The sequence below is a fragment of the Anopheles bellator genome, chromosome 1, assembly GCF_943735745.2.
Source record: "Anopheles bellator chromosome 1, idAnoBellAS_SP24_06.2, whole genome shotgun sequence".
Taxonomy (NCBI): Eukaryota; Metazoa; Arthropoda; class Insecta; order Diptera; family Culicidae; genus Anopheles; species Anopheles bellator.
Genome location: NC_071285.1, coordinates 52,081,277 through 52,203,172, shown reverse-complemented (window position 1 = coordinate 52,203,172; position 121,896 = coordinate 52,081,277). Strand labels below are relative to the sequence as shown.

The 121,896-nt window shown below is 50.4% G+C and overlaps 8 protein-coding genes across 9 annotated transcripts in view; 4 read left to right on the top strand and 4 right to left on the bottom strand.

Annotated features, from left to right (window-relative positions):
- Positions 1 to 469: 469 nt before the first annotated feature.
- Positions 470 to 35,810, top strand: LOC131215820 (uncharacterized). The gene is made up of 9 exons (XM_058210216.1): positions 470 to 833; positions 1,491 to 1,628; positions 1,914 to 2,012; positions 16,300 to 16,410; positions 20,984 to 21,241; positions 24,254 to 24,337; positions 30,554 to 31,086; positions 31,155 to 31,490; positions 31,569 to 35,810. Exons 1-9 carry the CDS (start codon positions 470 to 472, stop codon positions 35,808 to 35,810), a joined length of 6,165 nt encoding a protein of 2,054 aa, XP_058066199.1.
- Positions 35,811 to 37,812: 2,002 nt separating this feature from the next.
- On the bottom strand, positions 37,813 to 38,980 carry LOC131216275 (SAP30-binding protein). The gene is made up of 2 exons (XM_058210725.1): positions 38,799 to 38,980; positions 37,813 to 38,740 (listed from the first exon to the last, which is right to left on the bottom strand). Exons 1-2 carry the CDS (start codon positions 38,916 to 38,918, stop codon positions 37,883 to 37,885), a joined length of 978 nt encoding a protein of 325 aa, XP_058066708.1. The 5' UTR covers positions 38,919 to 38,980; the 3' UTR covers positions 37,813 to 37,882.
- Positions 38,981 to 39,190: 210 nt separating this feature from the next.
- On the bottom strand, positions 39,191 to 40,473 carry LOC131216295 (translation initiation factor eIF-2B subunit beta). The gene is made up of 3 exons (XM_058210748.1): positions 40,375 to 40,473; positions 39,392 to 40,309; positions 39,191 to 39,325 (listed from the first exon to the last, which is right to left on the bottom strand). The coding sequence occupies exons 1-3, from the start codon at positions 40,449 to 40,451 to the stop codon at positions 39,253 to 39,255; spliced, it is 1,068 nt and encodes a 355-aa protein (XP_058066731.1). The 5' UTR covers positions 40,452 to 40,473; the 3' UTR covers positions 39,191 to 39,252.
- A 360-nt stretch (positions 40,474 to 40,833) lies between these two features.
- Positions 40,834 to 42,498, top strand: LOC131213264 (ras-related protein Rab-43). Its single transcript, XM_058207278.1, has 4 exons — positions 40,834 to 41,175; positions 41,300 to 41,384; positions 41,472 to 41,728; positions 41,803 to 42,498. Exons 1-4 carry the CDS (start codon positions 40,957 to 40,959, stop codon positions 41,908 to 41,910), a joined length of 669 nt encoding a protein of 222 aa, XP_058063261.1. The 5' UTR covers positions 40,834 to 40,956; the 3' UTR covers positions 41,911 to 42,498.
- A 43-nt stretch (positions 42,499 to 42,541) lies between these two features.
- Positions 42,542 to 46,668, bottom strand: LOC131205355 (tripartite motif-containing protein 2-like). The gene is made up of 12 exons (XM_058197427.1): positions 46,535 to 46,668; positions 46,333 to 46,472; positions 46,106 to 46,275; positions 45,826 to 45,915; positions 45,451 to 45,570; positions 44,357 to 44,444; positions 43,883 to 44,085; positions 43,683 to 43,810; positions 43,465 to 43,611; positions 43,214 to 43,402; positions 43,075 to 43,147; positions 42,542 to 43,018 (listed from the first exon to the last, which is right to left on the bottom strand). The coding sequence occupies exons 1-12, from the start codon at positions 46,666 to 46,668 to the stop codon at positions 42,542 to 42,544; spliced, it is 1,959 nt and encodes a 652-aa protein (XP_058053410.1).
- Positions 46,669 to 52,353: 5,685 nt separating this feature from the next.
- Positions 52,354 to 54,064, top strand: LOC131216710 (uncharacterized). The gene is made up of 4 exons (XM_058211265.1): positions 52,354 to 52,903; positions 52,980 to 53,247; positions 53,322 to 53,468; positions 53,535 to 54,064. Exons 1-4 carry the CDS (start codon positions 52,354 to 52,356, stop codon positions 53,896 to 53,898), a joined length of 1,329 nt encoding a protein of 442 aa, XP_058067248.1. The 3' UTR covers positions 53,899 to 54,064.
- Positions 54,065 to 54,883: 819 nt separating this feature from the next.
- LOC131209520 (ceramide transfer protein) lies at positions 54,884 to 64,953 on the top strand. Of its 2 annotated transcripts, none has more exons than XM_058202610.1 (8): positions 54,884 to 55,349; positions 55,689 to 55,987; positions 56,061 to 56,291; positions 56,367 to 56,427; positions 62,531 to 62,647; positions 62,712 to 63,269; positions 63,591 to 63,726; positions 63,807 to 64,953. In XM_058202610.1, the coding sequence occupies exons 1-8, from the start codon at positions 55,116 to 55,118 to the stop codon at positions 63,932 to 63,934; spliced, it is 1,764 nt and encodes a 587-aa protein (XP_058058593.1). In that variant the 5' UTR covers positions 54,884 to 55,115; the 3' UTR covers positions 63,935 to 64,953. The 2 variants fall into 2 exon arrangements, with proteins under 2 accessions (XP_058058593.1, XP_058058600.1); XM_058202617.1 differs by having other exon boundaries at positions 62,531 to 62,674; positions 62,754 to 63,269.
- Positions 64,954 to 67,579: 2,626 nt separating this feature from the next.
- Positions 67,580 to 121,896, bottom strand: part of LOC131215819 (cell adhesion molecule Dscam2) — a 59,824-nt gene continuing 5,507 nt past the window's right edge. The window contains exons 2-19 of the mRNA XM_058210215.1: positions 112,408 to 112,529; positions 108,649 to 108,770; positions 106,441 to 106,499; positions 82,869 to 82,945; positions 77,885 to 78,074; positions 75,527 to 76,144; positions 74,798 to 74,925; positions 74,477 to 74,613; positions 73,312 to 74,198; positions 72,164 to 73,243; positions 71,954 to 72,106; positions 70,594 to 71,889; positions 70,365 to 70,535; positions 70,091 to 70,242; positions 68,819 to 68,897; positions 68,582 to 68,746; positions 67,882 to 68,059; positions 67,580 to 67,805 (exon numbers count right to left, since the gene is read on the bottom strand). Of these exons, the coding sequence (XP_058066198.1) occupies positions 67,580 to 67,805; positions 67,882 to 68,059; positions 68,582 to 68,746; positions 68,819 to 68,897; positions 70,091 to 70,242; positions 70,365 to 70,535; positions 70,594 to 71,889; positions 71,954 to 72,106; positions 72,164 to 73,243; positions 73,312 to 74,198; positions 74,477 to 74,613; positions 74,798 to 74,925; positions 75,527 to 76,144; positions 77,885 to 78,074; positions 82,869 to 82,945; positions 106,441 to 106,499; positions 108,649 to 108,770; positions 112,408 to 112,529 (5,840 nt within the window). The remainder of the gene's footprint in view (positions 67,806 to 67,881; positions 68,060 to 68,581; positions 68,747 to 68,818; positions 68,898 to 70,090; positions 70,243 to 70,364; positions 70,536 to 70,593; positions 71,890 to 71,953; positions 72,107 to 72,163; positions 73,244 to 73,311; positions 74,199 to 74,476; positions 74,614 to 74,797; positions 74,926 to 75,526; positions 76,145 to 77,884; positions 78,075 to 82,868; positions 82,946 to 106,440; positions 106,500 to 108,648; positions 108,771 to 112,407; positions 112,530 to 121,896) is intronic.

Here is a 121,896-nt window from a genome sequence, read left to right as displayed (position 1 = left end):
AACTTGGCCCCGCGGCTGACCTCGGTCGCGAGGCCACGTTTCGGATGCCTCGCTCGGTTGCCTCCCAAATTAGCTTCCCAAACAGCATTTAGCCGTGCCTCCGCCAGGCCCCAAAACCGTTGCGTGAAATGAAGTAGTTGCGATGGAAGAAGCGCAACACAAAGCGCTAATTTCTGCTCCTTTTGAATTGGTTGGCTCCTGTGTCCCTCCCCTTATTAAAGTGCGGCTTCGCGTGGCTTCTTCTTCCATCTCCAGGTCCACAGTCCACAGCACCGCAGATCCTTCGCCTCGTCCGATGCCCGTGCGACGACTGATGGGAAATTCGAGTGGATTCGAGTAGATGAATGAACGCGCACCGCATCGACCCGGGCGCCGGCGAAAGGACGCCATCGCCGTCGACGGAGCCATCAACCGTCGGCCATGCTCGGGCTCGGGGTTGCCGATTACGGTTGCTGACGACCGGCAGGCGATGCCACGGGCGTCGCAGATTATACCCCGCCGGCGGAGGGTCGCTAGGGCGCGTCGGTCCGCCCGGTTGGTGGCCCGAGGTCTGGGACGTGATAATTACGATGCCTCCCCGTCACGAACGGACCGGGCGGCACCGTGTGCGGTCAACAGCCGGGACTGCTGGTGGCTGCTGTTCGTGGCGCTGCTGGCCGTGGCCAGCTGGAGCTGTCGGATCGGGACGGAGGCGACAGCTACACCTGTCCGGAGCCCGCTGGACGAGTACAGCCGGCGGCACCCGATGTTCAAGCGGATGGGCGCGCTGTCCGACTCGGCCAGGATCTCCAACCTGACGCGTCTGCACCGGGGCGATCTGTTCTACACATTCGGTAAGTGACTCATTTCTGCGCCACTCGCATTCCGTTTGGGCCGTTTTGATTTCGCTAATCGCCACATGCGATCGATGATCGGCACGCAACGCTGCCCGGCCCGGAGCACATCCGTTCTAGTTAGCACGCCGAGGTCACCGTTGGGCATATTGCGTGTCCCGGGCGATCGAGGGGGAAAAATGCGGGCCGTGAAATTGATTTTATCCAGCTAGAACAGCGACTCCGCGAACCGGCAAACATGCGACGCCACCATTACGCAATCGGCTTAAAGTGGAATGTGTAGATTGATTTCGAATCCATTTCTGTGCCGTCGGGGGTCAATTAATTTATGCTGCTTGGCAAAGGCGGCACTAAATACGAACCCTGCAGCATTGCTTCACAAAGCCGTTCACTCTTTGAATATAAAGTTTGCGGATGAGAATTTAATTCCACAAAAATAAAACTATTTAAAATGGGTGAGCTGGAAGTTTTCAAAATAATTAAAAACGGACCAAGGATCAAACGAAGCCCACACGAAATGCCATAATCACCACCATAAAACTTCATCGGGAGGCACTAATTTTCACAACACCCTTCCACACCACGCCGAACCGGAGATGAGTTTAATTGTAAAACGCGTCTGAAATGATGTCTATTTCCGCCCGGCCTTACTTTCAGAATCGGAAAAATGTGATACGGATACGTGCGTGGGGCTGTCGAGCGGCACGGCGGAACTGGCGATCGGTGGTGACCGGACGGCGGGCAGTCCCATCGACGGTGGGCCCGGAACGAACCGCGAGCACATCAAAGAAATCGGTAAGTCGCGCCGTGGAAATTCGAATCGGAGACGGACCGCAAAACTAGATCACCCCGCGGAGCTGGAGCCGGAGCCTGGGGAAAATGACAGTTTCATTAGTACCTGTGGCGTGTCCAAACGTGTGCCGTGCGGCAGCCCACATTCCGTTAGGTGTTGCCCCGGTTGGGGTTTGGAAATTGTTTTACTCGATCCGAAGCACCCGGACGGGGCTATCATTAGATGGCATTTGGCTTTGGTTTGTTTGCGGAGCACATTTTCATTTGTTTATCCTCTCCCGTTCGCAGATATGTCATCGGATGCGGGCATCGAGTGCAGGTGCCAGTGTTTGCCCCACCTGAGCACGTACCGGGAAGATTTGGGCATCTGTGTGGACGATATTAGAGGTAGGTAGCCAATTAGCCGAGCATTCCGCCGCGTAATGATGGTAATCATGCTCGCTGTCCAACCAAAGCCCAGCATAATTGTTGCTTCGCCGGCCGGCGCTGTGCGATTTGAATTCCAGCCCGACACGGCACGGCACCACGGTTCATGTCAAATCAGTTTCAACCCCAGTGAGTTTTCGAGTCCCAGCGTTGGGGCCACGTTGGGAAAGCATCATCACCGCGCGGAGGGTGATTATGATCGCGCGGCTGCAACGATTTTTCAATTGAAAGTTTACCGAGCGCAACGCGCCAGAACGGTTCGGGAAAATCAATTACAAACCCCACCGAGAGAAGAGGGTTCAGCGATGCACCGCCACGTGCCCATTCCCGTCGGTCACTGCATTCCGTTGCTGAGAGTGGAGAAAAACCGGGCCTTCCACGTCCGCACCGGGGGCTCCAGTCTCGGCTGTCCAGTCTGTGCGCATCCGTTTGCCTGCGCACTCGGCGTTCATTACGGCACGCGATCGGGAACTACTGCGGCGGTTTCACATAAGGCACCACATGTTGCTACCGTAGCCAATTGGATGCGAAAATGCGGCCTCGCAGAACCTCGCTTGTCGGGCGCTGGCAAATCGATGTTAAATCAGGCGCCTGATACGCCCGGTAATTTACTTCCAATTGGTTTCGAGCCCGATAGGGCACCTGTGGCTGCCGTGCAATTTACGCTGCGCCAAGGAAGCGTGCGCCGAAACCGTGCACAGCACGTGTACTTTATAATTGTATCGATCAGGAAATGATTTATTTTCATTTGTCCAATGAAGAATTAATCGATTTTGCTCCAGATTCTGTTGGCAGGTTTATAAGTTTAAATTACAGGGTTTTGTGCGATGACGAAAACACATAATTTTCAGGAGAACGTCAGTAAATTCGTATGATTCGCTCGGGCGATTTGATTAGCTACACATTTTGCTCAACACTCAGGAAAATTTGTGATTCCTTTTCCAATAGTTTGTTTGTTTCATCGGAACCCATTCGTCGACTCCGAATTGATGCGATAATGTGACGGCGCAGGTCTGGTCTCGTGGCTTTTAGACGATGTAAGATTGCTGCTTGGAACACATTCAATGGCTCTGCCCATTTTCGTTCTGTTTCGGTTGGGTCTGCATCTAACAATTTCTACAAATCCTTGTCTTCAAACCTTTTCACTGCACCACGATGGTAGTTATTCTTCAGATGGAAATCCACGCATTGCCGTAAATTTCCGAAACTGCTTCGAAATTAAATTAAATTACTTCGAAGCAAAAGTGCATTATTCGGATTGGAATTCCACATTTTGAAAAGGCTGAACAACCAATTTATTTCCTTTTTGAAGAATTAATTCAACACATTTTTAATGCTTATATTTAATGCCAAATAAAATTATCGTTGGTACGACTGTTGCTCTCGGATTTGCACCAGAGCTCAATTCCATATGAGACGAACAGACAGACATAACCTTTTTGGGTATGCAAAAATGAGAACTTAAACCAAATGAAAGCTCCCTAGGCAATATGCTCAGCTGCCTTCAATTTATGCGGAAGCCATCACACGGGACCGTTGCGATGGCCACCGTCCAACGCACGTTAACTCACCAAATGTGCCGTTTAACTAGCGCATTTACCACAACACAATGCCGATGCCAATGGGTTGTAAAAGAAGTTGCTCTCTTCCCGGCGCTGGAGACGCTCGACGCGGATCGTTAACCGTGCCGTGGATTAACGCCACAAACCGACGCTCCGCGGGCAGCTGCGCCAAAAAGCAAAAGACACGGCCACGGATCGTGCGCTCAGCGCCGATTTCGGAAGGCCCAGAAGCCCCGCGGCGTGTTGGGTCGAAGTGACGAAACGAATCGCTCACCGTACCGTACCGGGAAATGAAATGGTTGGCCAAAATGGCATTAATTACCCCATAACATCCCCGCGGGGAGGTTTTATCGGGCGGTGGACCGGTTTACGGAAAAAGCGCGCTACCTCTCGGAACGAAACTCTGAGCCGAGCGGAGTAAGTGGATTATCTTCACGCGCGCAGAACACAGAACCCCAGCTGTTCCAGTGCGGCCACCGATGGCCACGGTGCACAGAAGCGTAAGTAAACTGTGACGGATTAATGCCACAGCTTAATTCACTCAACTCCGGCACCGGTTTTTGGGCTCGAGGGGTTTCAGCCCCTCGATAAGACAACGTTCTTACACTTTCTTCGCTTCCTTCGGGCCGCGAGGTTTACGGGGCCAAATTTAAACAACCTCTCGCTAGCGTAATTAATGACTACGTGTGCGCGGTAGTCCTTCTGCGCGGTGGGTTGAGTTTGCGTTTTGTTGAAGCCTCAAAGGCTCATCACAATTTGGCCGGCAATCTGCGAGTTCAGCAGAAGATGCTTTTGGGCCACGGGTCGTCGGGTCTGATTGAACGTAAACGTGAACAATAAGAACACTGATTGCGTTAATTATGTTATCAGTTTTATTACACTCGCCGCTTTCGCGGCCAAATCTGCGCCCGCTCTGCGTTCGCCCTGACCTCGTGTTCGCAATTCGCAATCGATAATCCAGCTATAAATTAATGGTTTTCAGTTGTACCGCCGATCCGGAGATCCGTTAGATTCGAGCCCCACTCAGCCCGGTGATGCAACTCTCCGTTCGACTCCACTCAAGCCCAGCTCGCTATCGCTGCTCGGACTAATGAGTCATAGGTTTTATGGTGCTCGAGTGTGCGAAACACACAGCCGGCGAATGGAACTCTAATGTAAGCAGGCCGAAGTGAAGGCTCATAAAGTCCGAAACACTTCTCGGTATCCTCGGGCCCATGGGTGAGCACATTTCCACATTCCACGCCACATGCAAGACGGTGCGGCGATCTTGGTGCGATCCGGTCCGACGTGAAGCTTTATAAATTTCCTCTTGTCACTTGGCTGGAAAATTTATTAATTGAGATAATATACAAGGCATTATACGCACCGGCGCATCCCATGACCTAGCTGAGCGAGCCGATCCACCGCGCCGGCAGCCTGGATGGATGCACACCAGGATCGAGTGGGTACTTGCGGGCACTGCCCATTCACCTCGGGCATGTCTTGACCATCGTCTTGCGGGATATGAATTATGATATGCCCCACACGCTCCGGCTCGGGGATTAGAGGCCGGCCTCCCTACAGGACGCTATCGACGACCCTGCGCTGAGGTGCTGTCGAGATAGTTGAGTGCCTTTTCTGCGCTGCGTGTTCTCCGTCCGGTAACATTTCTTATTATCATAGATTTATTCGCACCCTAGCCTCAGGCAGGGTGCCTTTCTAACGCGCAAAATTCTACGCCCGTGCGCAGATAGCGAGCACTTTGCATTAGAACCTGATAGGTGGACGCTGATACCGCCGTGGAATCGCCCGGCAGCCCTGTGATGGCTTTATTTTAACACAAGATTTATTGTCTTCTAACACCTCCGAGCAGTGCGTCGGCCTACCGATCGGTGAGGTGCGATTGGCAAGCGACCGAAGGCGAGATAGAGTGTCCCCGGGTTAGACGCTGGGTAATTTGGGACCATAAATTAGAGCCAATTGCTTTCCACCGATAAGTTGCGCCAGGTCTACGTCGATTCAAACGGGAGGCGGCCCCAGGTGGCCCCGAGTGGGCCGTCCTCCGTTTAGTGGCCGTTTTGTAGTTCTGTGTTGTCATCGCAGAGCGCCCGGTGATATAAACACGGGTCTTTAATCGTAATGGGACGCTTTACGGCTCGCGAGGATGACTTCATGACTTCGTGCCATTCGCGACCTGACCACGATCGCGATCAGAGGCGCACTCGATTTCTTGCACAATCATTCGGCCGAGTTTCAACCGAGACGGCGTTACTCAAACATCACACCGATCGATCAGACTACCGGGCTACACGGATAATTGAGCGCCGGTGCTGCGATGGCCACCAGACAGATCACGGTTCCATTGGGCAACAGAAGCAACCTGCCCCATTACGCTACGCGGGTCCACCTTTGGACATTTCACTGCCACTTTCCACTGTGCTGACGTCATCGGGTTGTTCTTCTCCTCGGGCCTTGGAACTGGACGTTACGCTCACGCACCCCCCAAAGATTCACTGGAGCGATGCGTTCTGGACGGTGCTGCCTCTCTTTCGCTCTAATGAATTCAATTTATTAAGCCTTTCGCCGCCGGTGTTGATGGACGTTTGAAAGAGCCTCGCGAGAGGTGCTGGACCCCCACCCGCGATCGGTGTTGATCTAGAACGCTGACGTTTGCTTTGCGCTAAGTGGGCATTACGGTGCGCACCGGCTGTAAAACATATAAATTAGACGCAAGAAGACGGACCCTAGACGTGGGGCCGATCGATCGTGGACCGGAACGCGCCCCTGAGACGGACCGCGATCGACCGCATCGATCGCGTGTCCATAATTGCCCGGGAAGTGGGAAATGCGCTGAACCCACCGTGGCCGGGACGTCTGTCTGGCTGTTGAATGAATCGCAGCTGCAATCGGTCAGTTACGGCTTCAAGTTCACCGTCGGCTCAGCCAGACCACCATTACACTGCGCTGAACGTCAATCAGAGGCCCCGAGACCGGCCCCCGGTGATCTACGTGATTAAGCCGTGTGGTGGCGGAAAGCGGCTCACTTTAAACAGGCTGCTGCCCGTTGATATCAATCAATTTGCGAAAGCGCCCAAGCCGAAGACGGTCGAGTCGGAAGCTGAACCTGTCAAGGGGGACCGCGCATTGGGTCTGCCCTGTCAATGGGCACGACTTCCACCGACCGAACCCATCGATCAGGACCGTTTGCAATGTAGTGCACCTCGGTATGGTAATTAGTTGCTGGCCGCCGTGCCGGATGCGGCTAATCACATGTTTGCCCGACTGAGGCACGCGCTCACTCGGTGGTGTTATGCACCCGTCATTAGCACCACATCTCATCCCGAGTGGGGTCGGAATAAATTTCCCTGCCAGATTTCGCCACGTTGATGTATAAATAATCGATTCGAACTGAAGCCGTTTAAATGGTTTCGGTTAATGTTTTCGGTTGGCAAACAGGGAAATAGGACCGTTTCATCGTCCCAAGCATTCGGCCCCGAGGACACGCCTCGGGGAAGATTGAGACGTTTTGGTCAACACCTTCGTCGACTGTGATTAAACAATGGTTGGAAAGTTTGGGTTCGGGTTCTCACTAATGTGTGAATCACACACGCCGTAAAGCCATCGTCGGATCGTTAAGCGGCAGTTAGCGGACAGTGCTGGCCGGTTCGTCGGATCAACTCTCTCGTCGTCGTTGGCCGTAGGGACAAATTGTGGCCCTGCCGGGGCGTCCAATAAAAGCGTGTTTGTTAATCGCCGCAATCGCCGGGAGTTTCGGCTGCCATAATTTCGGCAGCTTGTAACAGCTTCAAAGACGCTCCCGAGCCCCACCATTAATCCGCATTCGGTTAACGAAACGAGCCGGACAATGGGCGAGTTTATGTTATGGGTGGAAATTTGGAGAAAATGAACTGGACCGGTAGGTTTATTGTTATTCTAATGAAATTGTGACTATTTATCTTACGTAAATGTCACCATCAGCCGCTTGGAATGTTGAAGATTGGGGGCTAAGCCGAAGCTGAAGCCCGCTCCGTCGATCGGGAAAGAAGTATGTCAAAGGTGTGCTGTTACTTTTCACACGGCACCCTAAGCGGTGCCGTAATTACATCCTGCAATTGTTTGCTCTCATGTTTCTTCCGAGCCGCCCGCCCCGGGAAACCGATACTGTTGGGGCTTTCGATGTAATCGATCGCAACATTGCGGTCACCATTGATTTTCTGCACCCTTCCGCAAACGGAGAGTGGAAACGGTTAAGCAAATAGACGGTAAACGCTCGGAACCTCGCGGCACACTTCGCACAACAATTTATGGGCGTTATGATCAACCCAAGCGAGTCAATGTTTTCCTTTCTTCAATCGCAAGTCTAACAATCGGCACGCCGATCGGTTGCCGATCAGCAGACGATCAACTGTTGCAAACATAAGCAGGTTGCCCCTGTTGGGGGTTTGTGGTCTTAATGTTTGGCTCGTGTCCGCGCCGTTGCGAAGAGTGTCCCTTTTCGCTTCCTGGTTGTTGAGAAGTAGAACGTACATTTGTTGGCGCGACCGCGCCACTACACGCCATTAGTGGTCGGCGTATGCAGATTAGCGATGTTCGTTTCTTCATTAAAGGGCCACATTAAGTTCAGGGTAGCCAACCGTTCTGTCGGGGATAAAATTAGGTCGCCCCGAAAGTGATTCAGCCTCATCGGGGTTTGGGTACTTGGAATTTCTCCAAAAGTCAACAAAGAAATGTTCATGTTACTAAACACATTGGACCTTTATCCTTTTTTCCAACAAATTATTTGATAGTTTTCAGACCCTTATTACAATAAAGCGATTCTGTTTAATGTAGTAATATTGAATATATTAAAATAAATAAAATCACCTCGGCAAACTTCGAAAACAATTGCTCATGAACCTTAAGGAGACAGACTCTAAGGCCAACCCAATGGCCGATCCTGGTCGAGCCGCGTAACAAAACACCAACGACGGCCGACGGCAATCGCGTCGCGATCGATCCACATTATGCTGCCGCCGCACCACGGTCAAGGATAAATATTTGCGTTTCGAAGGCTAATGTGCTAAAAGTGTAGCACCGAGGGCGCATTGATGTAGGCGGCGGTGGCCACTCCGAACCCACCTAGCTTCCCGCCAACATTGCAAATGGCAGCAACAGCGTTGCATGGCCCCCTGGTTGGCCATGTTGTTGAACCCCACGCAATGTCTCTGCTTTGACTTTGAAATTCGATCCACTTCCCTGTGGCTGTGGCTGCTGCATAACTACACGACATTTGCCGCATCGGTTGCGATGGCGTACGCGGCTGGCATGCCAATGTGCCATTATTTTCGGCCACTCGGCCACCTAGACAAACACTATTTATATCACTCGATCACGAGATAGCCACGCGGTCCCGAAAGGGGATCGATTTGCGTTGTTAATGCGCTCGTAAATGGCCTCGATCAGGGTGCTCCCGCTGCAGAAGTTGACCGGCTGACCGCCCGGTTACCGTAACGTTCCAGTTTTTTTGAAGGGCGAATCCATACGAGCGAAGCGGTGCACCTGGGGCATTAAAATGTAGCAAAAACGGGCATTGCCAATCGAGTGTCCAACTCCAGGATCCTGGAGCAGCGAACAAAACGGTTCCCCGTCGAACGCGGAGATGGCGGCTGGCGTTGTTTATTGGAAAATGATGCGTGTAAAGTGGCTATTTTATTAGACGGCCCTTTTCTCTACTGGCCCCCGTCGGCGGATAGGCCACAGGGAGCCTCCTCCGGATAGTCGAACGATCGCCAGCCATGGGGAAGGGGAGGGTTCTTCAGGGGAGCAAGATCATCCCGCACGATCGCGATGTGTTAATCCAGTTTATGGCGATCAGCATAAAGAGGGGCAACAAATGCGATCGCATCGTCCTGGGGTCCCTGTGACGTGGTTACCTCATCTGGTACGTGGTCCGCTTTCTTCCGCTGCGGAGACGATGCGCACGGAGCGTTGTTGCTCGTAGCGTATGCAGATAATTGCCCATAATCCAGTGCACCAGTGCCCCGTAACTGCAGCTCCGGACTGCAGTGGTCCTGCTGGACCAGCCAGGCGGCCTGTTTACACTGCGCTCCTCACACAATAATCCGCGCCGATGCGCGTTATCTTGGCGATGCGCGAACACAATCGCGTGGTACGTGTTCTGGGGCGAACAAGAAATTGATTTTTACAGCTCAGCGCACACACAGGCACACGGGGAGGTTTGTTGGACACCCTCCCGCTGGTTGAGTGCATTCCTGCAGCGACCAGACATCTCCCGATGCAAATGGGGCGGCCCCATGGCGCTGAGCTCTCTCCGGAAGACGAGGTCCGAGGTCCTTCTCGCGTCTCGCGCATAACTGTGCCGATGATAAATGGAACTTTTCCTGGCGGATGTCGTGTCTGATTGACGGGGCCTGGGCGGTGTCGGGGAAATGGATGCTTGCCGTGGCCCCGTGAAGCCGTGCGTAGCATTTGCATGTCGCCTGCATGTCGCCCGCTTCCTGCACACCGTTGGCTGGTGGCGTGGAAATTGTGATCCTCTTGGCTAATTAGTCCTGCGTCGAGTGGGCCGAGTTTAAATTATGACCCACGGTCACCCGATGACGTTCGGAGTGGGGCGGAGACTTCTCTAGGAACCTTATATGGAGTATGTTGGCCCAAAAGTCTCAAGAAAGGGAGACGATGGGGCAGTTTTTTTAATGAAAGAAGTACAAATGCAGTAACTCTAGATTTTACTTTTTAGTTGAATCATTGGTGGCAGTTGAAAGTCGATTGTTAGAACCTCTTCAGGGTGATCTTGAAGATGTATGCCCAACCGCCCAGACTTATCATGTTTGAAAATGTAGCAGATCAATGAGAACGTTGAGTACTTCCAAAAACTCTTCCTAAAAAGTTAAAAGTTCTTACTAAAGTCATGATAATGACATTTTAAATTGAATCCAATAATTTCCTAAACAGGTAATTTAATGTGTGGCCTACAGAAGTTGCCATTCATTTTCGCTCAAAATACAACATTTTTCTAATTACAATTTAAAGCTTATAAAATTTTTACCAAAGCCCGAGAAGAAAAGAAAACTCGTGGAGAAACAGAAAAAAAAGAAACTTTTCCTTCCCAAGATAGGAAGATAATTGACGCAATGCTTACCCGAAGCGGTGAGTACCTCAAGTTAGTCGTCGCTTTTTAGCCGTCAGTGAACAGCACACTTCACAGCAGGTGAAAGAACTTGACCCCCAGAACACACCGCGTATGAGCACCGTTGCGTCCCGTTATGCTCATTAAAGGCTCAAATTGCTTAGCAAATAGTTTTATTAGACGCTAAGTTGGGATCGATAAATCATGCTTCTCCGTCCCATGCCGGGCGTCGTCCGAAGAAGAACCTGTCGATCGCACAGAACCTGATCGACCACGGCAGGTGCTTTCTCGCCCGGCAATCAATCGGGCCCGGCCCGGCCCCGTGTGTCGGCTCGCTAATGATGTGAGACAATATGCTCCAATTACACTGCCACTTCTCAGCCAGGCGTCAAGCGCGTCTTCCTGCCGATCTCGTCCGGCCCGGACCCGGTTGATGGACCGACCCCATACGAGAGGGCCCCAGAGGGAAGCCTAAATTATGCCTTGTTAGCTGCAGACGCTTGGTTTGGGTCGATCAGGCGGCGGCGACGCCGATATGTTCGTGGCACTCCAAAACCGGCAATCACCTGGACCGCAAGCGCATCAGGTTCCCAACGGCCGCGGCTGGCTTCAAAAACGTGTAAACCGGTGTTCATTAGAAGCCGTCGGGAGTTCAGCAGGCCCTCGGGCGGGCCCTCTCGGGTTGCGGGTAAGTGGTTCCGGGCGAGATTCCGGGGCCCGCGGTTGATACTTTAATGTTTCACACGTTTATTAAATCGATCAGTGCCGATTGTGTGTGACTCAGACCCAGCCAGAACCGCACCCCGTAAAAGGTGAAGTTGCCGGAGGATTCTTGGGGCGATCATTGCGAGTGATCCCGGAGTGATCTTGGAGCACTGCTTCAGGAGCCACTCGAAACGGTGTCTGTGCCTGTGTGATCGGGAACAAAGGAAGTTTCGGCCCCCTTTTTTCGTTCGTGGCCCGACGCCTATGCTGGCGCCGCAACATACCGGGTCCGGTCGCCGTACACTAAACGCCACGCTAACGATTGCCAGATGCTCTGGCATCGATTTGCGTGGTTTTTTTTCCGGTGCCTCTCTCATGTCGAAAGATGCCATTGCTTCGAGAGGCTTTCGGTCAGCAAATCCGGGGCCCGAAAAAGCCGACTCATCCACCAGAGAGAGAGAGAGAGAGAGAGAAAGAGGGAGCTGTTCGGAGCCGGGGCCGGGTCATGAGAAAACATTCATTACCCGAACCACCGTTTAGAGTGTGAATTTATAATGGTTGTTGCGAATGGCCATATGTTTCGCGCCGGTCCAGGGCGTCGCAGTCACCAACGGCCAACAGATGATTAACCAGTTATGGGACGGAGAGTGCGGACGGAAACCACGATTTCAAACGCCCAGCGGATGATTATTACCCCCCCGGGACGGTTGTGAATGTTTTTGGTCGGGCCGGCCGGCCCCAAATTGCCCCCAACTAAGATGGACGAATTGAAAATGAAATCGAATGAACTACATTTCCCGACAATTACGACTGGGCTGGGGAGGGCCACAATTGTGGTGCGCCGGTAAGGTACCTGCACCGTGCTCTGGTTTGACTGGATTTGACAAACAAACATAGAGTATTGTCGTGATAAAATTGGGTCAGCAGCAATCGACGAGCGTCACCCAAAAAGGCATGCCGTGCTCGGACTATTATTTGAGGGTAATTTAATTTCACTGGAACTGGAATGCGGTTGCACCGAAAATCGACATCGCCAACCGATTGATGCTCGTCGGAGCCACCAAAACAGAAGCAGCGAAGGCGGTTTGGCGGGGAGAGATATTTTGTTTCGGGGCCAGCCGGACTAGCCCAGTTTCGAATCGGTTTCTCGCAAGACTCACTAGCTCAGGCTGTCTGGATGTGTGTGTTTTTGTATATGTATTGGCCGGCGAGCTACGGCGCGAACCCTACACGGTTTAATTATGCAGAGAAGCGTAAATTCGGCGCATGTTTCCCCATTTCGCTCTGCGGCGGGCCCGCATGTTAAGCCCCTGCCGAGTGCAGCATCTTCCTTGTGTGCCGACGTTCGCCAACTCATAAGGCTCGCCCGGAATGCTCACCGGATCGCCCGCCGGACCTAGCGGTTCTTTGGCAATGTTCATTAAAGCGAGCGCAAAACCTTGTTGCCGGCGAGCGGCAAGTAAATGAGATTTGGGCCCCACCGAGCCACTACTGGTCTACGCTTTCTTTTGCCTAGATTCGTTGATTAATCCAGGCACCGCCAATTTTTCCACCAAAAAACCCACCGCGAACCGCGTTGAGTAGTGCGTTGTTTAGAAGATTGGCGCCATTGGACCGCCATTGTTTATGAAGTACGAAATGTAAGGCCCCCATCCAGCCAAGCGGGTCCAGCCTTTTGCGAAGTTGAAGGTTATGGTCGAGCCGTTATTGGGGTGGTTTTAATGAAAGTGCTTGCCGGCGACTGTCAACGGATGGGATTGTGTTTTGGCCGTGGCAAGGAAAAGGCGACAAAATTAGGCCGTCGATTAGCTCCGCAAAGGAGGGTTACCAGCGCCGACGGTCCGGCAAATGGGGTGGAAAGTTTATGGTTTGTTTTGGAAATTAATAGCAAACGGTGCAAATGATAGAAATTGAGCGAGCAGAAGCTCCGAATTGGTGTGATTATTGCAGGCGATGGCGAAAGTAAAACCTCGAACGTTACTTTTCTGCGCTGGGGTGGCGCAAATTCAGATCATTGACACATCACATTGATCATTCACACTTTAAGATGGTATGAATTAAATTAAGAAAAAGTTGTTCATGATTTGGGTCAGTGTGAATGAAACGAGAGATTGTTGAAACCAACGAAGCAAGCATCAAAAACAACCATTCAAAACAATCATCGTTTGGAATGTAATATGTGATGTACCTTTGAATATTTTAAGGGTACAAAACTGTCAAATGAAATTCTTTCGTTGTTTCTAAATTGTCAGAAGAATCGTAATTGAGGGTCTACGAATGTGTTTATGTTTGCAAATTTGATGATGTTTCCCGTGGTTTGTTCTCTCTGGATGCCTTCACAAACATGTTTAGCTCTGTTTTGCGCTCAATCTATTTTAAGTAGTATCAAATAATTTTGGTATAACCAACTGAAAAGTGTACCTTAGGTGGTATCTTTTGCATAAAATTAGATTAAGCAACTAATTGAATCCCTTTTCGGAGAAGATCAAAATCAAACGAAGCTGAAAGAGAAAACTGTTGAAGTAAATCCAATATTGCAATGTAATAATGAGTCTATGATCAAATGAGGTATTTTTTTTTGAAAATCATTTGGAAAACTAATAGTTAGCCGAATAACAATTCTGGCTAATGGTAAAATTTCCAATGAAATCAGTATGGCTTTAGCATCTAAAAGCCAAATGCAACAGCCAAATGCAACAGCCAAATGATCATAATAATATTTCTATTCACAAATAAAGTCTAGTCATAAATTATAGAAAGTCATATTGCCATTCCTAATTCCTGTCTGTGGCCAATTGCTCCAAAATACCCCCCGGGGTGGTGCTCCAAAATCCGTCTCCGGTAGGCGTTTCCCTTTCTTTACTTTCATTTTCCGCTACCAAACATAAGCTCAAACAATATCCAAAACAAACCCACCGTTTTGGCAGCCAATCGTATGTTGCGCCGGCTTTTCGCATAACATCCGTTGACAATCGGATGCGAGGTCCCCGCCTTGAGTGATGGTTGGGGCCACTTTCACAACGGTCTTTCCGAAACCCAGCCAGCCCTGGGGGTTGGGTTCGATCGGAGGTCAAAGGCCGATGATTTGCGAAAATGAAGCCGCCATCGATCGCCAGACCCGCCAGACGTCGGTGATCCCCAGAGGGGAGGGAATGGTGGTGCCGAAGTGGGTATGCAAACAATAATCTCACCCGAACCGTACCGTGTGGCGGCTGAGAACTTCTCGCTTTCCGGTCGCTTCACGCTCCTCACGGGGGGGGTTCGTCGTCTTCGCCGGCGCCAAATGCACCGTGAAGCGCATCGAAATCCCCGACCGGATGGTGTGGCCCCGCGGCGAAATAGCTCGGGTTAAAATCGGTCCACGGGGATCGGGAAGATTCCCGGACGGAACGGAATACCGCTGAACCGTTGCTGGTCGGGGCATCCGAGATGCGCAGCGCAACACGATCTGCTTCGCGTTAGGCGGCCCACCGTGGCGTGATCGTGGGTTGATCCTCACAAAGCATAACTCCCGCCAGCCCCGCCACGCGACGTCGGCCGAACGCAAGCGGCTAGTTTACATTGAACATTTTATTCTGCTCATCATTTCTGTTGATTTAACTTCCACTTTTCAAACCCCACCCGGCCCGGCGGCTGGCGCTCCCTTCCTGTTGGCCCTTTTGCAACAAATTTGTGTGGGAAAATCGGTTCCCACCGAATGGGGTGGCCAAGCGGCTAGGGCCCCCCGGGGAGGGGTGCTGGAATCCAGTAACGTACCATTCTGATGCTAACGGACCCGGTAGCTCGATTGTCATGCACTTCAATCGTTTCTCTCTTCCTCTCTCTCTCTCTCTCTCTCTCTCTCTCTGTCTCTTCTTGATGAGTTTGAAGAGCTCATCTGCGACTCACCCACAGCCCGGAGCCATTGGGGGGGAGAGAGAGAGGATGAAAGGGATGGGAAAAAATGGAAATACGTATCTGCATCTCATTTCTTTTCATCAGTCAAACGAGCTCTCAACGGCTGCTTCCGGGATTTGGGGCCGCGGCCACGGCAACGGTTTCGGGTGGCTTTTAGATGGGATTTTGGGCGACCTCCGGAAAGGGAAAGTCAACGAATGGGTTTGACAAACATGTCAGCTAATAACCCAATATCCTCTTCGTCTGTGGGCCGCAAACGGTCGCAAATACTACATGGATTCAGAAGCACTGCTCCTAGTGCCGTTGGTGCCGCTATCAACTCGAACTTCACAGCAACAGTAGGCCCTGTCGAACAATTCGCTGATAAACGTCAATGCCTAGTTGAGTAAAAGGACGACTCGAGACCAAACACACAAAAGGAAATATTTAGAAATAGGTCTTATCGTATGATATAAATTGGCAACATTATAGAAGAGTTCAAAATTATGTTGAAGGCTCCTTCAAAAATACATCGCTTGATATTCCAACATTTAACCGTTTCTCGGTGACTTTAAAGTATTGAGTAACCCAAAAGCAGCTGTCGTCCAGCTCGCATCTTGCTCAAGTGCGCTCTCCATTCGCCTGTTGTTTGTTGTGTCGACTTTGTTTGTTCTCGGGCGGTCCGAGGCGATTTTCCGCGGCGATCTGGGTGACTTCAACATTTTCAATCGTCGACCCACAAACCGGCCCCTGCTTCCGTAAACGGTGCTAATGGGCGCGCTGAGCTGAAAAAAAAACCTGTGCCACACTTTTATTTTCCAACCACTTTTCCCATCTGTTTGTTTGCTTGGCTTGGCTTTTGAGGTCGGCCCACCACCGTCGGCAGTTTTCCACCGTTGTTGTTTTCCTCCGTTTGACTAAATAATTCAATTTGACCCGTCTCACCCGTTTTTTCTTTCTTTTTCTTCCTTTTCTTGCTCTTCTTCTTGCTCGGCAGAGTGCACTCTAGCGCCGTTCATCAGCGGTTCCAGCGCGGAGAAGATACCGTTCGTCTTTTTGCCCCACCGTGGCCAAATCGTTCATCCGAGCCGCGAGATTGGATTTCCCGGTAAGTTTTCGTCCCTACGTTCTGGTAGCTCACCGTCCACGGCCAAGAAAACGATCTACACTTCGCGGCTCTTGACTTTAATTTAGCAAACAATTACTTAGCCAGGCTGGCCCTCCGGGTGTGTCCGGGGCCTTCGGATGAGCAAGCTCCGTTCGGAGCCAGAAAAACTCGGGTCTCGGGCCACCTGACCCGGAGAAGGATCCTCCTGGGCAGCACCTGTTTCTTGCCACCATTATTTAACAACTCTCGGTCGAGTGGTTTCTTTTTTTTGCTCCGATCGCTTTCCGATCCGTACGAATTTTTCCTCGACTCTAACGCTCCACATTAAGCGCAAGCCGTGTAATATAGCCTTGGTGCAGGGTTCGTGCCCTTTTCGCTCAACGGCGCGACGGATGCAATTTGCGCTTCTGACCACTGTGTGCCCGTGTGTGGCCAGTTGTTTGCCTTTCGGTAGCCCCGGAGTGCTGCCACCGGTGGCAAGCACTTGGAACACGTTCCGAGCCACTCGAGAACATTGTGCGATCCGCGTGGACCCGTGCGCATGTTCTGTACCGTTTCGGATGCGGCATTTAGCTTGATGCACTGCTGAGCGCAAGTGGCCCCGAAATATGAGCTGGAGCCGACCAGGCCTACCCGGGGATTGCTCCCGACCACGACCCCATCTAGGCAGGTCAGTAGCCTAGGCGGCGGGCCGTGTTGCGCGATAAATGCACAGGACGGTCCACTGTTAACGGCAGCCGGTCGCGAAATGGGTTGTTAGGTGGGACGTGTGGCAACAGTCAGCAGCCGAGAGAGAGAGAGTTGGCGACATGGCGACAGAACAATCCAAAATTGACCGTCATTATGCGTCATTAACTGTGTGCACGGCCATTTTTTTCTTCTTTTGTTCTGTTAGTGGCTGTTGACCGCCAGAAGCATCATTTAGGCGAAGGCCACCAGAACGTTTAGCTCGCGCCGTGGAGTGCATAGAATGTGGACAATTTCGAATGTGTCGACATGCGTTGGATTGCATCGTACATGAAACATTAGCCTTCTTTCTCTCATAATAAAATGAGACACTGCAACAAACTTTACGAAGTCATTATATGGACTGAAAACTACATCAATAATTAATCGATGGAACCAGAATTTTGGAACACAATTTTATTGATTGCAAACAATTTTGTTTACGATGTGTCGGATCATCGGTTTCTCTAATTATCGTGAATCTTAGAGAAACCCACATCCGCCTGGCGCTAGGACTTGTTGCACCAACAACTGGTCAGCGTGAAACAAATTTACAGGATTATGCAAATGGCACTTGGCGTCCGTGCAGCCAGCCAGCCGTGTCAGACCTTTTTTATTAACCGTTTTAGAGGTTTTCTGCACCTGGCAGGCTTCGCCAGTTTTAGCCATCACTTTGCGGGCCCCGTAATGCTCAACGCACTCGCACCTGGAAGGATCCATTGGTCAAAAATTTATTCATTCCTCATAAACGAACGCTGTGGCCCGGGTTGGCGCTCATAAAACGAAAACATCAATAAAGGTCGTAAATAGTTTGAATGGTCTTCGACTGTTCTGTTTTCTGTTTGCGGCCTACCATAAATTAGCCGCGGCCGGGGATCTTTTGGCAACCAGCGGTAACGGCAAACACGTGGCGAGCGATCGGATCGAATTAGCTCGATCGGTTTTTTCGGGCGTTCCCGGCTCCGAAACAGTTGTTTTCTTTGCTACGGACGGCGACGATATTTCGCCGCGTAACGAAATGTAAATTAGATCCCTTTCTTTAGCCGGAGTAGATTGGTTTTTCAGGGAAGCGGAGTGGAAAGCCTGCGAGGCGGGGCCAACGTTATTGTGAAGCAAATTAGCTCACGTAAAACACGTCACCCGGTCCGCGCTGGAGAGTGGTGGCTTGGCAAACACGTCAAACATTCGCTGGGTTTTTGCATGATTAATGTCGAAAGAAGTCCGCGAAGCATTAGCAGCCACTGGCCACATGGCTGATGGTTGGCAGCTGAAAATGTGACCGAAATTGATTTTCCAACCCTGGTGCCCTGGGCGTCTGGGTTAGAAGCTTTGGAGTGATCTGGAATTTTATTGTTCTTTGGGATTTTACTGTCCCCCTAGGAAAGATGGCTCACGATTGTATCGTCCGGCTCGTTGATCTACATCACAATGGAGCTAGAAAATCGAATCAAATCTCGGCAGGCCGATCAACTGGCTTCTTCGTGGGCTTTCATATGTAAAACGGAGCCTAACCGGAGCCCGCAGCCGGTAGGTAGGTGATCCTGATGGGACCAATTCTCCTGGGTCGATTTCTTAATCAGGTTTGATCGGGAGATCCCGGGCGAAAGTGCGCACCTGCCCGGAGAACATAAAGCCCACAACGCCTCTCAAATGCAAATCAGCCCGTTCGAGGGCTCTTTGGAGCCATCCTCTTCGAGCTCACGAAACAAAGCGGCCCCGGACGACATGCGTCCCGGGGCCGAGACCGACCGAAACGGGAACGACCGATCGGCGACTAATAAAATAATAACAACGTAGCCCCGTTGAAGGGTCATAATAGCAATAATCATGCTGATGCTTGTAATCATCGCACAGCGCGTGTTCCCGTCGGCTCGAGGACGCTGACGTGGCCCGTTGTTGTTTGTTTGTTTGATTGGCGCATCAATGGGCCGCGGTCCTCACCGGACGGCCTCACTGGCCTTTTCCGGCTGGACGCCCAGAAGAGGGGTTTCCACTGGAAAGGGATACGACTCTCGAGCAGCTTCGCGCCACGCAATCGATCCGGCCCGACAATGGCTACACCCTGAAGTGGATGACACTCGACGGGCCGCGCGGAATCAAGACTTCAACTCCCGGTGCCGTACCGGTGCGTGCGCTGATGAGCGCTTTCTTGGAAGAGCAAATGTATGACGCAGGAATTGACGCACATTTCTTGGACCCCTTCATGAAGCCGAATTCTTTTGGGGTGCGTAGCGTAGCCTTCGCACACTAACGGTATTTGGAAAGGTGCGACAAAATTCCAAAATTGAACCCACGATTGAGGGACAGGATCAGCAAGGCTCCCGGGCTCGAACAGGTTTAAGGATTTACCGGGTCGGTCAACTCCCCAACTAAAATCCCACTCTCAGCCGTTAACGGAAACACTAAAATTGTTTCCAAATCATTTCTCGGAATTTAAAAACCTGTTCGGCCTGTGGGCCCGGGCGTAATGAAATCTGTTCGAAATGACCGGCCCTCATTGGCTCTGTCATCGGCGTGGTCGTGGCGTAAATTGGTCACATAAAACGGATAACAAACGCAGTGCGCTAGCGCACTGCGTTTTGCGCGTGAAAGTGAACGCAGCGCTCCCGAAGAAAGGAGCGCACATTCTCGACAAGGAAGCTCGCCGTTCGCAGAATCAACATTCCTTTCGGGCCGGAACCAGCGCAATGTTGCGCTCACTAAACGCGGCCGTTGGGAGCGTTCTGGGCACCTGAGGGACCGGGTTCGCACGTTTTGTGTTGTATGGCATTACTTTGAAAGTGCTTTCGCCATTTTTATTGCGCTGCCGAATAATGTCCGCGCGGGAAGACGTGCCATAAACTTACACTCGGAACGGCGGTGACGCTAACGAGTTGATGTGTTCGGATTTTTTTTTTTCAATTATTGGGCCATTGGGAAGTTTTCACTTTATCATGCGTATTCGTCCTGTGCAGAGCCGGCGCAGTCTGTTGGATTTATGCTAAAGAGATTGATACGAACGAGCGGAATGGTTGCAAACATTCACCGAATGGCGGCGCGGGTTCCAGTCACCTCAAGACAGTGTTTACTTTGTGGCCTTTCGGGGGCTAATCAACCTTTAACATCTGTCCTTTCGGGCACTTCGGTATCAACGACGGCCAGGGGCTAGGTCAACATGCGCACACCAAATGTTGCCTTTCTTCCTAAAAGTACTTGGGAACGCTGATTTATGATAATGATTCTTTCATTAGTGTGGCCACTACGATAAGGCTGGATACCTTGAGATACTTTAAAGACACCTTGAGAGAGAGAGAGAGTGAATGTCGGAGAGAAGATGTCACCCGTATAAAATTATCTCCAAAATGAGTCTTTCGTTTGAAAGTTCCAAACATGGTCGTTATTAAGTGAAAGTTGGTGACTTTAAGCATAATAAAGTGAATTATTTTTAGAGCTTCCGTCGACGCTATATCGACTAACAGGAACTGATGTGAAAGGAGTTGAAGTTGGTGATAATACAGCTATGACCGTTTTAACAGATAAAATAAATTAATTAAGTAGATAAATCGTTTGCGAAGCTTGATTTACCCAAATTAAAGGTATGTTACAATTCACGATAACTGAACATTAACTGGTTCGGCTCCACAGGGACTACTTCAAACTTCTGAACGTGAGAGAAACTATTAAACAAACAACATATTATTATTAATGTTTTAAAAATTGCGGCACTTTCCAAGGAACGCTAACCACCGGAGCCGAGTTTCGGCCTAGGAACGAACCCTAGTTCTAGCGCAACTCAATGTACTACAGCGAATCGTAACAGTCTGAACATGGCCATTAAATCCCCTGTCTTTTCTCTCTCTCTTTGCAGGCGTCAAAATGCCGATGTGTGCGGTGTCGGCCGCCCAATACCTCACGACGAAGGGGTGGGCCGAGCTGCGCAACCCGCTCGACACGGACGTCCCGTTCCGGTTGTTCCGCGACGAGGGCCGCATCTACCTGCAGTGGCTCGGGGAACCGGAACTGCGCCAGCGGATGCAAGGCCGGTTGGTGCTGGTGCACCTGATGTGCCGCGACATGACCCCGCGCCTGCCCCTGCCGAAGGATAGCCGGGCCGCCGTGCCGCACGGTACGTGTTGTCGAGCAGCTAATGGTTTCCCGTGTTCTCCGTGCCCCGTCCGCCGTGTCTTTGTTTTATTAATTTCTTTAATTTCCACCGGCCGCGGAGAGGGCGCGCGCGCGAGCCTAGGGCACGCTCCGCTGAGTCCGCCCGCTGAGTCCGCCTCAAGAAGTCAGTGACTCCTTCGGGCCGCGGCCACGCCATGTTACAATATCGCACGCCCGGTGCACCGAGGGCAGCCATTCCTGGAGGAATAATTAGAACCGCTTGTGATTTTCCACTTCCCCACGGGCTGTGTACCCCTTGTTGTTGGCCGTGTTTTGCTACGCCCCGCGAAGGGCCGTCCGCAACCCCTGCGAACCCCTCGGAAGGTATCGTGTCAAATTTTTATCTTCACAACACCAGCCTTCCCGGCGGACTCGGCCGAGCGTGGCGCGGAAAGAAGCGCGATAAATTTATGATGAATCACTCCTTTCTGGAGTCCGCACCATCCCCCCCTGCAGGTCGCAGGTTTACGTTCTTCGGCGGTGCCTTAGCTCTCTCCCGTGCGCCCAAAGTGCTCGCTTATTTGGGAGCTCATAAATTCATTAGTTTGTTGGCTTTAGAGCGACCGGCGGCTTTGACAAGCCCTCCACACTCTCCTTTGACCCCCGTGGAGGTCCGCGGAAGAGGTGCTGAAGAGTTTATAGTGTTCCTATTTATTTATGAGGCTTTCCGCCGTGTTCTTCTTCGCGCCATTCCGCCCACCACGTGCCATACCCGTGCCGGCTCTCTCTCTCTCTCTGTACGGTGCGGTGACCCCCATCTGGTGGCGATCTGGAACGAATTGGGCCCAAAAGTTTCAGCGGCCAGTGTGCGTCAGTGATCGCCAGCAGATGATTAGCCGTCGCGATGGGCCGTTGGATCGCGGTCACCGATAGTCCGATTCTGGGGAGATTCTGGGCCGGAGGGCCGGGGCACATTAGGGCCGTAAATAGACCATTACGGCACTCTCCGGGAGGTCACACTAGCGACGACCTCGGCTTCTGCAAAAAGGAAACCATCACCCTGCGGAGTGCGTCATCATCTACCGGACGAGAGATTACATCGCAACCGGCTTGTGGGCAACATGAGTTATGGACCTCACTGCCTCAATAGCAACGGGTGATCGCCCGTTTTTTGTTGACGGGCTTCCTTACAGTGCGCCGGAAATGGTCAACCAATTACTGATCAATAGCTCAACAGCACGCAGTCCATCTTCGTCTTGTTAGCCGATAAAGAACTAGATCGTGGCAGGTGATAGCTTCGGAACAGTTCTCCGTTTTGTGGCTTTTTTATGCAATACAATTGAACTGGCAGCTGTCTGGCGATGCTTGAAGCTAGTTTAGTTGTAAATTATCCTAAAATGTAGTTGAGAAAATTGTAGCTCTATGAAGAATTGGAACAAGGCAACACAACCAGTCAAACGTTAAAGATGTACCTGTCCGGAGTGACCCCAATCTAGCTGTGGACGGTGTCGATTCAATCGGGCCGGTGCTACGGACCTAAGCCTCCAACCGTCTACGCCGAAGATCGATGAGTTGTTTGGGTTTTATCACTTTACATCCCACGTCCCATAAAGTGCCCGCAGTACCGGGTGACCCGCTTTAATGGTTCCGTCTCCATCGCTGGAAAAGCCACCCTCCCCCATCCAGGCCTGTTTCCACCCGCGGGCGCACTCGCAATTGCACTGCGACAAATAGAGTGCGATAAAAACGAATGGCAGCGAATGATATTTTGTAATCAGCGAGTAAGTTATTTACGATGCCCGCGAACGCGATATCGCACACTCACGGGCCGTATCTTCCTGGTGGCCCTCCGTCCCGGACGCCACCTTCGGGAGACGAGATCCCGGTCTATGTTTTATAGCGCCTAGGTGCCGGCTCCGGAGGACCCAGCATAAACGGTGTATGTAAATGAAGCATCATATGTTCGTTTGATGATGCTGCTCTTTTTGTCCGCGATCGTAGGCGACTCCTTGGGGCGATCCTGGCGATCCGATCTGTGTTTTGTGAGTGTTGCTGGGTTTTTTCTTCGGTTTCGCTGCACAACTCATTGCCCAACCCCGTTCCTATTGGTCCGTGGTCGCGAGTATTTTATGGCTCCTGCAATGGCATCGACCATCGTTGGCCATTCGACTCTATCTTTAACCGCCCCTGGGGGCTCAATATCGCCTGGGCTTGCCACACACATGCACACACATGCACGCCGGCACACGGTCGCATTAACAATAAAACAAAATTACTCCCCTAGTTAGGAGGATATTAATTCTGCTCCATTTATTATCGCATCGTGTACGTCTTCGTGATTTTGCCGCCGCTCGTCAGGTTCGCGTCGGATGTGCTAGGGCCGAGGATTCCTAGGACGCCCAGCATGGCTGGCCGAGCGTGGTGGCGAATTATGATTTATTATTTGCACTGCTCACCACCGATCAGCGAGCGAGTGCACGAATCGTGATCGTGCCGGTTGCAGTTTCATTTGTCCGGGTCAGTTCCCGTTCCCGCGGCTGAGCAGCGCAGTTGTTGCTCCCGATTTCTGCACCCCGTTCCGTGCAACAGTTCCCCATTGGTACGGTGGTTTTCAATTTGCACTGTATCCACCCTCTGCGCATTAGTGCGATTTATGGCGGACGACGGACGACGGCCGCTGGAAATGATTATTTATGCGTTCTATCGTCGGCCAAAAATCTGCTTCTGGTACCACGCAGCCAAGGATGATCGTTTTATTACACCTTTCTCTCGGACAGCAGCAACAGCAGCACCGGTTGATAGAATGTTCTGTCGACTGTGGCAAAGGCCACAGACACAGTGGTTGAACTTGATCATATCGACCGACGCACTCTGTAGCCTCAATTAATAAAACACCGACGGCGTTGGGCAGTTGTAGCAATAAATTCACTTTACGCCCCAACTCGATCCCTTCTCGGCCCGGGATCAGATTTCGCCTGAGGTGTGCTTTCTGTTGCGCTGACGCTCATCGTTTACCTTTCTTTTTCCTCCACAGATGACATGCAGATGCCGAATCAAAACATCTTTACACCGTGCATCGCTTTCCGCGTCGTCGGGACACCCATAAAATACGTCAACAGTAAGTGTTTGTTTATTTTTATGTTGCTTTATTTTGCATCTTCAGCTCTGTTGGGTTTCCTACTCTCTTTGTTTTCGGTTTTTCTGACCAGCTGATGATGATTTACGGTGGCGAATGTTTTGCTTCACTCCTCTTAATTGCACCACACTCCGTTGCATAATTGCCACACTGTTACGCTCGGAGTCACAGTTTTTTTTTTTTCGGTGCCCTCAACTAGAAGATCGTCAAGCCTGAACACGGTTTATAAGGTGAACTGTTTATGCCAATCGAAATGATCGCGACTCTCACATTTCAAGACTTGTACGCCATCCTATTTGTTGTATTTTTTAAACAGTAAAACAGTTATTAATCAAATTGAAACTAAAATTGGTTAGAATTACGATTATTAAACATTTGAAAGCAGAAAGTAAATATTCACGTGTCTCGGATTAGATTTATCAAACGAGACCCCAACTATTGCATTGTCGGTCATTATGTTGTTAAAATGACCATATTATGTTGCCCAAAATGGCGAGTGACATTTGTACCTTGAATAGGATTCTCACATTAATGGAATATCTCTGCGCACCCTTGAGCTCCTTGGAGATTCGAATCAGCAACATTCAGCTGCTTGTTGCTATAACAAATCAGTAGTCAGGAGTCAAGATGTTGACAATAAATAGCCCCCGTGGTCAAGTACTGTCCAGGTACTTGTCGCTCACCCATTCGGTAGCCAGCCAGCCAGGTGACTTGCAACCCCGTCAGGCCAAGCAAATTGAAAGCGAAAGCTCGAGTCATCCGCTGCCCCGAGCCGCGACTCAAGAGCAGACCTCCGAACACCTCGTGATAATCACTTCCTGCCGTCAAAGAAGACGTTAACAGCACAGTGGCCGCACAGTCCCACACCCGCGGACGGACGGACGGATGGACGGACGGTAACCCAAACAAAACCCGGCGCGGCATAATAATCATTCATAAAAGTTCATCGGACGAATGCTCGGAGCTCACTGAGTCGTGTAATTGATATATTTACTTTGGTCCCCTCTCTCTCGCTGGTGCGGACTTGCGGTTCACCTTCTCGGCTTCTGAGGCTTCGGCTTCGTCGTGACCGGCGGAACCTCGCCCGGTAACATTGTATGCAAATCAGCACGAAAGAGACACAGAGACCCGGGGTTCACCGGGGGCACTGGAAACCGGGTGCCGGCGAAGGTGATCTTTAAGACGAATGATCAATGTTTTGTGGTTAACCACCGGCGCACTCGCGCCCCTGATGGTGCCAAATGAATATATGCATGCCCGGGCTATGCCAAATGAGTCTGAAAGATGCGCGCATGCTACTTAGCGGAGGTGGCCGAGCGCGGCCACGAAATGAAAGCGAAACAAAACGTGAACCCCAATTAAGGGAGAAAGGGCGTCGTAATTATGAGCAAACGCACGAGGAAAGGGAAAAGAACTCGCACGGGCTGCGTGTGTGGAGTTTTCTATTAATTTGCCTTCCTTGCAGAGATGAGCTATTTATGCTCGAATTTTATTCCTTTCGATGGTCACCGGGAAAAGGAGTAGCCCAAATGGGCCAACGGATAATTAACGTGCCGAGGGTTTTTACTCCAACGAATTTCACTTCCACGTTCAGCAATGGACCCGGTCGCGACTCTGGCGACCCATAAATAAAATGCAACATAGAAAAAGAATCCACAACATATGCTCGCAGTGAAACCCGGTAAGCCCCGGAGGCTGTACCACAATGGGGTCCTAGGGAGTAATTGTCCTATTTGTCGCCCCATAAAGTGTTCACGATGACAAAACGCTGCAAACGCAAAAGACCATCGCCACAGCCGACCAGTGCGGCCGAACACGGTGGACGGATAAATTATGAGTCCCACCGGGGAGGAACGTTCCACCCGGGAAGAAATCATTTTCTCTCTTCCTCGTATGGCATCCCCGGCAGCCAGTGGGGACAGTCTGCTCCCACGGCCTCAGCATACGGACTGGGGACGACAAAATTATGGCAGATCGTTTACACAAATCCACCACAACATGGTGGGCCGTTTGGTGCGTTTGGCGCATTAATCGAACAATTGTGCCCCGTGTGGAGAGGGGTCCAGGGTCTCAGAGGAAGGAAAGAGGAGGTACACCAGGGACTAGCGCCTCTATTCGTGACAAAGTGGCCACCCGACAAACGGCCACCGCCCAGGCTTCATTCAAACCGTTTCCGTTTTTATCGCTTTCGGTCGAGAGACTAGCGCGCGGCGGCAAGACACGAACCCGCGGCCGCGGTCATTCGTTTGCTTTATTGTCCCATTTGGGGTGACTTTATGAGACGTCTTACTCGATCGGGATAATTCGTTTCGCTCGTTCTCACCCGTTTCCACTCAGGGCTCGGGCAACCGCGCCTGTTTGGCTACCGTTTGTAGTAGGGCCTCATCCGCCGAATGGGCCCAAAATTCATGCTGACCGTGACGAAGCTAAACAATCGATCACTCGCGCAGTGCGGCGCATTTTATGTGCTTCCTTTTTGGCCTGGGGCGATCAACAGCGAGTGGACCCCGAAACCCGCAAATTAGTCCATTTTCTTCACGCCTGTTTGGCTGCGATGACATTCAACCGAAATGGTAACAATTGGCCGAAAGGAAATGAACATCGGTTTATGCTTGGGATTACCGGCTGTGAATCGAATCGGAAAAAAGGTGATGCAGAAAACTTAAAGAATGAACTCTGGCCGTGCCGCATCTCGCATGTCGGTGCGAACGATCTGCATCGCGATCTTGCTGGTGGGCCTGTGCCTAGCAGCTAGTGCCATTTGGCTGACAAATTCCATGCTAATTATGCTTGCATCGTGATAAATAAAATGCATTGCCTCTCGAAACTGGGAGCAATAAATGAGAATCGTAACTTAATGTTATTGGCTGCAATTTCTCCCGATTCTTAACGATGGCTTGTTGCGCCAACTCGATGGAGGATAAGTTTGACAACCGTTCAAGAATTTAGCGTCCTCCGCTGAAGGTGTGAAGCACCTGTCTGCTGTGCTCGCTGCAGTGGAACCCACCTGTTAGACACCGCGCACCGTAAGATGCTATCCCATTCGCATCGAACCGTTCATCCCTGACATTTAAAAACACGACCGGTGGCTGCCGATCATTAGGCGGTTCCTTCGGCCATCATAAACTTAACTTATGCTGAACTGGTTTTAATGGGCACGATCGTTACTGAACGATCGTTATAAATTCCAGTTCAGCGCCTCGTATAACAAGAAATCCGGATCAGCTCGGCTGCTCGGCTGCTCGGCGGGACAAGAATGTTACAGCCGATCCGGCCCCGCCAGAGAGAATAAAAAATCACAGCCAATTATGCTCGATCCCTTTTTTCGGAACGTCAACGGAACCGGAGCACACTTCCGAAAGGGTACGGTCGATTGAGACATTCATAAATATTTCGTTCTCATACCGTACACACTGGCCCCCGGGACCGGGCCAATGGTGAACGATCAATCCGTTGTCTTGTAATTAATTATATTTGGGGCAATAGCGGAGCAGTAGCATCGATGGTTGTGTTACACAATCGTCCCGGCGCAACCGGGCTGCAGCGGGATTTATAGCTACCAGATTGTGCCTTCGTTGGGAACGGGATGCAATCTGATCTGCCTTCTGATGCTCGCTTTCTAATTGGTAGTTCCTGATTTGTTAACCAACCCGAAATTAACGTACAATGTTGGGCCCACCGATTGATCGAACCGTAAACCACATTCCGTTGGCGGGAAAACGCCTCATTTGCCCGATTGCCGCATGATTCTAAATGTTAATTCGGTTTTTATGGGATCGATTTATTGGTTTACTGGATGAGATTTTGAGTGTTACAAAACGATACAAACCGGATCGGTTTAGTACCGTAGGGAGTGCCGACATCGAACTACAGTTCCCATGTCTTGGGACGATTGTTCTTGCAAGCGGATTGGGTTGCGGAAAAAGTTTTTGGTTTGCAATAAATGAAATTCATTTCGTTTTGCTATCGAATCTTATATATTCTAATTTTTTCATAAATAATTTTACGTAGGCCTAGGCTAAGAATTTATAGTTTACATCCTGGCCGTATTTTTAACTGTTAAACAATGTTGGGATTAGGATAAAAAGAAGCTTTTAGTTTCCTACTAATAATTAATGTTTGCATTTCAAAATCATTTTTTTATAAATTATTGAGCATAGGTTAAACTGTACGGAGTAGCTTCTTGTTACAATTAACCTAAACAGATGTTTCCTAAGATTCTTGAACCTTTCTATTCAATTTGAAAAACATTCTTAAAACAAATATTTGGATAATTTAATGTAGAATTGAACCCTCGTGTTATGCAAAATTAGTACCAATCATAAGGCAATTGGATTGTAGACAAACTATCGACGGACTTGTGTGGGAAATCCAGCATATAATTGGAGCCCCAACCTCAATCAAACTAGAAACAAGTAGAAAAACAGGAACTCTAAATGGTCCAAACGCGGTCCTCCGTCCCTGTCGTCAATGTTCAGATCGTTTTCCCAGCTCCCCTGAGCCCTGGGCAATGGCAGCCCGGCCGTGGCACATTAATATTAACCCATGTCGAGGAACCGTCTAGCGATAGTAAAAATGGTTTATGGACACCGGGACCGGGACCGGCTCTTTAGGTTTGCATTTTTCCTCTTGTTTTTCGCGAAACCCGACCCTCAATGGGGCGGATCGCGCGGTTTGATCGTTTGTGGTTTCGCTATCGTAAAAGAGCCATCAGCGGAATGTATTACTTCACATTATACGCCTAGATTGTGTTGTTGCGGTGAAAGAGAGTCATTTCGGTTTGGGGAGAAAAAACAAAACCGACCCAAGCCGGATGATGCAATGACGGAACGGTCCGCCCGATCGGGAGGAAACATTTGTCTAAGCTCCTTCGCTTCCTATTTTGTGTTTTGAATACCGCACTCACCTTTCTTCCAAACAAATCTCACCCACTTAGGGCCCCACGATCAGTTCCCATCAGGGGGCCAAGTGTAAATATTTTTTAACGCGTAACCGGAGCAACATATTTATGCTCGACCAAAGAACAATCTCCCGAAGTGGAGCTTTCGCTTTCACAACCTGCGACCGGCACGGGCAGCAAGAGTGTCACAAACCGCCCGGGGCCGGGTGTCTCTTCGGGTGTCATAATTCATACCCTCGTGGTCCTCTTTCGGTGGCCGATCCGGGCGCCGTCTTCAAATGGGATCACTTTAAGTCAGCGATTATGCTAATTGTGTGAGCGCCGCCCAGGGAGGACTTGGGCTCCGCAGGTGCCACCGGTGCTCGTAAATCACGCCACCGTAAAACGGGTCCATTCGCGCAGACAGCGCAGACCGGCTGGGCCGTTCCCTCTAGATGTTTACGATGCGAACAACCACCAGCTCGACCTCATCCTATTCAGCAGAAGTCCGGCGATGGCCTCGAGGAAAACCAATGTGTCATCCGGACGTCCGTTCGCCCGGGTCGGACCGCGCCCCGGTCAGTGAAAGTGAGTTTTCCACACCGTTCGCCACTTCCGAGTAACGACGCAGTATTATCACACAATTATGAATATTATCCAACCTCAGCCATTTTCGGCGGGGGGCGAGCGAGACGGCCGTTCCGTGGCTGGCCGCCGCGTAATGGCCGGGCTCCGGGGGCTTTCTCTTTTCGAGCCCGCGCCCGCTGGGTGTGATAACGGCCCCCGCCGGATGGTGCCGCGTTATCAGGAGCTATGCAATCGCCACCTTCGTGATAATCGGTCGGACACCGCTGCGGTTCCGGTGTCCGCGGAGTTGCCAGCGTTGCTGTGGGTGCGAGCGGAGATGACGCAATGGATTTGCCCTTTGTTGTGGGGTGCCTGATCTGATGAGTCGTCTTCGCACTAGTGATCGGTAAAACAACCCCTCTCACCTCTTAATACGGCCTATGCAAACGCCCGAGTGATCAAACCTGTGCGGTGCCTTTCGAAAGGGATACTTTTCACTGTGACCGCTCCCACCGTGAGCCGGGCAGACCCATTGACTATTAATAAGCTCGATCGTCTCGCACCACGAAAGCCCATTAAAAGGTGCATTTCGTTAAACGGTTCACTGAAGCCGACGGTGACATAAGCGACGTGTGTTGATGCTCCTGAAGATCAGGCATTGAGCGTTACAAAATTGGAAAGCAATCTCTTAATTCGCAAACGGAACCAAACCGAACCGACATTCCTGAACTCGATAATCTCTCGCCCCGCAGATGTCACGGAGGTAACGTTCTCGTCGGAGACGCACGTCGAGCAGCCGTCCGGTTTGTCCACCAAGGAGTACGTCGTGATCGCCGTGTGCAGCCTCTGTCTGGGCCTGATCTACATCGCGTCGGTTTTTCTCTACATCCACGTGAAGAAACGCAAGAATAGATCGGGCTCGGAGGATGATCCGGACCATGGGATGAAGAACGACTACTCCACGTACCAGCAGAATGACCAGGTAACGTTTGGGGTCGGCATGGGTACGACGGTAAGTCCGTTTGGTGGTCAAGCCCGGGCCAGCTTCATCGGGCGGAACGCACTCGGCGGTAGCCAGCGGCAGAGTGGACCGGGTGGTGGACCGGGAGGGCCCCACCGGGGTCTGACGAACGTGGGACTGCACGCGGAGGAGATCGGCATCGTCAAGAGCAACCCGCTGCTGAAGCACTTCCCGAATCTGAGCGACAATTCGGGTTTCATCAGCGACAACTCCAACTCGGTGTCGGAGTTCGAGGATGACATTACGACCGACATGGAGAAGCAGGTAGGTTACGGGGTCGCGGGGTCCTCTGACCGGTCTCTGAACTGGATCCATTTTGTCCTTCCACTCAGATGCAGGGTGGCAAGCATCAGCCAAAAAACTTCTCCGGGCGTACCGAACTGGATGGCGAACTTCGCCTTCAACAGCAACAGCAGCAACAGCAGCAGCATCAGTCGGTTCTCCTGCACCACCACCGCCTCCACCAGCAGCAGCAACACCACCAGTTCCAGCAAGACCCGCTGAACTCTGGTGGCCAGGATACGGAGTGCCTGCCCGAGGAAAATGTATCCATTGTCGAAGAACTGAACAACGAAGAAAAGCTCGAAAGTATGAAGTCTATCGTTAACGGGACGATGCGCCGGAAGCTGTACTTCAACCCGGCCTACTTCGAGCCGCACCTGCTGGTGGTACGTGGCCACTGATGCCGGCCATCGCCGCGACTAATTCACTAACCCATCCTCACACCCATCTTCTGTCTCCCGCAGGCACCACCACCGGCGGCGATCGAGTTCCTGAACAAGATCCGCGAGGTGATCACGATCGCCAAGTACAAGATGTCCTCGAAGCGCTTCCAGCCATCGCTGAACATTATTCCGGAGGAGCAGCAACACGCGGCTGGATCGGAGACGTACGCGGCCGTCCAGACGGGTCCGGCTAGCCGCCGATCGAGTCTGATCAGCTCGCGGAAGGACAGTTCACGGAAGAGCGCCTGCTCGGGCTGTCCGGGCTGCGAGAAGAAACCGACCACGGCCGGCACGGACTCGGTCCTGGTGCCGTCGAGCAACTGTCGTAACTGTGGTGACAAGCAGAACAGCATCCGGAAGTGGCTCGAGGACGTGTCATCGACGCACGAGCACCACGGTGGTGAGGACGATTGTTACGACAGCAAGTCGAACCTTCTGGCCGCCGACGATAGTGGTGCCGCCGGGTGTGACTCCCCGGCGAACGATGAAGGTGATGGGCCAACCGGTGGAGCTACCGGTGGACACACCAACGCGGCCTTCACCGGTGACCAGCAGCTCGATGAACGGGCGGCTCCCGAATCGCTGCCGATACGGCCGGACATCAAGAAGCACCCGAAGCACGGTGGCCGACCGTCGAAAAATGGCGGGAGTTTACCGAGTGACACTTCGTCCACTTCGGACAACGAGACGATCGTGGCGAACAGCGTGAAGGAACGCGGCTCGTCGGTGGGCCGAGTGCCGTCGACGAGCAAATCGATCCGCTCGGACCACAGCTCCGCACCCAAGATCGTATCGCACAGCCTGAAGGCGGACGTGGGGTCCAGCAAGTTGGCTAGATTGGGTCCGTCGCAACCGGATGACGTCGGAGTTGGGGCGTTGATGAAGAACGCCAGCTTCATCTACGAGGAAGGACCGAGCCGGCCGGCACCGACCAAGCAGGATCTGTACATGCGGAACACCAACAACTCGGTGGCCAATCTGGACACGAACAAGGTGTACGATAAGCGCGATCTGTATGGGCTGGCCGGCACCGAGATCTACAACAACCCCCAGTTCGAGGCGTCCCCGTTGATGCCGCACAAGGCACTGGCCACGGTACACTCGGTGCACCACCACCACAAGCCGGGCCGGAAGTCGGGTGGATCGCACACCGGAAGCCTGGGCGCAGCAATGTCCGGCCGACGGCACCACCAGGAAGTGGTGGACCAGTACGCGAACGTGAAGCCGAGCATGATGCGGATGCGCAACATCAGCCAGATGCCGGACATGGTGTACGAGGCGCTAGCGATGGACCAGCGCAAGATCCGCTCGTGGACGGAACGGCACGCGATGGGGCCGGTGGTGGAGCCGGTGGTGGACTACCACCACCAGGCGGACTCGTCCGACAGCCGGTTCAGCAGCATCGATCGGCACGAGCGGTACCGGAACGAGAAGTTCTTTCACGATTTTTTAAACTCGGACCAGGAGGGCAGCAACACGCTCGGGAACCGGTCGGGGAAGGGGTCGCTGCCGCGGTACCAGCCGGACTCGCCGATCTACTCGCGCAAGTCGCCCCACTACCTGATCGTGGACTACGAGACGGACAGCCTGGAGCGGGTCACCTCGAAGACGCCGGGCAGCTTCCACACGGCGTCCACGACGAACAGTAGCGATCTGGGGTCGCAACCGTCGCCATCGCTCAGCACGGCCCTGCCGCTCGAGGAGGAGGTCGAGATACGGAACGCGGTGTACGATCGGGTGGAGGGGTTTAGGAAGGATACTGACACGATCAAGACGGAACGCGAAACGGTCAGTATCCGGTCGGACGAGTATGAGGACGTTCCGCAGGCCGCATCGACCAAGGTGCCGAAGATCAAGTGCGACACGCCGTTTCAGGGCAGCATCACGATCGAGGTGGAGCACAGCCCGGACGACTGCGAGCTCTCGACGGACAGTGACCAGTTCGAGCCGGACACGCTCGACCGGAAGCCGAAAAAGACGGCTGCTGGTGGGCATGGGGCCGCCGTCAGTCGCCATCGCAGCAACGTCTGGGAGGGCGGTGATCGTACGGGGCGCTCGGGCCCACCGGGGATCGAATCCAGCCTCACGTCACTGCCGGCCGACCTGAACAACCACTTTGTGCTCAAGTCGTCCGGTTCGTTCAAGCACGAAACGACTTTCGGCAGTCTGCGGGAGATCTACGAGTCGAAGAACCCGGCCAAGGTGCCACCGGCGCGCGGTTCGTTCAGTAACCTCGCCGAGCTGGACGTGAAGTCGGGCAAGCTGCTGTCGCTGGAGACGAGACACTCGCGCCGGCAACGCACCAACGTGGTCGATGCGCTCGTTCCGGTCCCGAAGCTCATGCCACCGGATCTGATTCCTCCCGAGGTGGATACCATGGCCCCGGGCACGCTCTACGATCACCCACGGTTGCAGCTGAAGAAGGTCGAGGACTACGGGATATCGCCGAAGAATTTGGCCTGCTGGAGTAGCAGCGATAAGTTCTCGAACCCGCCGACCGGTCCGGCCCCGAAGCCGCACTTCAACACGAGCGATGCGTACGAGTCGATCACCAGCCTGACGGCCGACAGTGACTCGACCCAGTTCACCGGCATCTCCGACAACGACCGGACGACGACGGCCAGCAGTGGCAGCCCTCCGAGCAAGTCGGCTCGGGCGGGTGGCAAACTGCCCAACTACAGCCACGTCCACAAGGGGCCCGCCGACCACGGGCTGTACCTCAGCGAGAAGTCAGAGTACGCACGGGTTGTTGACGGAACGCTGCAGGACCTACAGGGCGGTGGCGGAAGCTACCTGACGCTCGGGGAGCTGAACAGTAAGAACTTCCTCCAGCAGGTCGACAGCAAGATCTACGATCTGCGCACCCGTCAGACGCAGGTGGCCATGAGCAAGGCAAAGTTCATCGAGGACATCGACAAGATCGAGGTCCTGTCGACGAAGACACTGTCCACGAACTACAGCTATCCGACCAATCGCAACGGCTCGTCGAAGGACGACCACTCGGAGGACGGGAAGACGGGGCTGTACGAGATCAGTGGCCCCATCCCGATCGCCACGGTCGATGTGCCGACGAAGGTGTTCCGGGTCGAGCTGAACCAGTCATCGAACGGGATGCAGATCGCGATGGGACTGCGTGATCGGGTCAAGAAGTCGAAGGACCTGAAGAACGCGTGGAAGAAGTTCATCGGTATCGCGACGGCCAAGTTTAACGGGGCCAAACCGAACGGTGACTCGGAGCTGGAGAAAACGTCCGACTCGTCGGACATTGTGGACAAGGACGAGGGCATTTCATCCCTGATCGATGACTCTTCCGGTAGCGGGGCGTACGGCGGGATGCACTACCAACAGCAGCAGCAGTTGTTGCGGCACCACCACCATCATCACCGCCGCCACCGGCAACCACCGGTGGCGGAAGACGTTGAGGCGAAGCCTTCGACTTCGACACGCAACATCACCATCGTGCGGAGCAGCTCGAGATCGAGTGCCAAGGAACAGGACAGTGGCTACATGAGTGCCGATTCGAGCGAATCCAAGCTGAAGGGCAAGAAGGTGTACGAACGGTTCAACTTTAGTCCACCCGATGCCGCTGGACCGGATGGTCCGATCATCGAGGAGAACAAGTACGAGATCTGTGCGGTCCAGGAACCACCGCACGGGGTTGGTTCCGGTGAGGGAATCGGTCAAACCCCCGTCGGAACTTCCGATACGCACCGAAGCGGAGGATCTTCGGCGTCCAGCGGCACGACGATCGGTTCGCGGCACGAGAGAACGGTTACCCGGCCACGGTCACCACCACCACCGTTGCCGCCTCCGAATCCCCCTCCACCACCGCCACCGACGGCCACGATCCCCACGAAAAAACCCTTCGTCGCCACGATGAAGCCGCAAAGTAAACCACCACCTCCACCACCGGCACCACCTGCGCCACCAGCCGCCACGATCGTGACCCTTTCGTCGGGGACCGCAGCACCCTCGTCCGGGCCGCAGCGATCCCAGCAAGGGATCTACTTCAACAACGACACGATCAGCGTGCGGGTTTATTCGTCGGACGATGACGACAAGTTCGACGAGGGCAGCGATGACGCGTCCTGCATTTCCGAGGACGACGATCTGGACTCCCACCTGGACGATGTTTCCGAGTCCGGCGCGGAAAGCGTCGAGACGCACTCGGTGTTCTTCAAGAACATTCGCAAACCGACGGCGGCCACAGCGGCCGGGGCCACCCTGTCGTCGGATCACGCCGTAGCCGCGGCTGTGCATTGAGAAGAGTCGGCCGAGTTTTAGGATTAGAGAGCAGCAGCAAGAATGTAAATTGTCTACGTCCCGTCCGTTGATACGGACGGCGGGCGCACACCGTTCGAGATTGAGTTAATGTACCTCCACAAGTATTGAGTCCGACTTCCCGCCGGGCCGCTGTGCTGAACCCGGCCGCCCGGGTTGAGGGTGGCCGGACGACACGCGGACCGCCGGAACGGCTTCCTAGCGACTAAGTGTAGCTGTAGAGACCGGCACCGCCTGGCAACTGTGCAATGAACGCGGAACGTATGTGCAATTCGTGGTTCAAGGGCCGCCTGCAATATACTATTATTTATTTTCGCTTCCTAGAAACGTAAGGCTCTCGTGGGACGCGTGAATGGCGATCGGATGCATGAGATTGTGTTTTATCTGTTTGTTTTTATTGTTGTTGAGTTTATAGCTGGCACCCTGTACATCTTCCGGCCGCCAATCGATACTCGTTACGGTAGAAGGCGCTTAAGACACACACAGCTTCGGTTTCAAGATTTGCTTTCCTGTTTGAGATTATTACTACTTTTATTCCTCTTCCTGATACGTTTTAAGCGCGATTTACCTCCCGTATCGACTTGCGCTCGGAAAAGTGTAGAGAAACGGTGCACGGAATGTGATACACGACGGCAGCGCGCCCTGTTGACCTGTTTTCGTTTGGCAATTTAAAAAAGGCAATATTTTTCGTTTACTATTCTTACCCTACAGCTAAGCGATAGTAACTTAAGGGAACGAAGCAATACTAGACGCAGTACGCAATACGTAGACGGTAAGTGGGAGATCCGCTTCGCGCGGGGAAACCGTCACCGCAATACACTAGGCCGGATATGTGCAATACAATACAACGATCCGTGTTAAGGTTTTTTTTCTCTTTTAAAGATTCAGTAGCATGGAGAGATGCAATATTAGGCTAGTTAGTGTAAAGTGCCCTCCGGATGGGGTCAGTAAAAGTAAGCTAAGCTAAGTGCACCCGCTCGGTATGATAGTTGTAGCCAAGACACAGCTATGATGCCAAAAACAAATTCTTCGCAACTTTTGGGCTGGTTCGAATCGGGATCGTTCAGGCAAGTTAATTGTTAGTTACGATCGTGTTTTGTTTTTTTGTTCACTTTGTCCATATTTTACGTTTGTTATTCCTAATCCTTGTGTTCCGTATGCTACTGTACTGAGCTGAACAAGGCCGGGCGACGTTAGCTTCATAAGTACCTGCCAAAAACGATGGTTTGTGGAACGCTACCAATCGCGGTCGTACCACATTCCAGCAAACGCAACACACGCCGTGGCGCGTTATAGTAATAGCTAATTCTTAACATGTTTTACAGTAAGCTAAGCAAACTATTTATTCGCCGCTTCTTGAAGGTAGTAAAAGTTTCCCATTTTGCGCATAGTGCATTTTGTAGTTTGTTTCCCTGTCAGTAAAAATCGCTCTTCTGTTTAATGTTTAGAACACAGCATCGGGCGTTTCTCGTTGATAATGTTATTTACAAAAGCTGTTATTAGCATAACAATATTAGTTTTGGTGTTACTCGTAGCCAGATAACGTTTTTAGTGAATTTGCGACTAATTTCTGCGCAACGATAGCCTAGTTTTAGTGTAGCAACATTTAATGGTTTTTTTTTTTCATTCTGATTACAAATAAGGACGAATGTATCGCTGAATAATATAGCAAAATGCCTGAAGTTGCTCATCATTTCGGAATTCGTAAACTTGGAGCTGTGTACAGAACTGACTCGAGGACGAACGAAAGCACAGATTTAGTTTTTCTCCTTCTCTTCATCATAAATTTCGTCAACTTACTATAGGACACACGAGTTAATGTAGACCAATTCCTGTACGAAGGATTTTATATAACAATAAATCGAATAAAGAACTGTTTTTAAATAAAATCATATAATAAATGGTTACTCACCTATGAACTTGCTCCACAATCGATACGCCAAGAAAATCAGACTTCTCGAAAAACTGAGCATTAAAGGGGGACATCTTCTTGTGTATTTCTCGGTCAAACTAGACAATTGGTTTTACTCTAATCAAGCTTCGCGGTGGCCACTTTAAACTTTCGGTTTCTTTGGTAACGACCCGAACGCAGATATCACTGTCCCCTTCGTTCCGGTGGCTGTCGTCGTGAGGGTTGGCTGAATAATGCCGGCCGGTTTCAGAACGTTCACCACCGTCACCGGCACGGCCGCTCCCAGCATGCCGGGCGCTGCCCCCAGCACACCCGGTTGATCCCATTTGGATTTCCTCTTTTTCGACTCTTCCGGTTCCATCCGCTTTACGCCGGTTTGAATTTCCGTTTTGGTGGCTTCTTTGCGGGCCTTCTCCACCTTTTCCATTTCGATCATCTGCGCCTTGGCCAACTCCTCGTAGTACGACTCTTTGCCCCACTTGAAGGGATCGAAAAACTCCGGCGGATAGTTGGTGCCGAGTTCGTTGATGTCACAAAAGTGGATCAGCTTCTCGTAGATACTCGGATTCCGAAACTCTTTTCGCTCCTGAATGATACGGTTCGTGTCCATGGTGGAGTTTTTCATGCGTTCGTACAGTGCCGCAATCTTGTCCTGTAGTTCCGGCGGACACTTTCCTTTCGGTTCCGGTGGTAAGCTAAATCCGTATTGTTTCGACCGGTCCGGCTTCTGCGGGGTGGGTGTTTCCTCCGCTGCTGGTTCCTCTTCCGATTGGTCGACCACCTCGGCTTCGTGGCGGGTTGGTGAATTATTTTCATCATCCGAAACGATCGTGTCGTCGATGTAGCTAACTAATCGCAACGCTTTCCTGCGCTTCGGCTTTGATGTTTCGGTATCGCTCCTGCCGGTTCCTTCCACAGATTTAGTGTTGTTGGTTTGCGCCGACGGAGTACCGGAGCTTTCGGAAGTTTCACGTAGCGGTGTTTGTTGCCGCGATCGAACCTGCAAGAGCGAAGCGATTAACGGTGAGGTCCTCTGAGTTCGTCCCTATCGTACAAACCTGAGACACTGTGCTGGCCCCTTCGGATTCCGATTCTTCATCCGTTCGTCGGTCCTCCTCATTTTCGGAGTCGGTATAAGTTGCCGTCAATGAGGCCAAGGCGGAATTTCTTGAGCTCATACTGTATTTTAAGTGGAAATGACTAAAATTACACTAAATTCTGCTCAGCGTTTGTTTGTTGTTTTGATCCCTCAGCTTGACATTCAATGGTTGCTAAAGTACGCAGCCATTTCGAGACATTTAAACAGTGTTTGACGAAAGTATACGGTCAGACAGTATTGGGCGAAGGGCAAATTTCATAATAAAATCATATATTGCGGATAGCAAAAATACTCATTGAAAAACTGCGGGAAGCACATCACCGGATTATTTAGTTTTAGTACAACTCATATTATATATTAAGCTTCGTTTCCTATGTAAAACATTCCAATAATCTAGCTTTCGACAGCTACTTTTACAGCTGGTTATCGTCCGGATGATAAAGTTCGCTTATTAGACGGTATATGTACGACGGAGCATTGGCTCCACTGAAATTGAAAAGAATTACTATTAGCTCCACGTACAGTTTTAACTACCTTAACCGCATCGCATACTTATTCGTGATGAATAGTGTAACCAGCTCCGGGGGAACATAATCGAACAGCGGGTTGTAAACCTTCGTAAAACGGGCCGTCTGAGATTTGAAGGGCAGTATTGCTTCGGTGTTTCCGAGAATGTTGAAATCTCCTTGCTCGTAGTTACACAAATGCACCGGCGCCAGTTTGTACGTTGGGGCGAGCACAATAACCGGCACCGAGAAGTGCTTTGCCGACAGAGCCAAACTGTACGTGCCACAGACCGCTTGCAAGCCACCGTTCGCTAGCACGGAGTGGGTGCCGATGATAACCTTATTGATGCGGGACATAATCGCAAAGATGGCAGCGTCCGAAATGAGAGTCGTTTGAATTTTCGCCCGTCCCAAATTGGCCGCCAGCTGCTGTCCACGACAATCCGGGGCACACTCCACCACTACCACCTCGATCGGGCGCGTTTCGGCCGCCTTCTTGAGAAACTTTTCGACCGCACGCGAGTACCCGATTGTCATAATTAATTCGGCCGAGTGAATGTGTTCCGCTGCCTGTGTGGAAATGCTATCCGCCGTTGTTTCCAGCTCCGTTTCGATCTCCGACAAGTGATCCAGCAGAGCATCCTTCAGATCTGGCATCGGTTTCGAGTAATCGCCACGATCAGAGTCTGCATCCTGCGTTACCAGCTTGTGGAGGGAGAGTATGGTTTGCGCATCGTCCACGTTCTTCAAGCGCGATGAGTCGTACTCTTCGCGCACAATCTTCATCACGCGGCGGGTGGTGTTGGCGATCACAATGTCATGCGGCAGGGCCTGGGAAAGGATCACTCCTTGAGAGCGAATTAGAGCCAGCAGCTCCTCGGCCGTGTTCCATTTTCCTTTCGTCACTAGTTCTTTCAGCAACGATAACGTCTTTGAGGTAAGCTTGTGAGAACCGGATGTTTTGCTGTGCTTGTAGGAAATGGATATTTTGAATGAACGCGGAACGTCGAATGTTGTGAGGCGTCTTACCGGAGCTGAACATCGTGGATAAATCCGTAAATATTCTGAGAAGGATCGAACACGGTTTGCTTACTTTCTTCCTTCATCGTGTGCCGTAGAATGTGTGGATCCAATTTTTACGAACGATTGCTTCTTGATGATCCAGTCAAAACAACTGTCAAATTGCTTCATCGATGCAACAGTTCATCGACAAATATTTAAACAACCATCAAACAACAGTTTGATTTCAATTATGTAGATTTAAGAAACTCTGCATAGTGGCACAAAAAACGCGTGCTTTGGGCGAAAGAATTGGAAAATTAATGAAATTTTGTAATGCCAGGCGCTAACGACGAAGACTTATGTGTAATTAACCATTGAACTGCCATGGAATAAGGTCCACAGTTTGTGCGTCACCCTGTTGCTCAAATGTCAAAACAACCACCGCGAGCATAAAGAAAACAATACTTTGTTTTGGCGAAGGAACAGTTTAGATAAGGCTTTGTTTGATCCTCAATCCGCGACGCGACCCAAAATCTACAAAAGCGCACCGTGCCATTTAATCAGTGAAGTTTCCGCGTCTTCGACTGTTGCACCAGCAGGATACCCAGAATGGCAACCGCAAATCAGAGTCCCACATCGTTGATCACCACGAACGGTGAGGAGTCGTTCGATTTTCTTTTCAAAATCGTCCTTATTGGCGATTGCGGAACGGGTAAAACGTGCATTGTGCAGCGCTTCAAATCGGGGAACTTCATCGAGAGTCACGGCAACACGATCGGAGTGGACTTTTCGATGAAAGCGGTCACGGTGGACGATAAGAAAGTAAAGGTACGTTAGGACCACATGGATAGGCAAATGGTCAGCTGCGTGACTAAGCAAGAGGGCAAAGGCCAGTCAGCAGTTACTGTCACAAGCTTGTACTAAGCATCGAGTGCTTTCTGCGCATTTTCAGCTCCAGATCTGGGACACCGCCGGCCAGGAACGGTTTCGCACCATTACGCAAAGCTACTATCGATCTGCGAACGGAGTTATAATCGGTAAGTGTTGACTCACGCAAGTGTGACGAAGCCACTGGCGAAAGGACAAAACGTTGTAAAACCACGCGATGTGTTTTAATTCCACAGTGTACGACATTACCAAACGTTCGTCCTTCCTGAGCCTGCAGCGATGGATAGACGAAGTGCGAAGGTACACGGCCTCGAACGTCATGATATTCGTGATTGGCAACAAATCGGATCTGGACTCGATTCGGGAGGTGGAGTTCTCGGAAGCCCAAAACATGTGCCAGTACATACCGGAGGTAATGTTCGTCATGGAAACGTCGGCCAAAGATAACCGGTTCGTCGAGGATTCGTTCATGACGTTGGCCACCGAACTGAAGGTACGTAGAGGATCCGGGATAGTATTGATAACATATATTTTAATGTTTTACCCTTTGCTTTCATACATTTACAGCGACGACACGATGGTGTCGTGGCCGCTGAAGCTGAGGAGGCCATTACGCTTGGGAAGGGTAAAGCCTTGTCCGCAAACAATTGCAGCGGGCTGTGTGGTTTGGCGTAAAACTTATATGCCCGATTTAGCCGCACCGGAATTACAGGAACAGGAATGTGAACCACTAGCCCCGAACCAGAAAGGATCTAACGTTTTTATTTTAGCGTAAATCGTCCAAATCAAGAGCCCCCGTTCAATGCCATTAGCTTAAGAAACTAAGCACTAATATACAAAACCATTGCATTGATTTTTCCTTGTAGTCCTACAAGTTTTGTGACCTAAACGCAAATTTGAAGTTATAGCCTCACTATCCAGAGTAAACCATTGTTCATGGACTGAATGTCGTGAATGGACCTTAAATGTATATAGGGTGGGTGCGAATTAGCCCGCAAGCAAGTATGTGTTAACTAATTTGTAATAACTCAAAACCTATGGGATGCTGTTCCCGAAAGTATATTTTACCTGCACCTGAAGCTACATAGTAATAAGCGCAGAATGTTACAAAACGTGGCCGGTTCGCTAAATACTATTTTAGCAAAGCTACAAATATCCTATTTATTTATTTAATCAACTCTATCAAAACTATTTTTACATGCGATTGTAAATACGTAGAGTGTATTTTAAAAGAAGCAGATCTGCCCCGAATAAAGTGTTTTACATGTGACCCGGATCGAACCGACTGTGTCCTTTCTCTGGTCAATCAAAAAATCACCTGCACAGCATGGTTTTTGTAGTCACTGATCACAATCTCCCAATCGGTGCTGACGCAAATACCCGAAATCCAGTTAAATTTACCGGCCGAATCTCCCCTCGAACCGAGCGCCGTCACAAACTGTCCGCTCGGGCGGTAAACCAGTATCTTAGTGTTGCCACCATCGCCCACCAGTATGAACCCGGCCGGATCTATCGCCAGTACTTCGGGATACTGAAACTGGCCATTGATGGTGCCAGTCTGTCCAAACTCAAGCAACTGGTCACCGAGTTTGTTGAACACTTTGACGCGTCGGTTCCCTGCGTCAAGCACAATTACGCTGCTATTGTTGTGAACGGCAACGTCGGTAGGATTCTTGAGGTCGACCAGGCGGGATGATACTTTCGTTTGCGATCCCATCGCCAGCTGGTCTTTCGTTAGCCGTCCGAACTGCGCCAGAGGCTTTCCGTCGGTGCTGCTAAGAGACTGTGGAGCGGGAAAGCAACTTGAGAGACCGGAGGAACGGAGGACATCACAATTACCTGTATCCTATCATTTCCCGTGTCGCATACGAATATGGAACCATTGGCAGCTACGGCTATTCCCTCTGGGGATCTAACGTGCGGGCATTCCAAATGGGACAGTCAAATTTCATAAAACTGAGTCGTGTATTCTACTAACCTCAACTGTCCAGGCTGGTCACCTTTGGAGCAAACCTTGCGCACCAATTGACCATCGTGAGAGAAAACGAAAATGCAGTGCTTCCATTTGTCCGTTACGTACAGTTCTTTCCGTGGCCCATCGAACGCTAGACCTTGTGGGTAGCTCAGCTCTTCATGCATTATTTTCTGCACTATTTGGCCATTTATCCTGGAAGAAGAGATTTCATTAGAGCAAGAGATGCTACGCCTATTGGATTGACTAGTTCTTACTTGTTGATACCGAAAATGGTGCGACATTCCGATCCGGCCACATAGAGGAGAGGCTTTTCGGTGAGCTCATGGTTCCAGGGTGCAAAGCCTACACCCGATGGTCGTTGGCAGTGACTCCAAAGAAGCCGAGGCTTGTAGGAATGGTGCCTGGGGAAACAAACGCAACCATCATCGGAAAGTTTCAACCTTCTTTTGGAAGCTTCTTTTACTAGACTTACTTATAAAAATACATCAGCGACGCTTCGGAAGAGCTCGGATCCAGCCGGTGCTTTTGGGCCGGCGTTAAACTTGTCTGCCGCTTGGTGGGATTTTGGGTTTCAAAGATCGTCTCTACCTTTAGTTTTTCCTGACAAAGCAAATGAATAAGTGCCATCGTTAGTTTCGAGTGACGACTGGCGCCCGGAAAGCTGATCATTACGCTACTGAACAGCACACGCTCCCGGCCCCACAGGGACACTTCCTCCAAGATGATCGACATGTCTTTGTGGAGCTTGAGGTACAGTTGCACCGGATCGTGCGATCCTTGGATGGGACGACCGACCGAGGTCTGTAGTTGGACAATTTTCTCCCGCACTACCTCGTGCGAGCATACGGCATCGTTTAGTATTCCTCGCGAGGCGTCTAAAGCAACCGGATCGAAGGATACGTTCGACATGCGAAGCGGTTTCCGGGCGATTTGTATCGGCACGTAGCACGGTAGCACCGTTCGACAGGCGGCATGAAAATTTGAACAAAATAGAACATGTTAATAAGCTAGAGCAGAGCAAAACGTGCCCGGCATGTGTCCAAAGTGCGGGAGCGCTATTTATCGTTTGTTTGACCGCCGTAGCCACTCGTCGGGGTTCGTCGCCAGTTTGCACGTCGCCCGCGAAGAAAGTTCAATCAATTTCACCTAATAGCTCCGTTTGTTGCTGTTGAAGAGACACAATTTTGTTGCGGAAACACACGCGGATCTCGTCATTAATCTCCTCGAAGCGCTTCTGAAAGTAGGAAAGTAATGTTTCATAAATCATAAATGGAATTCTGTCAAAACGAAACTAAAATATCGTTTAAGCTTTGCGAGCGTTGGAAGCTTTATTGCCCAAATAAAAGAGACATTCACAACGTGCGTGACGATCATATATAATTATAAAATATTGCTTCTTTTTGGAAATACAGTGAAACGGTTCAGTGAACACACAAATTCACCGACCACGAATGGAATGCGTGAACCTTACGAACCAACCTACCGATTCCACTTTGCATAAAATCCTCACCGAAAACACGGTGCGGGCCAAAAATTAACCATTCTGCCGGGGCACCCTGGCTACCGACCAATTTCACCGAAGACAATCGATCAGCCCCACGATGCGGCTAAAATTTTAGGTTTTGCAACTTTTACTTATCGACGGCGCATAGTTTCGTCCCCCGGTTCCTTCCGTTTTCGGGCTACGGATAACAATCGGTGCAACAGCAGCGGGGGATGGCACTTGCTCTGCATGCGCAATGAGCAATGCGGATCACTGCCGGGAACACATTGGGCCACGTGCTTCGATTCGCATTCGCAGCACGTGGTCACTACAAATAAAGATCTTCACGACCGGTCGTGCTAAAGTGGAGTCTAATGCCTTGTGAGTGGGGCCTACCTGTTGCTGCATGGCTTGTCCGTCAGCAACGACACCGTTGGGGGAGACATTAGTTTTCTTACATAAAATAACCATTTAAATAAACGACAACCGTTATCACCTGGCCGCCATTTTCGCTCTGCAAAGCACTGTTTAGTACACGCCGGACGCGATCTTTTGCCACGTTCACGGTCAGTCACAGTAAATTATTCGCCACAATGCATCGATAAAATCGAATGATAAGAAGGGCTGTTTGTTTTTTCACGACCTTATTTTCACTCTCGTCCGGCATCCGGCTGCCCTTCCGTATCGCGCGCGATCGCATATGATCTTGCAGACTGAAGCCGGATGCTGAACAAACTTAGTTTGTTAATTCGCTTACCTTATATTCGATCAGTTTGTGATCCAATTTTTCCACCGCCGACTTCAGCTGACCCTCAAGCTGCCCAACCTGGCGAGCCAGTTCGTCCACGTGGGCTAGCCAGCAGATAGCGCAGAGCATCTGCAAACGGATATAAGGCATTGGTGTCAATTTATTCATCTGCCCCACTTTGCGTGGTTCCGTGTCAAGGGCAGTGAGGTATTATAAAAGGGGAACACATTTTCGTGCAGTTAAAAATTGATTGTTTCGTGTCTAGTGTTCCAGAGAAACTCAGAGGACAATTAAGACACACAAAGATTAGTTTTGGTGTGGAACTAGCATTTGAAATATCGCAATACTTAATGAATGCTCCCCAAAACCGAAAGTAATACTCACAGACATGCAATGCTCACACTTGTCCATCTGTGTTTCGGCCACTGTTTGGCACTTGGAGCACTGCAGAGTGGCACCACCCGGGGCCAGCTTCTAAAATGGTCAAACGAAAGACAAAAGTAAAGAAAAAGACCTTAATTGAAGTTGTTTCGCAGCCGCCCAACATAAGAGGAAACCAAATAGGATCGGCCGCCCGATAAGTGACCATCAATTAGGTCAAAACGAACACACAGCCGGGCGAGATGATGACAAGGGGCGAACGTGATACCGAAAGTTCCATTACCTTTTCCAACTGATAGCTCCCCACGGGCGACCGATGGGGCGTCAGTCCTGCGCCTGGCGATGGGTGCATCATCTGGAGCATGTTGTCGATGTGAAGGTTCGAGGGTAGCGAAGCCAGGTCAGGATCCCGCAGCAGTTGTTTCGTGTCGCAGGTGTTGCAACTGATGTAAGCTAATTCACGGAACTTAAAAGTTAGGGACGAAAATTTCTCTAGTCCGTGGAACTCACTCTTGTCGGACTGCTTCTGCCACCGATCCTCCAGGCAGTGCAAGCAGAAGGTGTGCTGACAATTGAGCATCTTCGGCGCGGTTAAACGTAGGTCACAAAGGCCGCAATTTACAAGGGCTTCGATTGTTTTGGACATTTCTCTAAAATCAGGGAACTCACAATTAGTATAGACTTTACGTTTCAAATTATATGCCGGACACACCTTTTGAGGCCTTCGTAAGAACTACGTGGCGTAGAGCCCTCCGGAGGCTCGGCCCGCAGTGGAATCGCCATCGCTGGGCTTCTCACCGAGTCGTCGTACGAAATCAGCCTACTGTTGCGACTTCCGTGTTGCATGCTGTGGTTTGCCGTTTGCGTCTTTCCTCGGTCAGCTTCGACAAGATAGTCTTGGCCCAAGCAACCACCAACTGTCCTGTCAGTTCGTTCTGATTCGCGATTGAATCTTATCACCCGGACATTCGAACGGCTTCATGTTTCCGTCACTAAAGTGTACCGATTAAATCTTTTTTTTTATCGAAGGGGCGATTCGAATACATGAGGTTGGTCAAAAATCGCTTCGTCGATGTGTGCGGTGGATCTCAGTAGGTCGTAAAGCCAGAAGAACTTTGTTGCCTAGTAACAACACAACATTTGTCGAAAAAAAGTCTATTTTTTAGTGGTTTTGTGAACCACTTAAAAAAATAATCAAAAGCCTATCAGAACCCCGTACTGTGGACACTTTCGTGTCGTGTCCGGCCAGGGTCCGATTATCATTCGACGATGTTCAAATATTCAAATTCACTGATCGCTTTCACTTTTCGTCCTACCCGCGCACAGTGGCCCGTCCGGAAGAATTCTGATTGGGATACACACGAGAAGGCAGCCAATTGTTTCCCCACCATTTTGAAGATGCACCACCCGAACGCCAAGTGTCGTCTGCCGCGGCTGGAAAGTACGTGATGGGCTACATCCACACCAACCAGTTAGCCCCAGCCCTCGCCTCGCCTTGTCGGCGGGGTCCATTCTGCTACCAGATCGCCCGCCAGTGGCTTCGTCTCCAACCGGCGGCATGCCGCGAACGGCGTCACCAGCGCCAGGCGGTTTCCACTCGTTCGCCATTTCTCTGCCGCGATTCGCGCACGCGGGCTTCAGTTGCAGTCCTGGCCATTCCGTCCGTCCGTCCGTCCACTTAAACTCTTTTTTCCCGCTGCGACGCGCTTTAGTCGAGCTCGGAGCGCACAGCGAAACGGTTTACTCTTGTGGCACCGTTTTGTGGTTTTTCCGTCGTCGTCGTCGCAGTGTCTGCATTCTGTCTGTGGGGCCTATCTGCAGCGGTTTCTTCAGTGGCCCGTGGGGCTGAGGTTTAGTGCTTCCGAATTCGAACCGCACCGTTCCGTTCGATCGACGTCGCGGGTCCCGGCTGGCTGATAGCCCCTGCCTGACGAGGCATGGGATAAGTGAATGAGCGTGAAATTGAGCTCATTGAGGTGCGCCCTGGAAGTGGTGTGTTAAAATGTGCCCCAACTAAACGTTGGTCGGTGAGCCATCGATAGGTGCCAGTGACACAATTATCTGACGCGCCACTCGGATGATATCGATATGACTGGATGGGTCCTTGATTGAGTGCTCGGCTTGGCCCAGTTGCGGAGCAACGCAAGTGTGTTCGCCCAAGAACTTTGGTCACTTAAAGGGGCATAGTGTTGACGGTTTTATTCGAATTCTGACCCATTTTAAGGCCTTCAAGTTCAGTGCTGTAGGACAAGCCTTGGAAGCGTAAGTGATCCTGTTCTACTTCAGCGATTGTGTAGGTTTAGTATTTGCAGTTGGGTTGGATTAGGGAGTCTACGTCTTATCTGATGGCTTCTCAAAACGGACACTATCGCCAAGTGTGTTCAAGTCATCGAGGCCATCGTGACCGAATGGATTTTCCAGTTCCAAACTTTTTCCAATCCACGTTTGCCTGGGCGGGGGCTGTTTCTGTGGTTCTCCTACATTCCAGCCGAACGTGCGTGTCCACGGTGTGCCAATTGTGTGCTGCCTAGGCCATCAAGGGGCCACCCTTGGCTGGTTTTGACCGTGGTCGGGATGAAATTAAAAGTAGAATACCACGACCCACCACAGTGTGTGGAAAAGTTCAATTTTCCTGCCGCCCCTGGCTGCCGTCCATCCTGGAGCCTAAGCCTTGCCATTCGTGCCTCCCCGCGACTGGAGCCTCGAGTGCGGCTGATTTACTCCGCATCCGGAGCGGGATGCGAGAGTGAAACCGATGTCGGCCATCGTGCTGGCCAACCCGTCGCTTTCGTTCGACGGGCTGATGATTGTCATCTCGCAGTGAAAACTGGTGGACATGCAACGCCAACCTGTTGCCGGGGCTGCGCTACAAAATTGCTCGCAAATCGTTAGGTCATATGGTGGACCGTCCAGATACTTTGTTCCGACGGTTTCCGTCCGTGCTGGATCTATCCAAAACCTCAATGGCATGAACCGCGATGATTACCATCGTCCAGGAATGTCTCAATTTCTTCAGCTTCTATTTGTGAAAAGTAATCAGTAGATAATGATGTCGTTGCTAAATTGGAAGCTGTGGTGCGTAGGTTCCAGGGACCTTAAAAGGTGACCCCATTCCTTACCTCAAAAACAGGGATGCGTGTTTGACTGATCGTATAAAATCTGGATGTTCAAAACCTCGACAAAAACTGACTGAGAAGAGTGCGTGCCCCGTTGGGCTCCATTTTCTCTTCACACCATGGCCAATGGCCTGGCAACTGCAAGTGCACTCCGATGCGTAGAAGCTGTAATAAGGCTCGTAGCCGGTCGGCTCGAAAAAATAACTCGTTTCCGCCCTAATCCAAACACGCACACGTCCGACGGGCCGGCCTCTCCGGTCGCCAGTACGCCGGTAACTACTGCACCCGTCCGCCATCTCTTCCGGCTTCCGGCAGACTCACTCGCTCGCTCTATTCACTTTCCTTCGAGCAGACCAAGGTACCGATGGAAACCTTGACCCAACTTTGGTGCTCCGCTAGCCTACAGAAGCGCCCCTCCGATCGCCCCTCCGATCGCCCCTCCGATCGCCCCTCCTTCCCGCAAGGTGTAGGATGTGCAAGATGCGCTCGATCCACCGAAATGATGAACGGGTCATCGGCGGCGGATTTCTCGCCGAAGGGGTGTCGTCCTGTCGTCCGACCGATCCAACACGATGAATGCGTGAAAGTGAGCCTTCGCTGAAGAATCTTGAATTGCATTCGGGAGTTGTGCGTATGGGCCCCGTTTCGGTGTCAATGTTTGCCTCATTAGCGTGCCGTGGTGGTGGCCTGTGGTTTATTAATGTTTTCTTGATTTGTCCGTTGACTGGCCAGTCGTTTGCGTTCGATGGACACCGAATGGTACCTTCCCCAGCTTTATCGAATGCTAGTTTCGCTTTGCCGTTTAATAGCCAACTCGTTGAAAGTGTTATTTTATCGGAGGGTGATAGGTAGACATTTTGCAGTGAATGTTGCCAATTCACTCATCACCATCAATTAACTATCATCGATAGGACTATTTTAAGGGGGTCTCTGTTGAACTATTTCTCATGGAATGGCATCTGAGCTGTTTGAGTCTGAGTGGAATGCTTTCGTGATGGTGATTTGTGACTTCAGGACAATGGACGCGATTTAGTGCCTTTTGTGGGATCAGTTGGAAGTTACCCTTTATGAGTCACTGAATAAGCACCAGGCACACCTATCCAAATATATTAATTGATACTTTTGGGACTAGCTCCACGAAGAAACTTCAACGTCAAGCTGTTGTTGCACAAAAAAATCTGCTCAAAACTTAAGTGCTCCTTTCAATTGAATAATTCTTCAGAATGAAAAGTGAAGCCCTTGAACTTTTTAACTCATGATAAAGAGAACCAGAAAATCGATTTTGTTAGGTAACATTGGCACGTGCTGCACGTTTTTACTGTTTTATAGACCTCTTGTGAGACCCATAAACAACCAAACATTTTATTGCATGTTACGAAAGTTCGGCAGAGTTGTGAAGAAAGCTTTTTTTCTTCAAACCGAAGGGGTGCCTTGTTGACCTTCCCTTATGCTTTCCATTTTTTTAATGTTCTCATGAGTCCCGATTAATCGTGCCATTTCATGCTCAATCGGATTAAATTAGCATCGTCGCCGGGGGAACATTTACAGGAGTCAGGAGGTTTCTCTTTTTTAAGGAGCTCACAATGCGCAGGTGGGCCACAAAAGGGGTTCCCGGGATGACGCTCGGATGAAAGTCATTCTTTACGCCCTCTTTTATTTTCTTGCGCCGCGACGCATCTTCCGCCCTGAATGGTCACGAAAATGATGTAAATTATCTTTTGTTCATGACACATTTCGTTGATAAGTGCGCCGAAACAGCTCACAAAGTGAAATCGCAAGTGCATCGCAAGTGGCTGCAATAAAAACAGGAAATTGGAGAGCTACCGAAGGACATAAGGGACAATGCGCAGTTCCAGCGTATAATTTGGCTGCGATCGACACCAAAAGCATGCCCTCGGGCCACACGAATTTTGGAACCCAACTGTCTCGCCGGTTTTGCGGCGAACGGGACAAGTTCAAGGTCGATAAAGGCTTGAGCAGGTTGAGGAACGATGGACTGCGAAGATGCCCTCCGGAGGCTCATGCGCATGTGATGCTCTTTGAACCTTCTTCCCGGTTTCGATAAGTGGCCGAGAATCAAGTGTTGAGAGGTGAAATTATTGGCCAAAAAAAAAACGAGGTCATCCAAGGAGACTCAGAGACTGGTCCGACGGGGTCATCATCGTTGTCATCGTTGCTGCAGTTCGAGGATCGTCCTAAATTTCGAATTTCTCTCGTCCCACGACCGGGTGTGCTACTTTCCGTGTGCGTTTCGGGCATTGATCATAATTCTGCCAGACACAACAGAAAAGGGACATCAGCGGAAGTCCCCGTTTTGGGTTTCGGGCTCGATTTTGTAAATCACCGAACGCTGGAAGTCGCCATACCCCTCCCGCAGCAAACGATGTCATAGATCATCCGAATCGAACCGGCTCGTTTGCCGTGGCGGAGGGATAAAAATGAAACTCCGCCCGGTTGGGGATCCACGCTGGAAGGCGGGCAAATGGCAGTTGCAGTGCTGTGGTGTGTGCTGAAGATGAAAGCGTCATTCCTGGTGGTCGGGTCAGGAGTTTCGGTATTTCTGCTGCGCTTTTCCTTTCTTCGCTCGTTATCGGCCAACGCGGGAAAAGAAACTTTCGTCTTCACTTCTCCACATCCGGAGCTGGGCGAAGAATAAGTCACGGCGTGGAGCAAGGAACACCGCGGCTCTACACGGTTCAGTCACTCGGTCAGTGTCTCACGGACACGGTACGGGAATGTAGGTTCTTGCCGGTCGGATCGTGACTAGGAAACTGGTTTTTCCGGACGTACGGATGGCGAGCCCGCTGAAACGTGTCCAAACAAGCGAGCGTCTTCCGATCTTCGGGCAGGATCTGAACGCCACATGGTACAGTGGGACGATGAAGATGGCGGCCGCTTGCCTGACCATTGCAGGCGCTAAAGCTGTCGATGGTATCGTTGCCTTCTGAAGTTAACACGGAAGCCAACGCGGGGCGGTACGGACAGCCGGTAATAGAGAGCCAGATGTAAGCAACGAGCTCCACCAGGTCCGAGGGCGGACAGCCGCGCATTAGGGACCAATTGGGTTCATAATTTACGATTGTTACGTGAAAAGGTGTGAACGAAGACGGAAACGGAAAGTGAACCGGGATGCGTTCTGATGTAAGGACGAGTTACTAATTAGCAGGCAACTGGACAGGTTGAATGAGCCTTGAACATCCAAAATGAGGATTGCCGCTCATAAAATGGAAACTAATTTGACGCTAAATATTATCGGTTAAGGGGTGCTAAAATTGATTTAGTCGTTTTTAGGATCTCTCTACTAAATATTGCAATCATAGTTCTGTACTTCTTACACCTTCCCTTCCAGTGTCCTTGTGGTGTGGTGGCTTACGACGGTGATATCGGATCTTCCACGGGCGCATCGTTAATCAACATGGAAATTCGATGGCAGCACAGTGTCGGGTCGCTTCTGCTTCTAGCGCTGATAGCGGCGTCCGTAATCGGGACGGCACAAACAGAACCACATTCAGAGCTGGCGGAAAGCAGTCGGAGCTCCTTTGCCGGGGTAGAAAGCGGCACGCAACCCGGTGCCGGCCACTTTCGATTGGCAGACGAGCTAATTGCTGCGCGTGCGGAACCCGGAGCCGACGCGCCACAGAAGCGGCCATCGGGCAAGGAAACGAAAAAGTACCGGAAAAAGTACGTGTCCGAAGACGATTATCGAAAATCGATGCCACGCGTCGAGCGGCAGCCTCCGGCTCACGGAACGGCCGATCCAGAGGCGACCCAGCAAACCAGTGGCACGGCCAAATCCAGCGAACCGCACAGCAGAAAGAAGCGCCTGATCTGGGTTACGGATGATGGCCGGTTGGCGCTGCCACCCGGCACTTCCCTGACGATCGCGCCTACCATCGCCCTGCCGTTTGTGCGCTATCCGCCAACCGGCTTTCTGTCCAACATATCCATCAGTTTGCCCATAACGAGTGAGTAGAGAGCATCCCATGTCCCCCAACCCGAATTGGGTACTAATGTGTTGGGTGTGTCTTTTTCTCGTTTCAGTTGACTTTGATAAACTGGGGCTGACGGATAATCAGAATCCACTCGGTGTACTACCGCCCCTGTTTGCCAGATCGATGGGCCAAGCAGCCGGCTCGGCCCTGGCAGACTACGTGTCGGACTACATGCGTGTGCGGAGACGCAAAAGGAGCCTCCCAGACCCGTCGAATGAAAACTTCAAGATCACCACCAACACGCTCGATGACGAGGGCGAGCTGACGGTACCACAGCTTCCGTCCGAACACAAGCATGCGTTTCACGGTGGCGAGAGGTAAGCCAGAGGCTGTCACGATCGTGTGATTGATTACGAAAAGCGTATCACTAACCTCGAGCACTTCTTCACAGAGCGTTGCTGTATGTAGTTGCGGAAGATTTCATTGCCAATTTCGGACTGGATGGAAGAGCGTGTATGCTCCGTGCCATATGCGAGGTGCACTCAAAGTCGATAGAAAAGTTTGGACTGATCGGAGAAATGTTGAAGCTGTTCTTTACGTAAGCTATCAAATTCGTTGCATTATTACGTTGTAAAGTTCGTGACCAAACCGTTCCGTTCTGCAGAGCCTCGTTATCGCCATACGCAGAGCATTTAGACGAGTACGTGATGGCGGAAAAGGTTGGACGTGGCCAGGACGGTCCCGGCGAGTGTTTCCCCTACTACAAGGATTGTCCGCGAAGTCTCTTCCGGTCGTCGAACAACTTCCAGCACAAGTATCATCAACAGCAGCAGGAGCACCAGGAACAACGCGGCGAGTTGGAACGGGACGAGGACGAGGAAGGCTTCGGCAACGAGATTCCCAACGATTCGAGAGAGGCCGAATTCTTGCTGCGGGAACCCCGTGCCAGCAGCTCGCGGAGTAGCAACACCAAAGAAAACACCATCGTGCAGCTAGAGCAACGTGATCTCACGGAAATGGCCATGTGAGCTGGCGCAGTGCATCGAGGGTTACGCCTGTTGCACACTATTATCCTCGGGGTTGAGTCGGTGGTGCGTCGAGAGTGGATCCTTTTTCCGGCAGGGCGATTAAGGATGGCAGTCAAAGATCGTATGGAGTATTGTTGTTTGTTGTCGTAGTTTGTAGAACTGATAAGCTAGGTACGATCAGTACGAGAGCTTACAGAAGTCAATTGGTAATTTATTTTTGCTCGGTACTAAGCTCGTTACCGTCTCGGTACTCGGTACCGTCCGATCGACGGGTAACTTTCGCCAGACGGAGTGGGAAACTATGGAAAACAGTCGAACCATTATACTTGTGTAGAGTAGAAAGATTTTATTTATTGAAAAAAAAATTGTAGCAACAGGTGTCCATATTTTGTGCACTTGCCGCTTAGTGGCAAGATGCGGATGTAGAAAAATAAAGCGAAACCCGTAGTGTAAATAGTGAATAAGAATGAGTTCCTTTTCTGCACTAGTCACCGTTGTCCGAAATTATCCAATCAACTTTTTTTAACAAGATACTCCTTTTATAATTTTTTGTTATCGTAATGATAATCATTCCTAATCGATGTTCACATGTAAATTGTAAACGCTACAAATATTAAAACACAAATAGGAGGTATTTTTTCAATTTTATCGCACACTAAAAATGTCCTGCTCATAACATTCGTCACACACTGTACCGCTGCGGCCGTTATCGGGGAGTACTAGATTCAACTGTCAAACCAACGCCGTCAAAACTGACGTTCAAACTGTTTTTTTGTGTGCCGATCGTTTGTGTGTTTTGTGTATCGATAACACGCCGGACGTAGAAACTCCAAAACAACAATATATGTGGTTCAGTGAAATCTCACCGTAAATAGGTGATTCATTTGCCTCCAGCGCGGGTCGCAAAGTGTGTGACGAGACCGTGCGCGATTTCGTGTTCGAACGAACGAAGGCAGAACACATTTATTTCCGTGCGGTCCGTTTTTCCGGCCAGCCGTATAGTTTTGTTTTCGTTTGCGGTCCCCACTGGCTACAGGATATTGGGGGGTACATTTTCAGAGGCGCATACGGAGAAAGTTGGAAAGCTCGCGGCGCGCAACGGTTGGGGGTCAATACGGGAAAGTTTTTCATGGTGTTTTACCACGCTCCGCGGTAAATCCGATTCGAACAGTGTTTTCGTACTGCTCCCGGGGGCGCAGTAACTTCAAGCGCAGACCATGGGCGACGATTACTACGGGCAGAACAACTCGAACAGCGATGACTCAGAGGTAGAACTTAACCTGAACACTCCGGAGCTGAGTGGGTATCTGAGCAAGTGGACCAACTACATTCACGGCTGGCAACCGCGGTTCATAGTGCTGAAGGACGGCACGCTGTCGTACTACAAGAGCGAGCAGGACAGTGATTTCGGTTGCCGGGGAGCAATCAGCTTGCAGAAAGCGTCGATAAAGGTGAGAGAACGCGGAGTGGCCTTTGTGGAATCGGACGATCGGTCCGCGACCTTTTTCGACCTCCGGCGTCCCGATAAGAAGTGATATCACCGTCGCTAAGATGCGTTCCTGACCAAAGGGCACTTCGATGGCCGGTCGAACCGTTGATTTCGAATCAACACAATTGATGCAATTAACTCGGCCGGCTCCAGAGTTCAGTGCATCTTTATTAATAGATTCGTCTGCCCGGTCACGCCGGTCCCCGCGAACCGGAGTAATTGATTTAATTGACCAAATATTCAAACGTGTTTGTTGCTCTGTTTCTCTCCCTCTTCTTCTCCCGCACTTTCCGGCCACCAGTCACACGAGTTTGACGAGTGCCGGTTTGATGTGGCGATCGGGCAGAACGTTTGGTACCTGCGGGCCGAAACACCGGAAGACAAGCGGAACTGGATCGAGGTGCTGCAGTCGTACAAAACCGACATCCCGGAGACGGTGAGCTTGCGGCGCCATGGCAGCGCTATATCGTTGCAATCCAACACCCTGTCCACTGCCAGCGGTAGCAGCTTGAAGCGCGTCAGTCGTGGACTGCGGGAGAAGATGCACGAAATCGAAACGTACCGCGACATTCTGTACGGACAAATCGACACGTTACAGCGGTAGGTGACCGCACAGCCCCAGTGAGCAACCCCGGGAAGCCGGTTATTCATGGCAAGGTTCCGCTTCTTTCAGCTACTTCGATGCCCTGCACACCCGAAACGAAGACCAACCACCGTTGGACCTTGGCGATGGGCTGAAACCGATCGATTTCAGGGGAGAAGCTATAACGTTCCGCGAAACCACTGCCGGTGTCATCATCACGCTACAACACTGCTTAGACATTATCTCGCAGAAGGAGGAAAGCTTCAAGAAGAAGCTCGACAAGGAACAGGAGCGGCGAAGGAAGGCGGAAGAACTGTACAGGTACGGGTCGCCGTAGTTTAAGGGACGTAATGGATGCAATACTTAACACGCTTTGAATTCTGTCCTGTTTTGTAGAAACTGCAAAGATGAACTTGCAAAGAACCGAAATTCCGTAATTCCCGGACCAGATTTGGAGGTAAGTCGCCCAATTGTTCGTCGGATGCTAATTGGGAAATACCAGATTAGTTTGCACCGTGTTTATGGTTGAAGCCCACCCCGGCCATATTCCGATTCCAAGCTTATCTTCGCTACTGATATCGGGTAACGGTAGACGTTGCTGCAACGAGCTTTATCTTTCCGAAAGCCAGTGCGTGGCATGGCGTGTGTAGCATTTGTTTCTTGAAGCAACGTAAACACATTAGTCACACTTGCGTCGTCCGATTGCTGGCTGTAGAATGCATTCTGTGCATTCGATGGACGTTCTGCTGAGCGTTGATACTGGCACGTAATTTATTTTAGCTGTGCAAGGTCAACAACTGGAAGCTAAAAATAAATCAAGTTCATTCGCTTGAAGCATTAGGTGTTTGAGGAAACATGAGCATCTTTGATTCCATAAGGAATGCCCGAGCTTTGTGACTCTCCCATCATAGCAACCTGTGAGCGATGAGAACAACGATCTTCATTCATTTTCAGAGCCCACGCAGTCGATGAATGAAGTCAGTTTGTTGTTTGGAATTTTTGTCTCTTGAATGCATTAACAAATGAGCATCAAGAAAACATAAATATATTCCGACGACACTAACCTTGTCTTGAAATATTTTCCGGCAGATAAATTTTGCCGCATTAGTTATTTCCGGTCGCTTGAACACTTCCGGGTGTGTCATCCTATTGAAGGAACTTTGATGGGACGTTCACGACGGCCCACGATATTAATTTAAATATTTAACCCACTAATAGTTCAACTAGTCACGGTCGCCTCAAAGTACCCTTTTGTCGTTAACAAACGCTCCGTTCTAGCATAAAAAGGGCAGCAGCAAGGCCAAGGCTGACGCTCCGCTATCGATTTACGTATACAACCTGCGCCATCCACTTCACAGGCTTTGCCGAGCAAAATGGACACTAACAACAGAAATGATATTCAAACACACTCCATTCTAACAACGCCGTTTGCCGATGATTTGTTAGCCTAACCATGGCTCTACGCTGCGATCGGTCGTTAGTCGATCGACAGATGTATTGACTGGTATCCGATAAGCTTTGAACATGACCCGAATATTGGGCACAATTCTAAAAGGCACACGACCTCCGAATGTGAGACTCAATTAAGCGTTACATTTTTACATTCACCACCACGTCCCCAGGAGTGTTTTTTGGTGTGCATTCAATGTACTTCATTGGGAATTCTCTCACCTTCGCGCCCTTCAAGATGGCCTTGCGGCCCAGTGACTACTTTAATCGGCTGCTTTTGGCAATGAAGCGACAGTCTCGTGCACGATATTGTGTGGATCATTTCACCACTGTTTCGGACACTCACCACTCACCGTACTCGGAACGTTATTCGATCGCGGCCTACACGTGCGCAAAGTGTTGTTGTTTCTCTCCATTCGCCAAGTAATTGGTGGTTCATCGAACTGCTCAAGTATAGGTCATGGTCTGCGAAATGGGTTAACGGAGATTGGGTTGCACCCGCTGCAGCAGGTGTCCCATTTGTCTTAACGCTTCCTAACGCTTCGGTGACCTGCTGGGCCGTCGTCTGAGTCGATTCTGCTTCGGTGCCATCGGCTTGTTTATTGATTTTGGTCCATTAAACAGTGGCCAAGTTACCGAAAGAAAACCTGTTTTCAAGATCCAAACACACACTAAAAGGGGGTAAAAGAGCGCGAGAGAAAGAGAGAAGGAAAGTTTGAATGGGATGCGCCTCGTTTGCCGCTGGTGACCGTCAAATTTAAAATTCACCCAACGCATACCCTTGTTTCACTTTCGGTGTGCGCATGGCCAAAGCCTGATCACGTCCAAACGACGTGTGCGCGCCAGTCTCCGCGGCCAAATTAGTCAACGGGTGACGCGCATGCCGCCGTCCGATAAAGTTGCAGTTAAGCCCGCCGGGTCCGACTGGCGAACGTCGGGAACATTCGCGACCCCTGTCTTGGCCATCATGATTTTTCACCGATTCACCGCCTCTTTCGAGAGGGGATGTCGCAGAGACTGAACCCTCTGTTTTCTCTGTCTCCGTTTCCCCCCGTTTGAAACCTATTAGCGCACGTTGTTTCGTTGCCGAACCGCAACGGCAGACGGCCGGTTACGCAAAATGGGAAATGTTCCAAGACTTTTTGGGTAACAAATTAATATAAAATGTGGCGCGCCGAACCAAAGTCGATCGATGTCGGGACGATCGCGCGCACCCGTCCGTCCGTCCGTCCGTCTGTTGTGAAAAGCTGCTTTCTTTTTCGATTCCCGCTCCGGCTATCCGTAGTATCACTGTGGAATTTTAAACCCGATCTTTCTATGAAGCAACGTTACGTGGCTTCGTAGTCGTTACTAAAATTTTATATTTCCATTATTTTTCACCTTTCTTTGAGTTGAATTATTACAGAGTTACAACAAGATTTTAGTGGCACCGTTTCATCCGTGCCGGTTCAAATGTGGTTCAAAAGTGACGCGACGGCGTATTGAAAAACGGTTGATGTAACGTTTGTAACATCGTTTTACTCAACCCTAGCGTTTGGTTTGGTGGGTGAAGCCGAGCCTGCCGTTCAATTCCCTTCGGCACTCGTGCGGCCGCAATTCCTGGGCGCCGTCCGTGAGGCCGATCGAAAGAAAAATCTATGCTCACTCGGTCCACTACCGCCTGTGGCAACCTTGAACGAGATTCGAACCAAAGTTCGGTTAATCTCGCACTGTCCGCCGTTTCTCTCTATCTCTCTCCTTGAGTTTCTCAATTTTTGTTTTCTTTGCTCCCTCCGACTTTCTCAGAGACTCCATCGTTTTGCGCCCGCTTGCAGTCGGGGGGGCTGTAAACAATAGTTATGTAAGGTGCGTCACGCCGGATCGCCCGTTTCGGCACTGCTACTTTTGGGGGGAACGCAACGATGACTATTTTTCTGTTTGGACACTCTACTATCATCGTACGATGGTTGGCTTTCGGTGATCGGCGGCTGCCACCCCCTTACGATCGGTTACGATTTTTAGTGTCTCGAAAGTGAGCTTCGCCCGATCTCCGTGCCAGTGATCGGTACGCGATCGAGTGTGTGTAACGTTTTACACTCACGTCCTTTCACCGTTTAACTGCTGGTCATTTCAAGTTATTGAACGTTATTCTCGCGACGCGAAACTCCACCGGAGGCGTGTGCGCCAAAGTTATGCATTGTTAAAAGTGACACCCAACTCTCCGTGGCCAGAGCTTTCGGTGGGCTCGTGCGTTTTGTTTTCCCGCGAATCGCGTGACGGATTATGTCATTCGTATTTTAAATCTTTTGCCCTTCTCAGTTGATTGTCAATGCCGTTTGAACCTCGAATCTAACTTGCCCGTGCCCGAATGTGTGCCACGTGCTGGTCCGGTTGCCGGTTTGCGACATTGAACGCATCGATGTCTCTCTCGGTCGAGTACCGAATTTTTGGCAGTTCACGGTGTCGGTGCGGATGTCCCCGGTTCATGGCGCACTAGCAACAACACTCAGTCTAGCATAACGAGGACAACCGTTTCGCACAGGTTGCGCAGGAAAAGAAACTAGAATCCGCGAATTTTAATCTCCTGTATCACGCTGCGCACGCTTTTGTTTCGAGAGTTGTCCATTCCAAGTGTTTGTCGGCGACACAAATGCAGTGTCGCAGTGTGTTCAATGCACCGGCCATCAATGTATCGGCCACCAATTTTAGAGAGAATGTCCTCATCAATGGCGTGTACAATTGCTTAACTGCACACAGTGGCGCACTTCTGAGGCCCCAAGTCTCCAGTGCCTTTGGATTGCGCTGTAGAGCTATTCACTTTGATTCGCCACAACGAAGCCATTGGGCAAGATCCATAACGAATTATACTCCGTTGTTGGCATTTGTGGTCGCCGCCGCCATCTAGGAAGTTGAGCATAAAAGATGAAGAAATCCTCCCTCTCACTGGTCTCCGGCGGGCGTTAATGCATTGATGTTTAAAGCGATCTGTTTACCGGTGTCCACGTTTGCATCCGCGTTTCGATAGGGCATTCCACTCGCTCGAGACGATCACAAACAAAATAGACAACGACAAGGGACCTAGTAGAGTTCCTCAGCGGCACACGAACGACCGCCAAAAACGGTCGTCACCACAACACACTCCCTCTGGGCGACGCGCGACGGCCGTTGTGAACCCCGCCAGCCATAACCTGCTCCGTCGGTGGGTCGCCATCAGTCACTATCCATCGAGCAGTCGACCGGTGCACAGGTGTGTTGTCGGAACCGGACCGAAGTGGCCGAAAACCGAAGTGGGCTGATAGTTTGCAACATTCCCCGGTACCCCGTTGCAACGCGCTCCGATCGACGATCGAGAAACAATCGCAAGAAAAGGTGCCAAAAACCATGCTCGCGTCGTGATCGCCTTTCGCCATCCGAAGGTTGGCGTTTACCGTGTCTTTTGGTGAACTTTTACCAACGGAAACTTCAATTGCACCGCGCCCCACGTTGCTGCAATTGTGTGCAAGTGCAGTGAAACTCTCGGTGCGAGTGCGAACTGAGAGCGTAGTGTTCGAGAAGCTGCTGGAGAATTGCAGAAGAATTGACGTTGTTCGATCGATCCAGTTCAGGCCGTGTGTGCCATCAAGATGCCGTCCCTGACCACCGCGCGGCTGTTCAGAGGATTGCGCCGAAAGGTGTGTGTGCTGTAGAGTTAATGAAGAAAATAAATGAGAAAAGCGACCAGCCTTAAACAATGAACCTCCGGGCGTGATGGCCAAGGATTTGGTCGTAATTAACGCAACACTTGGCGGACGCCGCAGCATGAAATTTAATTTGTGGACCTAATTCAAAGCGAAGCCGCGGGTGTGGTGAGGATTACTTAACGCATTTTTGGACACCATTGGCCACGTTGACGGGGGGAGCCCGCTTGGCGCACCAAAAATGTAAAGTTAATTTGCAAGTGTAAACAACGGTGCTGTTTCGAAACGGTTTGCACGTGCCCTGTAACCCTGACCCGATTGTGGTCGCCTTCCCTCCCGGGTAGGGTCGGACACAATTTTCATTAGTTCAACATGCGTCTAGTACCGTCTAATAGGAGCGATAAAACGAACGACGCAAAATTGGTTATCGAATGGCTCAGGCCGCTACCTGGGTGTTGGCTCTATCGGTGACCGTCAAGCGTTCCGTACACTTGTCGGTGGAAAGTAAACTGTATTGTTTCGTTTTAGGCGTGAAAAATGCGTCATTTGGTATGCATCACTTTGGAAGAAACAAAATCAACATTCAAAAATTGTTCCTTATGCCCAAACGGCAAAAACGGCAGGTTGTGCTGGTTTCAAGGACTTTATACAAATTAAGTCCACTATAAGTTCGGAAGAGACCCACGTTAGAATTGCAGCCTTCGGATGGCAACAGACCAGGCGGCTATCGCTAAAATCGCGCGAAGGCTAAGGCCAAGGAACTAGACACACTAAAGACGAGCAAGATTGCCACCCGGTTCCGACTCGACTCAAGATCGTCACTGAATCGCGCTTCCGCTCAAGCCGCTCGTTTTCCAAATTTATGTTATGCAGATTTTTGAAGCAACTTCCAGTTCGTGATGGATGCACGAGGAGACACTCATCGCGTGCGTCGGTTTTTGGTGGGCACCACAAGGCCCTCCGGTGACACCGGATGACGCTGCGGGTGATTAATTAGTAGCTAATCGCCGGGGCCTCATCATCCGTCTGCAGTGGTGCGTCCAGATTAGTCGTGTTTGGCCGATAGTTTGGCTTCCTTCCGCACCATCCTTCACGATGCTGCCGACGGATCGGAACCGTCAATCATTCATAGATGATGGAAACCGCGGTCGGTCGGTAATTCGTCGATCGAAATCGCGGCTCCCTGGGTGCCAACGTTTCAGACTTCGTTTATGGCACGGTTCAAGCAAGGACCTTGCGTCGAATGGCGCATTACGAAAGTGTACGAAAGTAGTGTAGAGGTTCCACACAGTTTTGTTGGTGTTTCTACAAAGGAATCATTCTTTTATTCGCCCCTCAATCGATCGATCGAACGGACGGAATGCTAATTCCAATGAAACGTGTCCATCATGATCATGAGCAAGCCATGATTAGTAGAAGTAGCAACTTACGTCATCTTATCTCTCGTTCGCTTAGGAAGGGCCACACTCGACCATACCGGAGGATGAGTTCTTCGACGCGGTCGAGACGGGGTTGGACAAAATCGAAGAAGATCGTCAGCTGAGAGTGAGACTGAAGTACCAGTCGCAACAGGTAAGTGCCACAGAGCGCGTTTCGAACGTTCCGTTCATAACCTGTGACCGACGGACCTTCGCAGTCGCAGATCAGCAATGCCGGGTTGGTGCACAGTGCGCACCAGGACGCGGAAGATGAGCTGCAGCAGCAGGCGGAAGACTTTGGCACGGGAGCGCAAGCCAAGAGTCACAAGCTGTGGCCCGACATCGATAAGATCTGCACCGAGCAGCTGACGCAGGCCCGGCAGGGCGTCGGGGAGGATGGCAACGGGTGGCAGCTGTTTGCCGACGAGGGCGAAATGAAGATGTACCGGCGCGAGGAGGAGGTGGACGGAATGGTGATCGATCCGCTGAAATCATGCCACGTCGTGAAGGGAGTGACCGCCCGGGAGATGTGCCATTACTTCTTCGACCCGGCATACCGAAACGACTGGGAGACGACGCTGGAGGACGTGCAGATCGTCGACAACGTAGCGCCGGACACGCTGGTGTTTCTGCAAACGTACAAACGCATCTGGCCCGCCAGCCAGCGGGACGCCCTGTTCTGGTCGCATATGCGCCGCGTCACGGACAATCTCGACATCGGGGCCAACGATGTTTGGATCGTGTGCAATCATTCCAATCAGAACGAAGAGTATCCGGTAAGTTATGGGGCGGGCGGAATCATCACCGGCACGGGTTCGCTGCACGTGGAAAGACCCGCAGTGCCATCCGTAGTGTTCCCGTATCGGGCACATGCATCTTGCGCAGTCTTCCGTGAACTGCTACACTTTATCTCCGTTACATAAAACGGCCCTTGTTGCGTGTGTTGTCGCTGAAGCGCAAGAGATGTTGTCTAATGGGGAAATGGTCCGATTGCATGCGCGTCCACTTTCCCGTGCGCTCCCATTAGTGATCTTCCGTGTCGATTGATTATTTGATGCATCTTTCTAATACTACCCTTACTAATGTGTCATTCGTAGCCCGCCAATCAAGGAAAGTGTGTACGAATCTATTTGACGGTGATATTAGTTTGCCAAACCTATCTACCGGCGGGCAAGGACAGCAAGACCGCAACTCGGGATGATCTGACGTGTAAAATAACTTACTGCTCTACCGGTACGGAAACTCCGATTGCTCCGATACTCGATCGTGGTACTAACTTTTGTGTATTTTTCTGTCCTCTTCCAACGATACAGTGAACCCTGGCGGCTGGGCACCCGCGACCGTACTACGAGCTATCTATAAGAAAGAATATCCAAAGTTCCTTAAACGTTTCACCGGATACGTTGTTGATCAGTGTAAAGAAAAGCCCATCATGTACTAGGGTTAGTCGATTGTTTTGCTCTAAGCCAGGTCTAGATGTTGTTATATATCCACACACACATACACACTGATACATTAAAGCACACACATACACATTTATTATTTTGTTGTCCGTTATGTGGTGCAGTAAGGAAGGAAGCGATAGATTAAGTCGAAAAAGAAAGGTTCGAGACCGCATCCAAGTTGGGGAATGCCGTCGAATTTACAACATATCTTCGAATCAGGTCCAAGAGTAAAACGTGCTTTAGAAAAATATAGGGAATCGCAAAAAACATAGGCACCAAAGTGAGGTAGAAACTGAACGGAAAGTCTTTCGGGTCGTTTGCACCACCGTGAAGCAATAGATATTAGCTAGCTCGAAATTAGGTGCTCGAAAGCCGTTGTCGCGTTACGGAAACGGATCCGCGATGTTTCTACTGTGAAACATTTCAACCAAGCGAGACCGGGTGAGAAAGGCCCCTGAAATAATTCACTCACTCGCGAGCGTGATCGAGCTCACAGATTCAAATCCACTCTCTCTTCATTTACTGAAGAACTTGTTTCATTGTGGACGACGAAAGCGTGTTTGTGTTTGTTTGTAAGATTAGCCAACCTTTTCCATTTTTGTCTCTATTCTATCCTCTTTTGCGAACTTAGCAATGATTGAACTGTGAATTGTGAACACACTATTGGGTAATGAGAAATGTAAAACAAAGGTCTAACACTTACCTGGGCGAGTTGTTTTATTTTCGCGCTCTACCGAGGATTCCGTTACAGCACGGGGTGGCAATCAAACGGTTCCCACATGGGGCACAACCTCTTTTTCTGTCCAGGTTTTCGGGGGTTTCTGTTAGTGCTTTATTCAGTTTTTTGTTTCGTTTCGTTTCATTGATATCGATCGTCCGTCTGCTTACGCGCCTCAGTGATGGTGACAATTTTTAAAATTTTACTATCTCTTCCCAGACAGTAAAACCGAACTTGGGATACACAATTGTCGCACCGTTCAGTGCGCGCATGTGCGCAGTTGAATTTTGAGTTTTCTTCCACTAAATCGTGCCCTGCTCGGTATCGTATGAATAATCGTATGATGTATGGTCATTTATTGGTTAGCGTTGGTTGGTTGATTTCTACGTTTTTTTTCGTTTCTTCTCTTCATAGTTTTCGTCCATCGGTGAAATAGAGGGGGGCCTATCGTTATATGTTTCGAGGATCAAGAGATGCTATCGGAAATGTTTGTTTGGCAATAGATCGTTTTTCGTCAACCAATGTGGTGTAGTACAAAGTGAAGGATAAAGACAACTTCATGCTGGCCTACAGCTGGCCGAAGGTTCTCATTCATTGGCATCCGCTCGTTTGGTTTGAGCGAGAGGAAATCCCCAACCGCAACGTCGTACACTTTAAGTGGCTTCCCTATGGCGGGGGTCGTCGGCAAGCACAGCGGATAACAGGTTCGCTTGGCCCCCGCTTGGTTCAGACCTATAAATATATATATATGTATATATACAAATATAACATGTCTCTGTCTGCACCATCGGAAAGAAAAATTCAATAAATCAACGTAAAGTGGTTCAAACAATCGTTACTTCATCATATCCGCTAAACACCTGGAATGCGTTCATTCGATATTGTCTCATTGGTTGTTTGTTTAGCCTAGGTTTTTTCATACATGCGCTTGGCAATTTCCATAAATATAACTCTATTTCGTATCTAACTGTATTCCGCTCCAATCTGCTCGGGGGCCACGTAGCCCCATATCCTTTGGGCACGCTTTTTCTATTGATCATGTGTTTGGGTTTCAGTTTGGGGCTGCCAGTGGTTGTATTGTGGTTATTCAGTTCCTGTTCCATTCCAACATGGATGTTTGTGCTATTTCGCTCATGGTTTTGCTAGTGTATTCTAATAAACGGCATGCGTTGGTGACGTTCTGCTACGTATATATAGTTTATGCATCCGTTCAAACCTAAGTGGCTAACAGTCTGTTCGGCGAACGAGAATGCAAGGGACCGCCGGCAGACGATCGGCACTATTCTCGCGTCCTGCGTACGGTGCACAACATGTATAACCCATCTTCAAATGAATACTTTTTGTGCGAATCGACAAATGATTTAACCGTGAAACATACCTAATTTTCATTGAATGTCCCGCATTTGCAGATATGTGAGTTTGGCGAAGAGACATTTCGATAACTCTTATTGCCAATGATGGCTCGTTATGGGTCGACTATGAGTTGCTCAGCTGCATCCGGCAACTTCAGAGGTTCCGTCGCATTTAAGAAGATCGCCAATCTGGTGTGCATCAATTTCGGGCAAAGTCAAGAACATCGGGATGAGATGCTTCGTGAAACCCTAAGGTCCACACCATCATTATTGGCAGTACTAAAGAAATAAAAGGCAAGGACTCGCGCTACTTATCTAATGCAAATCAGCGTATTGCAAGGCACTGCTAAACGTTTCGAGAAGAACTGGCAAACAAACGTGTGTGGCTCTCTATGATTCCATTACAACACAACTGATTCACTAAAGATCGTCCAAACTGACGGCGGCCAGTGGCGGCCCTATTGTTTATCAAGTTTTTCTGTAAGCGTGGTTCCTGGGTTATGGAGTGGTAGCCCCTCCTGTCTTCGGAATACCCGCCGATATCTTCCTTTCTGTTGTGTTAAGAACGCTTTTGCTATTTACACACTCGTGATGGTCTGCAGAGACGTTGCCATTGGTTGAAATATTTGTTTCCTTTCGCGTAACAAGTGCTCGGTTTTGGGGGGCCAATTTTAAACACAAGCTGCTGAACCGCTTAACAGGAATCCGCGGGGAGGATTCAGATTATGTATAACAACCAGAGTTACGGTATTAGCGTGGAAGAGGGACCTTCGGTAATTTCGCTTGCAATCCAATTAGTAACCAATTCGAGGAGAGTCTGCTTCGCTGAACGGGCCTCCCTATAAAGTGAATCAATTTTCGAACATCCTATCAAACATAACTGCTGGCAGTGCCTAACTACATACACACTAACACGTAAGATGACGGATCGAATCTCGTTTTTTTAGGGGGGCAACTAAATTATGCCACAGCCCGGCCACCTCACGTTTCAACAACCTGTTACGAGTTCCATTTTTCTCTTTTAGAGCCGCGCACTTTACTTTAATCCTAGCTCGGGTCTAGGCAATTTCGTTCGTCCGTTCGACATCTCTGTCTCGCGGAACGGTACTATCTAGGGTTTCGTTTTTCTGTTAGTGTTTATCTTAAGTTGCGTTCGTTCCCCCAGGGTGCTTATAGTTTCTTGGGGCGTCCGTTCAATAATGTTGTGCTAGAGTTAAGGTTTTGTCTTCGCTTTGCGCTGCTCGCTTGTGCTTGCCATGTGTGTGCCCTTGCCCTGACCCGACGGATCAATTCCCGAATCGGGCGCACAAGAAAACCTGCATTTCCTTGCGTGCTATGATCCTTCGTTTGATCCTGTTTTCCATCGTTTGACCACAAACACAACGTTACGAGAGCACACGCTGTAAAAATATACGTATAAAACGGTAGTTTTCTCTGATTGGTGATCAATACACTTTGCTTGTCCACTACTTCGTCATCCTCCATTTTCCGGTTCCACGTTGCGGTCGTTCTGATAAAACACGTGCGCGCTGTCGTTGTAAATGGTTTTGTGTGCCCGATGTTGCGTCCGTTTACACGTTGATTTGGAACGCTTCCCGCTGCAGCTTCTGGTTGGCACGGGGCCGCGGCGAATGGTTGCTTGACTTTTTGCCGACAGCGTTGCTGCCGATCTCCGTGGCGCTGCCGAGGCTGGACGGGTTGACGGACGACACGGCGAGCGTGGCGTCCCGCCCGAGCAGGTCCGAAAAGCGGGCCGGCGGCGTTATGTGATCGGTGTAGTTAGGATAGTTCGATATGCTGCCCGGGGAGCAGACAGTCGAATTAGTCAAGCATCGAGGCTTCGGGTGGGACTATCGTTGGGCGGGCCACTTACCTGAAAGTAGTTTCTTCGTTGTGGCTAGAGTACCCGCTAGAGCTACGCACGTGCCGCTTCGGGAGGTTTTGCGACTGTGCTTTGGCAGACTTTCTCGGTGGATAGGGTGGTTTTTTGGATTTCCTCGATATACTCGAGGGCGAGTTTTCGGAAGACGAAGACGTTTCGTCTTGCGTGTCTGCTTGCGGAAGGACCGGGCAGGAAGATGGACAGGGCAGGAGGCAAAAAGAGTTCCGGGTGACGGAAGCGGGAGCAATAGTTTCATCGAAAGGATGATTTGAGTTGGGAAAATAACCAAACCAAACAAGTAGAAAGTATAAAACAGAACGAGCAACGGAAAGGAGAGAGAGAAAGAGAGAGAGAGAGAGAGAGAGAGAGATAGCGTGTACGTGTGAGTGATTAAGCAGAAAAGGAAGCGCATTGATTGTTATATAAAATCCAAACAATAATCATTTTGAATGGTTCGCGCGCAACAGGATCCCAGAAAGTGTGAACGGCTCCTTTCCACGCGAACGATTCAAAATGTTCAAAACCCTCGGATCAAATGAATTTAGAAAACAATGAAACAAACAGTTAAGCCAATCAGTGAGCGCAAGTTTTACGAACTTTTGAATCGTCCCCAGAAACGGAACTCATAAGTTTGACCAATGGAAAACGGAAAAACAAAACAAAAATACTGTGCCAGGCGAGCTATACATACCACGATGGTGACGGTAGTTGGACTGATTAGAGCGCGAGGCCATATCATTGTCGGATTCGGAACCGAGTGTATCATATTCTGTAATCGGTATATGAAGTGTTAGTATCTTCCTAACTTCAGAATCTGTGGATCCGGGATTGTCTGATTCTATAAATTGGTTTATATCTAGAAATGGTTGGCTTTATGGAAGACGGCGAGCAAAACATCAACGGTATCGCGGTGCGAGCGTGTACTCACCTATTGGTTCCGAGGTGGCCGGATCTCGCAACCGAGACCCGCCCTTTCTGCGCACTTTCGTGTACTCGGGCTCTTTGCTCTACGATTGCGATCATTGGGAATGGTTAAGAATCGTGTTTTTTTTTCGTTTTGTTGGGACAAGTTTCATGAGGCAGGCCAGAAGCCATCCGGGACAAACCGGGTGCGCGATTGTGTATTTCGACCGTTCAAGTGAGATTCGTCATCGAAATCGAAGCGGCAGAGACCAGGACCAGGGCGGACCAGACGGACCGGACGAACATAGAACAGTGACATTTGTGGTTTAGTAAAGTTTTTGTTGGCGATAGTGTTTTTGGGGAAGGTCCAATCGGTCGGAGACGGAGAAACGATTATTTGGTGGTCACGTTACATACCAAACACAGAGCAAGAGAGAGAGAGAGTTAGAGAGAGAGAGAGAGAAAGAAAGAGAAGAGAAGAGAAGAGAAAGAAAGAAAGAGAAAGAAAACGGTATGGGAACGTTGATATTTCGGTTTCATCGTCATCGTCATCATCATCATCATCTTCTCATCTCCAATGTGTTACGTGGCAAGAGTACTAAATTTTGAGTTAGCTAATCGTGAGTGATCGTGATCGTGAGCGGTGAGTGAAAGGTGAAAGAAGATCTGTTCCAAGACCAGAAGGTGCCAATTGATGAGAGATGAGATCGCGGGTGGCTCGAAGTGAACGATGTCGTGAGATTGGTAAGAAAAGTGCGAAGCAATGGGGCACACGGTTCGCGGTTCGAACCGACGTTGATAATGCGTTTGGCAAAGAAAGAGCCTTGCACCACCATAAAGGTAAATGGCGAAACACATAAAACGACGACATGAGCATGAGTAATGGGCCCTTTCTCGCGTGGTGGTGAAGAGTTAATGGAAGGATACGAACAAGATGGTGGCTAGAAAATAGAATGAGCAAATGGTGAATGAGATATCCCCCCGAAGCGACAGGAAAACGCAATAGAACTAAGGAAACCAGAAACAAAAAACAGAACCCTGCCGGAAACGGAACCGAAACGGAAAACGTGGAAGTGAAAATGGCCCAGCAAACGCACGGGTTCGGCTGTCAAGGTGTTAAGTGTGGCCATGGATGTGTCTGAGTGTCTGTACGTGCGCCGCCCGTGCATTCTGATGCGAACCAAGTCGAACAGAGGGATAGAGAGAAGAAGAGAGACAGATAGAGAGAGAGAGACAGAGAGAGAAAGAGATAGAGAGAGAGAGGGGGGGAGAAAGATGGTAGCAAAATTAAACTTACATGATAGTTTTCGGTTTTTACATCATGATACACAAATGATCCTCTTACCGAGTGATACGGTCCACTGTAGACATTTCCACTGTATGAACTTTCGCTGTACGTTTGCTTGTTCAGCTGAAAGGTAGCATACGGGCAAATGTCTTCAATATACTCTGCAACGAGACGATACGATACGGAGGAAACGTTTTGATACAGGTTCGTTCGCGGTTGGGTGGAATTGGTGGCTGTGAATGGGCAAGGTTACACTGGCCACCGGCGGTGGCGATGGGATTACCATTTCCCTCGGCTTTGTAGCTGCCCGACTCGACCGAGTTGCTGTTGCGGCTCGTCTGCTGTGCCCTCACCGCCAGATACTGCTGATCGCGGTTCTGCTTGTTCTGGATGTTCGCGATCGACGGTGACTCCGACATCGACGTCGACGGGATGCGGTTCTGGTTGTTCAGCTCTACAACGGAATGGGACGATTAGATTGCATGCCGGTGATCGCGCCTTCAACTACTTACTTCGCTTCCGGATGAGCAGTGCCGCCGCCACCAGGGCGAACAGGATAAGGATGGACAGACAGAGCGGCAGGATGACTTTGAAGTTGGCGTAAAACGGATTCTCGCCCATATGCGGCGACACCGGGTTCGCCAGATCCGGATACACCATAACTCCCTGCACGGTCAGGGTGGTATAGTTGTACACCGCCATCGTAGCCCCGGCGTTGTTGTAGGCCGTGACCCGCAGCTGGTACTTGGTGGCTGGCTGCAGCTCGGTCACGGTGAAGATACGCTCCGTCGCTTCCACGTGGCTGGCCACCATATTCCACTGGGCCCGCCCGTACAACCGGTTCTCGATGGAAAAATACAGGATCCCGCAGCCACCGTCACCCCACGAGTCCAGCCAGCAGGTCACGCTCGTCGAGTTGTTGGTGATCATCTGCGAGTGCTTCGGCTGGACCGGCGACAGACCCTTCGTGTTCGAGTGGACGATGTCACAGGGCAGCCCGGTGCCGATCTTGTTGTACGCCGTCATGTACAGCTGGTACCGGGTGCCACACCACAGATTGACCAGCAGGTGCGTATTGGTCTTGGAGTCGATCTGTAGCTCCTCCCAATCGCCACTCTCTCGCTTGTAGTTGATCACGTACCCGAGGATCGGTGATCCTCCATTCCGATTGTCCGTCCACTCGAGCAGCAAGCTGTCCGTGTACGTGTTAACGATCGTCAGGGCCGGCGGATCCGGTGGTACCTTGATCCGGATGTGGTAAACGATTTCGTCCCGGCCCCAGATATTCTCCACGCTGCACGTATAGTTGCCCGCGTCCGTGTGCTGGCAGTCCTTGATGTACAGGGTGCCGTTCTTGGCAATCAGTTTGCGCGTCCCCGTGTCCATCGGCTGATCGTCTTGACGCCAGATCGTAACCGGAGCCGGAACGCCCACCTTCCGGCACGGCAGCACCAGCGTTTCCTTCCACGGTGTCACGATCTCCTGGCTGAACGACACGATCCGGGCCGGAACCTTGTTGTTCGGGGGCACCGTAATCACCTCGGACTTTTCACCTTCCCCGACCTTGGTGGATGCCGTCAGCCAGAACTGGTAGGTGGCGTGCTCCTGGAGCCGTACGGTCTCGTGGCTCTCGGCGTACGGGACCAGCGTGCGCTTGTGGGCGCCCTCGTCCCGACCGCCGTCCACCAGCGCCATGTAGAACGTGTACCCGGTGATGATGCCATTCCGGTGGGTCGGTGGTAACCAGGAAATGATGATTTTAGAGCTCGAAGAAGGCACCGCCTTCAGGGCTTGCGGTGCCGACGGAGCTGCGGAAGATGGATAGTTGAGACCAAACAGTAGAGCTAGCGCCTCCATTCGCGTCATACTCACCATCTTCCTGAGTGATGCAGTGGAACGGGCTGGTCCGCACACCATCGCCGACCTTGGTAAATGCCAGCACCCAGAACGTGTAGTTGGTGAACTTTTTCAGGCTCTCCAGCGTCAGGTACTGGTTGTTGGTCTTCGATGTGTACGGTTCCTTCTCTGTAAGAATCGGTAATCAGTAACCATCCGTTGAAAGGGGTCCCACCAGGGCCTTACCGTAGAGGTCATCCATCTCGATGTAGGACACTTTGTAGCCACGGATCTTGCCGTTCTGGCCGTCGGCCGGCGGTGGCGACCAGGTGATGTAGATCGAGGTTGAACTCAGCACGTCACACTTGGGGCTGTCGGGTGCACTCGAGGGCACATCCTCGAGCGTCCCGAGCGCAATCTCCTTGCTCGGTGGCCCACTGCCCTGACTGGTGTACGCCTGGACCACGATGTTGTACGTGGTGCACTTGGCCAGGCTCTGGAGTGTCGTTTCGCCCCCGAAGTGGGTGCGCACCTCGACCGTTTTAAAGTTGAAACCCTGCGTGGGGTTAATTTCGCGATCGTTCGGACTAGAAGCGACCTGATAGCCGACGTAGTAACCGAGCAGATTGCCATTCCACTGGTCCCGATCCGGGGCCTCCCAGGAGAGGAAGATTTCGGTCGAACTTTTCGGTTCACCCTTGATGTTGAGCGGCGGCCCCGAGGGTACCTCCTCGAGCGTCGTCACCTGGATCACCTCGGAGTACTCGGACGCGCCGAGCTTGTTCTCGGCCGAGATGCGCAGGTGGTACGCCTTGGCCGGCTTCAGGTTCTGGAGCGTGATCACGGTTTGGGTGCCGGCCACGGTGATGTGTTCGGCCGACTGCCACGCGTCCGCCACCAGCTTGTACTCGACGTTGTACTTCTCGATCGGGCTGTTCCCAGCGAACGGCTGGCTCCAGGAGAGCTGCAGCGTGCGCGATTGCTGCGAGTTGATGCGCAGGTTCTTCGGCGCTTCCGGCACCTCCTGGATCACCAGGTGGATCGTCATCTCGTCCTGGCCGAACGCGTTCGACGCCTGGCACACGTACACCCCGGTGTCTTGGCGGTACGTGTGCGAGATCCCGAGCTCGGACACCATACCGTCGTCGAGTACCTGCTCCCGGATGTTGTACCGATTGTCGAGTGACTCGTCCAGCTGCTGCTGGGAGCTCTGCATCTTCCACTTGATGTCGATCGGGTTGTCACCCTGCACGTTGCACTGGATGTGGATCTGTTTGTTGCGCGGTGACGTGATCTGTTTGCTCTTGGTCGAGAAATGGGCCGGAACTGTAGCGAGAGAGAGACAGAGAAGTAATAGCCATTGCGCCCGTCCATAACACCCTCCTAATACTCACCGTTCACTTTGAGGAAGATCACCTTGCTGACGCCGGACCCGATCGAGTTCTTCGCCTCGCACAGGAAGTGGCCCTGCGAGTCCTTGGCGATCTTGCGGAACTGCAGCGTCCCGTTGGCGTGCAGCGATACGTTCGGTTCGTACAGAAAGTCCTTGTACTCGCCGGGCGTGTTACCGATCGCCTTCTTCCACGTCACGGCCGGCTGCGGGTGTCCACCGGCCTGGCAGTGAAGCGCCACATCCTGCCCTGCCTGGGCACTCGAGTCCTTCGGCTCCAGGATCCACTTCGGCGGCACGTTCACCGTCAGCGGCACCGTGAAGCTCTCGCTACCGGCCACGTTGCTCGCGATGCACGTATAGTTCCCCGAGTACTCGGACGTAATGTGCTCGATCACCAGACTGGTGCTGTATTCGTCCAACCGGCGGATCACCTCGTTGCCGGTGCCGAGCACCGGCTTACCGTTGCGCTCCCAGCGGAAGTTCACCGGCAGGTCACCCTCCAGGATCTGGCACGAGATGGCTGCCCGCATGCCTTCGCGCAGCAAGTTCGTCAGCGCCTGGATCGGCATAATCTTCGGCGGGACGATCACCTGGATCTCGACGTTCCGCCGGGCCGTCTGCTTCTGCTTGTTCTGCGCCATACACGTGTACGTGCCCGCGTCCTCCGCCAGCTGCAGCTGCTCGATGATGAGCGTCCCGTTGTTGTAGGCCCGCTGCCGCCGATTGATGGGCAGCGTTTGCCCGTCACGCTCCCAGTGGATCTTATCGATCGGATAGCCCGCCACCGGGCACTTGATGGCCAGGTCGTGTCCCGAGACGCCGGTAATTTTCGGCATCTCCCGTATGTACGGCTGCCCGTAGATGTTCACCTTCGCGCTGTGCGATACCCTGGGGACGGACGGAAGCGGACGTATTAGTGTCGGAGAGTCTCCTGGGGTTCAATCGCGCGGACGCCGCGACCAGTCTAGTCATTAGTCTGATGAGTCCCGAAATTAAGCGACACCCGAGGCGGGACACTTTTCGCGGGATTTCCCACGGGCGCCCCGCCCAGCCGCTGAGTCGGTTATGGTATGCATTTTTTATCTCCGATCTAAATCTCGGAACGCACCTCGGAAATGCAACGCCTATAAAGGCGTGTGCCCGAGTGTCCTTCTGGGCCCACTTACCGTCCGATGCCGTTCTGGGCCACACACGTGTACTCGCCCCCGTCCTCGTCCTTCACGTTGGAAATGTTCACGTGACTGATGACGTCGTCGTGGATGGTGACGTACTGGCCGACGACGAACCGGGGGCTGTCCGGGATCTGCAACAAGGGCAACCATCGTGTCATTATGCGTGCCGAGTGCGGAGGTTTGCTCGGAAGCCATTTGCTCGCTCCCCGTTGTTTTTCTGTTTTATTGCCTTCGCCATCGTCCGCACCGTCACCCTCATCAATCTCTGTCACGCAAAGTGGGCAATCAACGGGGACCGGGAAGTGTTCTACTCACCGGGAAACCATCCAGCTTCCAGGTAAACTGCGGTGGTGGGTTGCCGGTGCCGACGCACTTCAGCGATACCGTCGGCCCGGGTTGAAGCGTTTGCTCCGAGAACCAGTACAGCAATTCCGGTGTTGCATCTGTGCGGGGTGGGTAAAGATAAGGTGGAGGAGTCAGTGGAACCGTAGGAAGGAACCCTGCTCAACGCCGGTGATGATGATGTGGTTCGTGGTGTTGCGTAAAGATTTCCCCTAATAACCTTAATAACGGATGCCACGTGACGGTTCTGACAGGATAGTTCGTTGGCTCAGAGCGGGGTGGCACGCCGAAAGCCGTTGGCCAGGACGTAGACAGTTCAAAGAAACTCACTCACGAGGCTTCGTGGATTATTCAAGCGTTCCCTAATGAGGCCCCTTACTAAATGTCCTGGTTTGAACGGCCAAAACCGAATCCTACTTCATTCTTCATTCTTCTTAATTTTTTGCACAATATTATCCGGTTGAAGTAACTTGAATTGTTTGTTTTATATCAAATCAAACAATGAGCAAATATGATATTTAAAATTTAGACCAAACTACCTAACGCTTCTCGTTGCATACCTTCAGGCGTTATTTTGATATACTAAAACTGTCAGCGCCTAGATGTAGACAATCCGCAAATAGTTTTCATTGCTTTTTAAGGACACAGAAATCGATTCCTGCTTCCTGGAAGAACTATAGAATCATTTCACGGGTACGCTACCTCCCAGCTGCAGCTCGGCCGTCGACTGGATCTGCTCCCACTCGTTGGCGACGAAGCACTGGTACATGCCCTGGTCCTCCTTCTGCACGTTCTTGATCACGATCCGGGGCGTATCGGTGTAGATCTCGATGCGACTATCACGCACGATCGGCTTCCCGTTGTGCATCCACAGGACCTCGTGCGCCGGGAAGCCGGAGATGATGCACTGAAACTGCGCGTCCTTGCCGACGTCTACCGTCTGCACCTGCGGCTGCAGGTGCGCCGTCAGCGGTGCCGTCACCGTCAGCGACACCTGGATCGTTTCCTCACCGGCCGTATTGTTCACCCAGCACAGGTACTTCCCGCTGTCCTCGAGCCGCGCTTTGGCGATCTTCAGCAGCCCGGCCGACACGATACTGATCCGTTCGCTCAGCTGCAGCGGTATGATCTGATCCTTCACTTCCTTGAACCACCGGTACGTTGGGACCGGGTGACCCTGAGCGACGCACGGCAGTGTGACCGGTGCGTTGACCACCACGTGCTTCTGCGAGTGCTTCTCCACGTTAATCCTAGGTTGTACTAATCCTTTCGGCTCGGTCACTATCACTCGACCTGGATATGTTGAAATTTGTATTTCACCTGCGGGACGGACGAAAGCCAGACGTTAGGAAGCCCGGTAAAATAGAGTGACCCGGTGAAACGCGGAGTTAAAAGTCAAAATCGTTCAATTATCGTTCCCGGGATTCACAGAGCAGCCTTTCGTCTAGCACTGAGTGCATTTTAATCGGAAGTAAGTTCAGCTAGGTACGGCCATTGACTTCCACTACTAATGGGTGGAAAATAGAGACCATTACCACCGCTACCTTCACCGTTAGTTTGTGTGGGGATGTGTGCGGGAGTTCCCTGTTTTCACCTCTACACACAATCCTTAATTTGACGGTGCGCATCCGGAGCTGTAACATTGCCGGAGGGTCCGTACGCGAAGGAACCATCATCCCCTGCGGCGACCACTCGTGAAAAACGTGAAAATGAAATTCCATTCCCGGGCCGGCGTAGTGCAGCTCAATGGCCGACGAACGGCATTACATATTGCATGAAGAGGGCCCAGGTGAAGGAAACTCCAAGTCCCCATCGCAACGCAACATATAAATGCGGTGCTCGCGCGATGGAATGTACTCGGTTCGTCCTGGAAACACAATAGTCCGAACCCGAACACGGCCCTGGTATCGATGCAACGGACTCGGCCCGTGTGCAGAGGGTTGTCGTCCTTGTGCTGCATTTCTTTTGCCCACTCCTTACCGTGGTCGGGCGTGCATATGCGACACCGCGGTCCCCGGCAAGCATTTGGTCTTCGCATATTTCTGCCTTTTTATTTTGCACAACAAAACCGCCCTCGGGTTCGCACCCCGGCACTGGAAGTGGGTCCTTCGAATGCGTTTTCTTTGTCGGCCGTTTCGCCCGGGCCCCTGCTCCGCTTGGGGTATGTAGCGCTGGGACTCATTTTACTCCTACGACCAGATCGATTCCTGGGCCATGCTTACGGCTCACGGTAATTACTGCCCGCAGTAATGGGCGCTACGTGACTGCAATGCTCGATGCTCGCCAAGGACTCACCGTCCTCGCTACGGTATGCATATCAAACGGAGATGGTGCCGGTGACAAAGGATTTGCACATACACATAGACCGGTGAGGACGCGTGATCTTCTCATCTTTGCGCTGTGCGCGTTGTGCAGATTCCTGTCCACAGGACACAGGGTGGCGGACTCGAAAATATTTCCTTCGGACGCTTTATGAAGAATATCTCACGGTACGAAATAATTATTGCTGCACTTTTTTGTGCCGGTGTGCGGTTTGGAGCGTAATATTACAGCACTAGTGAGGTTATTGCTCCTTGCTCCAATTTGTTCTAGTTTTATGTTACATAGTTCTGAGTGTATAATTTTGCACACAAGCTTTCCTAAACGTTCTGAGAAAGTTTTATGATTTATATAAATCATTATATTGCCAAGCATTGGCAGAACATTTAAATCCAACAAACACAATAATGCGACAATCTCTTTGGAATCATTTTAAGCCCCTTTGTCTGTAAATCAGCTTTGAGTGGTGCACAATTCTAGGATTTAGGTGTTTGCAAATGTTTATCTCTCCAATCCGGCAATCCAATCCTGAGCCACAAACAAAAGAGCACAAAAAATACGAATTAATTTATCATGAAGTGCTCCGGGTGGTGGGTTGCTCCTGGTACGCGTCCCCCTTATGGGCCCCCCGTTGACCCACTTACGGTTGTTTGTGTGTAATCTTAGTTTAATTGAAGAGTCTCCACACGTTTCCATTCAGCGAAAAAACGGCCCCCCGTCAACCCTCTAGGTCCAATTTACCTGTTAGTGTATTTACAGTTCTGCATGAGTACGTTTTGTACGCATCGCTGGCACCGGCGTTGTTGATGTACAGATCGCCGTTCGGCAGGACGATGTACTTGCCGCCGATGTCCGTGTTCGGATAGAGATGCACCCCGGAGTCCTGCACCCAGGCGGTCACCACCACGAAGTCCTGTATGTAGCTGGGCATCTGCAATCCAACGAAACAGAGAGATAGAGAGAGAGAGAGAGAGAGGTAAACGATCGATTTAAAAACGGTATCAATAACCCTCTGGGCTTTAGAAGGGGTAAAAAACGATACAGCCAGGAAGTAAACAACACAGGGACAAAAAAAGGGTTTCCATTGTTTCGCCGGTTGAAGGGTGCGCGCATTGTTTTCAAATAATTTCGCAAATAAATGTTGCCGCTTTAATATGGGAAATTGAATGACGGTCCCAGGGACCGTGTTGAATATGATGGGCTTTCCAACTCTTAACTTTAAGGAGTATATTGTTTATCTTTATACATTCTCCGCTCCGTTGTTGCAACCTTCGCCAAAGCTGTTTCAATTTGTTTATTTTGAAATGGTTTAGCAATAGTTGGGCCACTTCCTTATCATTCAGTGATCGAGAGTGACAATTTAAAACAAATAATATGACATCGTTGACACTGATTAACCCGATGCACGACAAATGCACGATCCTAGAATTTAACAAATAATGAGCCAACCATTTTCAGCATGGAAGCGGTAATGAAAAGACCGAGCAAAGTTTCTTCCACTTGACATTCCTCACGGAGCACGACGTAACATATCTATGCTACGCGGGTTCCGCGAGGTGCGCCCAAATCATGCGTGATGCGTAATCAAAAGTTCGTCGCCCATCCCAGCTGCTGACGGTTTGAGGTTCGGAAAACTTAATTTTCTCCACCGACGGTGGCTCGAACGATGGTGTAACCACCACCATCGGTGGGCTCGGCTTACCACGGCTAAGCAAAGCCCACCTGAGTACGTTGCCTGGGACCCGGCAACCATGTCCTTACGAGTTCGGGAGTTTTCCGGGAAAACTTTCGCCTCACCGAGCACGTGCCCGGAAACGGTTTGTTTGGCTAACGCGTGTAACGCGCCGAAGGAAAGGGAACGCACCGGCTATGCGGTTTCGGGCGTAAAACACAGGCCACAGGCCGGAAACGGCAAGAAATGGCACAGCTTAGAGCGTGGTTTTCCGCTGCGTTTTTTCCCCATGTCGCAGAGCATGTCGAGCATAATTTGTGCCACTCAACCCGGAATCACATCCGACGCGAACACCGCCGCCATATTGGGGCCACTGAAAAATGGTTAATTGATGTAATTGCGTTTCGCGACCGCCGACAGTCTGGCCGGCAGCCCTGCGGTCATCTTCCGGAGCGGTTCGATGCTAAATCGATCCTCTGCTCGGCCCAGGCTGCCCCAAGGCTGGGCTACGCCTGTTACTTGTTGAGTAGTTTGTGGCGAAAAGTTTAGCGCCATCCAGTGCGGTAGGAAATGTTTTTTGTCGCCTCAGACCTGTTCAGATCGCTGGTGACCTGAGTGGGTGTTGGTAGTTTAATTATGAAGCAATTTTGTGGTTAGCTGCCCACTTCCTCGGTCCGGAAACGGTTTTGCGTACAGGGCGAACGATGGTTCGTTCCGTTGCTAAATGACAAGCGCAACGCACGGCACCGAAATAACTGCTATGGGAACGAGATGACGACGGGACCTTAGTACCCTCTCAACGGTAGCATCTCTTGCGCTCGAAGCAATCGATTAGAGCGATCAATTTCCGGCGGAACGCCCCCCGAGGTGGAGATAGTAGAGAATTGCTCGTCCTGGTCCATAATCTGTGGTAGTTTTGTGGACATCTCCATCGAAATGATCGAAATAGCGCGGTTTGAAAGTGAAACTCGTTGTTCGTCAAAAACAGCATCATTCATATGTTGTCTACAAAGCATCGCTTTGTCGTTCTCTAATTGAGCCTTTCTTATGATTATTTGTTTCCCCTTTTTGCCGAATATAGTTAGATCCTCATCATATTCATCTGCTCTGGCTCCTCTTTCTATTGTTTGCCCTTAAAATAGAGCTTCAGTAGTTATTTAAGTGATAAAATTTAAGTTGCTTTAAAAAGGTATTGTTCCAAAATCTTTATGATCTATTTTTTTGGTTTATTTTTTTATTACTCAAAACAGTCATAAATCAAACAAATTGGCCCAAAATTTGTATGGTTTAAACTTTGGATTTTCAACAGAATTTCTTGTGTGTTGTTTAATCATGGCAGATCGATGGCGATTGATGTTTAATCATGTGTAATCGTGGCGATAGATTACAGACTTCTGTGACATAAAAACACCTGTTTGGATGATACAACGGTCTACGTTCTGGATTTGAAAATCCAAGAAGTGAGAAACAGTTCGTTGGACCTAAAAGGCGAGGCAGCAAACAAAAGCTACCATCGTGACCGATAAGATCGTTTTTATGGCATGAAAAAAGACCTAATTTGTCTCTCTTAAATTTCTCAAAGTAAAACTGGGTGGCTGATTGACTGAAGTGAAGAGTGGCTGATTGACCGACTGAAGTCGGTCTCTTAAACGGTTAGTACACTCGTCGAAGAAACAACCCCCAAACTCAACTTAACTTCATTATTCAGTTTCTTTCGAAAAGATTGAGCTTGCGCCAATGAACGTTGTTCCTAACTTCCACCAAACCTAATTTAAACATCTATTTTAAACGATTCATTACGTTGGGGAATATTTTTGTACCACGATGTAACTCACTTAGCGGGAAGCAATCGGAACCCGTGCTGTTCATCATTATTTTTATAAAACCATAATCTTTCTACTCATCACCATTACCAGTAGGTTTGCAATCAGCACTCAACTTCATCAAGCGGGCCAACTCTGGCCCGTGCGTTAACGGCACAGTCAGTTATTAGCTTCGGCACTACATCCGCGGACATTATCATTACAAGCTTCGCACTAATCACCATGAACGTTCACATCGATTTTTACTGCCGGAGCTAACCAAATTAAACGCGCGGCCAAGCGGCCACCGTCAGGTCACGAACGTCTTGGGCTCTGGGTGGCCGTCCGGCCCAAACGGTGGCAGTTGACAGTTTTGTGATGAAATTTATATCGTTCCGAGACGTGATGAAATTATGTAAATTGCAGCGTTATGAAACGTGCCGGTCACGATGGGCGAGTGGGGCGGACGGCACGCACGCACGGATCAAGGACCGCCCGGCAGAGGGCCAGAGGGAGGACATACCACTGAAGAAGGCATTTTATGAAACGTCACTCATAAATTGTCGAGTTTTCAGCGAGTACTTCGTGCCTGTCCTTCCGTCCTTGCTGTGCCAAAAATCACGGAATGCAGGACCGAACACCGGTGCCCACTACCTAGTGTTTTTTGGCATGTTGCACACCAACTGTCAACGTTGCCAGTGCGCAACAAAACGATACCAATGACTGGGGCTGGCCTCTGACGCAGGCGGCACAGATCAAAACAGCATCTCGCAGCAGCGCACTCGAGATCTGGCCACCGTGCGGACGGTGACGATCCGCACCGGAACCCGAACCCGGGCGATGGATGGCCGACGGATGGCGATGAATATTTATTTCGCTAAGACATTACGCCAGTCGGCGTCATAAATCATCGCGCCAAGCGTACTACTCTTACCAGTCGGTAAACTGTCGCACTGTCCATCTGCGGGAAGTGTTCCCGGGACTGCCGGTGGCAGGTCTCAGCGCCTAAACGGCCACGGGGTGGTTAAAATGATGAATGGTTCTCAGTTTTCATTCAATTTCCTCACATTCGGCCCGCGACCAGCCCGACCAGTGTCCGCCGTCAGTTGGAGGTTATAAACGAGCCCCGGGGCCCGGCCACGAGCTGGAATACAAAGTGTTTCGCGCAATTCGTTCGGCCGAGATGATCCCGCCCGGCCCGGGTTTTAAGTAGCGCGCCTGGGGACAGGAGTTCTGCTAATTTCCATCCTTTTTAGTCCTTTGGGCTGCTGGCTGGTACGGTTTCGCGGAACGATCTTGATACTCCAAGAAATATAGGGAGTTGTCACGGAAAGCCGGAAGCGGTTCTTCGCCTTACAAGAATAAATTAAGCCTCTGGGCGATGAAAAATATGGTGTCCTTCGGTTTTTTTTTTCGCTCTTCTATGCCTACCCAGATGGTGGCCACTTCCCAGGGTGATGGTGTCCACCGATAGCAAAGGGCTTGATTAATTCTATCCACCCGATCGGTGCGCTCGGCGCCGATAGATTACCGAATTATGATGGAACGTTTTTGTGTTCGCTGCTCGGGCTACGCTCAGGCTACGATGATAAAGATTGATGGGCGCGTTTGTTGGCGCACGCTATTTCGAGGTTTGTAATTTGAAGCCCCAAACGCCAAGCGTTTGCTGCTCTGAGTTGCCTTTTTGTTTATTGTGAACTAATTTGGACCGATCTCTATTTGCTACGTTAATTACTTTCAGTACACGGACCCCAATCAACGCACGCTGCTGAAAAGTGCTCGGTCGCCTTTGATTGAATCAGTTAAAGCCGGTGAAGCAAATGGCGGCCAGAGAAATGAAAAGGGCGAACGTCAACAGCACGGTTAATCTTTCCTCCACTTAACGGAAAGCGTTTCGGGACCGCGTCCTTCTACGAAGCGGCACATAATTGGGGCGGTCGCCAGAGCACCAACAAATAGAAGCGAAGCAAAATACATGGAGCATGGTACTTCAGGGGACGGGATCCTTCATGAGCGCTTTCATCGATTGCTCGCCGGGTTCGGAGAATGTCAGAAGCGCATTCGTTTCTGTTTCCACCTCGGTGGCGGCAGCGGCCATGATGTCAATTAACTGCGGCGCAATCGTTCGGCCAAAACTGCCGCCGTAATCGACCATTTTGTACGTGCATAATGTCACGTTTTTTGGATCCCGCCGAGGTACTTCAAAATTACCCGGGCCCGTGTTTTGGGCCCCGCCCGGAGGGACACTTACCTGACATTTCAGTACCGCCGTGTTGCCGGACATCACGTACTCGTCGTGCACTTGTATGTTGTACTTTTGGTTTACAACTGAAAGACAGAAAGAAACGATAGGAAATTGTGGTCAAACTGGAGCGAAATGTTTACACTACAACACCATTCCCGGGAACTGGGGAACTGCCGCAGTTCGGGTCGCTCGAGATAATGAACTCCGGCCGGCAGGCACTGTCCAATTTACAATCAATTTGATATTGAAACAGTTCACCAAACGCACAACCAAATGGGGTAACTGCAGGGAACGAAGTTCCGGAAGACACGGCGCACTGCACACAGCGGCACCGGCGAAGGTTCCAGCATACGGCGGCCCGGGATTCGTTCGTGATCGTAACTTTATTCCGAAACACAAATCACACCATTAACCTACTCAAATCGAGTGTGAAATTGAATTTTCCCTCGGGCAACCGTCGGCAACTACCGGCTCCCGGGACCGGGCGAAGGCCAGCTTCAGTAACTCGCCGCCGGTCAGCGATTACCCCGAAGGACACGCTTCGGTGGCGACCGCGTAGGAGTGAAGATGCGTCACCGTTCGAGCAATTCGAGAAGGACACGGCTCCCGTGCGTGTGCGAGCGGGCTTCCGATGAGATCGCAAACCGTGTAAATTAGGAGGAAATAATTACGCTTTACGTTCGACCGGGAATTGTTGATTCAGTGCCGCGAGTGCCGTAATCGACGAACACGCGACGTAACGCGACATTTTCGGACATCGAAAGGGTAAATCATTTGGTCGGCCAACTTCCCGCTGTCCAGTTGATCGTCGTGTAAAATTAAAGCTTTTTGCAGCTGCCCAGTCCATCCCGGGAGCAAATGGTCCGAGCCCTTGCGAACACTGCACACAGACACAGCACGAGAGTCCTGGTCAGGAGGTCCATAAATATTGAACTTTAAGTGTAGCTACAGAGCCATTCCATGGCTCGATGGGGCAGATAAGCATGATGGGGGTTTTAATGGAGCATTCAGGTCCTAGTGTAGACTCGGCATTCGACGCTAGACCACACGGAAGTCGAAAGGCTGGCCGGTCTGGTTGCGAACCACACGCGAACTGCAAAACTTTCGCTGTAACCTTCATTCTTTATGGTAATGGTAACGCCTCGCCTCGAACTGCAAGTGTGGCTGCCTCGTGGACATTGGGATGAAAGTTTCTCCAACGACTTCTGGAGCTTACAATGTCACGCCAAGGGGACCTGCTGTCCCCTAGCGGGATATGGGCCAGTGAATCATGTGACTGCTGAGAGGAGAATGTGAATTATGAGCCCACCTGCAGATTTATGCTGCAATTGGCACTTTCAGTGAGAAGTTAGAATAAGATCTTCCCAACTTCTTCTCGGTTCTACGTGCATATCAAACTGGCCAGCGAAGTTATCGAAATGTCGATAAGAGAAGTCTCCCCTGTCCAGAAGCAAAGTAGAGGTTCCTTAACAAGCAATTAACTCCTATTTATTGAGCCGCCAACGACTAGCGCGAAACGCCATTTCCCGGCACATTCGTCTCGGACCACTTGGGCCGTAAAACAAACCGAACCAAATCGATTACTGATATGACGTAAAAGCTTCTCCAATGTTCCAATTAATGTTTCACGCCATGCACAGCCAAACGAGCCAGTGCAATCAGCAAGAAAAACAATTACTAATCCCTCGCCGAGGCCCACAAGAACCAAGGACTGTCCACGTGCATGCATCAGGTGGATGCTGAAGCGAAGGGCAGCCGCCAAACAGAAGCGTGCAGTAGATCCACAAATTATAACTTCCGCAGACTGTTGGGCTGCTCGTGTGTTGACCACACGTCCGGAACTCCGTAGGTCCCTGGGCCCCTCGGGGTCTTAAACGAATTAGTTTATCGCTTAATCAGAGATCCCATCAATAAAACCGGTTAATGCTTATCCGATTAGAGGCACGGCCGAAGCGAACGGGAGGCGTGTAGAAAAACTTTCCCAAGAACCCCCGACGTGGCGCACGTGGCGGACGTGGTGGTTTTCCTTTTGTCGAAGATTTCTTCCGTTTCTTCGCATCGGGAGCCGTCCGTGGTGCTGTGTGTGCGCCATCATTACTGGGCTTCCATCCGGGAGCGCTTGCCAAGTCTGCCCCAGGAAACTAATTTTCGTTCCAGGTCCGGGGATGCCCGGATGCCCGTTACTGGGCCTCCAGGTCGGGGGATTGTGTATGTTTTTCTACATCAAACAGTTTGTCAACAAACCGCCTAATCGGATAAGCAGGAACTCTGCGTTCGTTTCGGTTCGGTGGCCTACCGGCGGGCTCCGGCTTCGGCAAAGCAAATGTGAAACTCAAACGCAAGAACTCAACTCAAATTCTGTTTATTTCGCCCACTGTTTGGACCTGCCTGCCCCCACCGCTGGTTCCGGCGGAGAAGTTGGGATACGCTGTTTTTTTTTTTGCTTCGCTCTTTCGCTCCTGTACCGCTCCTGCCAGCAAAGACTTGGAGAAGGAAAACAACAACGTCCAGATAGGATCGTTCGGTCCGAGGACAGGTCCTCTTTCTGGCTACCGTTTCCTGTTGTCGGGCCGAGCACAAACATCAAGACCGTGTCCGGATGTCCGGGTCCGGACACTGCCATAATGATATGATCGTGCTCTTAAGTGCCGAGGCCCAAGAGGGCCCTGCCCGGCAGCTGGTGACAGCCGGCCACTGTTTATTTGTCACCCGGAATAGGCCCAGTAGGCAAACACATTGGGCTCGGTGTACCAAGATCGGCTCCGGAGCGGCCGCAGAGTCGGACGCCTCTGGGTCTGGGTCTCCTGGTAGCCCTAGAATTTGTACTTCCGGATTAAAATTTAATTATTCAGCTCATGTAAAACGCAGAGTGACAGCTTTGAGCCGAAACTTTTGCCATCAGCCAGTGAGTCCGGGAGACAGAGAAACTCTAGGTGAGTCAGATCATTCGTCGCCGTCCGGTAGTTGGTATGACGGTGGAGCTGGAGTACCGCAAAAAGAAAGCGGTACTACGAAACAGCGGAACCCCAGGACTCTGGTGCGGCCTCCCCTAGCGAAGACACACTTCCACTTTGTTTGTTCAGTTTTACACAGCAAATTTATGGTGCCGGAAAATCCGCAACGGCAACTTGTCCGTGAACGAACGGAACGGTACCATCATCACCGCTGGGCTCGTGGTCCAATTGGGCAAACTTTCTCGCCGAGGCAGGAGGAAAGGTAGAAAGTTTTCTGCATGCGGGTAGATGCAAGCGCGAGGCAAAAAATATGTCCTCGCCAAGGCACCCAGGAGCGTCCTGGTGTTGGCAGCATCTTCCGGAATGGAGATGACGAAGTCGAGCCGCTGAGTTGCTTAAGAAAACTGAAACATGATTGCTCCGGTAGACCAGAGACCGGCCCAGAGGAGCGCCCGGTGCCCGAAGCGGCGCGGAATTTGGGTAAATATCTTCAACACCATCGCCATCGTCCTTTCCCCGCCAAGCCCCGGCCCGCTTCCGAGCCGGCTCCGAGCATCGGATGTGGCAAGTGACAGAGGAACTATGACAAACTTTATCCATTTTGACTATCTCTCCACTCTCGGCCCCACCGTCGCTGCCGGCCTCTGCAGTTGGACGAGCGGAGTGAGCCCAGATCCTCCGTCTCCGGGCGCATAACTCTTTGATTACGGCCAAACGATTATAGACCGGGGGCTTAATGGAGCGCCACCATGCTCGGTTCGGTGCGGCAAGGAAGCGAAACTTTAACAACTTCATCAAACGCCAACCCCGAAAGCTCCCCGTGCCCTCCGCTCTCGTGTTGCCCATGAAGATTGTGGCCCGGCTTTTGGAAAAGATTATCAGCGCCAGGGGAGCGAGGCAAGTGTTGAGAGTGCTAATGTTGCCATCCTCTATCCGAAAATCCATCATTTCGTCAGCAGAGCACCACGACAGCGCTATCGCTCCGACTGACGACTGCAGCGTTTGCCAACTTCGACGACGTCAGCGGGGCGCATAATCTCGCACAAGCTCCCGGCGGACCGTCCTCACAGCACGGCCCCCTGGGGCGGGTACCCAGGGCTTAGATAAGAGCCAGTTTTTAACTTATTGCAAATGCTAATGAATGGAAAATCGTTGTACCAACGTCGAGAATTGCTTCCTTGCCGGTCCACCAGCGCACCGCCCAAAGCTCCAGGGAAAACCGGGGGTCCGTTCGAGCCCAGACTCCGATGCCGGAGTTGGCCGGGTTTGCCACGAAAAAAGTGCTTGAAAATTACTCGACTTTTGAGCAGTGGACATTTGGGGCCTCTCTCGTACGGCTCTAGCTTCCGGTACCGTGCTGTGTGTTGCTTCTTGACTCGCAACATAATCCACCCCACAAACGACTTCGGCCAAATGGCTCGCACACCGTTTGCCCACACACAGTGGCTCCCGGACTGGTTTATATGGCTGTCGTTGTCTCTCGGGAGAGACACATTTTCGGGGCTGCTCAGGAGGTTCTGGACAGCAGCAAAAAAAAAAAAGCACTGAACGAAATCAAAAAGGATCGCACCAACTTTATGCTCGGCCTCGGCCACTCCTCGCGTCATTGGGTGGATTTGCAAAATTTATATGTAAATTGTTTATAATGTATTCATGAAGCAAATTACGCTACTTTCGCTACTTTCACTGCTGATTGGTTTCGGCGGGCAATAAGGGGCGACCGGATTTTTTGGCCGTCCCGGTGTCCTCAGCTGGTGAAGCCTACACACGCCGGAGCGGCCGGTTGGTGCGTGGTGAACGTGGTCAATCCCTGCAATGCTGGCCGGGATTAGCCGCTTGCGAACAGCGTATCTGCAATTCGAAGAAGGCGGCCTAGTCGCGATCAAATTATGCGCGCCCGGCTGCCCGGTCCACCCAGCAATCCCTGCTCCGTCCCCGGTCTAAGCATTCGGAGAAAAGTGATTAAATTCTAAGACCCTTCAATCGGTTTGTCTTGGTGGGGATTTCCAGTTTTACATTGCCCAATACGCCGCGTCTGGGGCGAACCGATGCCGGAAAAGTATTTAACAGATTGGACGGTGCGATTATCTCGCCCGGCAGGCACTCTGAGTCCTAAACCGGAGTGCTTCTAAATCAACGACTATTTTCAAAAATTGGACAATCACTGCGGTTACGAGCTTACAATAAATTGGCGACCAATATCAGTCATAATATGTTTGTACCTTCTTTAGAGGATACTAACTGCAGGAAATAGAATACTTTGAATAAAGTGAACATACTTCGAAGAGGCCTCGTTAGTCTCAATTGTCTAATTTCATCGTACCCGTGACAGACAACCGTCCTAAATCGTAGGATCGTCCTAAATTCACCATTCCAATGCGTCAAAAACATTTAGTTTCATAATTTCTTCCACATTTTCGTCCTCTGAATAGTTTCTCGCTCTGCACACTTCCACCGGCACATTATGCGTCAATGATTGCTGTCATTCCGCTCGCACCGAAACGGAAAAAATCAGCAAAAAAAACCTGATCCTTCCGCACTAATGACAGTCGCTAAAGAAGAGATTTACCGTTATTGCGGCCTACCTGCCCGTGGGGCATTAATCATTTTTTTCTTCTCTTCCGTCCCCCCCACCCCGCCGTCGCTAAGCCATTGATCCTCTCGGTGACACTTTCCACGGCATTTACCGTTTCCGGTGCGCGCCCCAATCCGCAGCACACGGCGGCGGTGAACTGCGAGTTTTATTAACCGTCCGTGTACGGGCGGGCGCACCTTTCCTAATCTGTCCCACGGCAAACGGTCCCTTTTTGGTCCCGTGCCCCCTGCGTACCCAGCTACCCAAGGCCGGCACACGCCCACCCGAGAACCTTTCTCAAAACACTTTATCATCCTTTTCGCTCTGGGTTTGCTTGGTAAACGCACCTGTTTCCGGCCTATTTAACCGACGGGCGGAAGTGAATTTGGCGCGCGATGGGGCGCAGCTCTCAGGCGGCATCGGGGAAACATTTTGTCATTTTCTTGATCCCCAGCCGGCCGTGGGCGAAGGGGGGGACGGGTCCGAAAAGGGTTTTCGCAAATAATGAAACAATGAAACTCATCTTAATGTTTGTCACGTTGGCCGGCCGGCCGGCTTAGACCCGGTGCCCTTACACAATACGTTTATTATTGGAAGATTTGTGTTTGATCCTTTTGCGTAGCACCGGACGGGGGACGCTAGTGCGCAACCCTTTTCCCCTGATCCTTACGGCCGCGGAACACTGCGAAATGGCTGAGTTCATTTTAACGCCCGCAAACCCGCTTATCTCGGTTGGTCAAATCTTTTTGGTCACTGTTTACCAATCCCTTCCCGTCTCTTCTCCGTAATCCGTTTGGCCCGAATCCTGTTTGGGCCGAATCCGGTTCCGGAAATCGATTTTGACAGCCAGCCTCCGGGGGCTCCGGTTCCGGCGGGACCTGAGGCATGCTGCCCAAGCTGGAAAAATCGAATGTCATGCAAAGACACTCTCACACACTCGCTCGAGGACCAATGCTTAGGCCGGAAACGGACGATTGGCCGAAGGGCGCCATCAAAGACCATCGATGGTTGCTCAACGTTAAATGATCATCAAACAGCTTTGAGGCTCTTCACTGCCCGTTATTTGTCTGTAACTGTTACCCGTCAGTTTCGGTATACATCATTTTAATGCTCAATATTGTAACCAATTGGGACCCATAAGGGGGTTTGATGAGACGAAGCGTTCAAATAAAACGGGTTGGCTCCTAATAATACGAATTTCTCATAAAGATGTAGATAACATTTTAAAAAGCAATAAAATCATTAACCAATACAATTATAAGACAAAGGCAAACTTTGTGAGCCAAGAGTCAAAGGCTCAAATAAAAGTGGAACTAATAAAATGGAAAAGAAAAATGAATATCTAAAGCAAAGATTTATTTAATTCCAAATGATCCCAGATCGAACAACAAAACATAAGAACAATTAAAGAATTGAACAACCGAAGAATTAAAGAAGAATAACCGGATTATTTTTTACAATACTAAATTGAGCAATAATCGTAAAATTTACATATTTAAGGCAGTCTTTTTGCCATTTGCTTTAGTAATAATCATGCTACCCGAGTGCAATTATTACTATTTATTAGAGACACAGCATTTCACAACAGGGCTCAAGCAGTCAGTTGTACGAACTTGAATATTTTTCATCTCGTAACGCCACTCGAACTCAAAGCGAAGGTCTTATGCCGGGTCGTAATTTATCGTTGCTCACTCCCGTAGCGTGGCGTCGATTTGTAAGCGGCGGTGGTGAGTAATAGAAAGTTAAGAAACACCGTGGAGTCCAACAAATCCTCAAGAAAAGTCGCCGGTAATTTATGAGCAGGTTAAAATCCCGCCTGGGACCTACGCCGAGCGCGCTCGGACGCTCGGGACCGTGAGCTGCACTCGTCGCCAACCTGTCCTGGCAACCAGTATCTTTCCATTAGTTTCACCACTTCAGCATCCAACGACTGTTAATCACCCGGTGCCCGGGGGAATGGCCCACAGCGCCCCACCGTCACCGGCCCGGGCCGAGAGACCAGGACATGTTGTGTGGTCGTGAGGAAAAAAAGCCGTCACATAAGTTCCCATGCTGTGTGCTCTTTGTGCTCGGCCGAGCCGATCCGTAGGTAGCGAGTTCGTTATCCATTTTACATCTCGCTGCCGTGCTCGATGATGTTTTTTTTTGTTCCTCCTGTTGACAACAACACATGACCCCGTCTAGCCGTCTTGAGGTGGTTTCCGGCGAGTGAAACAACCACACTTCAAACTACAGACTCCCATCAGGGAGCTTCCGGCGCGGACCCCGTTCTCTGTTTCTATTGTTACGATGCCTTTTTTGTCGATTTGTCGGATTGTTGTAGTTAGAAACAATGTCCGCCCCTGTTGTGAGCCCGACCCCGACACTAAACGAACGGTGACGCTCCGGCAGACGAAAGTGCAGGCAAAAACGAAGATGACAGCAGCATTTTCGCCGAAGTAACGATCCGTTCAAATGCGCCGCTTTTTTATCGCCGCCAGGCCGCCAGGGATTTTGCCGCGCCCGAAACGGTCGTTGGTTCGCGAAATCGAGGCGGACAGTGACAGCTTATTCGGTGTCCTTGTGGAGCCATTTTTTGCACCCGCAGCCACTCTGCACCGGTGCGGTTTGCGGCCCGTGGTGGAGCCCCCGATCCGATACGGGGGTTTTTCTGCTTCGAGAGCGGAATTACTTAGGCGTAATCGCACAAAAAACGGCGGCTTAATTAATCATCCCAACGTGGCGGCGTAAGGCTCGATTTCGCGGGACGTGGGCTCCACTCCGGACTCCACTCCCAGTGGACACTCTCGGCATTGAAATTAAATTATATAGAAGCGGGCCTTTTTTCCTCGTGCCCGTTTGTAGTACAAGGGCGTGGCGTCAAACGAGATGAATTGGCAGATTCGACTGCTCCGAACATTGTCGCTGACAGGATACAAATGATTGGCAATTTATCTGCCAAGACGCACCCGGTCTCTGCACAAAGTGTCGCCAATCGTAGCGTGGTTGGAGAGCTTACCGGTTGGTAAATGTTTTGTGCGGATTACATTAAACGCGTATTCAAATGATTCCGCGCACAATCAGGAAATTGAGCCCAAGGCACGTGGAAAGCTGTAAGTTGAAGAAAGATGTTCGATGCCTTCGTCCTGGGACTGCTCAGAAAGACCACCGTGGAATGTCGTGAAAGCGGATTTCATCCAGCAGATGTTCGATTCGGTCATCCAAGTACATAGTGCAATCACTACAAACCCTCTAAGTTGAAAGGACACTACAATCCTGCGGTTGAACGATCCCTAGCTGTAGTTGCCAATCCTATGATTTGTGAAGCTGGCTAACTTTCAGTCGATGTAGTATTCCTTTTTTAACCAGCTCTAAGCTGAACCAGGAAATCGACCATGCTGGATCGCAACAATATTCACCCCGAAAGCAGCGATCTGAAGAGCAAGACAAACACAACTGTCATCAACTGCTGCTGCTGCTCCAAGCTTGCCTCTGACGCTTCTGCCGAGGGAACCGCTGCCCATCTGTGTGTGACTCGTTCGCAGCACCAGCAACTGACAACACGCCCGGAAGAAGCACTCATCATGCAAAAAGGGCATGCAAATCGTGGTACCTTCAGCGCCCCCGACGCAGCGGTATGCTTTTGTAGTGCGGCGCCAAACGGAAAGTCACAAAAAGAGGGCCCCGAGAGTGGACAAAAATGGCAAAAACCTTCACCGGACCAGAACCGGGCATGCATGGCGCTTTCCGTTCCTTAGTTTTCACGGTCCTGGGTGCATGAAAGTGTGCTACAATCGTGGGGTAGAAAAACCTGATATATGCCCTGATGCCCCAGCAAACGCTCCGGTGCTGGGGCTTTTTTATTGCATCGGCCCACTCGAAAGCGGAATAGATATTTTTCCCCATCGCGTGAAAGATGGCTCACGGGACGGGAACAGTGTTGGGGTCCGGTCGACGGATTGCGTGAAGATCGCTTCGCCCGGACTCTCTCAAGGCAGCAGCGATTTCGCTTAATTATTCAGCGCACCGAAGCGCACAATAAATGAGCATTTGACTTCTTGGAACTTGACTCGCGTGTTGACTCCTGGGCGCCATATTTATTCTAGAAAAACTTTTTCCTAAACTATCTATGCGGATATTCAGGTGGTTCTCGGTGGAACAGTACTTAAACGTGTATCCAGTTTCAAAACAAAGTATAATTACAAACGAATGTCATTAGAGAAGTGTGTTTCACGGAGGATGTCCATAAAAGTCGGACAAATAAACTTGCGTTTCGAACAGCCACCAGATGTTGACATTCGGTGCACCCCAAACGTTAAAAGGATGCAGATTGAGAGAAGCGAAAAATAGAGTGCATAATTAATGGACCGCAATTCAACTCAAAGTCAAGTTACTTTAGTTTCGAAACATTCCAAAGCGTCGAAAGTCGTAGCTCCCGTCTGACTCGACTCTCGCCACAAACTTAGCTCCGCAGTTTTCTGCGCCTTTCGCAGTCGCAAAAAGATGAAAGCACGGATGGAAAAACCCCCTTCCCAAACTATCCGGAAAGCCCATCCCCGCACGATGACCCTCACTGTGCTGCATCTTCCCGCAAATGAGATCATTATTGAGAATGAATGTGTCGATGATTAAACAACTTCCGGTGCGATGAGAATTCGGTGACGCTCCACTGCCTCCGCTTTCGTTAGCGAAACAATGGACGAAGGCGGTCCCGCAGAATGAGTTCTTTATTTCGGGCTGCCTCCGCTTGTCACTCGGAAGCCTTCCGAATTCCGTGCACCACAAAACCACCCGGCCCGGCTCGATTTGGATCCGGCCCGTCATCATTTCTTTGACAGACGGACCGGTTGCCATGGGAACTGTTGTGACGCTCGGCTGCGGCGTGCTGAAATATTCAAACCAAGCAGCCTCCGTTTGCTCCGGCGTCAGCGTCAGTTGTGTTCTTTCGAACTTTCAGCATAAAAGGGCCGCGCCGCGCAACGGAGCGCAATCTTGTCGAAACATCACCCACCCCCACCCGGCACCCGCTTATGATGGCAGTGGCGGCCAAACTTCTGCCCAAAGCTCAAAAGCAGATGAAGATTGGCGGAGAAAATGGCGAAAATCACGCAGCGCAGCGGAGCAAAAACTCCATCGCAGAAACGTCATGCGGACGCGCGGTGAAAGAAGAAACGGCAAAGCGGTGGGTTTGCGGTGTGGCGATAAGATGAATAAACTTGGGCAACCCACTTCCCGGTACACTCCCGGCCCCCGGCAAAGGACCGGCTCAGGATCAGGATCTGTCACCGCGCGTGTTGGCGTGCAATGTTATAGCGATTTTCACCGTGTTACCCAGCGACGTCCACCTGGACCGAAGGTCCTAGATCGCTGCAAACGGTGCTCCGTTCGGGCGCTGTATTGATCGCCACCGAACCGGAACGGGGTAGTAATAGCGTGAACTTCGGCCACTGAACCGAAAGGGCCAACCAAAACCATGAAGCTTCCGGTTCGAGACAGCCACAGACAAAAAGAAAGGCAGCAACCAAAGCTGGGACACTTTCTTTCAACGGCCGGGCGGATGGTATGAAAAGTCATCTTACCCCATTATATGCGGGATGGACCGGGAAAGTATGGGAAAAGCCATCAAATATCGGCATCGTTGCCGCAGTTGAGCGATGACAACAAAGGAGTGAAGGTCCTTTTCTCCCCGTTCGATTTGACATTTGGCCGACTCGAACTTTATGACGCCGCCCGGTAATGTCCTTGCCCGCGTCACGTGGCATTGCCGGGCCCGGTGCGTGACGATGCGTGCCATTCTTGGGCGAGGACATCCCATAAAAACAGGAGCAACCACCACGAATGGGGGTTCGAAACAGAAGGGCCAAATTGAAATTTATATTGCCGGACGCCGAAGACGCGTGCTACAAGGTAAATCGACTATGGTAAGATAAAAGGTGGCCATATTTCAACCGGAAGCCCCATACCGATGGGTGGCATGAAATTGCAATCCCTGCCACTCGTGTTTCGTTGGTCCTGTCTTTTTTCACCCGTTCTTGAAATATTATTATTGCAGCCATTCGGCCAAAACTTAATCAGAACACGGAGCACCTGTAATGTAGGTTGTTAACCCATTGTTATATGTAGTAAGTAATGCTCTCTAAAGTTGGTTTAGTTGGTACAGGATCAAATAAATGATGCAAGTAATATATATAAAATAGAACATTTATGTCAAGCAAATAACTAAGAATCGGTTTATGAAAAGGGTGAGCGTCAGGAACGTATGCCCAACTTATCGGCCCCTCCCGATCCCGTCAGCTGATGGCTCAAAGCGCTACCAGAGAGAACGGAAATAGTCGCTTCCGAACCACTAAAATGGCCCAACAGCCGCTTAAGCTGACGGCAAATGTCTTGCGGTGGACCCATTTTGTGAATAATTAATTCCGCGTTCGCGGTGCGCCTCATTCGAACCGCTTCTTTCTTCTTTTATTTTCCCAACTGCCCAACCGGCCGGACCGTGTGGCTCCGAAGCGTTTCTTTGCTCTACGCCTTTGCAGCGGTGGCATCCTTCTTTATACATACACCCACACTTTAGAGAATGATGCTCCTCGTCTCTTCGAGCCGAGAGCAGCTGCACTCGTTGCGCAAAGGCTCCACGTTGCGACTGCCAACGATGGCGTTCGCTAGTGTTACGTTTTATGCATTTTAAAATGCCACCACCGTCTCAACCGGCGGACCGACTTCGAATGCATTGGAAAGAAATCCTTTCCCGATCCGGCCGGTACCGACGCCGAAGCAAAATCGGCCCCACACACGGAGTTCCGGTGCTGGGCGCTCCGCAGTGTGGCTACTGAATAATTCCTTTTCTATGCGCTCCGCTTCCGGACGCGCTCCGCTTCCGGATGGTGGAGAATAATTTTCTTTAAATACAGCAAAACGCCAGCCGCGACCACCGGCCACGTGTACCCCGGCCTCGGCTCTCGGCTTCCTTTTTGCGATTCCACACATTTTTTATTTTCATTACGCCATTCAGTTGCAAAATTGCAGCGATAACAGAGGAGCGCAGGCAACAAAAAAAATGCATCGCAATAAATTGCACCGGAGCAGTGGGTCCCTTTCCCGTGGCGAGCGGACGAACAATGTCGAACAGTATATCTCCTCACAGGACGGAGAGGGCGCCCAACCCGCTGTTACTACCCGGCCCGGACCCGGACCGGAAGCGGGTCTTCCTTCGATTTGGAGACGGGAAGAAATCGAGTACGATGTGAAGCAATTAATTTTATGAATATTTTCATTTAATTAGTCCCCTCTCGGGCGCGCCCTCGGTCCCGCCGGGAGCCGGTGTGGCGAGCGACACATCCTTTCGCTCCCGTTACGACGACGACGACGGGCGAGCGGGAGTAATAGAAAAAGCCGAACGTAAATTGGAAACGAATTTCCTGTGCCGTAATTTTAATTGCCTCACAAAAACGTGCCCGCAGCTACATGCGGCTTTGGGGTTTTGTGCCGGGAGCTCGTGCTGCGGGGCTGTTTGAGGCCACCAGCTGTGTCCCGGGAGCCACCCTGGGAGACTGTGGAGCAGTTACTCCGACGTCTTCGCCAAGGCTGAAGGCCGAAGGAGGCTGAGTAATTAGTGGCAAGATTGTATGGAGGGCCACGATTCACGCAAATTTCCCTCATCGATGGTCGACGCCAGGGCGAGGTGCTGTTCGAAGGGCCTCGAGATGTGTGCCACGGAAACTATAAATTGGTCCCTTATAAAGGCTATAAATTGTACGGAGTACGGGAGTACGTCCCTAAATGTGGGTTTTGATAACCCTGCATTTCAAACCTGCATATTGACATGTAACATAAAAGTTTTCTTTATTGCTTCAGGAGTTGAAGTGGCTAACATGAGACCAATTTTAAACCTTGAACCAAAACCAATAAAACGTTTCGAGGATCGACAGTTCGACAAGTCCTAAACAAACTAACCATAAACCTGTGTTCGAACCAATCGCGTCCAACTTGTGTCATAAAATAAACGTGATCCCCACGGAGCTGCAATATGCATACACACGGCAGGGAAAGATTTCGAAAACTTTAGCTGAATCAACATGAATCTCGAGATAGAAATATTTATGGACACATCAAAGGACCAAAACTGTGGAAGGAACCTGTAAACACTCGAAATAGAAAGATCAACCCCCTTAATCAACATCGCAAGGGATCAAGGGATCGTAAATCAGCTATCGTTAAGGACGGAAATGCTTAGTTTCGAGGAGTTGTTAGTGGGTAACCTAGTCAAACCCACTAACTGAGTTCCCTTCGGGTGCTGGCTTCTCACATCGTGTTTCCTTCGCGATGAAGAAATAAAAACTGAACGACGTTTTATTGCATCAATACATTTAGAGTCCACAGAAGAACCTACAGTATGAACCTTACCCTTTTTTGATAATACCTACAGAAGCCATATTAAATGCATTGTTCATTTCACAAATAATAGCTTGCAGAATGTGACAAGAACTCAAGTCGAAACGACAGTTTCAAAAGAAACAAAACTCCACAATACGCCGGAACGAATAAAGTCGCGCTACGTTGATATTTGTTGCTCCACTTAACACGGATTTGCGCTAATTGGCCACGGCATTTCAGGTGTGCCCGGGTCTCCCGCTGATGGGAGTTTTATGCTTTCATTTTTCAAAGCCCCATTTTACGCAGGTGCGTTTACGAAATGGCGCTACTCCGGCGAACTGCGGGTCGGAACACAGAACTCGAGCCCATCATTATTTAGTGATGTTCATTACGATCACGACCTTCGTCGCCTCTTGCTTCCCTCCCGGAGCTGGCTGTTGTGTGGGCCAAAGTTGTTCCGGGCTCCCCTTGAGCACTTTTCGATTCCGTGCGACAACGCGGAAGACACCTGATCTTGAATTCAATTTAGAAAAACGATTTTACTATCCCATTCCCGGTCTATATGGACAGCGCCGGCATGGCGTAGAAAGTGGCAGGGGCACATTCTTGAAAGTTTTCTCCAACGTCCTCGCCCGTGTCAGTGCCTTTAAATGGTGGGGAAGCGTAAACCTGACCCACGAGAAAGTGTCGGTTGGTATTTTCTACTTTCTTGCTGGGTAAAAAACTGAAAAAAACGGTAGCCTTGTCTCTTGGGGCTTGGCGTCATTTCCAAATGGCACCACTTGCCGGGCGGCAGGTGACAGTCGACCCGGCCCGAGCCTCGAATCTCCTCGCAGGCTCGCGAACTCCACCGACGTTTCCCACGCTCGAATTATGGTGCGTAAAATTTAGTCGTCAAACATTCCGCGCAATAAATTATGCACGCTCCGGAATGTCAGGGGCCGGGAGTGGTAGTGCTCGATGAACGGTACACTTTTCCGTCCCGGCTGCGTGGAGCTCGTTCGAATGTAACATTTCACTCGGTTTATGAGTAATTCACTTGGAAAACTTCTGCCAGTGGGCCCCCAAAACGCCCCACCCTGGCCGGGACGTGCAGGATGTGCTCGGTTCGGTTCCATTTCGCATATATTATCGAAGATAATGTCTGGAAGATCGCACCGGTGACAGGTAAGCGTGAAATAATGTTCTCAATATTTTGTCTTTTGGGACCACAGAATCAGCCCAACCCCTCGACAAAAGCAGTCCCAATCAGCCTCACGGGCACTGGTTTGAGAAGTATCTATTTTTTTATCCAAACCCATGAACCGTTGTGGAACTCCGAAATTCGCCGGTCCCTACGATAATCTAGCGAACGCAATTTGGTTCAGTAAAAAAGGAATAAACGTTTGTCCATCTCCCATGTGCCAGTAAAATATGAAACATGTTTCGATTCAACTGGCAAATTGTTTCAGCGTTTGTAAGAAAATAAAAATAATAAAATAAAATGTACTGCAATGTCATGTTCATCGACTAATCATTCTAATCTCGATGATTGATATTCTAAAATCAGTTTATCAACGAAACCTTGCTTCTTATCATAATGTAATACTAAATCACATCCAAATATAGAAACGTTAGCCAATATGAAATACAAACGGGACACCCAGAAAGCTTCTCTTCCGTCTTTCTAATTGCGAAAGTGAAAAACTCACAGCAAAAACCAGAAACGATTGTCCCACTCGGCACTCATTCTGCGTCACAGTACCACAAACTCACTGACTTTTTTCTTTTCCCTTTTAGACTTTTCTTAGTCAACCCTCAAAAGACGGGAAAATATTGGCAAAAAAGCGACTCGAGTTCGCGCCATAATGTCCGTCCTGCAATATGCTGTTGGTTTATTTTATTTTTATTCTGTTTGCGTTTCAGTTTCAGCAACAGCCACTCGCACCGGCTCTCGAGCGTATGTTGTCAGTGCAAATGACAGCATATATCCGCCTAACGAGGACGACGACGACGACGACAACGAAGACGACGAGGACGATGTTGACAACAACAACCGTCGGTCGTTTGCTGCTGCTCCGTCCCTTGGCTATCGTATTTTTGTGTGGTTTCCGCAGTTTCTCTGCCGGCAAGAACTACAGTCTTCACAGGCTTTCACTTTTTGAATCCGTTCTCCACGCAAGGAGCCGGCAAAAATTGAAAACATTCGAAACGATCTGCGGCGTGGCGACGGTTCGGGCTAATATTTCCCACCGGTGGGCCTTGCGGGAAAACGGCCGTCGTCCCTTTTCGTCGTCCTCGCTCGAGGACGACTGGCCCTTTTTTATCGCCCAACCGAAGGAAACATAGTAATGGCGACAACGCTGTGTTTGCTGTGCCTCTGTGGACTGTTGGTGGTGGTGGTGCGATACTTTGTGTTTTTCATCAACACTCGCATACAGAAGAACCCACAAACAAGGCATCGGTCGGGAATGGAGTGGATGCTTTAAAAAAAAGAAACGATGCTCACGAAAGCGTTAGAATTTAATTAATTTTCACACAATTTCCCGGTTCCCGGTGCCGTGACAGGACGTCCGGCTCGTACCGAGAGACGGGAGAATTGTTTCTTCTGCCACTGGTCAGCCGGTTTGACAGCGAAAGTAGTGTTGAAAGCTGCGGAAGCTTCGCTTCGGAGGCGCATCTCGTGGCACCACTGACACTAACAAGGGGCCTCCGCTCGAGTCGAGATTGTAACGATTCTCGATTAGAGGCGCAAGGACCCGCGTTGAGTTACGGTCTGTGCCTTCTTTTGTCTCCCACCGAGAACCCAAAGAACACACGCTTCCATGGCCGACCACAACCGACTCTCATTAGCCACTCGCTCGCATGTTCCGGGTTCTCGTTGTGGTTAGCAAACCGGCAGACACCGACACCGTGGCCATCGCTTTCCGTCCGTCCGGACCAATCGGGATGGAAATGTAGTGGAAAATTGGTGGCCCCACCCGGGCGCGATGGTTCGAAAACCACAGCAAAATTAACTCCGCAATGCAAGAAAACCGCTCCGGGTCGCTCGCATTGCGTAGCGCAACTACCAACCACAGATTATTCTGCTTCTTAAACTTTCCGCTCACAATTTGCTCTGTTTGCTACGGAGTTGGTGGCAAAGGACCCCTTTTTCTTATTCTTTTCTCGCACAACGCTTCCGTTTGCTTTAGCAGGATGCTGTGTGGAGTAACCGGAGCACCAACTGACGCTGGCTTTGTAGTTCGCATCGCATCGAAACCAACTGATGTGGCACCTTTGCTGCACCGTACGTGCTTCACAATAGTGCAGTAACTTTAAAACAAACGAACCATAACTAAATCAAAAGGAGGCGCATGGTGGCCCGTAACCACCGTGCGCCTCCATTCGCCACGACGCATCGTGTAATTTGCTAACTAACTTTGATGGAACGATGCTCGTACGCTGCCACCCGATGGAAGATGGAACACGACGTACACTACCCACCATGACCACCGTGGCTTCTGAATCATGTTGCATGGAAATCCTGGCTCTACCTTCGCCACAGCCTTTGAATATTAAATGTATGCCTTGTGTCGTGTTCCATTAACATGAACCATGCCCCGTACGTTTCGTTGTGCGTTCTTCAAAATGTGTTAAATTACATTTTTGAAAATTTCTTTAGACTTTTGCTAAGAATCCTGGGGTCACGTGTTGGACGCCTCCGCCGGGCAACTAGCCCGGGCCGGTGGACGCTCTTTTTACGCACCGGACCGTACCGGAGATGAGCTTGGTAACCGATATTTTGTTGCCACTGACGACAACACCACTTCAAAAGCATATCTTCGCCTCTGCTTTCTATCCCACCTTGTGTTGGTCAGCAACGGTCAACACACCGGTTGGTTGCTAACGTAACACGATGCCATCGTCGGTTCAGTGGCCATTTTGGTTGAAGAAGTAGCCCCTCCCTCGTGGCGTGCGTGGCGAAGCGTACGACAAAAAGAAAATCCTAAAACATCATCGCCTAAACGAGGCCCGGAACGTGTCCTGGTTCGGGTTGTCCACCAGCCGGTGTCTTTCCGGGCAGGGGTTAGCACGATTTTATTTTCTCATCGTGGTGCGGCCAACCTACCTTGGCAATCTTGGCCGACAGAGGCAATCAGAGCTGACCCAGCCTCGAAGAGATGGGTCACATAAAACCGGGGCCAACGATAAGGCGGAAGACGAGATTGATATAGAACTGACCGCGAAGCGAATTTTTCGGGGGAAGATACTCAGGTGTGCGAAGACGAATTATTATGGGCCTCTTAACAAGCGGGCCGCCTACAGTAATGTGGTCCTCTTTGTCAGCTAATGTCGGCACCTCGTATCGTCATTTGTTTTAAGATATGTTTCGCTCTGGTTGGCTGTCTGGTATTCAAACTACAGCAAGCCATTGGCGCCCTCGAGCTATTTGTGAGGACAAACCATGTAAGACTTTGCACTCCTCAGCAGGGCGTTCGCGTTTTGAACTCCACAGCGACGTCTATTAGTCTCCCGCGTCATGAGCACCACCGTGGCACCACCGTGAGGGCCATATTTTATTGCCAGATTTTATTTGCTCACACCATCAAACGCTGTGGCCGATTGTCGTTAGCCAAACGGAACGGTGGCCCATTTCCGGGGCTCCATCGGCTGGAAATGTCGTGCCAAGTGTCAGATTTGCCGTCGACGCTCTAGCCATGCCCAGGCACGTGTTTTATGCGCACCACTCTGGATGAATATGAGACGCTTTTTATGCTGCACGGTTTCTTCTCGTCCTATTTTACGTGCCCCGCGCGACACTCCCTCTCGCGCACGTGAGGCATCCTTTCGAAATGTCCAATGTTTATAGCGAAAACAAGTGTTACTTCCGGCCGGCGTTAGGAACGAGGGAACCGCCCGGTCGTTTGCTCGTTTACGGCGACAAATAAACGCTGATGACTTTCGCCCTCGGGGGCCGTCACGGGAAAGGATCGGACGGGACCCGGCCTGTGGTGCTAACAGAGCTAAGATTTCCAATTGTGATTGAGTACCGCGGATTGCGTACAGCGTTTCTTCCGAAGCCCGAAGTTTACGGGCTATCTGGGTCTGGGACGGAATCGACGATATTTGACAAAAGTATAAACCATCGATTGAACTTTGAGCCCGAAACTTGGTCGGCGTTCGGCGTGGAGCATAAAAACTTTGATTTTATGCTTAATAGACCATCTTATCGTGCGGTGGTGACAGTATGTGGACCCTCCCAAGTGGCAGTAAAAGATGAAGCCATGAACGCCGCCGCTCGCTTGTTCATAAAAGAGGCGCGACTGGTGCTAAAGTTTTTAAACCATCCTCTCATCAAATGGGCACGCTCGTACGGGGACAGATTTTGGGCCACACTCGGGCCACAGAATAAAAAAAAATGTTCTTCCTTCCCCGCCGTCGAGGGAGAAAAATAAATAAGTCATCCGTTTGCCTTCCTGCGCCAGCGTCTGCGATGCGTCAAAAGCGAAAGCTTTCGGAAAACTTTTTTGTGCGACAACGTCCAGTTCGGCCATTAGCGCGATTTACTTCAGTCCGGCTCGGGCTGAGCCTAAGGCGTCGAGCGGGGGCCGTCGCGCCAGCCTCAGAACTTTCACAATAAAAGTCAGTACCGGTCGTCCAAGGCGCAGTACACGAAATACCCCGCGCTAATGCCACACGGCCAGCCGGATCTTGGAAACTGTCGGCCCGGGTTGTGGCCAATAGCGATGAGCTTTTGCGACGCGCAACCGAGACGAGCACCATCATTTCGGGCGCTGCCACAGTTTACTGGTCCACTAAGTATCTCCTCGTCGAATTCTGGTGTCTCTCGGTGTGTGTGTGTGGCAGATAAGTATAAAGGGAGAGAGAAAGAGGGAGAGAAAGGGATTGTGTTTATCTTCAGCATCAACGAGTGCCCAACTTCCAACGGCACTAAATCGACAGCCCTGGCCGATGGAGGCGCCTGGTGCTTCAGCGGGTGGATGGCCATTTTGTATCATCCTCGCCTCTCGTCAACTTCACTTTGCTGTGGTGCATTACACGACTTTGGCCCTGTCTCCACACGCGTGGGTGTGTGCGCTATGGTGGTTTGTTTACGGACCAGAGTTTCCATTCCAGTTCGGTGTTAGTGTTTAAGTTCGTCGCCGCTTTAGTGTGTACGTGTGCGTTTGTGCGTTCGTCCTTCCCTCCCATGTATTGACGTTTGTTTTATCTTTCTTGCCTTAGCCACCCAGTGCAGGCACCCTGTGCTACCAGTACGGCGGCCCTCGCAGCCACACCACACTTTCACGGGTGGGGCGATGTTTTTAAAAGTACGTAAACCATAATAAACACATAAAAAGGCATAATTTATGGTGAAATGTTATCATAAAAAATCGTTAGACGTCGCCACAGTCCCGCGGATTCAGCTCTCTACTGGGCGTTGGGCCCATGGGTTTCGGAGGGGTGAGCCAAGCTCGTGGAGCGAAAAAACGGAACCCCAAATCCAGCATCACGAAGCCGAATGTAAACGGAGACGGCCAACCGAGGGCTGGAAGCTGCTTTTGGATGGCTTAAAGTTTAGCCGAGCCACGCTGGACTTGAAATTATGGCCTTGGAAGGTTGACGGCTGGTTTATAGTAATTTCACGGCCAGCGGTACGGTTGCCAGGTTCCGAGGCGGCCATTTTATTTTTGTTGTACTTTAATACGTTGGATTTCTTGTGGAACCGGATTTAATGTTCCTGTAACAAAGATCGGTGCTGTTTGCATACCTTTAGGCGAGCATGAAACTGCAGGTAGTGGATTGCCTACATCGAGGCGCAGAATTCGACAGCTTCGAGAACACAAACGGCGCCCAAAGCTGTATCATAATTAGACAGACTTCAAACCATTCTCCAACTGCTGTCATAAACAGTACCGGGCTCTTGTTCCATCTTCCTTGTTCTCCGGTAAACATCGCTTGCCTGGGCGGTGAGCTGAAAAATCGATTCCACCGGCTACAATAGCTCAAGGGGCCAGGCACTAACGGCGAGTCTCAAGATCACCCCTACAGGGCATTACAGCTTCAGCCCAAGGCCCCAGGGGCCAAACGTTCACGTTACATAACGCCACATCCATCTCGCTCCTCGCTCCGGCCATTCGCCATCACCATTAACCCTAATGAAAGCTTATCTTCAGCCCTTTCAGGCCGGCTGCCGGTAGGTCAGCCCCGTGAAACTGCTGATTGAAGCCAGCCTCCCGATCGCCGTGCTCGGGCATTCGAGAGGAAAAACTTTCAAAAACGGCCACACCACATTGTTATCTCGTCTTCGCCAGACCACGGCGTTGGTCCGGATTTGGGTCGATCGGTCGATGATTATCCGGCCCACCGAGGGCCTGCAACCTTAAGAAGTGGCTCCCTCACTCTCTCAGGAGAATTAGGCGCGCATTAGACCCACAAATGCTTTGGCCACGGTGCGTCCGATAAAGACCAAATTGGTGTTTGCACCATGAAAGCAAATGGTTGTTGGTTATATATTTTTTTATTAAACGAACCTTCGCCCCAAAACACATCCCCGGTAACACGGGCGGCAAAACGGAGCAAACGAAGTTGTTCTGCCACTCCACCCAAGGCCCGGCCGGCTCGGAAAGGTGAACCCACGGTTTTCAGCGATTTGCGTTTCGCTTTCTGTTTCTGCGTGACTCTTAACAGCTTTATCGGCTTTCTTTACGCTACCCAGAGCCAGTAGCGGCCACGCACGCAACGCCCGCGGTTATTGCCGTGGTAATCTTCATCACTACATTAGGCTGACAGTTTACATTATTACGCCAACACAGTAATGTGTGACAGCGTCCCGAACCAAACCAGCAACAAAAAATGGACGACGAACCCGGTGAGTGAAATAATTAACGAACGTGCGGCCTGACACGGGCAACAAATGCCACGTCGTGCGTTAGCCAAGCACACCACCAACGGCAACGAAAGGTGCTATGGTAAAAGGCCACGGCCATAGAACGGTCAACATGGCGAGCATGTGACATTTTAATACGCCGTTAAGCTTTTAAAAAGTTTCCCGCCGCACCGTGTATTTGGAAAGTGATTTTCCTTCAGCCTCGGTCTGGGGCTGGGGCGGGCGCGTAGGGAAATCAGCCATTAGCAGCCGGGCAGACACAAAGCTCCACGAAATGGGCGCCACGAAACGGAACGGAAATGGACATTTAAACGCTTTCACACCTGGCGTTTCAGGGTGCGCCGTGGCCATTGTGAAAATAAATCTTTCACACACGACGAACCCCGTGGGAGCCACCCGAAAGGGTGAAACTTGTCAGGGTAAGTAGTTCGCTTCGCACGTACGGTCGTCCCATCATTGTCACGTCTTTCAGTGCTCAGGCAGGACAGCGTCTAGCCTTTTCGAAGTTTCGACGAAGCAATCGGCTGGGCCGTGGGCCGAATGCGTGACAATCTTTTGTAACTGGCCAGCAATTACGATAATTGTTTGTGCGAATTCCGTACCCCGTTACGGTCTGTGCGAATAGAGGCTCACAATGTGCTCCCACTTCCTATTGTTCCGTGGCTACCTCATTAAAAACTCGCCTCTTGAACGAGTTCTATTTGTTTCATAAAGCGATTCACGACCGCAGCAACTCGCCCACTCGGTCCAGAATGATCCTCGCTCAGAATGAGTGAAACTAATTTAAGAAAGAGAATGGATACAACAGGGCTGATTGTGCCGCAGCCGTTGTGAAATAAACGGGTCTATTTGTTTTACTCGGGAATGAAAAAGTTTGTATTCTGATCGATCGGGAAACAGGAACTCGATTAAAATTAGTGCAATGCATTGGAGCGTTGGCAACAGATGAAATGAAACTTTTTCTTAGAAAAGGATCATCCGATTAGCTTGCTTTCCTCCAACCCAATCAATGGCGGATTATTGATTAAAATTTGATTCAAATCCTCTTAATTGATCCGAACGAAGCCTCTATTGTAACGGATGTCGCTTTGATGCAGCGCAGCTTCCGAACGCCATCAAAAACTTTTATTTCTATCGTTCCCATTTGTTGGCGAGAGAAGTGTCAAAGGATTCGCTTCTTTTGTTGGTGCCATGCCCGGGGAACTGAACGCAAAATCTCATTATTCCACTTCCGTTTCCGGTAACCTGTATGTCAATCTTTGAAGGACGCACCCCTGTTCTACGCGCACGCGAAGTGTCATTCGCGGCATACACGTCAATTGCAGGGCCACAATTTATGGAACTTTGGCACTTGCCATCCCTCAGCTAAGTAAATAACGTGAGCAGCGGAAGTGTGCATAATTCTGCTTGAAACTAAAAAGTAGTCGGACAGGGCAAACGAGTTCTGCGGGGCTGCAGGCAAATTCGCCGGCTGTCGAAAGTTCTCCGACCCATTACGGTCACCTGCTAATGAGTTTCTTAATGAGGAGCAAGTTGACGAACCACCGGCTCGCGGGGGTTACAAAAAAATAAGTTCGTCATGATGAAAATGTCCCCCGAGCGCAGCACAAGGAGTTATTTAAACTTTGTCCCTGCCTCCGTACCGATGCTGGGCGGATATGCTCACACGTAACAGAGTGGTTGTGGTTAGAAAACTCCAAAGACACCGTATACAGCTAAAACATAACGTCAGTTGGTGTAATGGATTGCATCGTGCGTAAGCTGCATAACCGGATCGATCGGACCACTTGCTCGTCGGTAAATTAATCTTCCCGCACTCGCCCGCTGACACAGAGTTTGAAAACTTACCTCCTTTCACGTGTACCTCCCGGCTCAGCACAGTACCGACTAAGTTTTTTAATTTACATCTGCAGATGAAAGTAGAGGAAAACAACAAAGAGACCAGAAACAATTCATTAGAGCGAACAACAGCGCAAGAAGAGCATCGTTAGAGGGCAAACCGAGGCAGGAAATAACGAAGAAAGTAAAAATAAGATGTGGTAGAAAAGCGAACAATCGCCTATCGGCGAGCCGCGGCTGGAATTTAATTAAAAACTTGAACGCGTTCTTACGGAGCAAAGGCAGATAGAAAGACGGGCCGACCGCTACCGACCGCACTGCGGTCGTAGACTTCCGCCTTAGGGGTTTCCTACTTGTCCGGCTGGGCACTCTGTCCGATGCACACCGCAATAGCTTCCTGATAGATCCTCGATGTCTATCTCTTATTCGGGCTAGGGAAATGGTCAACTTCCTGTCAAGCTAATTACTACTCAACCCTCGAACAAGCTGCCTCGTCTTGATCAATGTGCCGCAAATTGTGTTTGATAATCGATTAGAACTACAAAGTCACGAACAAATATTACTAAAAGGGCCGTTGGAATCGTTTGAAATTTCGAAAGGGGCAAACATGGTTGAGTTCATAACAAAAGGGGACAAATTTTATCAAATCTTTAAAAAAGAAGAGATAAAATTATTAAAATATCACATTAATCTTAAAAAGAGGCATCTCCACTAATGGACGACTCTCCAAACGTCTTTTTGTGGTGCAAGAGGCCTGGCTTTCGTCGATAAAGCGAGATAGAGAGAGAGAGAGAGAGACAGAGAGAGCGGTAACATAAATTATGGCACCCACAATGAAAACGCACACAATGAACGGGCTGCCTGCGAGCCTTTGAAATTCTCACAAAATCCGTTTCAAACATGCTGAATAGGACAGGAAGTTATTAAAAAACGAAGGTTGGTGTGTTCGGTGCGGCCATTGTCACCCTGGAAGCTTTGTGGTTTCCTGATAATTTGTTTATTGCACATTTTAACCATCAACGAAATCCTTTGCCCAAATGTTGTGCTTTAGGCCGGCTGGCAATTAAAGTGGCCAAAGTTAAATTATTCGGCTGGTGGACTCTTTCATGGACCCTGGGCCAAATTTATCTCCGACGACATTCCCTACACCGAAGGAAGTTATCTTTCATTTTCGTTATCAAACGGCCACCGAAATTTCGCAACTCTTCGAGCGGCACTTTCCGAGCGCCTGCGGCGCTGAACGCCAACAATTTACAGCACCCCCCCAAAATGGTCGTTGTATGAGTGCCATCCTGGTATTTTCCGGGTTTGAGTCCTCTGCCTTGTGGACCACGTTGGCCAAGAACGGAAAATGAAGGAAAAGGAATAAACATTCCAAATGACGATAATGATGGCAAATCGGACAAAGAAAATCTGCACTGACAAGGTGTAGCTACCCGATGGTGGTCCGCCCGCTCTCCGCTCTGTGTGTGGTTGTGGATGCTATTGTGGTTTGGCTTGTAGTTTGCAAATATTCTTCCAGACATTTCGCCCCGACCCGGGAATGGTCGGCTTGTGCGGCTAACGTCAAGGAACTCCGTCCAAAGTATGTCCTTCGAAACGGAACCCAAATGGGCGGAAAAATAGAACCAAACGCTGGGCGGTGGGGTGTTTGTGAGTGGGTGGGTGGGAAAAGAAAGAAAAATTCCTCCACAGTATCCTGCCACCGGAGGCACCCACCCAAGGAGATTGTCATTTCCAGGTGACGCACCGTTTGAAGAAAGCAAGGACTTTTTATCCTCTTAGCTGCGGCAGGGCTCCGTCCCAACCGCGGAACGGTTTGGATCTGAAGTCTTCCGGAATGTTCCTCCGGTGTTCACCACCGTCTTAGTCTGCTGCTTCCACGCCGTGTGGCACATTTTTGTCACGGTCCCTTGCCCCGCTCGGCTAGTGGTTATGTGGACCTTATGCATCTGACATTTGCATATTGCGATGATGTTGCGGAGAGGGCCAGAAATCAGTTTTCATGGTCCCCTGCAGACGAAGTAACGACCGAAAAAAGCCGGATAATTGCGAGAAGTACTGCGGCGGCCACAGAGTCGCACCAGACTACAGGAAGTGAAATTCAGAACCGCGCTACGGACTGACCGAAGGAAAGTGTAACGTAAAATAAGCAGGGAGGGAGAACGCAAAGGCCCTCAGCAAAGGAGCTGCCGGGGCGAGGGCGGGACGACTTACCTATACACTGTGGAGTGAACTTCGTGGCGAAATTTGTCCGCAGAAAATGGGTAAAAAATCAGACTTCCGTTCGGCAGCGTGTAGACCAGCTCGTGGTTGGTGGTCGCTACCGACCATTCGACCTGCAAGTGACAAATTGGGTGTGTTAGAGAGTGACAAATCGACCGATGCAAAGGGAGAGGGATAGCGAGGAATTCGGCAACAACAAAAAAACAGGAAGAAAATTCAAACATCCAAGGACCTCGTTTGTTTGACGAACGACATCAAACGGGTTCCGTCTTTCGGTACGAAACCACCGAGGCACCACCGCAAGGCACGATGGGATGATGGAACTTTTCGGCGCTCCGTTTCGCCTGAAATATGATAGCGCGCACTGGAATGATGGTCCATAAGCCGCGGTTGTATTTGCCAAGGACGAGAGGGAAGGAGTTTTATTTTATTCACTCTATTTACTTCTCCTAATATGATTATCGTTAGAGGAAACCTCAGAAAGTTTCTTGCAACTCCAATGGGCGAAAAAATGTTGGAAAGTCACGCTAATAATCTACGTACGGAAAGTAACGACATAGCCATCCATCAGGCATATCTATTCCTTTGATCACTGAAGAACAGTTTTAAGGAAAACCAGGAAGGTTATACTGATTGCTTCAGTGTCTTTCACTTATGTCGCCATTCAGAGAGGTCAATTTATAGAGGATAAGTCTTCCTTCACCAAAATTATGATTACACTATTGCAGCGGTCAGATAGAATACCCATTACACATTTACTGGTCCATCCGCTGTCCAGAAGGGTGTTGCAGAAACAAATGTTAATCGCATCGCAAATGGAAGTTCAACCGTGACAAACCGTACCACGTAGCGTCATCACTTACAGGCCCCCCAAAATAGCAATCACACCAAGCAGCTACACCATGCTTGCCTCCCAAAGTGCGTTCTACGAAAAATCATCGTGCGTTCGAATGCGAGCGCCTTTCGCCGTGCTGGCGACGACGGGTTAATCCTTCCGGGCAATAAAGACACATCGACGCTCGACCCTAATGATTTCTAATCCAGCACGTACCGAATGAGATTAATCAAAATTGCCAATCGTGTTTGCAAGGTTGCAACCACGGGCATGGTTCGCTGGCGACGTCCGGAAAGTTGGTTACGTGCCCTTCGTGCCATCGCTCTTTGCTGCTGCCAACGACACGCGTTCGGCGAAGAAACAACGAACGAGCGAACATGATCGTTTATGGTTATGATGATGATGACGATGTCCTGGGGTGGGGGGAGATGGCCAGAATTCGGGCCCGGCCACGAACCGATTGCGTGACCGAAATTCGTTTCCGCAAGGAAAACCCTAAGGCAAGGTAGCCTACATGTTGCTCCGCGTTGAAAGGGAAAGGATGAGCCAAGATTTACACGCCACATCCCAGCCAACGTGCCGCTCGTGGGGTTGTAATCCTTTACACGGAATCACGTTGTATTTTTTGTACTTTCCGGATAGACCCGGTTTTTACCCTTCCCGATTGAATTAAATAATCCTTCGCCACATAATCATCACTTTCAATCGTTGGCGTCGTCTTCAAGAATCCGTCCGAAGTTTCAGTCGACAACCGGTCGTTTTATTCTCGCCTGACTCTGGTAGTCGATATATGAAAATGTCGTTCACCGTTCGCCAAGAAGAATGGAAACGATGGAAAATTCCGATTCAACAATTACGCTGAATCAATCGATGCCGAAGGAGCCGAGAGAAGCTTGGAGCTTAGCTCTCCCACAAGGTGCGTCCCCAGCACAGGATGGACCCGGGACACAGCCAGCTAAAAAGAACTTCCGCTTTTCCTACTCCAGGGAATAAATCACGAAACCGAGAAAGGCAACGGAGCCAAGGAAATGGCTGCCTTCCCAGTCACGTACGGCGATGAGAAGAAAATTAATAGGAAATTATTGTCGTCAATCAATCGAAGGATTAAAAGGATGGGGCCCCCAGGATCGTGTTCCCGGAACACTGAGCTCGGCGAACCGTTGGTTCTTCGTTCAGCAGACGGGTCCATTGCGTATGTATGTGTGTCTGATGGTGGCAGTCATTTACACGATCGCTGCAGGAAATAGCATCCTCGCTCGTCTTCTTCAAGACGACCCCGTTATCTGCACGTGAAGGCTGTGGAGACGACGTCGACTTCGAGCAAAAGTTTTGCGACTGATTTTTGCATTTCTGGCTCCCGACACGTCCTGCCTTTCCGGAACGAGGCCACTGCCGCGCCGAGGGCGGATGGTGTTTTTGCAATTTTAATTGAAACTGCAAGACAACCGGGGAGCGGTCCGTTTAATCCCATCGAATGGCCGGTGTGCCGTCAGCAGAAGCTGGAAAATCCGAGGTCCGAGATAATCCACAAAGCCCTGGGAGAAAATGAGGCACAGAAAGCATGAACCTTTTGTTTGCGAGCTCTTTTAGACAGGAAGGAATCAGCTCCTTACGCCCCATAGCTTAGGTAAAAGGACAGCTTTCGGGGTTATTATTACTTCCCTTTGGCATAATGGTTTAATTGAAGTTTTCTCATCGATTTCCTGGAAGATCTCTTTTTACCGTACCAATAGTCCCATTCGCAGGTATTGGCAACTTAAAACAAATCAGAGTAAACACAACTAAGATGGTACATTCAAATACTGCCAATTTTTACATTCCATTTTTCGGATAAGACGTCCTAAAATAAGTTCGCCCTTGAATGAGCACATCTGATGTTTTGTGCTCTGATCGACTCCAGGGAGTTTTATTAATTACCACAAAAATACCAAGAACTTTGTGATGGATTTGGACACGCACGCAAAATATAATACCCGATTTTGGGCTATTCATTTCAATTTACGGTGTCCACAGTATTTTGTGTACGCTGCGTTGCGGTGTTGTAAATTGTGTAAATTGGAACTGTGAACTGTTTTAATGCTGACTTCAACGAAGTGCACTTATTTGAACTTTATCGCATGTTTTTCAATCATTTCTAACTATGAAAGACGTTCGCTAACTACCATTTTATTCATTTTCGCCTTTTCATTAATACGGATGATTTGATATCATAATTAGCTTAACCAATCATAATATGGTAGAATTTTTTCAACTAATGTTTTTAATTTTTTTCAAAGCAATGGCAGCATGTTATTATGGCCAATCCAATCCGAACGAACGAATAACAAAGTATTTGATATCGTTAAGACTTGACGATTTTATCACAAGAAAATATTTAAATGTAAAAAAGTTAAAAGTAGCAACAATATAAACAATATATCGAAAACCGTTGAATGCTGCAATGCAAAACAACATGGCGTCGAACGGAATGGGTGCGCCTTGGTTACACACTCGCAACAGAAAATGTGTAGAAAATGATAAATGATCACCTCACAGCAAACATGCAAAAAGCAGATGAGTTTCGGGCAAATTTCCCACAACTTCAAAGCAAACTTTCCATCAACCTTCAACAGCCTCGGCAGGCCGGTCGGGCGGGACGAATGATTTCGACGAATCCCGGGTTCCGCCGCTTTCCACGTGATCCTCTGCTTTTACGAAATGATTTAATATCGTAACATATAAATTCATAAATCAACCGTAACGCTACCGCGCCATGTAATAGATACCTCTTTTTGGATGAGTCGTTTCTTTTCGCTCCATCGTCTTTTTTTGCGCTTTTCGTGTAACAAATAAGGGACATCGGGAGAGGTTGGATGGTAACGGAGTGGGAGCTCTCCGGAGAGTGTGTGCCCACAGCTCCCTGCCCCAATACTTACGTCCGGTGCGGGGCTGCCATGGCCGGTGCAGTCGATGACGCCACCAGAGTTGTTGGAAAACTCTACCTTGTACGGTGGTTCGCCCAAGAATACTGGTCCCTGGAGATCGAGCAGGATGACGCCTGAGTGAAAGAGAGAGAGAGAGAGAAAGTGTGCAAAGACGTTAGAAAGTTAAAAAACGATGAACGGTGCCATTGGCAGGACGAAGCGCCACCGCCAGTGCCACGGTTCGCGTTGCGCGTTTTTCCCGGCGACAAAAACGACGGGAATTTTCTGGTGCTGTCGAGCTGGTACCACGCCAAAGGAAAATTCCTCTCTCGTCGCCATAATGGCTCAATTTGCAAATGGTTACCCTTTCCTCCCGGTGCCCCTCGACGCCCTTTCCCCGTCCCGTCACAAGTGGCCAGAGGTAAGAAAAATTGGTGCCTTTATAAAAAGGATACATAACCACCCACCCCATTAGGCGACGGCGCAGATGTCATCTGCCGTCGCCGGGAGCTCCGAGGCGGAATGGAAAACTTACACCGCGCAAGTAACTTTGCATGCGGGAGAGTGAGAAATGGTCACAATCACCATGTCACCGTGGGGGCCACCGGGACCCGCCGGGGGACGGCCGGGCGTTGCATCAATTCCATTAGCCGACTCCTGTCGCATAGTGCGCGAAACAATAGACTATCATTAATAATTTATTTCCCGTCGTCAAGGTGTGGAGTGCCCGTACCCCCAAGGCACCCACAGCAGACACATCACCCTGCCACCTCCCATCCTGGCAACTTCACTTTACTCTCCCGGAACCGGAACCGGTTGTAGAGTGTAGTGTACTGAAACCGCGCTGCGCTCGAGGAATGTCGAATGGCTCGCCGGAACTTGGAGCTGTGGAGATCCTCTGGGGCGCACCACCTCCACAGAGGGCGCCACTGTCGGCGGAGGCGACAAATTCCTCGTTATGAAATATATTTTGCCATAAATCAGGTTCTCCGGGCCAGGTAAGCTGCGAGCCGGTTTTCGAGACCTAGTCCAACCCAGACCAACTTTCGACCAACAGACCACAGAACATGTCACATCACCCGGGAGTGTGGTGGTGGTGGAGGCTACTGGTTGTTCCAGACTTCCACGTTTTACGGCTGTCCACGGTGTGCTGGGAAAGTTTCTGACCAAGCTCAAGTGTTGCGGCGCTCGGGACGCTCAGGAATTCCAGATTATTTACATTCTTGAAGCCCACTCCGAGCATATTCACACTCCGTGGCGAACGAGAATCTCTTCTCGGGGTTTTTTGAACTCCATTTTCCGGTTCTGGCAACCCCGGCGTACCCTGCGGCGATACCATCTACGACCGGTCGCGGTTCCGTTGGAGGTTCCCATAGTTGGGCAGCGCCTGACGATGCCGGCCGCAGGGTACGAAAATTGGAACATCCACCAGACACAGTCCGGCTACGTGAGTACATGGTACGGGGGCGACTTTACCACGACACCGTGTTTGAGGACATCAATTTCCCGTGCACGGTGCTTTCGCCTCGGTTCTCGGTCACCACCCGGGCGACCGGTTTGTGGTCGTTCCGCCAGGTTCGGGCTTCCGGGTGAAGTGAAAATCGAATCGAACGGCGTGGCAAACCCCCGTGGCCGCTGTCGGTCCACCGGACCATTTCCAGCTTCCCAGATAAGGCGATTGAATAAAAATGAGGATATTACTTGCTGGCCGCCCGGAGGGTACCGTAAGCTGTTCTCAGGAGGGCGGCCACGGCCAACGATGGCGAAGGCTTAAGAAGGTAGCCACCGATACATTTGGCCACATTTCTGTGTCGCCTTCTTCGCCGCAAGACAACAGACCCCCGGAATCATAAGGGTGCGCCGCCTTGAAATCGAACAATATTTGTCAAAGTAGCGCACTCGAAGCAACGGAATAATACGGTGTGCCAGGTCCGGGCCCTGGTAAGCCCCGGGAACCGCCCGTGCGCCCGGTGACAGCCGTACACCGTAAAGGATCGAGAGTACACCATTCGATATATTGCAGCGCTTACGAGATTATGGATTTCGGGTTCGGTATGAAATACACAAGTCTCTCGACGAGTGTGTGCCGAACAAAACTCCCCTCTAATCGGCGATGCGGCGCACGTAGCCTTTGTTTAGTGCTCTACGAGGAGATATAACCGTAAAGCGGAAACACCCTGTGCCACGGTACAGATAATCGGTTTCGGGTTGTTGCGTACTTCAAGACATGTTTTCGAACACATTTTCTGCTCGCTGGTGGCATGTTTTCCTAGCAAGACGCCTTCTTTCAGCGCTCGCTGGGCTCGCTTTCTGAATTACTGTCGCTCTCTGCTCATCACTTAGGGCATCATCAACAAACGTTTGCTAATCGGCCCTCTCGAAGGAATTTCTCCTCCGGAACATCCGGCAGGAATGCCTTCACCGGCAAGCGTTTGCCCTGAACTGGTGCAGTAGTCAGATCCTGGCCGGCGATTGGCAACGAGTCCCCGGAGAAATCACTTTGATTGGTCGCTCGCCATCTTTCTCTCTCTTTCTTGCCCTCGGTGTCTGTGTCGTAGACTAGCGATTCCCAGGTGATCTTCGTTCGCCTAAACGAGCCAACCATTACAGGAGAGTAACGTACGGTGGCAAAGGAAACAACCCCACATGGCTGAACATTTCTCTCGATTCTTCGAGTCCCTGGCTCAGCCGGTCAGTTTCCGAGTTACTTTTGTCCCAAATTGTTGGCTCCATCTGGAAATTGTTTCGGAGTTTCTTAGCCATTTTGATTTGTACTTTTATTTGGTTTGTTTATAGGTTTTTCCCAGCTAAGTACCATTTTAACACATTTGTAACAAACTTTACTTTGAACACTTCGACTTACACGGTTCAAATTATTAACAATATAGAGATTAGAAAAAATGAAAACTTGGAAGTATTCAAAATGAATTAATTGAATTATTGCCAAATGACTAGGATCCAATTCACTCGACTTATCTGACTGACTGATCCTACTCGACTGATCAATAAAAATATGTGGAAGAACTTTTAGTGCGACCTAACACTGCTCCAGGACTGAGTTTCGGAAGCCTTCAACTAAAGGTAGTCGGTAAGACTCAAACGAACCGATCACGTCGCCCAGGGCTGCTCGATGCCTGTTTTTCGTTTGCCGTCAATTCCTACACACAGCACACATACACTGCCAATCAAAGAATTGGTCCGATTGAAAAGTAGTAAATCGTCGGAAAGCGATACTGTCCCGCGGGCCAAACCAGTGGTGATGGTGAAATTGTACAATAAACTTTCTTCCCGCGGGAGTTGCCCGAAAGGAGCCACCGCAACAACGAAAAAATATCCCACTCAGCCAAATACACATGCGAACCAGAAGCGGAAGTGGCGGGCTGGCTCTCGGTGACGGAACCGGTCTTCCGTGGAATTCCGTAAACCCAACTTTTGTGTTGCGAAGAATGAATCGAAACGAATCCACCCCAAGTCTAACAATCCCGGTTCCGATTTGTGTGGCAATCGAATCGAAAATGGAAAACGCTAGAAAGGTTCCCGCCGCAACCCGCCGGGAAACTCGGGCAACGAAGCACAAAACGGCAGACCAGTAAAATCGAAATGGAGCAAGAAAACCAGAAGGCAGACAATGAGCGAGAGAAAGAGAGAGAGAGAGACTGGGCTAAGGACCTGTGTAAAATAGAAACGAAACAGAAAAAAAGGCTCATTGTGGTCGCAATAAGTACTGCTTAAATGTACGGCGCTTACAACTCCCATCTTTTCACTGCCAGATTGGTGGCCCGGGAAAACAACACCCACCCACCCAACGCCCAAATGGTGCTAGAAAAATGGTTGGAAATTCAGTTTCGGGCTGTTTATTTTATGAAGTTATCAAACCCGGGCGCCGAGTCAGCCAGTCGATCCGGAATCGATCGTGGGCGCCAACGGTGGGTGCAGCTCGCAGCTCCGAGTTGGGCGCACAAAAAGGGGCCAAAGGAAACCATCGGACCACTTTTTCCATTTTCCATCGCCGGGCCAGTAATGGTGCAGTGCCATTTTTTTGTGGCCAGAGTAATTCACTTGTTTTTCGCCCAAAGAGCCGGCGGGTGAAGCAACCACAGAACAAGCTTTACAGCAGCCGGACACGGGGGCGGAGAAAGAGGACGGAAATGCCGTATCGGTATGTTGCCACACCCCCCCGGGCGCCATTGTACACCCGTCGTGCCATCGGAACGCTGTGAATGTTGGCCGTCTTTGGCGCAGCCCGCACACGAGCTCCTTTTCGCTCGCCGGAAATAAACAGGCAACGCTTCTGCTTTTGTGATGAAACGGAAAACCGATGGCGCGAGCAACGACATCAGCAACTTTGCGCAACGAGCTTGTTGTTTGATCAAAAGTTTTCCTCCATTCAGCTGGTGGTCGCTTTCCCGATACGTAAATCTGCCCTTCAGCCAACCCGCTCGCCGGTGCAATCCCATCGCCGGCGAGCTTCGGCAAATTGTTACTTGCGAAGGTCAGCGCAGCAGGAATGTGCCAACGACTGATCCTCCGCCAGCCACGATAACGCTAATAATGATATCAACAGCTCCGTCATTTCTCTGCCGAACTTTGTTGGGAATGTTTCTGCGGAATGTTTTCTGCGAATCCGAAACCTACCCTACGCAAAGTTCTGCACACCAAATTGGCGGAAAACTTTGATGCCGATACCGATGCCGGAGCCACAGTCAGCGAAAAAGTTCGTCCGCTTCCCGACGTAATTTTATCGTTCGTCCGAACGCCAGATTTGTGCATCATCAATCGGTGGTTCCGGACAAACGCGAGGAACACACAAACAACTCATACGGAAAAGGAATCGTCTTAAGATCGACGTGCCATGATAAGAGATAAGACGGAGTCACAGACTGTTGTTGAAGCGTTTGCCGCTGCCCGTTGAAGTTTCTGGATTGCTGATAAGGTTGGGATTGTGACCGAGCTGCGCGTGGAACCGGCGCTCTCGTCGTTGATTGCTGGTAAACAACGAACTCTGGCTCCTTCTGATAAATGCTGGGATTTTGATGTTTCTTCGTTCCTAATAAGCGGAATGTCAATCAAATTTCTGTAGATGGAGATTGGGCGGTAATCAGCCGAAGTCAACTTAAAACACAGTTTAAATATTCTTCGACGAGCACAAGAAACAATTCATTCATTCAAATATGCAAGACTGATAAAAAACCGAAGTCACCTTTCTGTACCTTTAATGAATAAGGTTAAACACAGAAAAACAGAGCGATAGTTGAGCACACATCCAGCTAACTTTTGCACGCGGTTGTTGTTTGGTCAGCGCGAAAAATCCTGCTCAGACAAACTCAACAACAGCTGCGTTTTTCCAGCCCAAGAGTTCCCTAGAATCCTTATCCCAGAAATGCTTTTCTCGTGGCCAAAAAAAAGGACGACTCTCAACGAAACGGCGCTATCATCGCGTACGTGGCTCGACCGTGTCCACGGTGAAATGCGGAAAATCCAGTCCAGGATCGCCAGGAAAGCATATGATGAAACATTCATCCACTCTTGACTTTCGCCAGAGCATTTCATGTATTTTCCCGACCCGTACATGTTGGCCCTAGAGCACCGCGCTTGTGTTCCGCCGAGTGTGTTGAAGTTTGTAGCGTTTGTTTGTTGGCTTTGCGTTTCGTTAGTTTCTCAGCACCGTTCGGAGGAGTTCGTGGAAAACGTCGACGCAAAAATATCTCTCTCCGATCCTCGGGGAACCGTCGTACATCCCCACACAGGCGGCCACGGTTGGATGGTGCCAAACACAATTTTCACTATAAATTATGATAATGTTTGGATTACTGTTCTCTCCGGCCCCGTATGTTGGCACTATGATACCAGGGGTGCCAGTTGGATGCAGGGCAGCTAAAGGAGCTCTGTCCCATTCCGCGATGGACGGCAACCGGAAGAATACGACAAAGAAGAAGCATGGAAAAGACCCCAACCATCACTCGCAGTCCTATTTGCATAAAGTACTTCATTTGTATTTAAATATGATTATGATTCCCTTTTGATTCCCGTGAAGCCTTGGCTCAGCATGACCGGCATCAGGACGAATGTGAAATTATTTTTCCATTTTTTTCCCCACAAACACACAATCTCGCGTTGTTGATGTTTATTTCATGTGGCTCTGTCTGAAAACCTGAAACATGGCTCAAACTTACACACTTTCTACATTTCACTACTTTCGTTGGTCGCTTTGCATCGGCGAGCTTGGCCACGGTGAAGCACTGTCACATATAAATTGAAAACAGATTACGGTTGCCGCGACGAAGCACCGCTTCGTGAGTTTAATGTAGTGAAAAGTTGCAAACGGAGACTAAATTAAATTCCGCCCACCCGACAATCTGTTTGGAACATAATTATCCGATGTAGGGTTGTTTTCATTGCATTTTCGCTTCACCCAAAACCAACGGCCAATTCGTGCAGCACTCTGTGCTATGATACGAGTCGTGCCGAGCAGTATAAATATGAAAATGTTATTCTATGCCCTGAAAGCGCGAAAGTTTTTTTTTTCGATCTCTCTCGCCGACCGGATATGCGCCGCTACCAAACGGAATACGGGAATACGCAACGATACGCAGTCCGGATTCGCACAAAAATGCAAACTAGGCTGTGTAGTCAGCATTATTGATATAAGGTCTAATGCTGGAAAGAAGCCGCCAGAGAGAAACTTTTTCCAACTCCGGAAACGGGAAATCTAACGCTAGGCGCTGGCAAAGCATGATCAGCTTTTAATTGACTTAACGGGCCGGTGCTCGGTGTGCTCGTTTCCAGTGCGCTCGGGCACCGAGAAAAACCGAATGCGCTGCACTTTCAGCGAATTCGCAACTTTTTGCCCCACCAGATAAGGGCTACAAGCAAACAACGCCGTAAGAGCTTGCCAATTCCACTCTACATTCGATGTTCAACAAACCGACCCTCCAAAAACCGAGCGAAAGCAGTTTAAAATAGTCATAAAATATGCACCAATTTTACCGGCCCGGTTTTGCAATCAAAACCCTCTTATCAGTGGCATTTTACCGTTTTGCTTGAAGTATCCTCGTCCCTGATTCCCAAAGCAACGGCAGGTCGCCACCGTAACGCTGGAAGCGTAGGGATTCCTTGGTCCCCAGCAATGCCCTCAATGACTTTGACATCTGTCACTCCTAATATAGCGATTCAGGCTCCGCCGACCGACTAATCTGCCGGCGTTGCGCCGGTTACCGTCCGGTCCGGTCTCTAATCGACATTGAGTGACATTTTGTAACGGGATTTTGCCCACATTTTGTCCAAGAAAACCGGCACCGGCAACTACGATGACGACGGCGGCGTAATTAACGAAACGCCCTACGAAAGTGCTAAATTGAGTTTCCCTCCAAAGTTAGTTTAATTTATTTACAACACAAAGCTTTACACGAAGTGTGCTGTGTGGTCATAAATTTGCTCCAACAAGATGCCTTACCTGTCAATCAGCCTGCTAAGTTGAAGAAATGTTACTGCCCGCTGGCTACGTGATTAGATTTCTTGTCAGGACATTACTCAGAAGCTCCAGAAGGCGGCCCTTCGGAAAGCCGAGTGTATTAATCAGCCATCAATAATGCAAATATCTGCATTACGCTCGGGGGTCTAATTGTCACAGTGACAGCTGAATGGAAGTGATAAATGTTGAAGTTCCCTTTAAAGATCAAAACACTCCGACGGACGATAGGCTCAGGGTTGCGCGTCGTCGCAGTAACCCGTGACACGGTCCGACACGCTCAGTTGAATTTTACAGCTCCATAATTGGGTATGTTGACTCCGGAACCTTACACACGGCCACACGGCTATCCTTACGATGAGGGCCACGTGAGGTGATGAAGTGAACCCCGGCTATTGTGAAACTCCAGTTTTTGCCCTGTCAACGGCTAACAAACTGGCTGCAAAATTAGAATCCGCCAGAGAGGTGCTCCGTCTCGGTTGCCACGTGTTTCGATAGTCAGTTGATTATTCACCACCTGTCACCGTCTAGTGTGGACGAACAGCCGCCATCAGATAGTGCCAATGGTTGCCAGCTGCCCGAGCTGTCGGGACATTAAGGGTTGATGCTGTTTTAAGTGCACTGCCACCGGGAACCGCGCTGTTCCCTGTCCAAAAAACACACTTTTGAGATATGCTAAAAGTGCATACCGTACGTGACGCGAGGTGCAACCACGCGTCAGGGTTTGGACGGCGCGCAAGACCCTCCTGCGGCGACGGCGGCATCTTGAGAATGATGTTAAAAGTTGATAGAGTCCGTACGCCGCCCATTTCAGCACGAGCACGTGCCCGAGGAAGCACGAAATGAATGCCGGGCTGAAGGACCGAGCGCCCGCTGGATGCCGTCTCCGGTTTATCTTTCTCATTTATCTTACATCAAATTAATGTTTACTTTCGGCGCCCACCTGCTTTCGGTCCCGGTTACGTTGCCTTCGCTCGCACAGACTGTGAGTGCATTGCTTCCTTTCGAATACCATCCACGTCACAGAAAGGAAGTAAGCAGCGACAAGAATTGTGTGAGCAAAACGATGAATAAAAAAACTGGGAAAAGGAGCGTGTTGATAACACATGTGTCAAGGCTTGAAAATTTGATAATATCCTCCGTTCTTGCTTTAGCATCACCGTACCTTTCATAAATAGACAGGCTTGCAGTAGCAGGGCTTCGGAAATCGGTAGCCTGTGCACTGATAAAAACAATCATGAGAGCGATACAGTTCTACAATTTATGGAACGAAATAATTCAAGCGAAGATTTTTCTTCGAATGTAGCTAAAAATACTAAAAGTAATTACACTTATCAGATGAAGTCACGAAGACCAACGCAGAAGTTTTAGGTCTTTAAGGTTAATACAAAGTACAACCAAATAACGAGAGCCGCTGGAGCTAGAATCGAAGATAATCATCGATTCAAGTCATAACGCGGATTTAAACACCGACCACGAGTGTCTTAGAGCTATTCACGATAAAACTTTAGCACCACCAAGTTGTGACCATCTCAGGCACAGTAGACGACCACCAACTCGACTTAATTGACTGACTTGGCCGGATTTCACTTTCTTTGTTTCTTTCTCATTAAAACCGGCGCCGACCACCTCTCGGACCGACACTTGGCCGAAGGATCTCGACGATGGATGCCCGAAAGAGCCGGATCATTGTCATAATTTGTTTTTTATTTTGCCATAAATCAGAACAACAGTTTACGAGTCACGTTTCCTCGGTAGTGCCACTCGAGAAAATGGAAAAGATCCACCCGTGGCCGCGGGTGGCACACAGCGTAGGACCAAGGACCTTGAGGACCCCGGACGAATCACGTACTGGTGGTTGTGCCGAATTTTGGGAAGGTTAGAGTACTAAATCATCGATTTTGGGCAACGACAATGTTTCCACGACACAAGCGAACACGAAAACTAACCTTGTTTGTATTCCTTTCAAATATTTTAACACAATTGTAAATGAAATCAAATAAATGTTACAATGGCAGGCTGGCCAAACAAGC

Bases quoted from the DNA above. Each gene is read 5' to 3' on its own strand.
- LOC131215820 (XM_058210216.1), top strand. From the start codon at position 470: ATGCCACGGGCGTCGCAGATTATACCCCGCCGGCGGAGGGTCGCTAGG. The intron at 21,242-24,253 runs GTACGTGTTGTC...TTTCCTCCACAG, and splicing joins CCGGGCCGCCGTGCCGCACG to ATGACATGCAGATGCCGAAT. The intron at 31,491-31,568 runs GTACGTGGCCAC...TGTCTCCCGCAG, and splicing joins TCGAGCCGCACCTGCTGGTG to GCACCACCACCGGCGGCGAT.
- LOC131216275 (XM_058210725.1), bottom strand. From the start codon at position 38,918: ATGAGCTCAAGAAATTCCGCCTTGGCCTCATTGACGGCAACTTATACC. The intron at 38,741-38,798 runs GTTTGTACGATA...TCGCTCTTGCAG, and splicing joins GGGCCAGCACAGTGTCTCAG to GTTCGATCGCGGCAACAAAC.
- LOC131216295 (XM_058210748.1), bottom strand. From the start codon at position 40,451: ATGAAGGAAGAAAGTAAGCAAACCGTGTTCGATCCTTCTCAGAATATT. The intron at 40,310-40,374 runs GTAAGACGCCTC...CTACAAGCACAG, and splicing joins ATCCACGATGTTCAGCTCCG to CAAAACATCCGGTTCTCACA. The intron at 39,326-39,391 runs GTATGCGATGCG...TTTCAATTTCAG, and splicing joins ACACTATTCATCACGAATAA to TGGAGCCAATGCTCCGTCGT.
- LOC131213264 (XM_058207278.1), top strand. From the start codon at position 40,957: ATGGCAACCGCAAATCAGAGTCCCACATCGTTGATCACCACGAACGGT. The intron at 41,176-41,299 runs GTACGTTAGGAC...GCGCATTTTCAG, and splicing joins TGGACGATAAGAAAGTAAAG to CTCCAGATCTGGGACACCGC. The intron at 41,729-41,802 runs GTACGTAGAGGA...ATACATTTACAG, and splicing joins CGTTGGCCACCGAACTGAAG to CGACGACACGATGGTGTCGT.
- LOC131205355 (XM_058197427.1), bottom strand. From the start codon at position 46,668: ATGCAACACGGAAGTCGCAACAGTAGGCTGATTTCGTACGACGACTCG. The intron at 43,811-43,882 runs GTAATGATCAGC...TTGCTTTGTCAG, and splicing joins AGCGTGTGCTGTTCAGTAGC to GAAAAACTAAAGGTAGAGAC. The intron at 43,148-43,213 runs GTTAGTAGAATA...CCCGCACGTTAG, and splicing joins GACCAGCCTGGACAGTTGAG to ATCCCCAGAGGGAATAGCCG.
- LOC131216710 (XM_058211265.1), top strand. From the start codon at position 52,354: ATGGAAATTCGATGGCAGCACAGTGTCGGGTCGCTTCTGCTTCTAGCG. The intron at 53,248-53,321 runs GTAAGCCAGAGG...ACTTCTTCACAG, and splicing joins GCGTTTCACGGTGGCGAGAG to AGCGTTGCTGTATGTAGTTG. The intron at 53,469-53,534 runs GTAAGCTATCAA...TCCGTTCTGCAG, and splicing joins ATGTTGAAGCTGTTCTTTAC to AGCCTCGTTATCGCCATACG.
- LOC131209520 (XM_058202610.1), top strand. From the start codon at position 55,116: ATGGGCGACGATTACTACGGGCAGAACAACTCGAACAGCGATGACTCA. The intron at 56,292-56,366 runs GTACGGGTCGCC...CCTGTTTTGTAG, and splicing joins AAGGCGGAAGAACTGTACAG to AAACTGCAAAGATGAACTTG. The intron at 63,727-63,806 runs GTACGGAAACTC...CCAACGATACAG, and splicing joins AATAACTTACTGCTCTACCG to TGAACCCTGGCGGCTGGGCA.